Source organism: Ursus americanus, chromosome 2 (genome assembly GCF_024610735.1).
Source record: "Ursus americanus isolate L20-20 chromosome 2, mUrsAme1.1.p, whole genome shotgun sequence".
In the NCBI taxonomy this organism is placed as follows: domain Eukaryota; kingdom Metazoa; phylum Chordata; class Mammalia; order Carnivora; family Ursidae; genus Ursus; species Ursus americanus.
In genome coordinates this window covers 50,262,547-50,406,725 of record NC_142128.1, presented here as the reverse complement: position 1 = coordinate 50,406,725, position 144,179 = coordinate 50,262,547, and the positions used below count along the sequence as shown (strand labels likewise).

General features: G+C 43.9%; 2 protein-coding genes, 2 long non-coding RNA genes, 1 other non-coding gene and 2 pseudogenes across 6 annotated transcripts; 3 read left to right on the top strand and 4 right to left on the bottom strand.

Moving 5' to 3' along the window:
- Positions 1 to 41,747: 41,747 nt before the first annotated feature.
- LOC123800165 (uncharacterized) lies at positions 41,748 to 49,534 on the bottom strand. Its single transcript, XR_006781847.2, has 3 exons — positions 47,422 to 49,534; positions 45,555 to 45,656; positions 41,748 to 43,100 (listed from the first exon to the last, which is right to left on the bottom strand). It is a non-coding gene; the product is annotated as an uncharacterized LOC123800165 (long non-coding RNA).
- An 8,775-nt stretch (positions 49,535 to 58,309) lies between these two features.
- TRNAT-UGU (transfer RNA threonine (anticodon UGU)) lies at positions 58,310 to 58,382 on the top strand. The gene has a single exon. It is a non-coding gene; the product is annotated as a tRNA-Thr (tRNA).
- A 3,991-nt stretch (positions 58,383 to 62,373) lies between these two features.
- HHIPL2 (HHIP like 2) lies at positions 62,374 to 84,777 on the bottom strand. Its single transcript, XM_045809726.2, has 9 exons — positions 84,410 to 84,777; positions 80,782 to 81,434; positions 79,758 to 79,901; positions 76,859 to 77,190; positions 75,227 to 75,353; positions 72,383 to 72,528; positions 67,641 to 67,722; positions 63,680 to 63,762; positions 62,374 to 62,966 (listed from the first exon to the last, which is right to left on the bottom strand). The coding sequence occupies exons 1-9, from the start codon at positions 84,728 to 84,730 to the stop codon at positions 62,581 to 62,583; spliced, it is 2,274 nt and encodes a 757-aa protein (XP_045665682.2). The 5' UTR covers positions 84,731 to 84,777; the 3' UTR covers positions 62,374 to 62,580.
- LOC123800180 (U6 spliceosomal RNA) lies at positions 78,043 to 78,141 on the bottom strand (annotated as a pseudogene).
- Positions 84,778 to 86,123: 1,346 nt separating the features above from the next.
- On the bottom strand, positions 86,124 to 123,879 carry TAF1A (TATA-box binding protein associated factor, RNA polymerase I subunit A). 2 transcript variants are annotated; one of them, XM_087856162.1, is made up of 11 exons: positions 123,766 to 123,879; positions 122,443 to 122,565; positions 120,299 to 120,468; positions 115,010 to 115,123; positions 109,021 to 109,219; positions 104,346 to 104,476; positions 103,064 to 103,222; positions 100,175 to 100,241; positions 99,366 to 99,489; positions 97,140 to 97,294; positions 86,124 to 87,025 (listed from the first exon to the last, which is right to left on the bottom strand). In XM_087856162.1, exons 2-11 carry the CDS (start codon positions 122,561 to 122,563, stop codon positions 86,910 to 86,912), a joined length of 1,356 nt encoding a protein of 451 aa, XP_087712288.1. In that variant the 5' UTR covers positions 122,564 to 122,565; positions 123,766 to 123,879; the 3' UTR covers positions 86,124 to 86,909. The 2 variants fall into 2 exon arrangements, with proteins under 2 accessions (XP_087712288.1, XP_045665611.2); XM_045809655.2 differs by lacking the exon at positions 86,124 to 87,025 and adding an exon at positions 94,032 to 94,528.
- LOC123800129 (small ribosomal subunit protein uS17 pseudogene) lies at positions 97,397 to 97,881 on the top strand (annotated as a pseudogene).
- A 76-nt stretch (positions 123,880 to 123,955) lies between the features above and the next one.
- LOC148110630 (uncharacterized) lies at positions 123,956 to 138,762 on the top strand. The gene is made up of 2 exons (XR_015721835.1): positions 123,956 to 124,092; positions 136,588 to 138,762. It is a non-coding gene; the product is annotated as an uncharacterized LOC148110630 (long non-coding RNA).
- The last annotated feature ends 5,417 nt before the right edge of the window (positions 138,763 to 144,179 follow it).

Sequence of the window (144,179 nt, the reverse complement as noted above, 5' to 3'; positions counted from 1 at the left end):
GGCCACCATCACAAAATACCACAGACTAGGGAGCTGACACAACAGAAATTGATTTCCTCACAGTGCTGGAGACTGGAAATCCAAGATCAAGGTCTCAGCAAGTTTGGTTTCTCCCGAGGCCTCTCTCCTTGGCTACAGATGGCTGCTTCTGACTATGTCTTCTCATGGCCATTTCTCCTAGCCTTTGCTCGGGGCATACACCCCATGGAGTCCCTTCCTCTTCTTATAAGGACACCAGTCAAATTGGATTAGGGTCCCACCCTTATGATCTCATTAACCTTAGTTACCTCTTTTAAAGCCCTGCCCTCCAAATACAGTGACATGCGGAGATAGGGTTTCAACATACAACTTTGGCAGCTTGGAGGGGAGGGCTGGACAATACGGTCCATAACAACCCTGTTTGAAACACAACACCTTCAAAGACACTCTAAATATCCACTTCACTGTCCCTGGTGAGAGCTGCCATAAGCCCTTGTGAGCCCAGGGTCAGCCATGGGACAGAAGCAGGGCCATGTCTTTGTCCTGATGTGATCGGTCCATCTCCTCCCCTTCTACCAAGACCTTCCCACGGTGGGAGGAGGCAGGGTGCTGGCTACCTGAACCATGTGCCTTCTTGACCCATCTATAGCCTCACGAATAGAGACCATGTCTGCCCAGAGCCATGAGTTTATGAAGAATTATTAATATTCTGATGAGGCCGGGCAAGGGGCATCTTAGCCCCCAGTAGCAGAGGTGGTTGCTCAGAGCTTCTCCCGCTGCCTTAAAGGAAGACACATGCTCAGTTCATAAGTAGAGATTTGGCTTCATGTTGATACTAAACTGATTCTTAAGGGGCCTGAGAGAGAATTCTTCGAGGGAGATCTTCTTAGGTTGATTTTGCACAGAAGTAAGATGAGGTTGTGAATTACTTCGTCCATCTCCAGGCTCAGGTATGGAGGGGAGCCATTCGAGGAAATGGGCATTGAGAGGTTGTCCACCCCGTCCTCCTGCCCTCCAGCAGGATGGTTCCTAAATAATTCCAAAGTGATGCACAGTTGCTCAGGTCTGTAAAAACTTCCAGAAAAGGAGAGGGAAGAAGAACACACTAACTGGATTTGGGTTTCACAATCCACCCCTCCACCGGCAACCGCATCAACCGAGAGGAACAGCACATCCACCCCCATGAACTACCCTCAGGAAAAGAGCAGCCAGTACAAGGGCAAGCAGCCACTTGCCTGTAACCGAGGCGGGGGGTAGGTCAGGTGGGGAGATGGAAAGAGCTGTGCTGCATGAAACAGAAGGATGTTCACCCACACTCCCCATCCCCCTATGAAACAACTTTAACTAATTCTGACTGTGGGAGAACAAAGGGACAATGTGGATTAAAACTAACACCTCTGAAGAGCCAGCAAGGAGCCAGCCCTGCATACAGAGCACAGTGCCGTGTGCCCTGCATATGTTATCACAGCACTGGTGATTCATCCCATGTGCTAGGGTAACCACCACGCTTCTCGCAGTCTCTTTGCCTCCATAATCTCCAAAATCCAATCCAATCTAAAAATGAGGTGTTGAAAGGAGAGAGATCTTTAACGAGCGTGAAGAATGAATGGCAAAGCACTGTCTCTTTTTTAACTGCATTGACGAGAAGCACATAATTAGAATGATGCATAAGTGAAGGTTAATTTTTAGGAGGTACCTTCAATGTGCTGTGTCAGTTGCGGGATCTGTACGACAGTGGAAATCTGATGAGAAAGGGGGCTCTGGCTAAAACACTATCTTCAAATAACAGCACTGGTCAAAAGGACTAAGGCCATCTCCCCTCCAAAGCCAGGCTTATGGGTTTTTGTCACGGGTCAATTGTGTGAAAGCCCAGCTTTCCAGTGGAATGAGCACCATCTTTCTCATTTTCTTCCTGATGGTAGAACTCACACAGGGTCAGTCATTATCCGAGTCATCTGACTCCCAACCCCATTCTTTAGTGTCAGCTCCACATGGCCACTCAGAAAAGTAAGGCGTAGTGTCTACAGGTCTTTCCCCACCTCATAGAGAATGTACCCACGTGGCCAGCCAGAGGATGGTAGCCATGGGGAGGTGCCTCTTGCCCATTCCCTGCACTCCTTCCCTGTGGTAGCTCCACTGCGTGTGGAGAACTTCATTTCAACACACACACACACACACAAACACACACACACACACACACACACACACACACACACATTAGAGTCGGAGACATGGAGAATGGAGCCAGGAAGATAGTTCACTGGGAGGCTCCTAGTCCTGGCCAACACCATGTCCTGGGGTTTTCTAATCTCTCCCCTCAAAAATCACAGCCCTAGCACGTGGAACCACAGTTACACACACACACGCAGACACACACCCTCCCCAGGCTTTCAACCATCAGTCCACCTTCGAGAGCCCCCTAGTGAAGTCAGAACTGGCTCTCTCAATAGCCCAGCTCAACTAGGCTCCACATATAAACCACTCATGTATTAAGATCCAGGAAGTCAGTGCCACCTGCTCCCACCTCATCAACCACTTAGATGCAACCCTTGAATCCACTTAGATTCAACCCTCAGTGGGGAAGAGATAGCACCTGCCACGGTGGCTCAGAACAGAACTTAGGGTCAAACAGAGCTGGATTTACACCTCAGTTCTCCCACTCTCAGAGATCTCCTCACACTGTCACCTCCAGGGGCAACATTCACAGTGACTATAATGTGAGTGCTGCTCCCAGAGTGGTGGCAGGCCATAGCCCAGCCACTAACTAGCAGTGGACTAGTAGTGTTACTTGTACAAGGGCTTAACTATCCTGATCCTCAGTTTCCCTTTATTTATAAAGTGGCTGTTTTGATGTTTACGTCTCCAACTTGTTCTAAGGATTCAATGAGATTATGTAATAGGCTTAGTACAGAGCTTGATACATTGAAAACAGTCAATAATTAGTAACAATTATTTTCTTTAAGGTCACCCAACAGGGGGTTGTGCCCACAGAAGGACTCTCAGTAGTACTTGTTTTCAGGACTTCATGCAAGGAAGTCTATGAGCCAAATGTCTCCCATCCCTACATATAAGCCTTTATTGATTTGCCAGCCGATCTCAAATCCAGGTATTTTTACTGCCTAAATTCTTCATGGGAAAGAGAGAAGTTGAGGAGAACAAAGCCACTATGGGACAGCTGAAGGTTTGGTTAGGATGGTAAGAAACAAAGAGCCCATTCTTCCACACCATGACACCCCTAACCTATCCCCCTGATCCTTAGCACCATACCACCTCATCCTTAGAATAAGGGGTGGGGGGGCATCAGACTCTCATCCCTAGTCTCCAGACAAGGGATTTGGATATAGAATTAACAAAGAGTTAGATACAAAGGAAAATATTCTGTTACACTTTTATCATGTTGTATATGCTGCGTAGTCCATTGTACACCTTGTACATTGGCCCTTGTCAACTATGATTCTAGAAGAGACTTACACTGTAATGTTGAAGGTGGACAGCTTCATACATACATGCATACCTACCAAGAGCGGACTTCACTCCTATTCACTCATGTTACTATCTATGGATCCTTAAGAGAATTGAGAAAATCATCACTGCAATCATTATCTGCGATCCTTGATTAGGATGAAGAATCTGTAAGGTAGATAAGGCAGACATCATTATTCCCAATGAACAGATGAGAAAGCTGAGTTTAGAGAGTCAGAAAACCCATGGTGACAAGACACGTAAGTGGCAAAGGCAGAACTCAGTCTACAAACTCCAAACCAAAATCTCCCTTGTCACAACAGGTGGTCCCAAGAAATGTCTAGATCCCACACCTGTCATCTTCAGTCACACAAGCAGGATCTCAGAGACTTCCAAGGAGGAAGGAACGTAAAGTTCATCTACTGCAATTTTCTCATTTTGCAGATGAGAAAACTCATCTTACCAACTACCATTATCATGTCCTCCGCTCCCTTATGAGATGTTTCCACATCTGTTAATTGTCCATGTGAATATAACTGCTCATTGGACACAGTGTTTTCTGCTGAATATAAAAGATGCAGTGGTAACAGATGGAGTTACAAGTCCCAAGTGTTTAATGGCGTACTTCTGTCCAGAGCCCTGACTGGCCACAGCTAGCAGTGTGACCTGAGGAAAGTCACTTCGAGTTTCCTCATTTTGGTAATAAGGAGATTGGATGAGAGAGTTTGACTCCCATTAAGATCCCTTCCAACTCTAAAATCCCTTATCTGTGAAAGTGCTTTGGGGGTCATCTACTCCAGCCACCCACACCCCATAGCGGTAGCATCTGTTTAAACTCTTCTTTCCTAAGACTAGTTTTAGTCTCAATTCATCCTTCTGTGTGTGTGCCATTCTGCAGATAGCTTTGGTGAAGGCCCTGATCGAAGTCCAAGCAAAGTTAGCTCCCAACAGACAGACCAGCCCTTTAGACATTAAAGAAACAGGAGTTTCCCATGCTCCAGACCCAGCCTGGAAGTTATGTCTACACTCACATGTCTACATTCATCCCTCTTCCTTAGACATCTGAGATTTACTGCTCTAACCCAAGGCAGCCACCTGCTTCTGAGCCCCTCCATCCCCTGGAAAGAAAGCATCTTGGTCTTACAGGGCCAAAGACTTTTTGATGGTTGCAATTCCTCTACAAGAGAAAGAATACCAGACACCCAAAGGGAGCTCCAAAGACAAGAATAGAAAGTCAAGGTTTGGAGTCAAATACATACAAGATGATCTAAGGAGATGACAACAGCAAGAATCACATAAGACAAGACAAAATATAATAGATATTAGAATTGCAGAGCTGCTCTTGCAGCTAAGGTTTTTCCTCAAAATTTTTATTTGAGAAAGTAAAAAAAAAAATACAAAAAGTAAAAAAAAGAAAAAACTACCTAATACCCATAGCTTCTTTACTCAATTAAAAATTAGCATTTTGTTATATGACTCCCTACATGGTCAAAAGAAAAAAACAGAGTAAAAGATGAAGTGCCATTTAGAGGCCACCCTCTGGCCCTCCCCTTGACCAAAACTCCCCTGTACATTCAGACAGATGCACACACACACACACACACACACACACACACACCCATGCATGCACACGTGAGCAGGCTTAGTCACAAGACCACCCTCATGAAGGGTCTCATCTTTCCACAGCTCAGTTTTTGTACACATGTTATATTTAGACAGAGTTACTTAAAGGAGCTTGAAATGCAAGGACAATCCATAAAAACTAATCACAGTCTCTGAGTCTTTAATTACCTGTGATGCCTCACAGGGATTTTTGCACTTAGGATGCCTTTTGCTTGTTCTAAAGTACAGTGGTTTCCATCATACCAATATGTTTACATTTTCAAGTATAAATATATATTTACATATATATGATTTAATATGCATTTTTATCACATTAATGAAAAGGCACTTTTAATCAGAGGCCCACTCACAAATGTCTGCAGTACGTCTCTTAGCAGCTCTTTGGATCCCTGTGTCTACCACTCAAGTCCAAATGGGCAAGGCTCCAGCGTGCCTACTTAAAAATACTTAGTGCTTGTCTAGCAGAAAAAAGTTATAGGAGGAAAGGTTTACAGGGCATCTGGTTTTAATCAGAGAACTCATGTATATAATTTTGTTTGTCTTATGACATTTCCTTAACATAAGAAAAAGTAGTCAGTCCCATTTTATTGAAGGGGACTCTGAAACATTGGAGGTCCAACGTCACTATTTTCATAAGTAGAGGAGGGTCAGAGAGGCACCAGGTCCAAGACTTTAAGGAATATAGTCTGCTCCTGGCCTTCATCACCAGCCAGCCTCACTCTAAAGGCAAACAATCACACAGATTAGTGGAACACTGTCCCTTAAAGGCTCTCCTCTGAGAACTGCTTCCAAAGGGAGTGATGTCTACACTCACATGTGTCTACACTCCGGACCTCTGAGAACTGCTTCCACCTCAGCTCTTACAGCTGAGTCATAAAGGACAGAGAAAGTACCTAGTCCTGGGGAGGGTGGTAAGAAGTCAACTTTCGGATTTGGGGCACTTGACTTCACAGGTCATATGAGGGCAGTTCCAGGAAGCTGGGGAGTGAGCAGCAGGTGCTAGCCATAAATCGGAGAGGCAGGACCTTGACTTTCAAGGTAGAGCATCAGAGAGCCACCCCCTGTCTCATCAGTGACCTGTGGGAATGGGAAGGGCAGGGAATGTTCCAAAGGCCCAACTGCACTCAACCAGAGCAATTCTACTGTTATCAGAGCTTCCAGAAGAATTTTGTTTGAGATCCTTTCAATTCAATCATATGCCCCAATCCATCAATAGTTACTGACTGAAGCACTGTGTTGATAGAGAGAGGCCACTCTCAGGCTCTGCAAGAAAGAATTCTGTGATCGGTTAACAATGTCTGCCACTGGCACAGAAAGGAAAACCACTGTGTACAAATTCTGTATTGAAAGTGACTATCGAAATAAAAATGCTATATTCCTATGAGATGCCAGACGGTTTCCTTAGGATATTCCCCTTCAGATTTTCATTTGAGTGCTCTCTAAACGTTTTTTGAAAATTTATGTAACCCCTCGTACTTCTTAGTTGACATTTCAAACTTTTCACCGTAAGTTTAGAGAGTCACAAAGAATGTGACTTATGGGTATTGTAAATATCAATATTTTAAAATACATTTTCACATTCCTCTCTTGTATATACAATAGAATTTAAGTAACATAATTTGATAGCCATGATTGTCCATTTTTTTAATATGTGAGCAATTTTTTATGTCAGAAAATTTATGTCACTTCTTTTTCTCCTTGATTTTAGTTTCTTTCCACTTCTCCACCAGACTTCATCCTAATGTACTATTTTATTTGCTTAAACATCTTTTATGGACCATCCTATCATAATTTTATGTATTAAAATATGTATATTATTTAAATTATTTTAAAATTTTTGGTAACTATAGAGGTGCCTGGGTAGCGCAGTCGTTAAGCATCTGCCTTTGGCTCAGGGCGTAATCCCAGCATTCTGGGATCGAGCCCCATGTCAGGCTCCTCTGCTGGGAGCCTGCTTCTTCCTCTCCCACTCCCCTGCGGTGTTCCCTCTCTCTCGCTGGCTGTCTCTCTGTCAAATAAATAAATAAAATCTTTAAAAAAAAAAATTTTTTTTGGTAACTATAAGGCTATAAGTATATACAAAATTTCTCTGGATTTAGTTATTGTTATAGTTATTAATAAATAATTGATCAAAATAACATGAATATATTAATATTTTTGCTAAACAATTATTAAATACTAATGTAATTTTTTAATTTATTTCTTAATGAGAATGGTAGGACTGAGTTCTTTTTCCAATTCTTCTATCTTTTTTTAAAGATTTTTATTTGTTTATTTGACAGAGAGAGAGAACACAAGCAGGGAGAGTGGCAGGCAGAGGGAGAGGAAGAAGCAGGTTTTCTGCCAAGCAGGGGGCCTGATGTGGGGCTTAATCCCAGGACCCTGGGATCATAACCTAAGCCAAAGGCAGACACTTAACCGACTGAGCCACCCAGGTGCCTCAGTTCTTCTATCTTTGGATAAAAACTACTTACTGCTAGCTAGATTGAGACAGAGTTTAGGATCTGTTAGGGAACTCATGAGAGACTCACAAGAGGCAAAAGAGATTACTGGATGTTCTTTCAATGAAAAGCTGGGTGTTGTCTAGAAGGACCACACACCCCTCACCCCCAGGAAGGTCATCCAATTCTGTAGGGGTGTATGCCTTTGGTTGTGTTTGACAGTTTGTTTTACGATTCTGCAAATTGTAGCGAATTAAAAGTAATAAAAATGATTCTTGTCTACAGGAATGTAAACAAATGTTGTCCAAGAGGGAGGCATATTTCTGCTCTTCAGAAAACATAATTCCAGGGGCGCCTGGCTGGCTCAGTTGGTGGAGGGTGCAACTCTTGATCTCGGGGTTGCGGGGTCAAGCCCCATGTTGGGTGTAGAGATTGCTTAAAAATAAAATCTTAAAAACAAAAGAATATAAAAAAAAGAAAACATAATCCCAAACATTAGCTTTCATTGCCCCATAGATAATAAGCAGCTCAGTCTCTATTAACAAATTCATTTGAGCATTTATGATATATGTACATGTGCACATAGGTTTTTTTCCTTTTTGAAAATTATCCTGTAATACTCAGTTCTATCTCTACTTTCTGTTTCTACAGACAAAAGCACTAGGAAACTTTGTTCGCACATACATGATGATGGGAAGGGAAGGAGTTTTGTTACAGCACTGTCCCCCTATTCTTTGACATTCTAAGTTATATGTCAAAACTCATACAATGATCTATAATCAAAACTTCTTTTAATGACCCTAGAGCAGAAACCTCAATGTAGTCTTCCTTCAATTTGGGGAACAAAGATTGGGAACCACCTGGCCTGTACAAGTTTCCACTACTCAGCCCTTAGAGTCATTTGCTTTCTCAGAAGCATTATTTTGAAGTCTTTGGTGCCCTGAAGGTCTTCATACCCTGGGATGATGCATCAGGGTTAAGACTCAGAATGGCTGAGAGATATTCATTTATTTTGTAAAGTGTGAGCAGTGTTACTGTAAATAGGGAAGTCAGTGAGAAGCATGATAGGCTTATTTTAAGAGAGAAAATTTTTAGGAGAGTATATATTTATGAGTAGAGTATGTGGATATTGATACCCTTAAAAGTTCTCTGAAGAGTCTTTGTGACCGTCCATGAACACAGGTTCAGTGTGAAGACCACTCCTTTAAGTCACATGAGAGAAAAGCCCCCCCATGCAGAAGCAGCTGAAATCAAGAGAACCGGCTGAAGTGTCCTCAAGACTTGAGCTGTGCTTCCCAATTCCCAGCCTTTGACTCCTTTCCAAGCTACGTCTGGCATCCACCTTGCTGGACACCAAGTTTCTTCCAGCAACTGCTGGTTTGCTTCTGGGATATGCACTGACTCCGTCTTTGATGTACTAATTCCCTGAACTCACTCTGAGTTTTTTGTTTGCATTTCTGCACAACCTCTCATTATGTCAGGGAGCATTTACAAAATGCTTGTTAAGCTTTGCACTCCCCCCCCCAAAAGCTTTTAGGGATAAAAGCCTGTGGGGAATAGAGTTCAGAGCCCAGAACACTCCACCGAGAGCACAAATTTGTTAAGTCTCATGCTTTAGTTTAAAATTTCATTTGAACTTTGCATTCTATTTTACAATTTAACAGCATTCATCTTAGTGTTCCAAGATACTTAAAATCATTTGCCACTGAACAAAATTGATGCTGGAAGAAAATATGTCAGGATCATCTTGTGACCGCCTGGCATTTCACCAGAAAGTTCTGTTTAAGAAGTGTATCATTAAGCTGTTTAAAACCATGACATACACCTAATCTGGTCAGCCTTAGCAGACGGGCCCTGAGAGAACGAAGCACACATTAGGGAAGTTTTGATGCTGGGAAGAAGGTGGATACGAAGCTTGGGAGCATGCAATAGTCCCATTCTAAGGGGACATCATCATGGAGTCCTGGACAGTTGTGGGAGAAAACAGCCCAGAGCAATGGGTGGTCAGGGAAAGAAGGCACTAAGAAGGCATAGAAAGAGGGAAAAGAAGGATGCGATTGAGGTATACAGACGATTAGACTATTCACGACTTTCTCCAGTCATCCTCCAAATCTGCAGGTTGTAGTAAACAGCACGTAACGCAGGGAAGAGGCAGAGCTCATGTTTTTATTCGGACCTCTAAGCAACAAGACCCAAAAGCTAGTCTCCTTTGAGATGACAGCTTCGCTTAGAGAGCCCTCTGAGCCAGCAGCACTCAAGCAAGAATATCCCGTTAGGAGGTGATAAGAGAAACACTGACTCTTCCTCACCAAAAAGGACAAGGTCAACCTCTCCTTTTTATCCCAGGCAGAGCTAGAACCATATGTTCACTGTTTTCATGGTTTCAGAGGGAGAAATAAAAAACAGCCTATTATTTTCATACCTCATTTGCATAATGGGCGAGAGCTAACACATAGCCCAGAGAACAATGGGCATCCTCTTCAGGCCTTTGGGATGACATAGTCTGCAACGTCTTTGATGCCCCAGTGGAGGGGCAGACACACTCCCACAGTTCATGCTCAGCAAGCTCCGAGAGCTTAGCTTGCTTTGTTGAAAAGGATTTTGCTCTTTCCCATCAGCCTCTTAGTCATGAAGTATCCAGATGATCATTTAGTATGACGAGATGGGCTGATCACCTTTCAAAGGTTCCCTAGTTATGGATTCAAGGGCTGTGTCAGGACAACCGGTGGAGCCACATACACACAGGGGGCCATATTGCTGCTTCCTAATCACACCAGATGGTCCACAGCCAAACTCACTAAATATGTGCTTACTGCATACAAGGTCAATCCATCAATACTCTTCATCAAAAATGAAGATTTATTCTTCATCTACTTTGTATCAAGCAGCACGCTAGATGGTATGAAAGACCCAAAGAAGCAAAGGAGTTGGGCTCTGCCTTGAAAACACTCAGAAACTTGTGTAAATGGGACCGTGATGACTTTATTAAATTAGCATTTGTTAAGCAGAGCCCAGGCTGCCAGATGGTGAGCTGTGTTCAAACACAGACTACAAGAGAAATTGAAATCGAGAAATTTATTACTCACAGGTCGTGGAGAAAGTACACAGCATGCCTTGAGGGGCCTCCCAGGGAGGTCAAGACAGGGTACAGGCAGGGAGAGGGGCAGGATGCGGGGCACATGACTTTATTAGGCTCCATGGGTAGAGTGTTTGGGGGTTTCCAGGCTAAGACCAGATTGGTCAATTCAAACACAAAAAAGCAGAGTTTTGGTAAGCCTCATGGGGGTCTTATCTAAGGGACACACGAGGAGAAAGTCCTGGGAGGCGGGACAGACTGTTGATTGCAAGGGCTGCTGGGGAGTCACATCGGGAACTTATATTTGCTTGTGAGGCTGTGGCTGCTGTCTAGGGCGTGCCTTGGATGAGGGGGCTGCTGTCAGTTTCAGGTCCCTGCAGGCCGCTTGACCAAACAGAATGGATGCCAAGGGAGCAATACCGTGGAGAAGCTTAGCTAACCTCTTATCAGGGACACACCCATATGAGACCATCATTGGGCAGACAATAAAGGGTTAAAATGTTCCACAGGTTGAACAATGTTCATAAAAAGGAGGAGTTGGTGAGATCTGAAACACTCCCAGAGGTTTTATGGAAAAAGAGACATTTAGCCAAGGAGGGAGGGTAAATCGTATATGGACAGATCTGAGAGCAGACAAGACACCCCCTTTAAAGACAGCAGTCTGGGCAGGACTAAGGAAACAACAGCCATGATAGGAATAGGGGCAGAGAGGGAGCATCAGAGACAAGGCATGACTGGCTTGGACAGTTTGTATCAGGGAGTAGTGGGGAATATCACCAGATAAAGGAAGGTCAGGTGGAGAAGTTTGGCTTGACAAGGTAATCCAAAAGAGGTTAAATTAGTTCTTGAGTAAGGAAAGGACATAGAAAAACAACATTTTGGAAAGATTACCTTGAAATAAGTGCTTTAGTCTAACTGGATATGAGTTTTATATATCTTACACCCTAATCTGGGGGAAATGCTGGAGGAGGTAGGCCTTTAACCCAATTTGCAATGCTTGCCACAGCTCTGCATGCACGGTGTTAGCATTCCCTCAGCATCGCATTCAGCAGTCATGGAGCCCTACTACATTCTAGGCACACTGTAAGTGCCAGTGTAATCAATGAAACACTGTTCTTGACCTTGAGTCTACAGACTTCTCACCTTGGCTCTGCTAGATTGGATTATTGGCCACAGTGCTTTATTTCCCTGGAGGAAAAGTATGCATCCACATCTTTGCCTTATCTCAGAGGAGCAGGGGTCTCTTTCCTCGCCCCGCTGACTTTGGCCCTGGCCATGTGACTTCCTGGACCAATGGTATGTTAGTAAGCAGGACACAAGCAGCAGCCTGAAGTGTGCTTGTGTGGTTGGGCAAGCCCTCTTGAGCTTCTGCCATCACTAGAAGAGGAGCTTCCCCCCGAGAGCTCCTGCTCCTTCAGCCTGGGCCCCAGAATGATATAAAGCATCTATAAAGCAGAGCTGCCCAGGGACCCCTGGGTGGTTCAGTTAAGCGGCTGCCTTCGGCTTGGGTCATGATCTCAGGGTCCGGGGATCGAGTCCCGCATCAGGCTCCTTGCTCATCGGGGAGTCTGGTTCTCCTTCTGCCTGCTCTGCCTGCCACTCCCCCTACTTGTGCTCTCTATCTCAGACAAATAAATGAAATTCTAAAAAAGAACTTTAAAAAAAAATCAGAGCCAGGCCACAAGCCTGAAGCCTGGAGGAGAGCCATTTCACCTGACCAGTGAATATGCAATAAACACCTATTGTTACATGTCAGTAAGAGTTTTGTATTTATTATACAGGAATGGGTGATGGATACACTCACCCTCAAGGACCCCTTTAATCAAGTCCCAGGCTCCATTTCCAACCTACCTCCCACATATCTTAGAGTAGAGACGACTACTCATAATGCTCTCCACTGACCCTGTTTTCCCAACTCACGCCTTTGATTCAAATCTCACTAGCAATAATATTCTCTCTTCCTATCTCTGTCCATCCGAACCCTGCCCATCCTTTTAAGTGCCATCCTGTGTGTCATCTTCCTCTTTAAAGCTTTTCCTAATCCCGACAGTACAGATATGGACCACCCCGGATTTGGTCTTCACTGTCTTTTCACCCCCAGCCTTACTTGCTTGCCTTAATTCCAGGCCAGAGTGACCCTAATGACAGCTTATGTTGTACCTACCATCCCAAAGCCTAGGCCACCACTGCCACCACCACAGACTAAGAGGCACCCGTGGGTATGAACTGACCATGGAAGTCTGGATAACAATCCAAAATCATGAAGGACTTGGTGTCCATGGAGCAGATTTTGACTAATGACAGAAAGGTGAGAGGCAAAAGCCAGCCAATAAATTGTTTCTTCTTTCTTCTCTATGACGGGCAGATGACTGTTCTCTGCATTCTCTCTGGAGATGGTCCACATGACTGAACAACCATCTGGTTTCCTGCAATGCTGTGATCAGCTTGGCCATGCACCATCTTGCATTCGCTCTCCCTTCTTGACTCGCTTTCCTCTTTTGCCTCGCTGTTGCTTTCCTGGGATTGTACATTCAGTGAAGTGTTACTGCGTAAGATTTTGTTTGGGCACTCTTTTCATGGGAATTCAGCTGAAATAATAAATGACCTTCTTCCTTTGACCCCAAATGGTATTTTTAACACCTCTCATTAATGGTACTTATTTCATTCTGCTTTGTGTTGAAGCTATTTTTAATAGACCCGCCCACACCAATTGCTATGTACTTCATATGTAGTAGGCACTCAATAAATACTTTAATTAAGTGAAATTGAATCTATCTCTTTGGATTCAAGTCAATAAGTAAAACATTCCAATGATCAAAATATATCTGTCCCATTGGCACCATGAAATGAATCACCTCCAAATCTCTACTCCAAGTTCTACTTTTCCCATAAACATCGATACAAAACAGCTTTTTGTTCCATCGTATCACTACAAATAGAAATATGAATATTTGCATCAAATCCATGGGAATGCAGAAAGGCAGAGAAAATAGGTGGTTAATTTTGGATCCAAGAAGGCAGCTAATATTTCTAAAACCTTAAAGGAATAGCAGTTACCACTCCCTTGCCCCATCGTGACAACTTACTCCACCACCTGTCTGTGAAGAAGACTTCTGGGCCTTTCCAAACGCATCATGTTCCCATAAATCATTGGCATTAACTGAATCTGCTTAGACTCATAGTCTATGCCTACAATGATAACACAGGAAAAATATTGTGAAACTCAGTGCATTATTGATGCACTCTGTCGTGAATGTCCATTCAGTAATTACATTCCTGTTAAAAATATGAGAAAGTATATGTTGTAAGAATGAAAATGTTTCTTAAAAACTATAAAAACAGAGGCGCCTGGGGGGCTCAGTCGTTAAGCGTCTCCCTTCGGCTCAGGGCTTGATCCCGGGGTCCTGGGATCGAGCCCCGCATCAGGCTCCTCCACTGGGAGTCTGCTTCTTCCTCTCTCACTCCCCCTGCTTGTGTTCGCTCTCTCGCTGGCTGTCTCTCTCTCTCTGTCAAATAAATAAATAAAATCTTTAAAAAGAAAAACCTATAAAAACAAATTTGAGGAATTTCTGATTCAAATGCATTGTGGGAATGCCTGTTATGTAATGCTGGGAATATTTACCCAAAATACTTGTAAGCACCATGACCCTAACATAAGTAGTGATTTCACTAACTCTTTTTACCCGCTTTCCATAACCCCCTTCCCATGTCTCCGCCAAGCCCTGCTGTGGCCCACCCTCAGCAGAAGATCACTTTCTTACAACCAGAGGCTGAGAACATGACAAAGTGAGAAATGACAAGGTCAGGGTGTCAAAATGGGATAAAGACAGGGAAGACTTCCAAAGTGCTGCCCTTAGCTGTGTAGGAAGGAGTGTGGCTGGAACCACAGCAATAGGGCAGCTAACGGAACAACAGCCCAACTCCCTTAACTCCCACTTTGGGGCCTCACAACCCACTGGGGGAGGACATGATCTCTTCGTAGAAAGGATTCAACACTCACTGTGGCCACAAATCAATCCTAAACAGCTAAGCCCACCAACATATAAATGTTTCAAGGATTCAGATCTCCCATCCAGACATCACCCCCAACCAGGTTGTCCTCTTATGGCTTCTTTTGCCCTCTGAGTATGGTTCACTTTCATGTGTTTTCTGGAATAACTATTCTGTGAACAGGAGAGCATGTGATACAATGTCCTGGGACCTGAGAAAGCCAGGGATGGGTTCAGGGGAGGAGGCGGGCTTTGAGAAGGACAGGTTTCAGTTACATGAGGAAACTAAGTACTTTCTTATTAATGGATAAACAGGACTTTTTAAAGTTTCATTTTCTAGTTTTTGAAACTGACCCCTTCTACCATTTACAACTAGAAATGTTTTATTCCTAGACTCAAAAAAGCAAGAGTAAAAGCCAAGTCCTTGTCCTTTGTTCTAATGTCTCTCAAACCACAGCTGTGAAGGGAACATTGACAACCGGACCCTGTGAACAAAGATGGACAAGATGAGGAGGAGCCCGGAAGCGTTGTTCTATCAAAAACAGTTCAAGGGACTCGAGTACTGTTGTAGATTGAATTGTGTCCCCCAGAAAAGACATGTTGAAGTCCCAACTTCCAGTACCTCACAGTGGAAGCTTATTTGGAAATAAGGTCGTTGATCTATAATTACTTAGGGGAAGATGAAGTCCTGCTGGAGTAGGGTGGGTCCTTAATCCAAGATGACTGGTATCCTTAAAGGACAAAGAAAGAGACACGAGGGAAGATGCCCATGTGAAGACACAGAGATGCAGCGAGAGCGCCATGTACAAATGGAAGCAGCTACAAGCCAAGGAACTGCAAGGCTGGTGTGCCGTCACCAGAAGCGAGGACAGAGCGTGGAATGGACGCTCCCTCGGAGCCCCCAGATGCACCAATGCTGCCAACCCCTGGATTCCAGACCCTTAGATTCCAAAACTACAGAAGAACAGATTTCCGTTTGTTAAGCTACCCAGTTTACAGGGCTTTGTTGCAGCCATGCTGGGAAACCGACACCGGGGCCTGCCATGGGAGCGTTGTCTCCCCACGGGAGAAGGGCTGCTACTGCCTCTGTGTGGGGCCAGCAAGGAGAAACACGACCCTTGGCTGCAAGAAACATGAAAGGAAACATGTAACAGAGCTGTCCTTCTAACTGAGGGTGGACCGCCCAGAAGTCCCTGGGACGCTTCACTGTATTTTGACTGTTCCTGTGGAATCTGGATGACTTTTTATGAGGTGGATGATGAAGGGGGGTAATAGGTAAGAAGATCTTTTCACCTGTAAGGTTTTTGTTAATTGTCTGTGGTCTTCACGAGTATGGTTTGCCATTGTCCCCACCCTGATCCCCCGAGGAGAGTCATATGGGCAGATGAGTGGTTTGAAGCCCTGAACCCATATGGCCTTGAGGTGCTCGCACGTTGTGTATATTTGCTAACATGTTTGCATTTTGGGGGCACCTGGGGGGCTCAGTCAGTTGGGCGACTGACTCTTGGTTTTGGCTCAGGTCATGATATCAGGGTCATGGGATCGAGACCTGCATCGGGCTCCACACTCAGCGGGGAGTCTGCTTGAGAGTCTCTCTCTCCTCACCTCCCACTCATGCTCTCTGTCTCTGTCTCTGTCTCTCTCTGTGAAATAAATAAATAAATCTTTAAAAATAAAACATGTTTGCATTTATTTCATTCCACTATGCTGGTAGTAGAATGGATCTGCGTTTCCTAAGTATACACCCTTTTATTTTGATAGGAAAATGCTAGAATATGCTGCCAGTGATGGGAAATTGTGGCTGGTTTGCAGATAGATACTCGAGTTTTAGAAAGAAAAAAGAAATAAAGTCTCTGCCTCAGGACGCAAGAGAGCAAGAGCTCCAATTCCCATAGGACTGATGAGTCTGTGGTTAGGGCACTTGTTATATCTTCCTCTAACAATTACCTCAAACCAGTCAAGACGATCCTTGGCACTTTTTTGGTTGCTTTTCCCAGCTTCGAAATAAAATGTCATTTGCATTCCTTAAAAATCTAAGCAGTGAGGAAGAGTAATGTTTCTCACAATTAATGAGTTACATTTAAACGCTGAGAAGCAGCTCTTGAGTGAGCTCCAAGTCTAATAGATTGGGGAGGTCTTGTAAACAAAATTGCTATTCAACAAACATATGCCCTTGGCAGTCCCTATTTGTGGAAAGTCAGCGGAAAAAAAGAAAATAAGGAAAACCAGTTACTGCAATTTGTACACCAAGAAGGCCTGCACTCGGTCTGTAAGGAGAAAATTCCTGGGTATAAATGAAAAACTGACATTTACATGGTTTCACCACCATTTTTACAGATGACTTTTCACAAGAATCATAGGGCAGAGGATGAAAACAAGTGAGGGGAAAAGGGCATATGGTGACAATCAGATAATTCCAAATAATTCTCTGGTTTGGGTTGCTCTGCCCCATAAAAACTGTAGGGACATGGGCTCTCTAGTTGATGGGAGAGACAACTTGCTAATGATTAGTGAAACCAGGTGACTGCACTGTTTCCACCCCACCTGAGTAGACCGCAACCACTCAGTTCTGACACTAGCTACCTTGTGAGGGCTCAGCCCCCACAAGATGCCCCTACTACAGCTTCCAGCTTCCAGTTCCAGGGATCTTCAGGCCACCCACATGTCTGACAAACTGGTTACAAACTGAGGGGTTCCCATGACCCCCTTAGGTGCAGTAATTCACCAGAACAAATCAGAACTCAGGAAAGTACTAACTTAGAATTACAGCCCATTGTGAAGGATTCACAGAGGGCTGGGTCTGGGAAGGAGTGCAAAGCTTCCATGTGGAAGCAAGCACATCACCCTCCCTGTACATCCATGTTCACCAACTAGGAAGCTCGCCTGAGCTTCAGCGTGCAGACTTTCTATGGGCATTTCATTACATAAGCCTGACTGATTAAATCATTGACCATATGATTGAACTCAATCCCTAGCCCCTTCCCTTCCTCAGAGGATGGGTTGATCCAAAGTTCCAACCTTCTAATCACATGTTTGGTCTTTCTGGTGACGCCATCTTGAAGCTATCTAAGGGTCATGATTCACCTCGTTAGCATAATGAAGATACTCCTGTCAACTCAGGAGATTCCAAGGGGTTTTGAAGCTTTGTGCCAGGAACCAGGGACAGATAACAGATAAATTCTTTATTACACCACACTCAGTTATTCCTCCATCTGATGTAAACATTTTGAAAATATGGTCCACTTGACCTTCACAACATCTTCTCCCTTACTAAGATACAAAGTGACCGCCATCTGTCATAGTAAAGGGGAAAGGGACAGGCAGAATCTTTGAGCCTGGGCTCCCTATCATCTCTCACTTAGGCTACACTGAGGACAGACATAGAAGTGAATCCCTGAGGTCTTTCTATTTATAGTTGGACAGTTCTGGCAGAACCCGAAGGGAAGAAGTTATTCCTCTTTACGAATAACTACAAAACTAATAACAACTAACATTTATTGAACATTTATTATGTGCTAGGCATCATCCTTAGCACCTTATATGTACTTAATCATTCAAGCCTCTCAACACTTTTATGAGATGTTAACCCATTCCCTCTTAATGGACATTCAGATTGCTTCCAATGTTTTTCTTAAAAAAAACAACATTACAATGAAAAACCAAGGGCGAACCCCAAAGTTTGGGTGTCATGAACCAAAACTCCACTCGTTTATTATTATACTTATTTTGTAACTGAAGAAACCAAGGCATTTTGATAGGAAAATGCTAGAATATGCTGCTAGTGATGGGAAATGGTGGCTGGTTTGCAGATAGATACTCCAGTTTTAGAAAGGAACTGCAAGGCTGGCGTGCTGTCACCAGAAGCGAGGACAGAAGCGTGGAATGGACTCTCCCTCAGAGCCCCCAGATGGCACCAATGCTGCTAACCCCTGGATCTCAGACCCCTAGATTCCAAACCTAAATAAGAACAGATTTCCATTGTGTTAAGCTACCCAGTTTACAGGGCTTTGTTGCAGCCATGCTGGGAAACCAACACTGGTTGATGTATTAGATGGATTATGATTAAAATTTCAGAAAATATGGAAAGACATAAAATGATAAGCTAAAATCTCCCTCTTGCTCCAACCCTCAGGGCATCCCTTAGAATTAACAGCTGTTAAAAAAAATTTTGTGACTCCTTCCTTACTTTAAGAATTTCATTCCAGAGTGTTTATTCATCAGGAAGAATATTAAGATAGATGATGATGATAGATAGATAGATAGATGATAGATAGATAGATAGATAGATAGATAGATAGATAGATAGATAGATCTTTTCTTTATAAAAATGGAATCATAGTCATGTTTATGTACATGATATATATATATATATATATATATCCCTTTTTTACCTAACTCTACTAATTGGAAATTTCTCTATATCGGCAATACAAATTTACTTTATTCTCTGTAATGACATATAATAATTTATTTAACCCATCCTCTCTTGATGGTAATTTAGTATGTTTCCAATTTTGTCTTAATAAAACTACCTTTCAGTGAAAGACAAGAGTAAACCCCAAGGTTTGGATCTCAGAAACCAGCATCCCATTTACTCCTCATCTCTCACCCAAGCATTTGGTAGAATCACAGATGCCTTCATAACATTGGCCGTGAGATAGCATTGGAGGCTGCACTCTAGCCATGTTTTAAGGACGCTCTGCGAGAAACATATTGTATCTGTGTTTCTGCCCAGTGCAGGGGTGCAGACTCCAATCAGGGAGCTGTCCCTACCATCAAGAAAAAACTAGAAGACAAACCTTCCCAATACTGCAGCACAACAGAGAACACAGACATAAAACACCCAAGCAATTGGCCAAAACACAGAATACTTGAACTGGAGTAAAGCTCAAAACCTAACGTGGACTTCCTATGAGTGGAAAAGCACCCTATAGAAGAAAAGGTAGGTGTTCCAGTGTCAGAAGCCATTGCAACTCTCCCTTTTAGCCGTGATCTGATCTGAACGTTAGCTCCAATTTCTGATGTCTAAAAGGCAAGAAGCAATTGCACTACTGGGTATTTACTCCAAAGATACAGATGTAGTGAAGAGAAGGGCCATATGCACCCCAATGTTCATAGCAGCATTGTCCACAATAGCTAAATCATGGAAGGAGCCAAGATACCCTTCAACAGATGACTGGATAAAGAAGATGTGGTCCATATGTACAATGGAATATTACTCAGCCATCAAAAAGAATGATTTCTCAACATTTGCTGCAACATGGACAGGACTGGAGGAGATAATGCTAAGCGAACTAAGTCAAGCAGAGAAGGACAATTATCATATGGTTTAAGTCATTTATGGAACATAAGAAGTAGGAAGATGGGTAGGAAAAGAAAAGGAAGAAGAAAGGGGGGTAAACAGAAGGGGGAATGAAGCATGAGAGACTATGGACTCTGGGAAACAAACTGAGGGCTTCAGAGGGGAGGAGGTGGAGGAATGGGATAGGCTGGTGATGGGTATTAAGGAGGGCACGTATCTCATGGTGCACTGGGTGTTATACGCAAGTAATGAATCATGGAACTTTACATCAAAAACTAGGGATGTACTGTATGATGACTAACATAATAAAAAAAATAATAAATAAATAAATAAATAAAATACAAGGCAAGAAGGAATAAAAACTTGCAGCATACACAGGAATAACCCATACGAAAATATTTCATGAAATACCAGCTAGTGATATCTTCCAAATATTCCCTCACCTGTGCCCAAGTAGCCAGAGATATTTATTATCTTGTCTATGCAACACTTCATTCAGGCACTTCACACCTGCCGTCTGGTTCATTCTGTAACCAGGATGAGGCTAGGCAAGATCACCCCCACTTTACAGATGGGGAAAGCGGGGCAAAGCAGAGAAGTACATACGACACACGTCGATACAATTATGGTAGAAGACACTTGACAAAGAAAACCAGAATGCTGCCAGCTGTCAGCTCAGGGCTCCTCCTCGCTGTTTACAAACTTGTTTTTAAGCTGCTGTGGGCATCAGTGCACTAATATAAAGCCATGTTCTATAATCACTTGTCTGAACTAAAAGATGTAGCAAAATGTACCATCGTTATCATTATCCTGCACCCATTATTTGTGAATCTGTTTTTCCTTTTTCCTGTGGTGGCTTAATACCCCTGGAAGCACCGTTTTCATCCCACTATCATTCGTTGTGGACACAAGGTCCGTGGATGGTGGAGCCACAGTAGGGCCGCCTGAGAGATGACGGTCCTATGTTCTTGCCTCTCCTGGCCAGGGTCGCCCATGGCTTGCCGGGGACCACGCCCTGAAGCAGGAGGCTCCACAGCAGAATAAGTGAAGCCTCGTCTCCATAACGCAGGGCAGGACCAAAGGATGCTGTGTGTTAATCGGCCGGATCCCTCTCTGGAGACAATGAAGACCAGGGTCAGGAGGCGAAAGGGTTAATGATGCTGGATGGTTCCCAGGCACTTAGGATGATGATGAATCAGCCTTACAGAGCACTTGGTGGGACCCTTGCAGTGTGACAACACACACTTTCAACACAGCAGCAAGAGCAGACTCAGATCTCCAAGAGCAGCTGTCTAGTCCAGTCTGCAACCTTACAGCTGTGAGACCTCGCCGCAGTTTACTTACCTGCAAAAAGGGGGGAAGGACATCTGACTTGCCTCGAAGGTTGTGGAGAGAATGAAACAGATCAGTCCTGTGACAGAGTTTTGTGGACTCAGCTGGACCAACACGGTGGTTTCAGTGACACGATGATAGTGACGATTGGTTGATGTGTCTTTCCCAGACACAGCACTATTCTCGTGACCATAGTCATTTACAATGACCAGGTTGACCATGATGAGAACTTTGTGAAGAAGATTCACTCTTCACAGGACTTTCTTTTCTGGAGTTGAGACTGTGGTCGTAAGCCCACGGGACACCTTCATAGTGGGAAGAGACTGAAGTCCAGAATTCCCCATTTTTTTCAAGACCCCGTCAAGAGGCAATGAGGAGTCCAATGCCACGTCCACTTGGCTAAAGGTTAATGTCTGTGAACAACTAGTCAGTTTAGGGACGTGTTTGCATACCTCGTTCCCAAGCCAAATTTTGAGACGAGATCAGGCACAGTAAGGCTGGTATGGCCGAGGACTCAAGGCAAATTTTCAACTAAAAGGACTTGTCATTAGAACTGTTAGCCTTGAGGGACGCCCGGGTGGCTCAGGTCATGATCCCAGGGTCCTGGGATCGAGCTCTGCATCGGGCTTCCTGCTCAGTGGGGAGCCTGTTTTTCCCTCTCCCTCTCCCTCCACACTCCCCCTGCTTGTGCTCTCGCACTCTCTGTCAAATAAAATCCGTTAAAAAAAAAAAACTGTTAGCTTTGAAAGAAGGTTTGTAGAGCCTAACTCGTTGGCTTGATAGGCAAAATTTTGCAAATTTTAATGAAACTTGCAGAATTGCAAGTACACTTTTATTTCCTGGAGTCAATAAAGAAGATGAACACCCTTGGTGGAGGAAACAGCTACAGGCACTATGAAATTTCTGCTTGTTCTTCCCTTAACAGACACAGTAACCCCAAAGCATGAATGCAACTCTCTCTCCCTGTCAGAGTAGAGCTTTGGGGGACAAGGTGCCTACTGGTCCCAGTGGTTCAGCTCCTTGGGCGCAGGGTGGAGCCCATGGAGAGCAGGGGAGAGTCACCGTAGTGAGGCGAGTGAGTGAACGCATATGCCGCATCCTGCAGGGGAGCCAGGGCCAGGCTGCAAACGCATGTCAGACCAGGCTGTCAATCCTGACGCTTTGGCCAGAAAAGGAATAAGGGCAGTGAGCCAGAAAGGGAGGTCCGTCACTGAGGATAAATCCCAGTGTCCATACCTGTGGGAGCGTCTTGACAATTGCCAGCATACATCTGCCAATATGATCCAGGTTCGCCTAAGTGAATTCAGACAACGTCATACTTTGCTAGTTGCATAGCTCCAGAAATATGCTCAGCTAAATATTTTTAGGAGCTCCTGGGTGGCTCAGTCAGTTTAGCGTCTGCCTTCGGCTCGGGTCATGATCCCAAGGTCCTGGGATCGAGCCCCACATCAGGCTCCCTCCCCAACGACGGAACCTGTTTCTCCCTCTGCCTCTGCTCCTCCCCCCTGCTTGTGTTCACTCTCTCTCGCTCAAATAAATAAAATCTTTAAATAAATAAATAATATTTTTAAATGCTTTGTTTAAAATGTGCAGCTCTACTCTTGAATATGGAATCAAAATGCACGATGTGGGTCTAGCAATTATCTAATCAATCTCTCTGCCCATAGCCCAACTTCCTTTACCCATTCCAAGTAGATGAAGGTCCAGCCTCAGGTATTCCGAGGAAGGCAAACCAGAGCTCTCCCAGGTAACTTTCCTAGAAATTTAACTGTGTTTACTGAAAGAAACTCCCCCTCCTGGCATCATGATTCTCTATTCTAAAATCACTAAGCCAATGTTCACTTTACTTCCTGCATTTCACCTTGATCCCTACTGTATTTTCCTAATGACCCTTTTTCATGTAGCTTTTCCAATGCACCAAATTTGCTCTCTTTTTCCCAGGGACACCAAAAAAGAGATTATACACTTCGCAAATGTATTTGCCAGGAGCTATGTAAACAGTCAAGTCTAAACTTGACTTAATTTATTTATCAGGCAGGAAGACAGCAGCTCCCTGGCACCTTGCTCAGGACAGGTGCACAATTAAAGCAGAAAGGTGCTGTCCTCGGTCCAGCTGGACACGAGCCATGGCATAAGCCAGGAAGGTGAACAATGGAGCCCTTCAAGACCTGTAACACATGCATCTTACAAAGAGGCTCAGCACTGAATCTCCCCTTCCACCGGGTCATACTTCTTATGCCAACCACTCAGACGATCCTCCTTCTAGGTGTCCTGCTCAAAGAGGGAGCTGAGGACGCTGCCAGGAGAGTCACTATCTTCCCTCGGAAAAATGGATCACAGCAGCGTTTGTACACTGCTACGAGGATTGGGTTATTTCTCTAAGTCAGCCTAAGAAAATTCCTCTGGGGGTGCCTGGGTGGCTCAGTTGGTTAAGCATCTGCCTTGGACTCGGGGTTCTGGGGTCAAGCCCCACATAGGGCTCTCTGCTCAGCAGGGAGCGTGCTTCTCCCTCTCCCTCTGCCTGCAGCTCTGCCTACTTGTGCTCTCTCTCTCTCTTTGTCAAATAAATAAAATCTTTAAAAAAAAGAGAGAGAGAAAAAAAATTCCTCTGGTGCTAGAATACTTCTAGACTATGTATTTAGAGGAAGGAAGCTGCTTCCAGCCTCCCAATTGCTTTCCCTCTCCCTGACATCCCTTCCCCACAAACACACACACACAAATAGAAGGTCTCTGACAAATGTGTACTGGCCTCTGGAGGAAGTATGACCCTGTCTTCAGTATAGCAGAGGTATCATTTGCATTTTGAATTCTTTCATCAGGGCAAGAATTTGATGAGTGCGGAAAATATCCCTTGCAAGCATTCCCTCTATTATACAGGCTGTGCAGATGCATGGATCAAGGAGGGCACTAATAGAAGTAGTAATATCAGCAGTACTTCTAGCTAAGAGCTCCCACGTATTGGCTATATTCCATATTAGACACTGTCTGAGCACTTCACCTGCATAATGTCCAATCCTCACATCCACCCTTGGACTTAAGATTTTGCTGCTGCTTCTTCCACTGATGCAGAAATGGAAGCTCAGAGAGGCTTGGGCACCCAAACCAGCCGTGTGACAGCGCCAGCACGCAGGCCCCGCTCCATTTGGGCCCAAAGCCTGGGCTCTTCGCACTGTGCCACATCCAGCCCCTTCTCACAGTTGGAACAAGGCGGAAAAAGGCTCGTGGGTTCCAAGTCCAAAGCGTCAGTTAGCTGAAATCTCCTTGGATAGCATTTATGACCCAAAGTACTTGGTTGAAATAGAGTTGGCTTCTTTTCTGACTCTCTTCTCTTTCCTTGCAGACATTTTGGCTAACTTCTCCGAGGGCTTTTACCTTTTCTTAATCCACATTTAGCATGTGAGCATTTGCTCAGATAATAATGCCCCTCATTTGCATATTACCAAGGCACAAGTCAAAATGCTCTTGGGTATATTATCTGTCCTCCGTTGTTTGTTCTCTGCTTTGCCAGCTCCGCGTCTTTCTTTCCCCTTTTTCCCCCCGATTCAGTCATGTAGAATAAATCACACACTTGTTCTATAATTGAAACTTAATCTGCAGACAGAGGGTTAAGTCAGACCGAATGTCACGAGGACGGGTCCTCAGGAACCCTTCCTCTCCTTCCTTTCACCGTCTGTTATGAATGTGAAGGTGTGAAATGTAGCCCCCAGAAGTCTGAGTTTAAAAAAATTTTTTAATTAAAAATAACAACATAAGGGCTGCTGTAAGTGGAGAAGATTACCAAGCTATAGACTATGTTATTTAATAATAGGCTCTGCGTCTCCAGATTATCTTCCATTTTATGAGGTGACACACGTTATAAAATATTGGTCTATTTAACATCCTACTTCCCTCTACCTGTTGCAATCCTACCCTTTTCCCTGCCTTAATTTTCCCTCCCTTGGCTAACTTCACTCATTTTGGGGGACGCATGTTAGCTATCGCTTCTCTCAGAAGTCTGCCAGCTTTCCAGGTCTGGGTTAGGAGACCCTCCTATGAGTCCCAAGCACTGTATGCTCCTCCCATCACGGCTTGGTCCTCCCTCACGCATGGTCCTGCCCATCGCTACTTCTACCCAAATCCTAGGAGATATGCACGTCCGTGAAGATAAACCACCCATCTGATAATCCCAATAATGTGATTTTGAAACTCACGCATCTCCCTAACTCTACCCAGTTACTACATAGCATTTGGACCACCCTTCCTCATAATACTCTCGGTTCTGTCATCACCCAAAAAGCTTAAACTCCAATATTCTACTCTCTGGCCATATTTGCCTACCTTCTGAGTTTTCCCACTTCCCTATTCCTCCCATTTCACTTGCTTTCTGGCCTCACGTGGCCTCACAGAGTGTTCCAGATTCTTGGCTTCCCCATTTTTCACTCAGCAATGCTTTTCCTTCCGGGCCAAGCCTCCATTCCCAGATGGGTTATCTAACTCTCCTCTGTCTGCTAACCTTGATCATCTTGCATCTCTCCGTCTCTACCACATTGCTCAGGAAAATCCCAACCTGGAATCAATGCTCCAATCCCCCTTCTCCATTGCTATAGCCACCCATCAGCAGCACACTGCTGGCAAAAGCCGGGATGTTCTCAGAGTTGGCTCCACTGTGTATTCATGGCTTCAAAATTTATCTGCTTCTCTGGCACCACCCATCAAACCTTTGACTTGTTCTTGGTCAACTCCCTCTTTCATTCCCCACAACGATTATTCCAAATGTTTACCATTCTGTTTGTAACCCTTAAATTTCTTTCTTTCAGTGAATGAGCTTTCCTCAGCCTTTGTCAGTGAAACTGAGATTATAAAATGGACTCTCCCCCAACTCGTTGCATCCCTATCTCTCAGTTTATCTACATCCAGATCAGTTTTGATACCTTTCCTCCAACCTGAGAAGATGTAGTATGGTTCCTCTCATTAATAGTCAGTCTTCCACCCTGGACCTTGCTCCTGTCTCCCTGGACACTGTCTCCTTCAGAACCCTTCCCCATAAGTTATCCCTGTGGTCTCTCTCTCTCTTCCATCGGGGAAAATAAAAGAAACACAAGGCATCATCCAAGACTCCAAATAATTTAAAATCTGCTTGGAGAGACAAGATTAAGAGACTTTGGTCCAAATAATAAAGCAGATGGATAAAATCCTGAACCTAATACAGTCTCATGAATCTACCCAATCATAAAAAGCCAACACTGAAAGGGATCACAGGTCATCTGATACACCTGTCCAAGGCAGGCATCCAACTAAATGAACCAAGAAAGATAGTTGTCTCACCTCCCATTAAAACCCTCCAGGGACAGAAACTCCAACAAGTTTCCATCCCAAATTGGCAGTTGCAATGCCCTTAAGAGCATTCAGAAGGGATATATTTTGATGGTGAGCCAACCCTTTCAATTTTCTCCTATTTCATAAAATGCCTCATTCAAAAAGACCACAAGGCAATCAACTAAAATTACTTTCTGGAAATGAATAATGTGAAACTCTGGGAAAGTACAGTCAGCCTCAGCACTATCAGAGTTACAATAGATCAATTTCTTTTTGGAGGATTTCATGGCCTTTGGGAGATAACCTAAAAGAGTAGGGTGACTTTTGCCTGGTAGCTGAGGGTAACCTGGGCATTTCTAGACACACACAGAGAGAGAGAGAGAGAGAGAGAAGCTTATTGCCCCAACCAGAATCTCTGATGTCCATCCCTCCCTCTGCTTTTTCATTTCTCCTGAGGAAGCTTAGCCCGAAGCCTTGAAATTTGCCGAGCCTGCTTGGTGGAAGTCATCCAAACCTATCCAGTGACCGACAGAGGCTTTGCATCAAGGTCATTAACCCTGGACAGTCAGCCAAACCCAATGCAGGAATCACTAAGCTGATGCTTTCCATTGGCTATGGAGCAACTCCTTTTTCCTCTAGCCTCCAGCATCACAAATATTCACAGACATACCCTGGAGCTGCCGAGTGAGAACCACTGCACAGAGGCAGCCCGAATCCCCCAAAGAAGATTCCTTCCAATGAATGTGAGGCCTTCTGCAATAGTCATTAGCAGAATAGAGCCATGTTCTAGAGTTCCTACTTAGAAATATTTTCCTATAATACAGCCAAACTTTATGTCCAAGATATATATCGCCCAAATTTTCCACTCCAAGATATACAACCCCCAGGTTTTTCTTCTTGGAAGGATTTAGTCACTGAATGTATGAAGGTTTCAAGCTATTGGAAAACAGTGCACTGTTGTATTTGAAAGAACAGGGAACCAAATTAAGGACAGGACTGAGAACCTAGACCTGTCTCTACCACTAATGGTATGACGATAAGCAAGTCTGAGTCACCTATAACCATGACCACAAAATAGAGAAAAATTAAAGAACCAGGGACATGGTGTGGGGAATTAGAAATAAATATTTTATATATACATATATATATATGACATCATTACTGTTGCATATTTGTAAAATGGACTTTTTTAATTAAAAATTTTAATGACAATTTATTCATTTCAAATCATCAGCTCCCCCCATCAACTTAAAAAAACATGGTGGCATGGGAGAAAAGGTACTATATGGGGAGTCCTTTCACCTCATTTCAGGAAGAAATCCAAGACCAGAAAAGCTAAGTGTCTTATCCAAGATCTCATAGCTTTTAAGTGCCTGGTTTCAAATTCCAATCCAGGTCTTTTGATTCAAATAAGGTTCATTCTCTATAAAAGGAAAATGCTACAGGTTCTGCATAGCTTATCAGTCAGTCTCTCCAACTATTGTCCTCCTAGAATATTCTTCCAAATTATAATACCACATGTATCTCATTAGCAAACTACCTCAAATCTAAAGCCTCCCTAAAACCTTCCAAGCTCTATCTGCTTTACTGGGTCCAGTGCCTCCAGCCTCAGTGCTGAATATATGTAATTCTGTAAAATTATCTGCAAATATGGTAGCTATTCAAGGAGAATGGGACAGGGAGACTTGCTGGTATAATAGGTGTAGTTTGGTGATTTTACTGGTAGCTCAGTATCCTATTAGAAATCTGTACTTTACATTAGGTAAGACAGCTTTGGTGTGGTCTTCAAGAAAAATGGCCACTTTTCTAGACTATAATGGTTAGCTCTCCATGGAAGGAGTTTCAAACAAAATACTTTCATACAGAGGGGCACCTAGGTGGCTCAGTCAGTTAAGTATCTAACTCTTGATTTCTTTTTTTTTTTAGTAATAATATTTTTTATTATGTTAGTCACCATACAGTACATCCCTAGTTTTTGATGCAAAGTTCCATGATTCATTAGTTGCGTATAACACCCAGTGCACCATGCAATACGTGCCCTCCTTACTACCCATCACCAGCCTGTCCCATTCCCCCACCCTCCTCCCCTCTGAAACCCTTAGTTTGTTTCCCAGAGTAACTCTTGATTTCAGCTCGGGTCTTAATCTTGGGGTCATGGGATCAAGCCCTGGCACTCAGTGAGGAGTCTGCTTCTCTCTCTCCCTCTCCCTCTGCCCCTCCCCCGATCGCTCTCTCTCTCTCTCTCTCTCTCTCTCTCTAAAATAAACAAATAAATCTTTAAAAAATACTTTCGTACAGATATAGATCACCAACTTACCAAAGCTTACATGAAGTTCTTTGGAATATAATTACCTATTGAAAGAATGGGTTAGAGCCATGTTGTCCAGGGCAAACATAACACAAGTAATTTTAAATTTTCTGGTAGCTACAATTTTTTAAAGTATAAGGAAATAGACATGTCTGGCTGGCTCAGTCCGTAGAGCATAAGACTCATGATCTCAGGGTCATGAGTTCAAGCCCCACACTGGGGGTAGAGTTTACTTTTAAAAAAAAAGTAAAAGGAAATAGGTGAAGTTAATTTTAGTAATATATGTTATTTAATTCAATATAACCAAAATATTGTCATTTCAACATGTAATCAACATAAAAACTATTAGCAAGATAGTTTACATTCTTTTTATTTTCATACTAAGCCCTAGAAATCTGGACTAGCCACATTTAAAGTGTTCAATACCACAATTGCCAGTGGCTGTTAAACTAAACAGAGCAAGATTAAAAATATCTACCCATGCAGAGAGATACTCATGGTGTGTTTTTAGGGGGAAAATGCAAGGAAGTGGCTATTAGTAAGAGCCCATGTTTGGGGGGAACAAAGAACCTATGCTCGTCAGGTACGTTTGTGGAGGCTTAAGGGGCATGGGCTTATACAACAGGCTTCTAACACTGGTTATTTCAAAAGGATAGGATTTAAGGCATCTGTGTTATAGACCAGCTGTGGCTAGATATTTTATATACATCTTTGTATTATTTCACTATTACAATGATCCTATATTAATTTTGTAGTTTTTCTTTGATCTACTCAATAAATTAGCAAAAGTTGGAGGGAGTATTTAAGAAGAGGAGAATTTTAGTTGATACAGCAATCAGGACACAAGGTTTTAGGTAAAAAGAAAATTTACATTTTACTCAACACACATAATGACAAAAACAAATTTGTTTGGGGGCGCCTGGGTAGCGCAGTCATTAAGCATCTGCCTTCAGCTCAGGGCGTGATCCCAGCATTCTGGGATCGAGCCCCGCATCAGGCTCCTCCGCTGGGAGTCTGCTTCTTCCTCTCCCACTCCCCCTGCTTGTGCTCCCTCTTTCGCTGGCTGTCTCTCTCTCTCAAATAAATAAATAAAATCTTTAAAAAAAAAAACAAATTTGTTTGGAGACTGTGTAGAAAAATAGCAAGTTGTCATTTAAATCTTAGAATCAAAGAATATTAGGGAAGCAGAAGTCACCTCCACCTTTGCCCCATCAAAGGAACTCTCCTACCACACCTTGACAGGTAGACACTTGGTGTCTTATCAGATACAATCAGTGCTAAAAAGTTACTCCTTTGCCAGGAATCCCATTCCATCTCAACTGCCTACCCTCCTGACCAAGGTTCCACTCCACATTCAAATGAAAGCTACAGAACGTAAAGAGTCGTTTCATAACAAGGCAGAAGTAACACAAGAAAGCCCCAGTCAGACCAAGGCTACGGGATACTCTGAGGGATGGGAGGCAGACAGTAGGGTGTCGATATATTTCTGAAGGTAGATGAGGCTCACCAAGCCCAGGCCCATCCCAGTGGAGAGGGGTCAAGAACAGGCTGGAGAAAGGAGTTCAAGGAAGTCTCGGGCGAGATCCCCAAGATCACCGTCACCACCACTCCTGGTAATTCTGCTGCCTTTCTCTGTAATTCACCAAATTATGGCATAGTCTTTGCACAGTGTGAAATGATGTGGAAAACTGTGTCAACAATCCTGAAAATGCTGACAAAAATGAACCCTAAACACAGAAATGATGACTCAGATGATTCATGGAAACTAACTGGAAACAAGAGTTGTCTAAATAACTGGTTCTTGATTCTACTTGCTTAGGAAAGCAGGCCTCTTAAAAACAAGAGAGAATGTGAACCTTAAACTGCTCTAAAAAAAATCTTAATTGAAAAAAATGATAGCATGACAGCCCTTTTCTCACTCTGTTGAAATTCTTTTCCATAGTCCTTTCCAGGAGATTATTCTCCATGTCCTGCTATAATCAACCAAAGAGACTTCCACTTACCAATCAATTCATCCAAGGGCCATATCAAATGATGAGCTAATGTCTTTCACTTTGGCTGACTCTCCTACTAACATATGTAAAAGAAACTCCCACCGTGGTGAACTTGAGACTCAATTTCAGAATTCTGAAGGAAAGAAATCAGCAGACCCGGTGATTTAAGAAAAAAAAAATGTCAGCTATCTGGAATCAATGTCTAAGGAAAAGAAGCATGGAGAGAGAAGCCCAACAGATGATATGGATGAAGTATGACAGGTGGAAATGGGTAATGAGACATGTAACAGACATGTAGTTTGTTGTTTGCAATTAGTCATAGCTCTCTGTGGCTATGTCTGTCTTCCAGAAAAAAGAAAGAGGAATTGTACAAATAAAAACATTGTTTGATATATATTATTTAAGTTACCACTTCGGGAAAGAGCATTAGCATGGGGGTCTCGTGATCCATGTCTTCCAGTATCCCCTTCTGGTAGTGTCATTGAGGCAATTTAAATCCTCCATGATATCAAAACTTGATGATAGTGTGATTTATTCCAAATAGCTCTTGATTCCCGTAGCAGCCCATTATGAATCCATCATACGTGAATCCATCCAAGGTCTTGTACATTTCTATAATCTCTGTCTGTGCTACATTTTAGAGAATAAAAGTTCTATAAAACAAATCCTATGAAGGCATTGCTTGTATTTATCCTTAAACTGTCTATCTCAGGCTTTAAGTGCTGCCTTTAAATTCTGTTATTGTGAGACTTGTTATCAGCCCCATGTTTTTTCCCTTTGTAATTACTTTAACTTCTAGTGTACCACCCTCAATCCAGATATACGGGACAGCCAGAAAACCAGCCATACTGGACTATTCTTCTGCCTAGAAGGTTTGCACAGTGGACGATCTTCTGTTGGAAAAGACTTCAAGACCCTTAGCCTCAATTAAGTTTCCATTTCATGTCAAGGTATGATGTCCATATGGAACTTCCAAGCAAGAATCAAAACAGAAGAGTGGTTACAGGAAACATAGCACCTATTCAATAAATTGCTTGCCAGACTAAAAGCGTTAATCACCTGCCTCTAGCTCTTTATCTTCTTACCTCTTGGGGGGGAGGGGGATTTCTCTACCCTTCTAGGTTCTTTTGGCTGGTCTATTAATTATATTGGCATAAGACAGATTAATAGGAGAAAAACAAATTTCATTACATATGTACAGAAGCCCCATAAAAAATATGAGACCAAAGGACAAGTCAGTCCGTTGAGGGTTATATGCCATCCTGAGCTGAGGAACGGGATAAGGGCCTGGGTCTGCAAAGGGAAGGAGAGTAAATCACAGGACAATAAGATCAGATGTTTGGCAATTAGCTGTTTGCCCTGCCATACAGAGAGGTCTTTCAGATAAAGAGTTATCTTTGGTAATAGTTCTCCTTCTAGGCCAAGCCCTCTGTATAAATTTTTTTTTTAGGTAGTGAAGGGAAAGTTAAAAGTTTTTCTTGAGTCTACCGGGTCTTGATTGCCTTCAGCTCAAAATAATCCATATGCCAAAGTGGCATATTTTGGGGTCATATTTTGCTCCCCCAATTCCTACCCATTTTTTTTTAAGATTTTATTTATTTATTTGACAGAGAAAGACACAGCCAGCGAGAGAGGGAACACAAGCAGGGGGAGTGGGAGAGGGAGAAGCAGGCTCCCAGCGGAGGAGCCTGACATGGGGCTCCATCCCAGAAAGCCGGGATCACGCTCTGAGTCGAAGGCAGACGCTTAACGACTGAGCCACCCAGGCGCCCCCATCCTGTGGTTTAAGATGAGGTGTCATTTCCCCCAGAAAGCCCCCATGAGCTCCCAGGTTTAGGTTGTATGCTCTCATGGACTGCCCTGGCAACTTCCCATTTGCCTTTTCATCACACCACATTATATTATAAATGCCTTTTGTTTATCTGTAGCATGTCCCCCAACCCAGATCAAAGTCCATGGCAGTCTTGTTCTCAGACATATGCCTGGTACCTAGCACAGTATCCCAGACAGACAGTGCAATAAATATATGAAGAATGCATGGATGAGCCACTTGATCATAAATAACAAACTGTTCACCTGCTGTAACGAAACTAGAAAGTGTGCATCCTTTGTGGTCCTATAACTAGATCGTGTACAACATTAGTGGTTCTCTAAGCCATACGTGGCCACATCCCACATGAACCTCCATTACCACTTCCAGTCTTGCAGCACTTTAATACATCCCAGAAATTGATCAAACTTCATAATTCATTAATATAAATGAATACTTCATTGAAGATTTCATGGGAAGGCAGGGAAGAAGGTCTACATTCTCACAGCATAAGCAAAATTTTCTGTGAAATCCCCTGGATAGGTGCACCTGGCTGGTTCAGTTGAAAAAGCATGGGACTCTTGATCTTGGGGTCATGAGTTCAAGCCCCATGTTGGGTGTAGAGATTACTTAAAATAAATAAAAAACTTTAATAAAATAAAATAATATCCCCTGGATACTTTTCAGTTCTTTCCCATGAAATTCTCCTAGCACAGCCGCTCTGCTCCCTTCTCTCCTCTCAGGCCACCTCTGCAGCTTCGGCAGCTCCCTGGACAAGCACATCTCCTGGCCCAGTCCTTCCTCAGTGCCCCTCCATCGCCATTTTTAGGTGGGAAAGATTCACTCTAATTTCCTTCTACTCCATCATCACCCAGCCCAACATATAAACACTTCACTTTGGGATCCACCCTCATTAGAAAGCTGAACTAACCATACATAAAAATAAGTTATTTTCCCCTAAATCCTATTTTTTTAATTTTTTTTAAGATTTATTTATTTGAGAGAGAGAGAGAGAGTGAGCAGGGGGAGGGGCAGAGGGAGAGGGAGAGAAGCAGACTCCCCAGTGAGCACAGAGCCCAACACAGAGCTTAATCTCACGAGCCTGAGATCATGACCTGAGCTGAAATCAAGAGTGGGACACTCAACCAACTGAGCCACCCAGGTGCCCCCCTAAATCCTATTTTTAGATTGCAAGCTTAGACATGGTTAGAGATCATGTCCACTTAACCAGCCAGACCAATTCCATATCCAATCTACCTGAAGCTGTCATCCAAGGGAAGGGGGGGAGGGGTGTTCCTGCTTTCCCCTGGGGAAGCCTCAGCCCTGCTTTTAATGCCTTCCACCTGATTCAGTCAGACCCACCCAAGTGATCCAGCACAATCTTCCTTACTTAAACTCACCTGATTTGGGTTATTAACTATATCTGCAAAATACCCAGATCAGTGTTTGTTTGTTTTTTAAGTAATATCTACACCCAACGTGGGACTTGAACTGACAACCCTAAGATCAAGCATCACTCATTCTACTGACTGAGCCAGCCAGCACCCCCAGAAAGACCTAGATCAGTGTTTGTTTGGTTGCATAACTGCGGACTAGAGCCTAGCCAAGTTGACACATCAAAGAAGCCGTCACGCCATAATAAAAATGAGAAGCAGCAGCACTGTTGGCGTATTCCATGCTAAACACGTACGTCATCTCCTCTAACCTGTCCCATCACCCAAAGGGATATTATTATCTTCCTTTTACGCACACTCTTTAAGTGATTATTGGTTACAATGATATTGTAAGGCAGTGGCTTGTACTTCGATTCATTTTACAGTTATTTGCCAACTGGTTTATATCGGTACAGAGAGGAACACAAATGACAGAGAGGAATCCCTCCTTCAGCAACTAGCCGGGGGTGGATCTGGGAAAAGGCTTTCAGCGGGTGCCTCAATATCCCTCCGCCAGCAGCCAGGGGGCGCACCTCCCACCTCCCTAGAAAGGCGCTCGTGCAGGGAGTTCGGAGCAGAGAATTAGCGCGGAGACTTAGACTGCATTTCTCAGAGGTGGCAGTATTGACATTTGGGGCCCGAGACCCTTTGTTGGGGGGCTGTCCTGTGCATGAATAGGATGTATAGCTCTATCCCTGGCCTGTACCCACTAAATGCCAGGAGCGCCCCACCCCTGCAGTTGTGACAACCCAAAAATGTCTCCAGATGTTGCCAAATGTCTCTGGAACTGGGGTGGGAAGGCGCAGCAAAATCCAGTTGAGAACCACTGGTGTAGACCCAAAGTTCACACAGATGACTCCTATAAAGAAAGAGGCCAGTTCAAAATAGAAGGCAGTAGTCTCTCTCCAGGAGAGCAGTCACCCCTTTGGAATACAGCGCTCTCTCTCAGGCACCCTTCCCCTTTACCTAGGTAATATCTATTTATCCCTCAGACTCCCTGAGCCCCTCAAGTGTGGGAAGCCCCTCCCCATGTCCCCTTTTCGAGGCAGTCACTGCTTGGCTTCCTGGCCTGTGCCCCCACTAGACGTATGTTCCACTCCAGTACGAGCTGTGTCTTACCCAGGGCTCTAGATCTTCTCTGGCCATCAGGGTGCCTAAGACTCCTGCTCAATTAATGCTCTTTTTTACATAATGCTAACTTCTAAATTTTACTGATTGTTTTTGCCCTGTGCCAAGCACAAGGTAACTCTTTCTTAAAAAAGAATGAAAGGGGGACACCTGGGTGGCTCATTCAGTTAAGCATCTGCCTTCGGCTTAGGTCATGATCCCAGGGTGCTGGGATTGAGTCCCACATCGGGCTCCCTTGCAGCAGAGAGTCTGCTTCTCCCTCTGCCCGAGACTCCCTCTGCTTGTGCGTGCTCTCACTCTCTCTCTTGCTCTCACTCTCCCTCTCTGACAAATAATTAAATAAAATCTTTAAAAAAAAAAGAATGAATGAATGAATGAAAGGGTTCTTTATAAATGAGGAACGAATGAAGGAATGTTGAATGGGAAATGCAGAATAAGCTACAGATGTCAATCATGGTCAGAATTGTACTAATGATCTCAATACTGAGAGTATTCCTACATGCAATGTAAAGCCTAACAATCTTCAGAGAATTTGTACCCTAGTGTGATGGTGTGATTTATAATAAATATATATTTTGGTCTTTGTCTATCTAATAAATACATATTTAGTTCCTTGCTCACAATTCCCAAAACACTTGAAATTTCCCGAGAAGAGCAATGGGAGCATCTTTCTTTTTTTTCTTTTTTTTTCCTTTTTTTTCTTTTTTTTTTCTTTTTTTTTTTTTTGAGAGAGAGAGAAAGAGAGAGAGCATGAGAGTGAGGGGGAGTAGGGAGAAGGGGCACAGCGTTGGGGGGGAAGGGGAGAGAATCCCAATCAGGCTCCACACCCAGCAGGAGCCTGTCGCAGGGCTCGATCTCCAGGTCGTGAGACCGTGACCTGAGCCAAAGCCAAGAGTCAGATGCTTAACGCCTGAGCCGCTCAAGCACCAGGGGAGCAGCTCCTGTTATATTTGGTCTGTTATCCCTGGTTCTTGAAACCACTTCAGAGCCATAAAGGTAAAACGGGCATCTCGTTATTCACAACAACCTCTTTCCACCATGACTGGGTTTATGTTAGTGAGGTGATTTTGGGGTTTGGTTTTTTTGTGTGTTTTTTTCTTTCAAATTTTTATTTAAATTCTACTTAGTTAACATACAGTGTAAAAGGAACGTTGAAAAAGATAACCAAAGCTGGGGGTGTCACAATTCCAGACTTCAAGCACAAAAACAGATACAGAGATCGATGCAATGGAATAGAGAACCCAGAAATAGACCCTCAACTCTATGGTCAACTAATCTTTGACAAAGCAGGAAAGAGTATCCAATGGAAAAAATACAGTCTCTTCCACAACTGGTGTTGGGAAAATTGGACAGCCACATGCAGAAGAATGAAACTAGACCATTTCCTTACACCATACACACAAACAGACTCAAAACAGATGGAAGACCTAAATGTGAGAGAGGAATCCATCCAAATCCTAGAGGAGAACACAGGCAGCAGCCTCTGTGACCTCAGCCGCAGCACCTTCTTGCTAGACACGTCTCCAAAGGCCAGGGAAACAAAGGCAAAAGAGAACTATTGGGACTTCATCAAGATAAAAAGCTTTTGCACAGCAAAGGAAACAGTTGACAAAACCAAAAGAAAACCCAAAAAAAATGGGAGAAGATATTTGCAAATGTCTTATCAGATAAAGGGCTAATATCCCAAATCTATAAGGAACTTATCAAACTCAACACCCAAAGAACAAATAATCCAATCAAGAAATGGGCAGAAGACATGAACAGACATTTCTCCAAAGAAGACACCCAAATAGCCAGCAGACGTGTGAAAAAATGCTCCACATCACTCAGCATCAGGGAAATACAAATCAAAACCACAATGCGTACCACCTCACACCAGTCAGAATGGCTAAAATTAACAAGTCAGGAAATGACAGATGCTGGCGAGGATGCGGAGAAAGGGGAACCTTCTTACACTGTTGGTGGGAATGCAAGCTGGTGCAGCCACTCTGTGAAACAGTATGAAGGTTCCTCAAAAAGTTAAAAATGGAGATACCCGAAGACCCAGCAATTGCACTACTAGGTATTTACCCCAAAGATACAAATGGAGTGATCCGAAGGGATATCTGCCCCCCCCAATGTTTATAGCAGCAACGTCCACAATAGCCAAACTATGGAAAGAGTCCAGATGTCCATTGACAGATGAATGGATCCATCAAAAAATGAAATCTTGCCATTTGCAATGATGTGGATGGAACTAGAGGGTATTATGCTAAGCGAAATAAGTCAATCACAGAAAGACAATTATCATATGATCTCACTCACTCACATGTGTAATTAAGAAACAAAATAGATGAACACAGGGGAGGAGAGGAAAAAATAAAACAAGACGCAATCAGAGAGGGAGACAAACCATAAGAGACTCTTAATCATAGGAAACAAACTGAGGGTTGCTGGAGGGGAAGGGGGGGTGGGATGGGATAACTGGGTGATGGACATTAAGGAGGGCGCGTGATGTAATGAGCACTGGGTATCATACAAAACTGATGAATCACTGACCTCTACCTCTGAAACTAATAATACATTATGTGTTAATTAATTGAATTTAAATAAAAATAAACTTTAAAAAAGCATACAGTGTAATATTGGTCTCAGGGTAGAATTCAGTGATTCATCACTTATATACAACACCCAGAGCTCATCCTAACAAGTGCCCTCCTTAATACCCATCACTCATCTAGCCCATCCCCCACCCACCTCCTTCCCATCAACCCTCAGTTTTTCTCTGTTCTTAAGAGTCTCTTATGGTCTCTCTCTCTCTAAGGAACTAAGGATGGGGGCTGGTTACCTAGGGATCCAACCTGAGTAGAAGGTTAGAACTTCCATTCTCACCCACTGATTTCTGGGGGGGGGGGGAGGGGGCAGGGCTGGAGGTTGATGATTTGCCAGTGTAATGAAGCCTCCATAAAACTCCCCAAAAAAGGACAGGGTTTGAAGAGCTTCCAGGTGGGTAAACCAGAATGCTTTCATGTGCCATCGTGCTAGGCCCCAAATTCCAAAGGACAGAGGGTCATCCTATCCTACGTATCTCTTCACTTGGCTATTCATTCATATCCTTATGTCCTTTGTAATAAACTGATAATCCAGCGACTACACTAGTGTCCTAAGTCCCATGAGCCCCTCTAGCAAAATAATTGGACCCATGGAGGGGGTCAGATGTACGGGTGACACCCTGGACCTGAGATTATTGGCACCTGGAGTGGAGGACAGAGCCTTGAAGCTGTGGTATCTGACACTATCTCCAGGTAGATAGTTCCAGAATTGAATTGAGTTGTAGGACACCCAGCTGGTGTCCCAGAATTGCTTGGTGGTGTGGGGAAAAAACTCACACATTGTAATTGTCCCCAGAATTGGAACTATGAGATGCATTTTACATTAAAACTTCAGTGAACAAGGTGGGTGGGAGGGATGGGGTGGTTGGGTGATGGACATTTGGGAGGGGATGTGCTATGGAGAGCGCTGTGAATTGTGTAAGACTGATGAATCACAGAGGTGTACCCCTGAAACAAATAATGCATTATATGTTAATAAAAAATATTAATTAATTAATTAATTTTTTTAAAAAACTTCAGTGAACAAGATTTGTCCATCTGTAATGATACAAGGGGCCACTTCACGTATTTCCACCTTGAGAGATCATTATTAGGAATGTCGATTACCACATTTCATTAATGGGGGAAGAGTCATTCAATATTCAGTCCTTGTTGATAGGATATCAGGTAAACAGCCTCTTCTGAGGCAAAGATATGGCTTCAACGCAAACTTAGTCACTTTTGAACCCTTGAACCATAGCAAGAGGGTCACCGAATTTTCCCTCCCCCAAGAATGAGTTCCTATGGGCCCGAGGAGACATTTTTATTTGGTACTTAGCCTGGCTTTTACACAAGGGACTAAAATGTTATATTATTTGGGCCAGATCCATCAAAACTAATGAGGCCTCTGCACTTTATGGCTCTTCTTCTCCATCATAGACTATTATCGGCGACCTATGAGTTCTCCCCTTCTGAGAGCTGCCTGGGGGCTCAGCCACATAACTCGGGCATAACTGCCTCCTGGTCCCGCAAGCAGCCCTGCATTTCTGTGCAGATGGCCATGCTGAGAATCAATTCATCAGATGGCTCCAAACAGCTCGATACAATTAAGAATATGCAATCTGGAAAAGCCCCAAGCCCAGACAATTCACCCAGTGCTCTCTGTTCTGGTCTTCCAAAAGTAATTGGCTCAGCCCTGTTCCTCCAGTGGTACGAGGAGTGACCTAGAAGGAGAGGGACAGGCATGCCCCTGTTCCGTACTCAGTGGCCATTTTGAAATTGCAGAAGGAGAGCAGATGGAGAAGTAACCTCAAATGAATATTCATAAGAAGAAAATCAATTACCCACCTTATGCGCCACCTGCCCTATCAACCCAACTTAGCACACAGCTGTGAGAGGCAGAGGGGCATATATGCCAATCACAGGCTCCATCTCGAAGGCATTCGCAGAGTCCAAGGGTCCAATGCCAAACCTCGAATTTTGGCACACCTGACCTGAAAAGATGGAATATGGTGTGTTTGTGACCTTTAAAACAGGAACCAAAGCCATTGAAAAATGGCAGGGTATAATGGAAAGACCAAAGCTTTCCAAGTCAGACTAGCCTGGGCTCAAATCTCAGCATGGACCCTTCTTAACTCTTGCCCTTTCATTCTGACTCTACTGGACAGATTACCCAGACTTAGCCTCCCTGTCCTCACCTGCACCACAGGGAGAGACACCAACTTGTGTCAAGGGTGGGGAGACAGGGCAGAGGGACCTCCTGAGATAATAGGTGCAAAGCACCCAGGCATGGCAGGAATGAATAACTCTTAGTTCCTCCTGCCCCAAGGACACCATGACATAGGGGAAGAGACTGGATCTCCAAGCATCAAAACCATGGAAGGTGATTGTCTAGTGATGGATGAAGATGTGTGATTCCTAGAAGTTCACAACCCCAACACTGGACTTTTTAGGGACCCAAGACCTATTTAAAGGATTTGATGTGAATTTAAAATGTTTCTCGACTATTTTCATTGTTATTTATTTTTTTAAAAAGATTTTATTTATTTATTTGACAGAGAGAGAGACAGCCAGCGAGAGAGGGAACACAAGCAGGGGGAGTGGAGACGAAGAAGCAGGCTCCCAGTGGAGGAGCCCGACGTGGGGCTCCATCCCAGGACTCTGGGATCACGCTCTGAGCTAAAGGCAGATGCTTAACTTAACGACCAAGCCACCCAGGTGCCCCTTCATTGTTATTTTAAATAATATAGCTCCCTTGCACAGATCCTTTATTCCTGCATTCAGAGCCATTTCAAGGACAAGGCCACCAGGGTTTATCCAGCATTAGAAAATGTAAAGGACCTCAAAATCATAAACTACGCTTTCAAAAGCGTTTTACAAAGCAGCAGAAATCAAAGGAACTAGAGAGCCAAGGTCAAGGGCAGGGACCCCCATCTGCCCCAGGGCCCCTTTCTGAGCTCAGGGTCTACAGCCCCACTCACACTCCTGCCTCCACCCCTCTCCCAGTGGGAGGAAAGAATGGTCTCCCTCACCCCCAAGCAGGTGTTCCTGGCAATACCCTATTCCTAACCCTCTCATGAAGCCATCGCAAAGCGGACTCGGGCTTCCTACAATGAGAACTCCAGCTTTCAAATTCCCTTAATGTGGAAAGTGGGAGGTGGGGAGTAGGGAGTGGCAGTTAAAAGGGAGGGTCCTATGAAGACAATTTCTATTCTTGAGTGCTTGATTTGCCTCTGGGCCGGTTTTGTTTTGTTTTGTTTTGTTTTTTGGGGTTTTTTTTTTTTTTTTTTTTGGCCTGTCTTTTGTTTGTTTTCCCAGTTTGCTGGGATCTGAGTGTGTGTTTGGAAAAAAGCAGGCGATGGAAGGAAGAAGAGAAAGGATTTGTGTCATTGCTCACCCCACCAGATAAACACCCTGACCTCATGATTCAGTGACGCCAAGAGAAAACGGAATCACTCTAATTCAGGGCTGCGGAGCGGCTTCCCTTCGCCAAACCGTAACGGGGAGCAAGTCACTGGACGCATCTGGGCCCCTTCCTGCCTCTCAGACAGCCAGGTGGCCGCTGCGCTGCTATCCCTCCAGGTGGGAACGGATCACCAACAACGCAGAGCCCTCAGAATGTCTCGCCCTCCTCACAAGAAGCGGGCCAAAAGCCTGACTCAATGTCCCACCCAGGCTTCACCCTCTCGCAGCCTGTCCACGACAGTCACGTCCTCACCAAGGGCTGTGGCCGCCCCTCGGCTCCCCCCAGACAGAGGTGGACAGCTTGGAGGCGAAAAGGCAGCAAACGGGAGACCCCCTCATCCACTCTCACCGCCTCACCGACCTAACCAGAGGCGGGGAAGCACACACACGGTCCAGCCCAAGGTCAGAAGCTTTGCCCTACATATTGCATGGTGCACCGGGTGTTATACACAACTAATGAATCATCGAGCCTTACATCAAAAACCGGGGATGTACTGTATGGTGACTAACATAATATAATAAAAAATCATTATTAATAAAAAAAAAAAAAAAAGAAGCTTTGCCCTGCCTCCACTAGCACCTCGGCCCTGGAACACACGCAACCCCATGCTTGGGGCTGGGAACAAAGCCCAGAGTTTCCCTCCAACGGGAGTAGCGCAGGCCTGCCCGAAAGGGTGGGGACCGCCTGGAAGGCGGGGGAGGGAAACAGGAGGAAAAGCAAAGGGTTGGTTCATAAACCCGGGTTGTTTCGGGTCAAGCCCCAGGCAGGTCTTCTTTCCATAAGGTCACGACCGTTCTCCTCCTCCATAGCCTGACTTCTAAGGGCTTTGAGAAGGTCCCTAGAAGGAAAAGTGTAACTCCTTCCCTGCACTTGGTTTTCTAGAAGCCCTCTCTTCATCTCACTGCCCTGAGACCACACAGCCTGGCCTCTGGGCCTCGCCCATGATGTACACGTCCCCCTCCTCCCTGCTCCGCTCCCTGGGCTTCTTGGCACCCAGGACCCTGCCTCTCTCCTGGCTTGTGCTCCTGAATCCATATGTTTGTTGGGTCTGCTCCCCCAGTCTGTCTCCCAACCTGTCTCACTCCCCAGTCCCGTCCACCAGGAACACCTGCCTGGCCCGGCTGGTTCTGCAGAGTCCGGAGCACAAGAAGGAACCCCATAGGCCACTGAGCCAGCATGGGCCACCATCATGCCCCTGGTTCTCTTCCATGACATTTCCCTGCTGCTATTATTCCCTCGAAACCTGAAGAAGGTCAAGGGGGGTGATTAAGACAAAGAGGAAAAAAGCAAGCCAGGTCCTCGTGCATCGTGCCCCAGGGAGGTCCTCGAGCAGCAGGCCGAGCTTCTCAGCGGCCTGCGGGCTCAGCCCGGCATTTATGCAGAGCCTGGCCCAGCAGCCGTGTCAACGCGGGACCGGAGAATTGCATCAGGGAAGACGGATGTGCCCCTGTGAGCAGGATGGAAGTCAGCAAGTCGCTTCGTCCAGCTTTAAATCTCCGAGGTGTGACATCTTGGCGGACGTGGAGATCTCCTTTATTTTCTTTTTGATAGCAGCTCTGGACATATTGCAGCCCACTCGCTGTATATATCCAGGCCCTGACAGCCCTGCAGACGGCCCGTCCCCACACAATGGGGGCATTCTCCGCGGCAGCCGCACCTGAGGCTGGGACAGAGCTGCCATTCAGGCCCCGGCAGGAAGGCCCTTCCACCACGACCAGGAAAAGGGCCCGCTTGTCTGCCCCAAAGGTTCGGGAAGAAGCAAGGATCCCGCCGTCACCCCTGTGCTGCCCCAGGCGGGAGGTCGCTGAGACGAAGGGTCAGTTCAGACCCCGGCACCGGCTTTGTCAAAGGCTGGACAGAGTCCTCGTCGTCTCGTCCCCCGATGGTCACTGCTGAAGAAGAGACGGAGGGTGAGATGTTGAGTCCTGCGCCCCACACACGAAGCCAAGCCAGGGACTGGCTCCCCAACACAACAGGGTTGTCCATCCGATGGCTCGGCAGGCCTTCCACGGCCCTCAAGGTATGTGGACGTGCCCTTCCCGACCCCGCACCTTGAACTGTGGTCTTTCTTCCTCCTCTTTCCCCCCTCCCCGCCTGGATCCAGACTCGTGCTTTCCACCCAGGGGAAGTTCTTCCCCCACCCTCACTGCTGTGGAAACCTCTTTGCTTGTTTTAAGATTTTATTTATTTATTTGACAGAGAGAGCGCGCACACAAGCAGGGGGAGCAGCAGGAGAGGGAGAAGCAGGCTCCCCGCGGAGCAAGGAGCCTGATGTGGGACTCGATTCCAGGACCCCAGGATCATGACCTGAGCTTAAGGCAGACGCTTACCTACCGAGCCCCCCAGGCGCCCCCTGTGGGAACCTCTTATTCTCTTGCCTGAGCTGTAACCTCTGCCCTTTTGTGCAAGAAGAAATTCCCACTTCCAAGCTGAGCCTCCCAGACCCGCAGTCCCAGCTCACTGACCACTCCCCGCCCCCACGGTGTAAGTCCCTCTCCTAATGCGCTATTTTTTGCCAGTACTAGTTTAACTGCGCCCTCCCTTGGCAGGTTTATTCTCGTTCATCTTTAGTGCCTTCATCATCTTCATCTGGGCAAACTCTCCTTTCACAGAATGTGGGGGCACATGTCACAGCCTGTGCAATTTCAGCAGGTGGGAAAGGAGAGCAGCTTGGCAAAAGAATGACTTGAAATGGGAGAATCCTTATAAAAGCCGTGGGCCTCGGCGGATCCCTGTGCACTCTGGGCCCAAGGGCAGCTGCCTCTTCTCCACAGTGACCCCTAGGTTTGCGGACCTGGCCACCTCTCAACCACTGCTCGTGGTGGAGAGAGATTCCTACAAGGTGCAAGATCCTGATAGTATCCGTGGGGAAGACAAAACAAGCCAAAGCTGGACCTGACTGACCCCTAACTAAGTCCTTTACTGTTTCCATCGACCTCCTTCTGCCTCCTTGGTTAGAAAGGCGAGAGGCGTTATTAAGAGTGACCAGGTTAAAAAAAAATATATATATATATATATATATATAAAATCTGGAGTGACACGGCCTAGGGTTCAAATCTCAGCTCCACCGTTCGCCAGCTGTGTCACTGTGAGCAAGCTCCTTGGCCTTGCTAAACCTCGGTTTCTTCATCTGTAAAATGGAAATGAAAACACGCAGCTTAGGAGGCTAGTAGATGACGTAAGTAAGACAATGTGAACTCTCTGGCACGTTTCCTGAGAAGGAAAAGGCTCAGGAAATGCTACTCCCTTCACTTTAATCCAGGTTCCCCAAGTGTAGGTGTTACACATGTAAAATGGGTTTCATACTCAAATAAGTTTGTGAAGTGCTTGGTGAAACAAATGAACACCCTTTTCTTCTCTGCAGGACTTGTCAGAGCCTTTAACCTGCCAACATGAGCTGTGAATTTCCAAGAGGCGCTGTAGTCTTCAGGCTTCCCGGGCCCTTGTGACCACAAAACCCTCTTCCTAGAACATCACTATAGGACAGTGCTCCTTGACTTGTTATTTAGGAAATGATACTTAAAATTAAAAAATATATAGCAATTACCATGTCAAACGGCACAGATGACCCCTTCTTCTGGAATCCGTAAATGGCCACTGTTTCCCTTCAGGGAAGCCATCACCAAAGAAGAGAATCCAAACTAGGCTTTCTCCCCCCAGACTGCTGCATAAAAGGACTGTTCGTTCCAACCCTAACTTTTTCCTAGACGCAGTGCCCACTGCCTCAGCCTTCACTACTCACGTCTCTGCTGAGGCTCCCTGGCACTTACATCTCAGGAGGGAATTGGGGCCAAAAGTTAAAGGAGAGGGGTGAATGGTTAAGCATTGTTTTAGGTCTTTGTCTCATTTTATGCCTTACATACCAATTTTTTCTTAATAGAGATTTTTGAGCCCATTAGTAGCTGCAGAGAAACATTCAGCCACTTCTCAACGTCGCACACCGCGGTAGAGGAAGCAGGCTAAGGGCTCCCGGGGCCAGTTGGCAGAGTTAGAGACAGCCACTCAGAGAAGTTCAGCCGGACAGCAACCCACCCTGGGAAGAGGGCACGGCCTCCCCAGGGCCATCGTGGGGCCCAAAACGCGTATTCTGAGATCATAGTCACTTCCACGCATCAGCGATAGACCCTGGCATGTTGTGGAACCAGCCGGTACTGCTCGGAGACAGGGAATTAACATGCACGCTGGGTCTTTCCAAACTATCCATCAGGTATGGAGAGCCACTCTAGACACTTCGGTCCAACAAAGCTCTGCCTAGGGACATGCCTAATAGCTTTACACTCGAGTTTGTGGATTAGACTCAAGGACAGTTTATCCCGTCATGCCGATGAGAATGTCAGCCGGCTCACCTTCACTGCTGTCCCCTGCATCCAGCGGCACACTTAATCCCAAGTCAAATGCGAAGTACAGTCGTATCAGCTGGGGAGAGGTCGATGAATTGGAGAGAAGAGCTTTAAAAATAAGGATTCATGTTACCAAGTTTCAATCTCAAAATCCTCATCTCCGCACACTCCGCCCCGACCCCGGCTGCCTGGAGCTGCGCTCCTCCACGCTCAGTAACAGCCCCATGTGCGGGGCAGGGCCTGGCCCCAGGGGAGCACTCACTCATCTCTGCAGAATCAAGACCCACCCGTGGAGCGCTTAGGCTGAGAAGCCCCGGGTGCAGACGTCATCTTCACGCTAGCTTGGCGAAACAGACAAGTCTTCCCATTTAACAGATGATAACATCGAGACTCACAGAGGTTCAAAACGTACCCAAGGAGGCTCTCCCAGCATCTAAACCACAGGCAGGGCTGGCAATGGTGGAGGAAATGGACTGCCAACCTCCCTACATGCGAAACACAGGGCGTCCAGCTCTCTCGCTGTCGGGCTGCCGTTTCAGAGTCTGAATATCGTTGAAAATGGGAAATGTCGTACTGGCTCCTGTTGAAACCTCCCAACAATAATTCCTCTCCTGCATCTAGGCCCCCTCTTTGCCAGGCATGAGTCTACCTAATTGGTGTACGTTACCTACCTCGTCCTCATGACAACCCAGCTGACAAGGCCTAGTCTTGTCCCCCATTTTATAGAGGAGGAAACTAAGGTCCATCAAGGTCAAATGCCTTTTCAAAAGTTTAAGAGCCAGAATTCAAATCCAGACAAGAGAGGCTGGCTGCAGAGCCCACACATACTCTAAGCCGTCAGTTTTCACCACCTGCCCTGCTGGGCTTTCCCGGCTGGTGGACTTTCTCCCCTATTAGACTGATAGTTCCTCCAGCGTAGTAACCAAATTCCATTCATCTTGTATATATGTCTGTGTGTGTATAAACACACACACACACACACACATACACCCTAAGCACCATACATGGCACGTAATCAGTACTTAATAAATTTTTAATTTCTTTCACCAATTAACCCCACTCATTTTTCTCTTGTTACGTTCCCCTCTTATCGGTGAGAAGGCATGTATTATTTTGGCCCCGTTTTATAGGCAAGAGGTTACCTCATCTCTGCAAAGAGCTTCCAGAACTCATCAAAAAATAAAAAGCAAGCTCGCTTGGAACAAAATGCCAGAAGCTGTATCTGAGAAGGTCTTCTGAACCCTACATTCAAACCCTCAGGAGGAAGTTTAGGGAAAAAATTGGGAGAATCGATGTGAGACCATCTCCCCAGTGATCACCTACAAACTGTCTGCTGAAAACCAAAGTCTAGGGAGATTCTCTCCTGTGAGGGTTTTGTTTGTTTGTTTTGTTTTTGTTTTTTAAAAGATTTTATTTATTTGACAGAGAGAGAGACGGCCAGTGAGAGAGGGAACACAAGCAGGGGGAGTGGGAGAGGAAGAAGCAGGCTCCCAGAGGAGGAGGGAGCCCGATGTGGGGCTCGATCCTAGGACCCTGGGATCATGAGCTGAGCCGAAGGCAGACGCTTAATGAACGACTGAGCCACCCAGGTGCCCCTCCTGTGAGGTTTTGACAAGAACTTGTTTCAATCCTGATGCCACTAGAACCACCTGGGAAACAATAAAAATACACGATGCCCAGGCCCCACCCCTGACACTGATCCTGTCTGTCCAGGGAGAGCTCCAGCTCATCAGCGTCTTTTCAAAGCCCCCAGGTGGTTCTGACACGTAGCCAGAGCTGAGCCCCGATAGACTGCATTCAGAGCAGGAAGGATGTGTCAGTAGAGAGACTGAAAGAACATTCCCCAACCACAGCCCAAAGGACCAAGCCTCACCTTGGGATGGGCTGTTGTGTTCTTATCAAGGCTCTAACGGCACCTTCACAGACAGAAAGTGTATCGGTGGGTGGCTGATGTCTGGGCCCTGAGAAAGCGGAGAGGTAAATCCACACCAGAGAGAAGGCATTCACACGTAAAGACCCCCAGAAAATTACCAGTTCACCAGCTATGAGGTCATTCTGGCAGTCACCAGCCGCCACATGCAAAGGGCTTCCGCTCCCAGCCCCTCTCTGGAGCACCTGGGAACAGCCCACCATGGGAACCCCAGGGCATACTCACAAGACAGCAACAATGTCTGCATCGCCCATCACTGGACACTCAGTGCCTCCCTGGCACGTTGTAGGCTCTCAATGAACATTTGTCATTTGAGTAAAGACACTGGAAAGTCTATGGGCAAAGATGGTCGACCAGTTCTCTACCAATAGGAGCAAGCATTTTATCAGGGCAACCAAGAGCTGAGCTCTGCAATTCATTCATGTGGACCGGGATTGTATAACATAGTTTTATGCGCAACCCAACCCAAGCTTCAGAGGAACCCTAAAAAGCAGAAACCGGTATTATTTTGAATTTTACACATGAGGAGACTTCAGTTCATAAAGCAACTCGGCCAAGATCAAATGGCGAGTAAGTGATAAGGCCGCTTGATCCAGAGTCTGTGTGCCTCCCACTTCACTGCCCCCGGATTCGCTGGGTGAGAGACTAACAGCCGCAGGGAGACTTGGGAGAAACAGAGCACAGTCATCCACAGGTGAGACCCTCTCCCCCGCAGGTGTGGGGAGTTGCAGGCAACAACCTGCCCTGTCGTGATTTGAGGGAGGACTTGTAAATCCTACCAGTCCTCCTAGATTTGGGAGACCAAGGTAGGGTCATTGAGGTCATCCCGTTGATTCCCCCTCTCTAGGGAACCCCCAGAGCCATTCCGGGGATGTGGGAACCAAGCTCTAGCAAGGCTCTGGGGAGAAGGGTCCCCACCTTGCTCGAGTCAGCCACCTCTCCACCAGAGGAATCCACACCGCTGAGACGGCTTGACTTTGGGTCCCTGGAACACACCCTGTGAACTCCGCTTGGAATGGGCCCCTTCTGGCTCCACCGAAATCTTCAGCAAATTTCAAGAACAAACTCATTTCCCACTTTCTTCATGAACTTCCACTGACCACCCAGGTATCTCTCCCTCAAGTGAACATTTCATCTCTTCTTACTGGACATTTGTGATACTTGATATTACTCATTAACTTCTGTCTGTGTAAGCCTGCCTCCCACCCTGTGCTGTAATTCCCCGAGGGCAGGAACCGTGGCCCACATGTCCTTGCATTGCTCAAGGTTACCTAGGACAGTACTTCCTGCAGAAAAGATACTGAAATAAATATGTGTTGATTAAGGCATAAACTTCAATAGTACAACGCACTGGAAAAAACTCAGATCTGAGTTTTAAACCCAAGTGCATTTGCAAACTGCCTACTTAGAAACAAGGTCATCCTCGGAGACATCACGAAATCAGGGCTAATTGCAGTGATACTATGTACATACATAAATCAGTGTATATAAAGCACCTAATAAGTACCTGGAACATAGTGTGCCCTCGATAAATGTTGGTTCCCAAAGCACCCCACCTGAAGTGATGACACTGAATGTGCCCGCAGTCAGGGCCCAGGCAAAGCTGGCTAATGTACTTTACCTTACAAAGCCCAGAGATCCTGGTCCAGGAGGCTCGACTCTTGGACGAAGTATGAAAGACAAGGTGATCTTTGACTCTAAAGGGGCCTGAAATGAGGTTTGGGAGATAGCGAGATGCTAACCAATTGGAAATGAGGATTATCTCAAGAACCATTTCCAACCCAAAGGTTTGACCTCAGAAGGATGCTGGGGACTGTCTACCACTTTGTCACTGCTGGACAGTGAGTGTTCAACCCCGAGGCATCACTGGCCCAGACAGCCCTGGTTTAATATCCCAGGGTTAGTGGTCGGGCCTCGACCAGCAGGCTCACGTGCCCCATACATGTTGGCGAATTTCTTAACTGGCCATGAGGAGAGCCACCCTGCAGGACACCCGGTTGAGTCCGTGGCTGTTTATAACACAATGAATGTGTGCAACTTGGGATAAAAACAAAGCTCTGCATCTATGGGAAGGAAGATATGTGTGTGTGTGTGTGTGTGTGTGTGTCCTCTGAAGTACTGTTAATGATTGAACAAGAACTCACGGCATATTCTTGCCCAAGCAGCTGCGAGACACTTTATAATCCGAGGAAATAGGCAGAAACTCAGCTACTCATAGAGGGCAGTCGAGTTTCGTGCCCAGCTGCCTTCTCCGATGGACCGGAGTTCGCCTCCAGTCTCTCCTGTCCACCGTGACCTGCCGGCATCTCCTTGGATGTACCCTGCGTGTGATGACACGCGCCCTGCAGGTGCTTGCATGCACACTGAACTCAGGGGATATGTATTCCTAAAGTGCCCGTATGCTATGTCCGCTGCTCCGACCATGACAGCTACGGTTCCATTATTAGAGGTCAAGAAACCCAAGAACGGGAGGATAAACTAACAATTTACTAAGCATGGGTAGGGACCAAGGCTGGGCAGCCACAAGCAAAAAAAAAAAAAAAGAGCTGAGAGTGTTGAAAAGGGCATTTGCCCATGTCCATTCGAGGTCCCTCCAACTTCCTCCAACGACGCGTGGGGCTGTCTGGCCACTTCATTTGCAAGTCTTCCCAGTTTCCGACTGCTGTGAGCACAATTGGAGCAGTTCTTGCAAGCTTCCCTCCCGTTTTATCCACCTTTTACAGATTACCTTTTCACCAAGGCTTGAGTGAAATGACATTTCCAAGGTCAAAGAGCTAGTTGGTGGTGGAGCTGGAATGCAGGACTATTGGGCCCAAAAGCACCCTCTCAGTCTTGTTGCTCCGACCCTTCTTAAAGCTCGGCCAACCTGAGACTCCGCGGGGACGGCTACGAGAGTGTGGACGGGTCAAGCTGATTGTGAACTTGCGCCGGATCCAGTGAGTCCAATTCACCCCACAGTGGAGTTAGACGGGCCCAGGAGACCATTCTGGGGCCCCTGAGCAGGTGGATGGCCCGTCACCATGACAACCCTCAGCTCCTCCCCCTTCTCACTGCCATCCGCAGCCTCCTGAGAGCTTCAGTCGGCTTACCTTCTAACAAAGGTAACGAACGTGATCCCCGTCCCAACTGGTGAACGCGAAAGCCGGAAAGGTGCAACTTAAGTGTGCGGCCAGCCCTCTCCTCATTGGGGAAGAGCCAACCAGACAATGAAAAGGGTCTCCACGTGACAACTGCGCATTTACACAACAGTCATTAGGAAGGAACATCGGCGCCAGATCCCAGACCTATGGCTGAGTCCAGCTGGTTCTCATTCCCTTCTGAGACCAGGCCTGCGGCGTGGTTTCATTTAATTGTGTATTTTTATCGTTTGATATCTGTAGCCAGATGCCTGTAGGCAATCAATGCCCTTCTCCATCAGTTCAAGCAAGAAAATGTACCTGCCGTGGCAGTATTTGCTTCACTGGGCTGCTGACTTATTTTAAGAACTAAATCTTTCCTGTTACTATATTTTTCACTCTGGGGTGTACGCGCTCCAACACCGACATTAATAACATGTGTCCAGGGCAGAGCTCTCCTCTGCCGTGAGAACGTAGCGCCACCTAGTGCCCGCGCGCCCCACTGCAGCCAAAGTCAATCACCGCGATAACCTTGACAGTTTTGTGCTCTTCGGGAGAATTTTTACACGCGTTCTTCCCTCCCCACATAACAGAGCTTGCCTGGCAGTGTTCTACTTATCTTCTTTTTAAGATAAATAAATTAAGACACAAGGCTCCGGCGAGAAAGCTGAGTAAGTTTTCCACTTGCTAACTCGGTGTCGTACTTTCCAAGTTTGGTGGCTGTCATTTATAAATGATGAGCTCATGAGAGAGAAGACCTCATGCAAGTCCCAGGTGCCCAGAGCACAACCGTGGAGAAAGACAGCCCTCCCGTGGGACCCGATGCAATCGTCTTGGCGTTATTTAAGCCTTTCATACCAGCCTCCCCAAGCTCTAGGTGCACGATTATCCTCACAGCACCTCTCGGGGGTCTAAACACCAGTGTTATTACTACCTGCAGGTTACCACAGGGACTCACATGCCAAGAGGTAGAAAGTCCATCCTCCCTGGGGACTGAAAGTAGAGATGGAGCGGCTCACTGTCCCCTAAACTCCCCCTGAGACTCCACGGGGAGGGCTATAAGAGTGTGGATAGGTCAAGATGATTGCAAACTTTCATCGGATGCAGTGAGTCCGAAGCCCCCCACAGTGGAGTTACACTGCCCCAAGGAGATGACTCTGCCCCCCCAGCAGGTGGATGGCCCGTCACCATGGCAACACTCAGATTATGTCTCCGCCTTCTCACTTACATCCACCTCCTCCTCGTCCCTCCGCCTCCTCATTAGTGCAAGAACCAAGAATTGTCATCCTAATACCACCCAATAGCTCTGGCCTTCAAAACCCCAACTCTTTTCAGATACCTAGAGCAGGGATTTTTATCCTTGGCACCACTAGATTAGATAACTCTTGGGGGGGGGGGGGGTCCTGCACACCGGAAATGTTTAGTAGCATCTCTGACCAATACCCACTAAATGCCAGTAGCATCCCTCTCCCTACCCATTATGATAATCAACATATCTCTAGACATTGCCAAGTGCTCCCTGGGGGTGCAAAATCACCCTGCTTGAGGGCCACTATTCTAGAAGGCAAGTACACCAGAATATAACAATAATACTAATAACAACAACTCCTATGACTGCTACCGCTTAAAAGGCACATAGTGTATGTGCTAAGAGCCTATGACAATATTCTATTTAATCTCTGCAATGAAAAAACCAATCTCTGTTGCCTTCTCTAAGGAAATATTTTCATTGCAGATAAAGAAACTGAAGCTCAGAGAGGTTAAGTAACATGGCCAAGGTCACACAGCTGGTAGCAGAAGAGTTACCATTTAAAACGAGGCTTTTGTGACGCCGAAACCTGACACCATCTCCAGATCCTGGGACCATAGATCACAGATGTTTCTGGAACAGTCTCAGTTCTCAACAGTCTTGTAGAGTATGCTGACACTGTTCGAATACTATGTCCGGATTTATATTTAAAGACCTAAGCATTGCAGCTAGTCTCTCTAGGAACACCAATCCTAAGTGTTAGTGCTGAGGAGATGTTGCTATGGGGTAATGGAGAGAGCCCTGAGTCCCAAGTCCAGACTCTGGGGCCAATAACTGACTGTAAGGTCTTCATTTGTGGTCAATTATTTAAGCTCTCAAAGTCCCTGTGTATTCATCTACAAGGTAAAAAGGATTGGTTCGATCAGGTTCTCAGCTGTGGCTGCACACTGAAGTCACGTGGGAAGCATGAAAAAGGAATGCCTAGGCCTCACCCCAAGCCAATTGAACCAGAATTTCTGGGGCTTTGTTTAAGCCCCAAGATAACTAATGTGCAGCCCAGAATTGAGACCCATGGGGCCGGATGAACTCGAAGACTCTCAAGTTCTGTGTTTCTGTCTTTGGGCCCCACTCGCCTTAGGCTGGACACCTTCTTTTCTCCCTTCCCACCAGGATCATAGGACAAGAGCTCTTTGCGTGAGTTTCCTGGGCTCGTAAGGCTGCCCTGCATGCCTTGAACAATTTCCTGAGAGGCCCTCAGTTCCCAACCGCCATCCAGTCCCTGAATTAACTATCTCCAGTATCATTCTCCCACCAAAGCTATGGACCCTACCCCACTGTCCTGTGGTTGTGGGGGTTGGAAACTCCTCCAAAGGCCTGCAGGGGGCAGGGAAAATGACAGAAGACAGCTGCGTCATCTGAAAGACTATCCTCTTCCTGGCCTTGTTGAGCGCTTGCCCTGTCGGACTTGAATAAGGTTAATTCTAATCTGCAGTCTTTCAAGAGGTGAGAGAATGTCCCCTTTCTGGACATGACTCACCGATTCCTATGTCAGCTCCCAAAGGAGAGTGATAACGTCTCACTCAGCAGGTGCCCGCGAGGAGCTTCGGCTACAGAACAGGGGCTTTGGGCCTTCTGAGCCCCATGCTCTTTACCCCCTCCTCTGCCTCCTGCCACCCAGCCTTCTGTGAAGGACCCTCTCACAACAGGGGGGGCTTCACACACTACCTCTAGGTACAACTAGTAATAAAAGCCATGTATATGGATGAAGTCCTCCCCCAGATGCCAAGTTCATCTATTTTCATCCAGTTTCATCTATTTTTCCCAAGTGCCTACATGAGAGGCTATTAGTGGTCACATTATTTTTATCATCACCATCCTCCTCACCATCATCATCACCCCATTTGACATGTGACGAAACCGAGCTGTCTATGTTCACTGTCCCCCGTCCCCGGCGGTGGTCGCTTTGAGAATGACGGTGGTCTTCCCCACTGGCCCATGAGCTCTGCAATGGTGCAGAGACCACCTCTGGGCTGGCCCACAGCGTCTCCCAAACTGGCCGGAGACGCACCGCAACTCCGACCCGGGCAGGCTGGCCCCTGTGAACCCTTCCCCTTGCCTCGGGGAGGGGAGGGCTGCAAAGACGGCTGAGAAGCAGCTTCTGGGAAGTGGGCCGACTCTCAGGAGTGTGGGCCCGTAAGGGACACAAAGAGAGTCTTCAGGGAGGAGAAAGGGGTCAGTGGGGACAAGAGCTGCCAAGATACCAAGGTTCATCCACGCAGGGGGGGGGGGGGGACGAAGACGGAGGGCAAGTGAAGTGAGTGGGCGGTGAGGAACGAGGGAACCCGTGCAGACAACTCACTGGAGTGGAGGGTTTTTATGTCCTTTTCTTTCATCTGATGCTTTCCGTGGGAGAGACTGGAGAGTGTTAAAAGCTGATGGGAAGGGTCCAGTGGAGAGGGAGAGGCTGGCCGTTCCAGCGATCAAGGGCACAGCCGGACGGCGGGGTTGCCGAGGAGGACAGAGGGGGGAGGAGGCTGGCTTTCTCCGGGGCCACGGACAGCCCCTCCGCCGCAACCGGAGGGAAGGCAAGAAAGCGGACGGGATCGCGCCCGAGTACCTGGAGGGTTGGCGCGGCCGCCCCACTGACGGTCCTACCGCCGCATCCACCCTGGGCAGCACGACCCCTTGGCCCCTCGGCACAGGTGAAGGACCCGAGCCTTGAGAGTACAAGCACTCCACTGCCGCCAGCAGGGGGCAGGGCTGGGCCGGGAACCGGGTCCCTCCGCCGCTCCGGCCCGAGCTCAGCCCAGGCACAGCCTGTCCCCTCCGCAGACACCGGGATCCGGTGTCCCCGCGTGTCCCCCGATTCGAACTGAGGTCTACCAGACCCCAAAGCCCAAGATCTTTCCCCTGCCCGCCGGCCCCCTGCGTTTGATCTGGAAGGGAAGAGACGCAAGTCTCGGGGGAGCCCACCAAACGGGACGTAGTCAGAGGTGTAAATTCGTTCTGCAAGCCAGGTATCAAGGTGGTGGGGCTAGGGGTGCATTTTCTCCATCCTTCTCTTCAGTCCTCATCCCTCCAGACTCCTCCCTCCAGAACAACCTAAACACACCGGTAGCCCCCCTCGTATTGCCAAGCTGTGGAGCGCCCTGACCCAATGTCATCTCTGCACGGCTGGTGCACATTCTCTCCGGACTCAAAACTGCAGTCCTTCCATGGAGTCCACCCAAAAGCCCAGCAATCGAATTAAAAACCTACCCAAGAGAAGGCTGTTTGGTGTGGGACAGGATCAACATCCAGGAGATGAATTTTGTTACCATGATTTTAATAAGTGAGTGCCTTCCATTGGGTCCACGTAAGTCTGGCAGGCATCCACTGTTGAGCTGCCCACCCACTTTCTGAGCTGTCTACCCTAAGGCTTTTCCATCTGGGATGGTGAGAAGGGTTGTGTGCCCTGAGTTATTGCGGAAGATGCCACAGCCCCTCCCCCCAAGGATCCCGGCAAATGGGAGGAGAGGGTCAGCTGGGACCAGAGCCCCTGACCCCAGCATCCCAGGTTCTAAAGCCCTCCTGTCTGTGCCCTAGGTTCCTGCTGGCCTCCCCATCCAACAGGGGGAAAGGGGGTGGAGGAGAGGGGGTGGAAGAGCTCAGACACCAGGGCCAGGGGGCCAGCTTCATGTAAATCTGTGTTGGGTTTATAAAGCAACATGAACAGCATCCTGCTTCCTGCCCTCTCTCCTTCTTTAGCTTTGTTCTTCCTGCTTTCTGGGTTTCTGCTGGCCACAGGGGTCCTATCCCCCACCCTCCACCTCTAGCTGGGTTGTGGGTGGGTGTAAGGAGGGACCAGATGAGAGGGAGGACTCTCCACCTCCTTCCCTCCTTCCCTGTCCTGATCCACCACCACCACCACCCCACCACCACCACCCCCCGGGGGTCCGCACTAAAGAGCCTACCTTTATCTTGGACAAATTCAGAAAGCCCCTTTGCCCTGTTTCGGGTGGTGGGTTGGTTGGCTAAGTTACATACATGTGTGCACTTCGTTTGTTTTGTCTTTTGTTTTGTTTTTTTACTTTCTTTGACCAACCTTCAGAGTAGGAAACAAAAACCATGGGAAGTCCCAAACGCCACGACGGCAATGTGCCTTCTGTGACCATTGTACTGCGCGACGTGGCAAGCCCCTTCCCCTCCTGGGCCAATGCTTCCCTGTCTCCAAAATGAACCGGGGCTAGATGAGCTTGGAAGTCCTTCCTGACCCTTGCACCCTCACACCCTCTGACCTTGAGTTTGATTTGGGGACAGAACATGGCCTCCTCCCAGGAGGAGAGGACACGGGACAGTGATTCCAAGGAGAGGGCGAGAGAGGGTGGAAGCGCTGTCCCTCCTACATCCTCCAGCCCCAGGGCTGCAGCAGACTCATCTGAAGAGAAAGAGGGCAGGAGTGAGCAAAGGAAACTGTCGTTTAAAAGCAAAAAGAACATAAGCCAAGGGATGCTGCTGAGACTTCTATTGTCCATCTCGTCCTCACCCTCCATCCAAACCGGACCCCAGGATGCCTTCCCTCTCTATCATGTTTGTTTCTGGCACTTCACAATTTCCCCTAGCACTTTCAAGTTCATTGTTGGGTTGAATCCCCCAGACTGCTCTGAGATAGAGACAAAATGATCACCTCCATTTCACAGGTGGTAAGTGCTAAGTGGGCTATAAAGCCCCGTCTGGAGGGGATAGGGAGAAGGAGGAGGGGACGCAAGATTCAACAGAAAACCCTCCCAGACTTTTTCTCCTGAGGCCGTGCTACACAAAAGCCGACTGAAGTCTATAAAGGGTGTTCGCCCTCCTTAGCTTTCCTTCACCTTGTCCTTTCATCTTTATAGCCTTTATCCTACAGATCACAAGTTAGAACTGAGAGGAGAGGCTCTGTTTTTCTATCACATCTCTCCTCCTGCTGGGAGGTGCTGGGGAGTCATCATTTGGCCTGGGGAAGGGGTGGGGGCAGCAAGTGAGAATCGCTGGTGAGGTCTGCTAACCAGAGGCAGACCGGGTCAAGGGAATGAAGGAGGCCTTGCTTCTGCCTTAACTGAATGCCCGGCTGCATTTGTTCCTGAGAAATTGTGTTCCCTCAAAATTCTTGGGTGCAAGCCCTAACCCCCAGTAGCTGAGGGTGTGACCAAAGTGAAGACAGAGTTGTCACAGAGGCAATCAAGTTAAAGCGAGGTGGGTGGGCCCTAATGCAATAGGACTGGTGTCCTTATAAAGAGGGGGGATTTGAAATGACATGCATGGAGGGAAGAGGATGTTAAGAAACACAGGGAGAAGCCGGCCATCTACAAGTGCCAAGGAGAGAGGCTGGGATGGGTCCTTCCCTCAGAGCCCTCCAAAGGAAACAACGCTGCCCATGTCTTGAATAGAACTGGTAGCCTCCAGAACCATGAGACAATGCAAAATGTGTTAACAAAACTCCAGCTTGGGTGGGGAGGCAGGGGAAGTGGAACTGAGATGAGAAACCTTCTCCCCAGGCACTTTCCCAATCTCTCCTGGCTTACGAAACAAACATAGATGTCAGTCATTCAGCATTTATTGAGCACCTACTATGTGCTACACACTATTCTGGGAATAAAAGAAAACCCTTAGGGCTCAAAGAGCTGACACTCTAACACAGAGAGACAGAAAAGAACGATAAAGCACATTATCTAGTAGGAAAGAAGATTCACCTAGTATGGGGTAAAAGGGACAGGATAAGGACGATGGTGCAGTTTCAAATAGAGGATCAAGAAGGGTTTTGACACTCCTAGGAGGGAAGGAAGAAAGGCCTGCAGACCACTGGGCTTCACGGCCTTCATTCTGTCCTTCCTGCCGGAATGGGTTACGCTGTCACTACAACTTCATTCTTTCCGTAAACAGTTCATTAAGCAAAAAAGAACGAGGCACAGTTTCATGATCCCAGTCATTAAAAGAGCAGAGACGGAGCTTTACTTATCCACCCTATCTCCAAAGTCTAGAGGGATTCGAGTATTCAATAAATACTGTTAAATCAATTAATTCATCCATAATCAATAGCATATTTAACTTATGAGAAGCAAAAACACCCCCCATAACTTCCCAGTAAGTAAGAAACTTAATACAATGTATCATATAAACAATGGCTCTGGAGGCTTTTTTCACATATAAAAGAACCACTCAGAATAGGATCAGAACATGATTTCATTTTTGCCTTTTCCCTTCCAGCCCTTGTCTGTATGCATAACTTACGCAGGTACGATTTAGTGTTTTGTAATCCTAAACATAGGACTTTGACATTGGGCGGAGGGGTGAGTAGTGCTTGTCATATTGTAGTCATTTTTCTCTAGCATTTCATAGTCTTTACGATTATCACTGATAATGGACGCATGAGGTCAGTTGTTTTCAAACTGCCAGCTAAAGCAATATTGCTTCCAATGTCCCTGAACTAGAGCAAACCAGGTAACGGGTAGGCTCCATAGCTCAGTGGTTAGAGCACTGGTCTTGTAAACCAGGGGTCGCGAGTTCGATCCTCGCTGGGGCCTCTTACTCGCTTATACTTTTTTTTAAGTCCTCCCCTTCACGGAATAGAAACTCGAAAATGGAACAGAGATTTCTGAAAACGTTACTTCTGGCAGGATTAAAAATTACTCCTCCTGAAATGCAAATGATGGGCGTCCTTCTAGTGAGTTAGAGGTGACCCGGAAGAGAAAATCCTGGACCGACACAAAGAGCAGGAAAAAGAAAGAAGAAAAGCCGTCCTCGGCGACCCAAGCGCTACCGGGACCTGCGACTCGGTCCCGGGCAAAGGAGACGCGAGGCGCCCTGGCTCGTTTTCAACCCCCTGCAAGTCTAGCCCCAGCCCCGCGTTTGGAGAAGCTGGGGGGCGTCCGCGGCGGGTTCCCAGGGCAGCGGGAGGGGCGGGCCTGGGGCGCTGCCGGGGGGCGGGGCCGGCGCTGCGCCTGCAGTGACGCCGCGCGGCCGGCGGGCGGCGCTCCTGCGCCGGCTCCCACTCGCCTCCCGGGAGGCCGGCGAGCGCGCGTCCCGCCGCCCGCCCAACCCGGCTCGAGCGCGGCCAGCGTGGCCGGGCCGGAAGTGCGCGCGGTGGCCGCCACGTGGCAGCCGCGCCCCCGCGCCCAGCCCTGCTCGGAGGGCCTGCCCCTGCAGAGGGAGGAGGAGCGGCTCCCTACAGTAAACAGCCCTGGGCTGCTGGAGAGCCGTTGTGTGCCGCCGCTCTCGTTTCTCCGCGGTTTCCCTGAATTCCGGAACGCCGCGGGACTGCAGCCGCCAGAGTCTTTTCAGAATAGGCGGATTCTCCCCACCCTGGATTTCTTTTCCCTTATTTCAGGGCAGGGCCTGATAACGGACTGTCTGCAAAGTAGCCGCTAGCCTCCGCGGCCACTGAGGGTCTGAAATGGGGCTAATCAGGATTGGGCTGTCTGCAAGAGTACGATACACATCGGATCTAGAAAACAGTACCAAAAGGAGAACGTAAACTCTCCCCCGTTGGTAGCTTTTCCTTGATCACGTGCTGAAATAATATTGTAGATATATTGGATTAAATAAAATATGTAATTACATTAATCTTACCTATTTTTTTAATGTGGCTACTGGAAAACTTTACATTACATCCACGGCTCCCCTTTGCAGCGCTCCTAGTTCTGTTGGACCGGGCGGCTTTAGAGAGCCGGAGTCCCGTGACCTTGAGTTCACGTTAATTCTTAACCTGGCTCACACCAGGTAAACCGGTGGGCACAGTCTCCTTCGTGTGTGGGTTTCCCAGAGCCAGTACTGTGTTTGGCAAGCATTAAGTATGGCATCGGTTGAAGTGAAATTAAATATCTTCCCAACATAATCTTAAACGCCACAGGAGCAAGGGAATGTTTATTTTCTTTCTTTCTTTCCTTAATTCTTATTTGAGTACAGTTGACAGTGTCGCCTTCGGGTGTACAACACAGTGATTCAACTTCTCTGTGTGGGACTCGGCGCAAATGTAGATGTCCGCACACAACACTGTTACGGTATCATTGGCTAGATTCCTCATGCTGTGTCTTTTACTCCCAATTTAATCAGTAACTAGAAACAGTACCTCCCACTCAGCTTCAGCCATTTTGCCCATGCCCCCCTCCGCCCCTCCCCCTGGCAACCATCACTTTGTTCTCTGTATTTATAGATCTGATTCTGCTTGTTGTTTATTCAGTGGTTTTTTAGATTCCACATCTGAGTGAAGTCATATGGTGTTTGTCTTAAGGGAATGGATTTCTTGAGTTAGCTTTGGGGACGATGCAACGGTCCGACGTTCGATCTTGGTTTGCAAGATTCTAGCTCCGGGAAAGCACACTCCTACTTTTGTTGGTTGCAGGCCCTTCTGCGGTCAGGATGGCTGCTGCTGGGGATGCTGTGGAGGTGAGATGCTCAGAGTGCCCCCAAGGAAACAGGCCCCAGTGGTGCAAAAACAAAGACCCATACTGACCACAGAGGGGTCAGCAATCACGGACCCTGAATGCCTTTTTGCAAAACCATTTCAGAGCGTCCAACACCGTAATCCGAGACTGCTTACTTTGACTGTTCCTTGTGGCCCCTGCCCTAGCCCTCTCCCCCAACAGGCCCCTAAAAAGAGCAAGCACAAACATGTGTGCCTTTTTCTGTACTTCTCCACACCTCAGCCTCTGAGGAAACCAGAAACATCCGGGCTATGACCTAAATGACTGCTCTCTCAGTACTGGCGCCTTTGTGACAGCTCACGGGCATTGCCAGCCATTTCCAGAAAAGAAAGCCACTTTGCCTCAGGGGAATATAGTGCCTCTCCCCCCAGCTTCCTGGCGTTTCAGGGAGACCCGTTCAGTTCCCTGCCCTAGACCCGTCACCCCCCATCCAAAAACCCGTGTGCAGAAGGCCTAGAACTTGAAGGACATGGTCCTTTGACACATGGATTCTGAGCACCTTCCCGCCAGGGCTCAAAACACTTCTAAGCCAGACTCTATTTATGCCACCTGTCTTCGAAGACAGAGCGTACAAAGATAGATGAGACAGGCGAGTTCAAACATTTGTTCAAGAGATCAGGGGCACCTGGGTGGCTCAGTTGTTAATCTGCCTTCGGCTCAGGGCGTGATCCCAGGGTCCTGGGATCGAGCCCCACATCAGACTCCTCGGCTGAGCCTGCTTCTCCCTCCCCCACTCCCCCTGCTTGTGTTCCCTCTCTCTCTGGCTGTCTCTCTCTCTGTCAAATAAATAAATAAAAATCTTCAAAAAGAAAAAAAAAAAAAAGAGGTCGGTCCAATCTCCCCGAACTGACCCAGGCTGTTCAGCCATCTTTCAACAAAAGGATCCAGGGTAGAATTCCTGCCGCCTTTATGTTGGTGTCTTCATCTGAGAAGATGCTAGAAGTGTAAAACACCAGGGCTGGTTAGATCCTGAAGTTTAGTGACTACCCTAGAGAGTGTTCACGTGAGTTACGGAGGTGGGCGAAAGTAAAGAAAATCAAAAGCCCTAAGCTTAAGTTAGCCTACAAATAAAGACTGCTAAAGAAACAATGGAATTTGCTTTTTGGAAGTCCAAAACATCTGTGCAGGGTGCATCCAGCCGTATGAAAAGCAGTGATTACATGACCTCTGATGGTTCCTCGACAACCCTGGCAATTCGTGTTTTCGTTCTCCTTAAGCCAAATTGCCTACACCGTTCTGGATGATTTGCAGCATTTGGAGAACTTCCTAAAAACGGCGATCGTTTCCTCTCTTACCTCTTTTACTCCTCCAACACCCGGTTAAGAGCTACCTACCCTCGGGGTGTCTGGGTGGCTCAGTCGTTAAGCGTCTGCCTTCAGCTCATGTCATGATCCCAGGGTCTTGGGATCAAGCCCCGCATTGGGCTCCCCGCTCAGCAGGAAGCCTGCTTCTCCTGCTCCCACTCCCCCAGCTTGTGTTCCCTCTCTCACTCTCTCTCTCTCTGTCAAAAAAATAAATAAATAGAATCTTTAAAAAAAAAAAAAAAAGAGCTACTGACCCTCACCGAGGGCCCTGCAGGGGGCAGGTGCACAGGACATCGACAGGGGCATTGGTTCAAGTCCAGCTGAACAGATCCCTGTTCCCTCCCTGCCGTGGTCTAGGGCAAGTAGCTTAACCTCACGAAGACTCACTTTCCTCCTCTTCAACAGACATTACATGGCAACACACATAAGCAGCAAGGTTTTGAGGTTTCAGATAATGTATATAATCTTGGCGCATAATAAGTACTCAAAATGTAGTTACGTCCACTATGCTATTGGCCAAGGCCAATTAGTGGGCGCTGGAGTTACAGACCAGAACCTGCCCCAGTCAGTCTGTGAGAGGCAGCCTGGGGCAAAGGAGAGGACCATTTTAGAGGGTCTTTCCTTGGAAACATGTCTCTATGGGCTTCCTCCTGGACCTGGGATGAGGCAGGAGAGCGAAAGAGGGTTCTTAGGCAAACTGATGAAACACACCAGATTTCTTAATGCCAGACACACGTCCAAGAGATCAAAGGATACAGGACCGATTGAGCAAGTATTGATTGATTACCTTGGGTTGTGGGCATTTATGAAACAAGAGAGATGCACCGTGGGATTCCAAGGTTAGCCAGGCGCCCTGGCCATGTGGGATCTGGTGTCTTCACAGAAGCAGAGAAGGGGCAGCCACTCAGATAGCAAGATTCCTGTGCAGAGGACAACCGCACTGGCCCTAAGTCAGGTTCCCTGTGCCTGTCCCCACCTCCACCTCCGGCTCCCACTCAGCTAAAGCCACGTTCAGCAGCAGCAGGAATAGCTTCCACGCGGCGAGGTGGTTCTCCCCTGGCACGTCCCCTGGTCAGCCACCTTGACAGAGAAGGCGGAGGGAGTCTTCTGCCAGCTCGCTTCATCTGTGCTGACTGCTGGCCCCTGCCCCGGCAGGGTTTCGGGCTCCGCTTCCTCTTGCCCTGGGGACCTGGGGACGAAACGCTGGCTCTCTTCTTCTCACCAGGCCTTTGCAATGCCTTCCTCCTGCCTAGGGGAGAAGCTGGCTTCTTGGAGGGGCCTTTCTGAGATGAGGCCCGGTCTGGGCTGAAGGCTAAAGTTACACTGGATAATTTTCTAGCCGCCTTCTCCGACCGCTCCTTGAGCAGGTCCAAGACTGTCTCTGCGAAACAAATATTTATGCAGTGAGAAACAGAAATCCTGAAAAGTCACTCTAAGGGAAACAGCACCCAGGATACCTATGACTCCCTTTTTTCAGGGGCGCCTGGCTGGCTCCGTGGTAGATACGTGACTCCTGATCTCAGGGTTGCAAGCTCAAGCCCCATGACTGGCCTTGATCTAAATATGTTACTTTTTTAATAGGGTCACTCCAGTGATCCATGGTTCTGGAATAGTTCCCTTAAGACAGTCTCCCTCCTCTATCAGCCCTTCCTGAATCCCCACCCTGCCTCTGCTCACTCCAGGGGCCCCTCGGTCCCCTGGGCATCCTTCTCTACCAGAACCTCGGTGCTCTATCTATTTCTTCATTTGCCTGCACTGCATTTGACTCTGAGCTCCTACAGGTCAGGTTCACGGCTGTAGCCCCAGGGATTAGCACAGTGACCGCTGCAAACTCAGGGCTAAACGAACAGTGCCCAGTGAAGAACGGATGCATGGACAGAGGGCAACGGGTCTCTGCAGAAGCACGTGCCGCTCGGCGTGCAGACTCCGGTATACGGAGACGTACACACAGAGCCACAGTTACAGTCCTCATCCAGAGCATAAGCCTTCGCGGGAACAGACCTCCCGCCCTGGGAGGACTGCAGCGTGCTTGCAGAGGGCACCGTGCCAGCGCCTCGATGCCGGGGCCTGAGGCTGGGACAGAGACGGACTCACGGGCGAGCGGCCTGAACTGGACCCGCTTGCTCTTGGTTTTCACCGGCAGTGGCTCGTACTTGCACTTGCCAGGGGGTGCTCGCCTAAAAACAGAGAGAGAAAGTGAGGACACCAGATTCTGAAGACGGGACCAGGAAGTCAAGGTCACACATTTGCAAGAGTTGGATTCAGCTCTCCTTTATCCATGGGGATGGGACAGAGGGAGTAGGAAATACGTGATGAGCTCAGAGAGGACAAAGAACAGGGACACGGTAGGCTCTTGCGACAGAGTAGTGAGGGGGGCAGGGGCACGGGTATGGTGATAGAATTGGGTGCAAACTCTGGGGACCACGGGCAAGTAATCCTTGCTAAGCATCAGTTTCCACATTGATAAAAAAGAAAAAGTAATAGTACCCATCCTTGCAGGAATAAATAAGAGCTGTGTGGGGCGCCTGGCTGGCTCAGTCGAGTGACCAACTCTTGATTTCAGCTCAGGTCATGATCTCAGGGTCCTAGGATAGAGCCCCGCGTCGGGCTCCCTGCTCAGCGGGGAGTCTGCTCAAAGACTCTCTCGCTCTCTCCCTCCACCCCTCCCCACACACACATGCATGCGCACTCTCTCTGAAATAAATGAATACATCTTAAAAAAATAATAAAAATAAAAATAAGAGCTGTGTACTCGATATACCATAAAGTGACTGAGAAGTCAGTTCTAAAATTATTTTTTAAAGATTTAGAAAACGACACTTAGAACAGTGCCCCACAGATGATGATGACGATGATGACGATGATGACGGTGATGGTGGGGGTTCCCTTTAAAGAGAATCTCGTCAAGAACTCACGGCACAGCCCCTGAAGGACGGCCAGCCTCTCTGCCTACTAGAAAAAGATTTCCATGACTGCTGTCTCCTGGGTGCATCTTCTGAAATAAAACAGACCCTGGAGACTAGGACACTTGCTATTCAGAGCAGAGATGGAACTTTCCAGCCAGTCCCCACTGCCTCCTTCTCTGCCTTCCTTGCTTCGGCTCTGTCTCTCCTTGCTACCACCCTCATCCCAGGTGGAAAAAAAGTAATTCTCTTTATTTCACAGACACTTACCTAGTGCTTACACACTGCACGAATACTTCATAAGCATAACTCACTGAGACCTCACGATAACCTTGTGCGGTAGGTGCCGTGATGATCCCCATTTTACAGAGGGGAAACTGAGGCACACAAAGATTAAGAAACAGATGCAAGGTCACACAGCTGGTCAGTAGCAAAGTCAAGTTTCCAACCCAGGCTCCAGGGTCTGTAACTCGCAAGGAAGGGCAAGAAGAAAAGATGGAAGGAAGGAAAAAAATAAAAAGGCACACGGCAATAAACCATTTGCTCCTCAGAAAGCTGGCCTAGGTGCCTTCAGCGCAAGACAGGCTGACGACGCAGGCAGAGTGAATCTGGATCCACTGCTAGAGAAGCTCTGAACGTCCGTCCAGGTCCACATGATGATGGCCGGAGAGAGAGATGCCGAAGACTCTGCTCCCCGGAGCTCGGTGTCCCTACCCCGGGCCCCCTCTGGCTAGCCCCCCTCAGGCAAGTACCTTCACCTGGCCAAGCTCAGCTGGCTTCCCTGTAGGGTGAGGGTATGAGCCTGTCCCCCTGGGATCTGTCAGCACTAAACGACAGCCCAGCTGCTCAGTGCCCAGCACAGTGCCTGGCACACAGCGACAACGCCATGAACGTCAACCTGAGAGGCAGGTGAGCGAGCAGGGATGTCATCCGGGTGCGCTGGCATTACAGCTGTTCTACGGCTGCTCTTCTGAGAGAGGGGAGCTCAATTATCCCCTAGCCAAGCCAGGAAAGTGTCAAAGGAAAGACAAAGCGATTCACGCAGGGAAGAGCAGAACTCCCACCCAGCCATTATCTGCCACCTGAGGCACTTGAACCGGGTGCTGGGTCTGCTCCCCTCAAGCACGGGCAATATGCAGACCGGGCAGCGAAGCCAGCCCAGTAGCTAATTCGCCCCTTAGCAACCCTGCAGGTGCCACTCAGAGAGCACCTCAGGCACGGCCTCAGGGACGGAGTGTCTTCCAGGAACTCCCGAGAACACGGAGGCCACGAGCCTGCTGCCAAATGGGGCGCACGGGGCCTGGCTCCCGAGCCCTGATCCACACACAGCTGTGCCCGTGGCCCAATGTCGTCTGAACACCACCCCAGGTAGGAGCAATGTGGCCTCACAGGGAGGTTTTCCTCTGTGGGTCTGTCTTCAAGCTGATTCACGGGGGAGCCTTTCTTGCTTGGGGACAGAATCCTGAGAGAAATCCAGGCACTGCCCCAGGCCCTCAGGCTGGATACCCGCTTCACCCTCCCAGCAGGGCACGAACCACACGCAGACACCCTCACAGATGGAAAGCTGTCCTGTGGCCTTTGTCCCGGCAGCTGGTGAGCCTCTGAGGTCAGCAAAGAGCAGAAGTAAGCAGTATGGAACTGTTGGCCACTGAATATTGCCACTGAATTCCAGAGAGGGTCAGGTGGAGACACGAAGAAATCCATTTAAGATATTTGCCGAGACCCCCTTACACTGTCGGTGGGAATGCAGGCTGCTGCAGCCACTCTGGAGAACAGTATGGAGCTTCCTCAAGAAGTTGAAAATAGAGCTACCCTACGACCCAGCAATTGCACTACTAGGTATTTACCCCAAAGATACAGATGTAGTGATCCAAGGGGCACCTGCACCCCAATGTTTATCGCAGCAACGTACACAAGAGCCAAACTATGGAAAGAGCCCAGATGTCCATCAACAGAGGAATAGATAAAGAAGATGCAGTCTATATATACAATGGAATACTACTCAGCCATCAAAAAAATGAAATCTTGCCATTTGCAACGACGTGGATGGAGCTAGAGGGTATTATGCTAACCAGATAGGTCAATTACAGAAAGACAGTTATCATATGATCTCACTCATATGTGGAATTTAAGAAACAAAACAGGAGCATAGGGGAAGGGAGGGGAAAATAAAACAAGATGAAATCAGAGAGGAAAACTCTTAACTCTAGGAAACAAACAGGGTTACTGGAGGGAGGTGGGGGAGGGGGTAACTGAGCGATGGGCATTAAGGAGGGCACGTGATGGAATGAGCACTGGGTATTATGTAAGACTGATGAATCACTGACCTCTGAAACTAATAATTCACTTTATGTTAATTAACTGAATTTAAATAAAAAATGTCTTAAAAAGGGGCGCCTGGGTGGCTGTCATTAGGTGTCTGCCTTCGGCTCAGGTCATGATCCCGGGGTCCTGGGATCAAGCCCCACATCAGGCTCCCTGCTTGGCTGGAAGCCTGCTTCTCCCTTCCCACTCCCCCTGCTTGTGTTCCCTCTCTTGCTATCTCTCTCTCCGTCAAATAAAAAAAAATCTTAAAAAAAAATTTTTTTTAATTAAAAATTAAAAATAAATTAAAAAATAAATAAATTGTCCCAAATTTGGCCGGTAGGAGCCCTTCAAAGCTGGCTCCTGCAGAAAAGAATAATCATAATAATATAAATAAATAAATAAATAAATAAATAAATAAATAAACAAACAAACAAACAAATATTTGCCTGGGACCTTGAAACCTCAACCAAACCCAGGGGAGAGGGCAACAGTACTTACTCAGGTGGTCGGAACTATACACCCATTGTCAGATGATCCCAGAGACAGAAGTTTCCAGAAGCATATTTTTAAAAATAAATAAAACAGGAGCCACAGGTCTAGACTAGTCATCCAAGAAAGGCTCAAGATCCTCCTTTCCCACCACAAAGAGACAATTTCCCAAATATTTCATAATCCCTAGACCCACAGCCCTACACATTTATTTGCCCAATCTGCTTTTTTTTATCTACATTAAAGATTTGCTTCATTGATAATTTCTGGAAATTCCTAGGAAGTCAGGACTGTTTTTATGATCTGCCATGAAGATATATGGATGCACCTAAGAAGAAAATGAGACCAAAGCTCACCTCGATGGGTCAACAAATTTGTAGATCGATCCTTGCGGTGCATAGGCGCTGGGGTAGGCAGTGGCCAGGAAATAGAGCTCCCCTGGGGAAATGGGGACAGGCGATCAGTAGCACGGCCGAGACAGAGCTGAATGCACAGAAACTCTCGACATGGGGTTAGAGCCCTGAAATGCAGTGAGCCCCAGGAAGGGAACCCCAGGAAGGGAACCCCGGAACCCTAACTGACAGCTCGGCCTTCACTGGACTGTGAGCTCCTTATGGATAAAGCCTTTCTCTGACCCCCAAAGACTAGCTCAGAGTGCACCCCAACAGACGCGCGTTTCTGTTACGTTCAATGAACCAAACCGGCTTCATCTCTCTGCTCTCAGAAACTTTGCCTTAACGAATCTCCATTTCCTTCCCCACCTCTTCACTACCAATAAGGATTCTCTGAGAAACCCTGAAATAGCCATCTACAGGATAAGGACCATTTACCCATCACTTTTTTTTTTTTTTAAGATTTTATTTAATTATTTGAGAGAGAGAGAGCACTTGCACACGAGTGGGGGGAGGGCAGAGACAGAGGGAGAAGCAGGCTCCCCACTGAACAGGGAGCACGAAACTGGGCTTGATCCCAGGACCCTGAGATCATGACCTGAGCCGAAGGCAGATGCTTAACCGAATGAGCCACCCAGGCGCCCCCTTTCATTCTTTCTTAAGAAAGAGTTACCCTGTGCCTGTCACTTTCTGTTGCCCCTTACTGAGTCCACTGGCACCAATCCCCCCTGCCCCTGCCTCACTTTTCCCTACATGTGCACCTTCTTTCTTTGGTCCTTGGGTCCCTCGCTTCCCCAGACCCTCCCACACTTCCGGCTCTCCTCCTGGCCTTCTCCACACCTCCCAGAATCACCTCTACCCACGGTCTCCTTTCCCCGTTTGCACATTCTCTGCTCATGGCCACGACCTCATTCCACCTCTTCTCGCGGTTACCTGTGAGGGACAGGATAGGATGGGTTGACGAGCCCAACTTTGGAGCTGGCGTCATCTGACTTTGAATCCTGACAACACCAGTTGCTAGCTATGTTGTCTCGGGCAACCTCTGAAGCTTGTAACCGTCACGTTATTTATTAATTCATTTGTCAAATGGGGCTAATAATACCTCACATGATTATTTGGGATTAAATTAGAAAATAGTGGGGCGCCTGGGTGGCTCAGTCAGTTAAGCATCCAACTCCTGGTTTCAGCTCAGGTCATGATCTCAGGATTCTGAGATCGAGCCCCACATTGGGCTCCGCACTCAGCGAGCAGGCTACTTGAGGATTCTCTCCCTTCCTCTCCCTCTGCTCCTCCCCGCATCTCTCAAATAAATAAATAAATCTTTAAAAAAAAAATAAGAAAGTGAAGATCGGCTATTACTCTTACCTTCTTATCTCTTTACGTCCTAACATTCGTGCCACTGCACTGAACGGGGCTCACTTGTATGCTCTCTCAACCTCATGGAAGTAAATGTCTACTAAATTGCTAATTGGAAAAGCCTCGAACTTCAGACAGCTCTGAGTTACTTCCACAACCTTCTTCCTTGAATTTGTGCAGGACAGCGATTAATGTTTGTCCCGTGCCAAACGTGAGGCCTCCGGTCTTCACGCAGCCCCCACACAGCTGCCTAATAAAGTCTGGATTTTGTGTACCCACAAACTATACTGTCATCTTGCCTGTAAGGGGTCTGAGACATCAGGACACATCCTACCCTAGAGCCAGTTTGCCTCCTCTGATTAGAAACCCTGTTAGATAAACGAAGGGTCTACCAAGTGTTATATACGGGATGCCATCAGGCAGGAGCCCCTCTAGACCCTGCAAAGAATTCCCGCTCTAATTGAAAACCCCACATTGTGGCATCGTCCCCCTACAACCCCAGTTTACTCAAATTATATGTCCTAAACACGCTATAGACTTCCCATTGTATTTTTAGGGGAAAACAATGATAGAAGCGAATGCCATCTGTCATGTCCAACTGACAATTTTAAAAATGTATTTTAGGACCAAAAAAGACTACCCCAAAAAACTGTAACATGCCATGTAAAACAAAATGCATGTGATGTAAATTTAGTGCAAGCATTAGTACTTTGACCGGCCCGCTTGAGAATGTGACTGATGTTCAGAAATCCATCCCATCGGGACCCACCCAGCGATGGGCTGCCCCACGCCCGCGCCTCCCTCCGCAGTCACTCATGCCAGCTGTCAGCTAGAAAAGCCTGGAAGTACTGGAGGTTCAACCAAAAATGACGTGTCTCTGGCTGGTGACTGATAACAAAATAATGAAATACTCAGATCTAAAAATATGTCCGTAAGTGGGAAAGGCTAGGACGTGAGCAGAAAATCTGAATCACTCTGTGCTAACACGGAAGAGCAAGCAACTCGGGAAAAAAATAACTTGCTTTGGGACACCTGGGGGGCTCAGCTGGTTAAGTGTCTGCCTTCAGCTCAGGTCATGATCCCAGAGTCCTGGGATGGAGCCCTGCATCGGGCTCCCTGCTCAGCGGAGAGCCTGCTTCTCTCTCTCCTCCCCACTTATGCTCTGTCGCTATCTCTGTCTCTCTCTCAAATAAATAAATAAAATCTTTAAAAAAAAAGAAAAAAGAACTTGCCTTAAAAACAGCCTTCCTGGGTTTAGGGCCGTTTTGGGCAGTCTGGCTTGGGAACAACACCCTGGCAAGTCCACTCGATAAAATTCAGCCAAGGACACTTAGTTTTGTTGGCCAGATGTACTGACTGGTATTTAAAGGCTCCCTGTTTTCTCCTGCGAGAAGCCTGCAGGCACAGCAAACCAAACTACCCAAGTCAGGGTTTCTGAGGCCTCCTGAAAAGAAGCAAGCCGCAGAGATGCAGGATACTGGGGCAGACCTGCCTCCGGGGCTCCAGCCTCCAGGCAGAGCGATCTCCAGCCTTGGAGGACTCCAGCCTCCCTGGGGCACCAGCCTGGGGGGCTCCACCAGGCCAGACGCCCCACCAGGCCTGTGGCTTTCACATCACCCTCTTTCCACAGAGCATCGTCCTGCCAGCCTATGGTTTCTCTCCTGTTTTCTATGTTTAGACTTCCACTTTGGAACTCACTTAGACTTCCTCTATTAAGAACACTTGAATTTTCTAAAATATCCTCTGTACCTCTAAAATATTCATCTCAAATGATAAGCTAGGAAAAGGTCCAGGAGCCGACTGGATTTCCGTACGCCTTGCTCAAGTGAAGGTCTGGCACGGCCGCCCCATGACTCAGAGCGGAAAGAAGCCCAGGACTGAGGAAACCGTCCAGGCTCTCTGGTTCACACTCACAGAGAAGCCCAGGTCTGGAAGGGGCCCTGAGAGACCATTTTATCCTCTCCCGAGACTCCGAGCAAGGCTACATGCAGGGCCAAGTAGCAACGAGGTCACAGGCCCTGTCCTCCTCGCAGCATAAAATGTTCTCTTTCAAAATGTAACATCACTTAGGTAAAGCTGAAATTAAAACTCCAGTTTCTGATTACAGAATTTGAGGCAATTTAGTAAAGCAGAGTCTCTGTCTCTCCTACATGTACACGTTTCGCGTTGCGATGCCCTTAATAAATGCCTCATCTGTCTAGCAAACAGCCTCCTACCTAGCTGTCTACCCACTTCCCAGGAAAGTTCTCAGGAAAGTTCTCCTGGCTCATTCATGGCACTTGCGTCACAGACTCCTGGTCTGTCTACCCTCTTCCCAGGAAACTTCTCAGGAAAGTTCTCCCTGGCTCACTCATGGCACTTGCGTCACAGACTCCTGGTAGGGTGAGGAAAGAGCGCAGCACGGTCGGGCGCTGATGACCAGAGGCGCTCCCTCCCAGGCAGCGCCAGGAGGACAAACACCAGTGTCCACCATGTCTGCCCCACTGCTGGCCCTGCCCACGCTCCTGGGATTGCAGACGAGGATCAAATCAAAGATGAGGACATGAATCTCCTTCATGGTCAAAAGACCGAAGGACTAAAGTGTAAACCCTGATTTGCCCCACACCGTGAGGTGTGGGCCTCAGTTGAGAAGGGGTAGGTTGGCATATTGGATCTGTTGCCTCACTGGCGGAATCAGCATAATCATTACATCATGGGAGTGTTGTAATTATCAAACAACATAAAAAAATGTAAAGTGCTTAAAACGGTATCCAGTACCTTATAAACGCTGCCTACGGGGCGCCTGGGTGGCTTAGTCAGTTAGGCGTCCGACTCTTGATTTTGGCTCAGGTCATGATCTCAGGGTCGTGAGACTAGGCCCCAAGTTGGGACTCTGTGCTGAGCGTGGAGCCTGCTTAAGATTCTCTCTCTCTCTCTCCTCTCCCTTTGCCCCTTCCCCTGCCGCACATTTTCCTTCTCTCTCTAAAAAAAAAAAAATAACTAAATGGTAGTAAAACTAGAAGTGTAGTTGTTATTTAAATAACAATAATAGGGGCGCCGGGGTGGCTCAGTCGGTTGAGCGACTGCCTTCAGCTCAGGTCATGATCCTGGAGTCCTGGGGTCAAGTCCCGCATCAGGCTCCCTGCTCAGTGGGGAGCTTGCCTCTCCCTCTGCCTGCCGCTCCCCCTGCTTGTGCGCTCTCTTTCTCTATCTGACAAATAAAAAAATAAAAACTTAAAAAAATAAAAAATAAAAATAAATAAATAACAATAATAGTAATAATAATTATTATAACAAATGATTAGTTCACGATGCCTGTGATGCTTTAAGTTCCAATAAGCAGAAACAGAGTAACTCTGGGTATGTGTTACCTGCTTCATCTTCAGCAAAAGAGATGATAAATTTGCTATAGGTGCTGATCAACCCTGGGAAGGCGCAGGACGCAGTGTTGCCCAGGCAGATGTCCCGTTTCTTCCATTTCTTGGTTCTTCTATCTTCCTGCAAAGCCATAAGTCGACTAGATAAAAAATAAAACCTTTATTATAGGAATCCATATTTTCACCGTGTGGGATATTTTTCTTCCTCCTCCAGGAGATCAACACCTAGCCTCTCCCTGGAATCAAAAAGCTGCATCAGAGATATCTTAGTCACCCGCTGGCCCTACATGGAGAAGCTCATCTTCTATTACAGGAGTCTAATGGGGGCCTGTGAAGGGTGCACCCCCACCAAAGACTAATCTAATTTCTGTGAGTTTGTGACCTTTGGCTCGGTGCTCAACTGGCTACGCCTCAGTTCCCTCATCTGTAAAATGAATTTACCACGGACAAAAGTTGCAAAGGTTAAGTAAGATAATATACGTGAACAGCTCCCCAGTGTGCCTGGCACATAGTAAGGGCTCAAAAACTGGTAGCCATGGGGCGCCTGGGTGGCATAGCGGTTAAGTGTCTGCCTTCAGCTCAGGGCGTGATCCTGGCGTTATGGGATCGAGCCCCACATCAGGCTCCTCCTCTATGAGCCTGCTTCTTCCTCTCCCACTCCCCCTGCTTGTGTTCCCTCTCTCGCTGGCTGTCTCTCTCTGTGTCAAATAAATAAATAAAATCTTTAAAAAAACAAACAAACTAGTAGCTATTTTTGTTATTATTACATCTGTGTAGTAGCAGGTAGATGCTTCATATCCCTTTGTCATTTGACCTACAAGCAGGTTTTTAGAATAAAAAGAACAGGAAGATGGGTCAACTAGGGTGTCACATGAACCATTTTAGAGACACAGAGATGCTCAATCCCAGGTGCATGTGCTCTGACCGAGGATCACCGAATACCAGCCAAGTGAAAGGCGGACTTGGGTTAGTTGTCAATGGGTATTACAAACTTTAGGCAACCACTGAAAAAGAAAAAAAAAGTATAATTGACATGCTTAGAAAGGGAAGAAAATGGAATTCTATAGCGTGCTCAGTTAAATCCACAAAAGGCAGAAGAAGAGTGGAAGACAAAGCAGAACAAAGAACAAGGGCAACAAACAGAAAGCAGTCATAAATACGGCAGATATGAACCCAACTACGTCCACGACCATTTTGAAAGTTAATGGTCTAAATGCACTAATTAGAAGACACAAGAGATAATAGGGGCGCCTGGGTGGCTCAGTTGGTTAAGCCTCGGATTCTTGATTTTTGTCTCAGGTCATGATCTAAGGCTCCTGAGATCGAGCCCCATGTTGCCCTATGCTCAGCGTGGAGTCTGCTCGTCCCTCTCCCTCTGCTCCTTCCCCTGCTGTCTTTCTCTCTCTCGCTCACAAATGAATAAAATCTTTAACAAAAAAGAAGACAGAAGAAATAATAAACAAACAAATAAATAACAGAGATCACCAGAGTGGATAAAAAAACAAGACACTACTATATATTGTCTCCAAGAAAACTTTAGGCCTGGATGATTTCACCCGGAAGAAACATATAAAGAAGAAGTAACGCCTATTTTACACAAACTCTTCCAGACAACTGAAAAGGAGGAGACACTCTCCAACTCTTTCTATTAAAGCCTGCATTACCCTGATGCCAAAATCTGGCAAAGATATTCCAAGAAAGAAATTCCTTTCACGAACACAGATACAAAATTTTCCAACAACGTGTTAGCAACTGCAATCCAACAATATATTGAAAGGAAAATACATCATGACCAAGCGGTGTTTATTCCAGAAATGCAAGATGGCTTCAATGATTAAAAAGAAAAAATCAGTCAACGTAATTCGCCATATTAAAAACTAAAAATGAGAAAACCACAGGATTCTCTCACTAGATGCAAAGATGCATCTGACAAAATATAACATCCATATTTAATACAAACTCTCAGTGAACTAGGGATGGAAGGAAGACGTCCTCGCCTGATAGACAGCCTGTAAAAACACCTGCAACTGACATCATACTCACTGGTGAAAATGGAAGCTTTCTATCCAACACTGTACTGAAGTTTAAGATGAAGCACTAAAGTCAGAAGAACAAGAGTAAAAGCCTTGCAGTTCAGGAAAAGAAAAAATATCTATATTCATAGATAAAATGATCCTTCACATAGACAACCCAGAAGAATCTATACACACACACACAAGCCGATAGAGCCAATAAGAGTTTGACAGGGTTGCCTGATACAAGCACAATACACACACACACACACACACACACACACACACACACTTAAATGCATATAATAAAACAAGTATATAATAAATATAAAATAAACATATAGTAAAAAACTGGAAACAGCCAAAACAGGAGAATACATGAAGATTTTGTGGTATATCCATACAACGGAATATTACAAAGCAATAAAAGTGAAAAACTACCCAAACATGTGACAACAGTGATGAATTTCACTGACATTATTGAATGAAAGAAGCCATACATATACCAAAAAAGAATACATACATATGATTCCATTTATATTAAGTTACAGAAGCAAACTTAATGTGTGATGGGAGTGGTTACCTCTGGCTGGTGTGCGTATGTGTGAGTGTGAGAGAGAAAGGGGTGGTATTGACAGGATATAGGCAAAAAGGAACCTCCCAGAGTGATGGAAATGTTCTGCACCTTGACATAGCAACAAGTGTATCTACTGTAAAACTTTAGCCAACTGTGCTCTTAGAGATTGCATCTCACCACATGTGATTAATATCTCAATGAAAATGGTGAACTAAAAAAATATGAAAGGAGACATCAATCCCTTCTTACCCACTCACGAAGTCCCCAAAGATGTAGAGGCCATTGAGATTTGGGGATTCACATCCACGGTAGACATATCCTCCAGTGACTGACTTCCCCACTGCATGGCCGTAAGCATAGATTGGCAGAATGTCACCTGTCCAGGAACAAAGAGACTGTCACAGCTAAAAACTGAGACCTCCAGGTCACCGAGTGGCTCAGCTGATTAAGCATCTGACTTTTGTCTTTTTTTTTTTTTAAAGATTTTATTTATTTATCCGACAGAGATAGAGACAGCCAGCGAGAGAGGGAACACAAGCAGGGGGAGTGGGAAAGGAAGAAGCAGGCTCATAGCGGAGGAGCCCGATGTGGGACTCGATCCCAGAACGCCAGGATCGATCACGCCCTGAGTCGAAGGCAGACGCTTAACAACTGAGCCACCCAGGCGCCCCAAGCATCTGACTTTTGATTTCAGCTCAGGTTATGTATGATCTCAGGGTCATGAGATCGAACCCCCTGTCAGACTGAGCACGGAGCCTATTTGAGATTCCTTCTCCCTCCTGCTGCCATCCCCCCGCCCCCCGCAACCCCGCTCATGAAGCACATACACTTTCTTTCTCTCTCTCTCTCTCTTTTTTTTAAAGATTTTATTTATTTATTTGACAGAGAGAGACAGCCAGTGAGAGAGGGAACACAAGCAGGGGGAGTGGGAGAGGAAGAAACAGGCTCCCAACAGAGGAGCCTGATGCGGGGCTCGATCCCAGGACCCCGGGGTCACGCCCTGAGCTGAAGGCAGACGCTTAACAACTGAACCACCCAGGCGCCCCTACACTTTCTCTCTCTTAAAAAAAAAAAAAAAAAATTTAGAGATTTTCAAGCAGGAAGATGGGGACTTTCAAATGTAGTTGCCTACTTGAGTGGAGAACACTTTATCTCTTGGTCTTTGGTAGGGCAGGCAGCCAAGAGAATCACATTTATTTTTCTCAACAGACCAGCTACAATATTCGTGAGCTTCCCATTTGACTGGTCTCTGCAAGCAGAAAGGAAGCCAAAAATTCCCCCACCTATGAGGCAGTGACCTGGGAATCCACACACCTAAATGTATCCCCTAGGCTGACATGGCAGATACTCAGGTTTAAGGATTTGAAAAACTAACGAGGGTCTCTAAGACTCCTAACTTAGAGGACCAATCAAAGAGATTAAGCACTGCTGATAAAATGCAACTGAAAAGCACATCTTGATAACTGATATTTAGGGACTGTATAGGGAATGTACCACCTGACTGTATATGGAATGTCCTTTCAGTGGGCGGTTCCAATTGGAAATAAATTAGAAACCTATAGCCACCATTTCTTCTGCTAGTGGTTCTCAAAACTGCATGCCTAAAAATCATGCGGGTAATTTTTCTAAAATGTAGATTCCTAGGTCAATCCCAGTGCCTGAACCCACCCAAGATCCAAATGCATCAGGTCCACAAGCACTACCGAATGTGTTTCTGGTGACAGTGGCTGGAGGGCCAACCTGAGAAGCACGATCCCACAGGACATAAATAAAGACACCGAGGGACCTGCAGGGCCAAACACTCTCAGGTCTCATTCCCCCACCTCTATCTCCCACCCCCTCAATTCATTCAAGAAATCACCCAGAGAACTTCTGACTTACCCAAAGAGGCATTGTGACAAAGCTTTCTGTCATAACATTCAAAGCCTTCCTTGGCCCTCCAGCCATAATTGCCGCCTTTCACAATGATGTCAATTTCTTCAAACCTATTTTGTCCCACGTCCCCGCAGAAGATGCGGCCTCGGCCCCGGCGCGTGACGGGGTCCCCTCGGTCCACAGCACAGCGCCACATGTTTCTGACCCCATAGGCATAGACCTCAGGGTGCGCCCCTGGCTCCGCCACAAACGGATTGTCCGGGGGCACTCGGTATGGTCTGCCGTCTGCGCCTGCCCCGTTCACATCGATCCGTAACACTTTCCCCAGCAGGGAACTTCTGAAAGAAGGAAGCCAGGAAACAGGCGCAGGATGAATACCCAGAAATGCAATTGCCAGATCATTGGCTAGTTTTATCTGTAATGTTTTCGAAGCCTCTCCATACTGTTTTCCAGAGTAGCTCACTGTTTTGTATTCCCACCACCAGTACACGAAGGTCTCCACATCGTCAGCAACACTTGCTGTCTTTTGTGTTTGGTTTTGCGGGGGGGGGGGGGGGGGGGAGCCATCCTAATAGACAGGAGGTGGTATCTCATCACGGTTTTGATCTGCATTTCCCTGATGATGAGTGACACCGTGCATCTTTCATACACCTGTTGGACATTCGTTTACAAGATGAGTAAGTTCTAGAGATCTGCTGTACGTTGTCCCTATAATGAACAATATTGTATTTACACTTACAATTTTTCTTACACTTAAATTTTTTAAGAGGGTAGATTTCGTGTTAAGTATTCGAAATTTAAAACTAAATCAAATTATAAAATAGAAGATAAAATAAAACGGCACCAGACCAGAGACTGTCCAGGAGGACCTACCAACAGTCAATGCTAAATAACTACTAGGAATCACTGAGAAGACAGGATTTTTTATAGATATATACGTGCATACACGAGATACATACATCAAGTCATGTCTATATGATAATATATATAGATATATAGATATACAGATTTATGCAAAATGTTAAGGCTTGCCAAGTTTTGGCTCAAGGAGAACTAGTAGGCAAACGTTTCCTGGGATCCTGGCCCATATGACCCTGAGCAAGCAAGTTGCAGATTCAATTTTTAAAATGTTTTTGATGGGATGGTTTCTCTCAGGTTCGGTTTAACACTATGAATTTTTTTTTTTTTTTTGGAATATGAAACACTTCGTGAATGTGCATGTCATCCCTGCGGAGAGGCCATGCTTATCTGTAACGTTCTGATTTAGTGTATGTCCAGCTGAAGCGAGCACTAGGACTATGGATTTTTAAAAGGAGTTGGTTGGTTTATTCGTCCTCAGAGAGTACTGTGGTCATAGAGAGAGCAGAGCTTTTAGCAAGGCTCTGCCAGAGAGTGTGGTCTCTGGGCCTCCGTTTCTTCCCATGTATAGCAGGGGGGAGAAACACTACATCGCAGTGTGGTTGTGGTTTTAAGGGGTAAGTGAGTTACCTTGTGTGTAACAGGTGAGGCAATTCGTAACAGTCGGCCTTTGACAAATGTTGGCTCTTGAATACTTTTTGTAAAGATTTATTTATTTATGGGCACCTGGGTGGCTCAGTCAGTGAAGCATCTGCCTTCAGCTCAGGTCATGATGCCAGGGTCCTGGGATCGAGCCCCACATCGGGCTCCCTGCTCAGCGGGGAGCTTGCTTCTCCTTCTGCCTGCTGCTCCCCCTGCTTGTGCTCTCTCTCATACACACTCTCACTCTCAAATAAATAAATAAAATCTTAAAAAAAAAGATTTAGTTATTTATTTGAAGAGGGGGGCAGGGGCAGAGGGGGAGAGACAAGCAGACTCGCGACCCGAACCGAAATCAAGAGTGGGCCACTTAACCAACTGAGCCAGCCAGGCGCCCATTAGCTCTTGATTATTGTAACGTCAATATTTTAACACTAGGGATAATGGCATTCCAGTGCTTGCTGGTACAAAGGGCAGAAGGATCATGTGACTTTTAGCTAGGTCAGCACAGCCCTCACTGGGCTCTCGCACCAGCTTGTCTGAGTTTGATTTCGTTTCTGCCACTTACTTGCTGTGTGGCCTTAGAAAGTTACTTTACTCCTCTGTGCCTCTATTTTCCCATCGGTGAAATGACTATCATAATACCTACACTGCATAGGAGTCATCCATTCCGTAAGTATTTCTGAAGTGACTCCTGTGCCAGGCCCTATTCCAGGTGCTGGGGATACATCAATTAACAAACGGATAAAAACTCCTGCCTTTGTGGGATGTTAGAATTACATTCTTGGGGCACCTGGGTGGCCCAGTCGGTGAAGCGTCCAACTCTTGGTTTCAGCTCGGGTAGTGAGATCAAGCCCCGAGACAGGCTCTACCCTCAGCGCGAAGTCTGCTAGAGTTTCTCTCTCCCTCTGCCTCTCCAGCTCGTGTTCTCTTTCTCCCTCTTGAATAAGTAACTAAGTAAATAAATAAAGAGAATTACATTCTTAGATACACACAAGGTATTCAGAACAGTACCTGACACACAGTAACCATTCACTACATATCACTCACTAACTACCTTCTCACATGTCTCCAGGGCCTAGCACAGTGCTGGTAATATCGCTGAGTTGAACGGAAATGGATAAGATCTTGGTGTGGTAAATGTCCCGCTAGTATGTACTGAACACTGAATTCGTCTCTCCGTAGCACTCTGACAGTTACACTGAGCACCCATAGTACTACTTACCAAAACACACTGTGCCTGGAATGTACAGGACAGGAAACCAATGTTCCTCGCACTTGCCTCAACAGAGAGGGCTACATTTTGCAGTTAAATGATTTGGGTTTGACCCCCTGTAGGCTCCATCTCAGCAAAAACATACCAAGGGCTCACCCTAAAGGGACAGGGGCCCAGATCCATCCCGCTTACTTGTTCTGAGCATTTCCAAATCTGCCGAAGGGATCCCCAGCCTGTCCTCCATCCCCAGTGAATATATACAAGTAGCCGTCCACACCAAAAAGAATTTGTCCGCCATTATGATTTGAGGCTGGTTCGTCTATCTCCAAGATGACTCTGGAAGGAAAAGAAACCATGCATGAGGCTTTGGTAGAAGCTAAAACTGCATCCTCCTGAGACTCCCAGAAATGACTGGTCCAAGCCAGCCAAGATCTGCTTCGGAGTTTCCAAGAATCACAAAGCTTGGAGCACTAAGACACCCCTAGTTTCCCAGTATGACTCCTTCATGCATCATTTTTCTTTCCTATCATGATATCATGAGCTGGAGACACAGCCAGGGTAAAAAATCACCCTTTTCTGGGCCTTACTCTCTGTTCTACCAGAACTCTTAATCCCTTCCTTTGAGCAACCCAGCAGGGGTTAATCTATCAGTTAGTTTTCCATGTTCTTTTCGATCCTCCAACCTGCCTACTTGAGAAAAGGGAGACAAGGCAGAAAGGACAAGCAGGAAAAAAGGCAGAATGGTAGAGTGGAAAGACCATGAGCGTGGAGTCAGAATTAAGTCCTTCAGACCATGCATCCATACTCTATGGCCTTGTGCCACAGCTTCCTGTGAGGATAATTCCCGTGTTCAAGGCCAAGGGCCTGGAATCCAATGGCCACACAATAATCAGAGGCCACTATTATACTTAACATACTGATATTATTATCTATAATCATTTCCCAAACCCTTACGGCTGCTGGCCATTGCTTACGTTCTATAAAAACAAGCAAGCATGGCTCTGATGAGTAAATATAAGGTGATGGCTATACCCCAGGAAGACCCCCCGACTCAAAAGTCTAACTTTCTGTCTCATTATTCAATGATGACTCCTTGGTCTATATTATAAGCTCGTGGCTCTAAAACCAGAAACATGTCCCTTTATCATCTCAAGGGACGGACTGACAATATTTGGGGTACAGTACAGAGTTACCCGTTCTCACGGGCATGTCTTACCTTTCTGATTTGGGGTCAGCTTTGTTGGCATCAGCCCGAGAAACCTTCATCTCACTAATCCGGATCTTTTCTACCTTCTTCTTGCCCAGACATGAATAGTAAATATAGAACTTTCGGTTCCGGTGGAATTTGGGATGAAAAGCCAACCCCAAGAAGCCTCTCTCATCCCCTACCCAGGGAGTAGTCAACACGATATTCTTGAGGTCCAAAAACGGTTGTTCCAGGCGACTCCCATCAGGCAGATAGACCCATACCACCCCCACCTGCTCGGCCACAAAGAAGCGATGGGTGCCATCCCCAGCATGGACCATGGAGACGGGGTTCTTCAGCCCATTGGCCACCTCGGTCAGGCAGAGCTGCAGGCAGCCCCGGTGGTCCTCGGCCACCATACCCAGGTTGCGGTTGAGATGGTCATTCCTCAGGACATTAGGGAACCAATAGTCTTCGTCAGGAAGGTTGAGGGGGTGGAAGAAATGCGCGCCATCCTTTTCATGTGACCCGTGGAGGCGACGGTCATTGGTCAGTAGGGAGAAGGCAGAGCGGCAGTTAGAATGAAATTCAGAGCAGTAGTCAGAGCAGAAGTCAGGAAGGTCCCAGAGGTCCATCTGAGCGTTCTCAGCATCATCGAGACGATCTGCATAGGGTGAGCACTCCTAGGAATCAAAAGGAGGCTTGATTCGTAGTCAGACTGGCCACACTGGGGCTGGTCCCAATTTCTGAGCAAGCAGAAGGAAAAATGGACTTGGAAAGAACCAGGATTCTGGAGTTTCCATGACCAACTACTGTAAAGTGCTTTCCTGGGACCCCAATTTTCTAGTCAGTGCTTCAGGACAGCAAAAGGGGAGAAATCTTTCATGTTCACTATACTTCTTTAGCATTTTAACTTAGTTCTTGACACTTCAAGTTTTAGTAAGCGATTAATTTTTTTACAGAGTACCCAGGTGGCTCAGTCAGTTAAGCATCTGCCTTGGGCTCAGGTCATGATCCCAGGGTCCTGGGATTGAGCCCCCACATCAGGCTCCCGGCTCAGCGGGAAGCCTGCTTCTCCCTCTCCCTCTCCCCACCCCCCCCTTCTACTCACACTCTCTCTCATATAAATAAATAAAATATTTTTTTTAAAAAGTACTAATTTCTCCACCTTTCCCTTTATTATAAATACTGTATCTATAAGATTTTATTTATTTAACCAAATCTGAAGCAATGTGGCAAAAATTTCACATTTGCTAAATCTGGGTATTGGATACACGTTGTTAATTATTTAATTTTCTGTGCTTTTCTGTCTGAAAACTATTTCTGTCTGAAATAGTTTACAATTAAAAACAAAATTACCAAACTGAACATGCAACATATCACTCCCAGAGATTAGGCATCTAGTAATTTCTTCACTTACTTATTAAAGATATTCAAGTGCTTCATGTATACAAAGCCCCAGCCTGGGAGTTGCACGAATCTGAACCGTGGCTATGGGGCCACACCATGCTCTTTACACAAACACACAAGTTCTGCGTGCCAAGTACCCGCTACTCAGGGCTCCCTAGGGAACACGGGACATTGTAGGCAGACAACGGACTCCCAACAGTAATGAAAGATAGGCAACTGAGAGTAAGGAAGAAAGGCCAGTTTAAAGGGCACGCTTCGGGGCCTGGGACAGAACCCACTGGCCCAAGGACCCCCTTCTGATCACCGCCCCCCCTCCCAGCAGCCGCCAGAGCAGGACCATCCCAGTTTATCTGGGTTCCCGCCACCTAACAAAGGGGTAGCAGCACTTCTCAGGTGTGTTTGAGTTCCCCGTTCACTCATTTCAACCCTGATGGCAGGTTGCAGCTCAAGCTCCTGGCTATTGGAAAGAGGGGAAGAAAGAGTCCTTCCAGAAGATTCAGTGTCTCTTCCTGGGTGCTCTGTTTCAGTTCAGGAGACCTGTCAGAGCTGCTGACAAGAAGCAAAATGAACTGCTCCGAGTCTCACGCCACTGGCCTGTCCACTCTGGAGGAGGGGAAAGAAGAGGGGAGACAGAAATCGGGACGAGCTACCAGGGAACAGAGGGGGCCCACTCTTAGGCAGAAACGTAGAGTCTGCACCGTTGCTTCGACTCAATTATCTCAGGATATCATTTCTCTACTTAAGGAAAGCAAGGCCCAGGAAGGGTCTTCCCTGTGGTGTCAGACACTGTTCTCTGCGCCGAGGACAGACAGCAAGAGGCAGCAAGGCTCTGTTCGAACAGGACGGATGCCTGGCCCGGGTCAGAACACCATGAAGTCAATGGGTCACTGCTGTTGGGACTCCGCCTTGGCGAGGTATGATCAAAAGGGCAGAAGACTTGGAGCTGGAGCCTCTCTAGATGTGTGTCCCAGCACTGCTGGACCTTAGACAAGTTCTTTAAAACTCCTGACTCCTCACCAGTAAAATCGGGATCATAATAACTTCTGCGGAATCACTGCAGGGAATGCACTAGATGTGTGTGGAAAGAAAGAAGAGGGGCTTGAGACTTTTAATAAACAGACTCATGTAGGTTATTCTGATGACTCAAATCCTTCAAACAGGGGAGCTGCTGAATTTGGCCTTCGGTAGAGAAAGTGGGAGGGCGGGGCGGGGAAGGGTGGAGACATTTTTACCAGGGGGCATCTCGGAAATTAACAGGCTTCGTGTTGCTCAGAAGAGCCCAGCTTCTGCCCTACGTGGTTATCCCAGAGTTAATTCTCCTGTGAACAGCTGAAGGTGCCGGAGGTAGGAGAGTCCAGCCCCGGGGAGATGCCATGCGGGTGGCTGGCTTTGTGTCGGGATCTGCGCTGTGCCCTGCAAATGGGGAGACGGGGCGGCCCGCGTGCTCGGCAGCGGTGGCAGCAGGAGAGCCCACTAGCTGTGCTGACACGCCCAGGAGGGTCTCAGATCACAGGTCGGCCTGGACTTCCTGCCTCTTCGCCCCCAGCACATTAGAGCACCCCTCCCCGTGGCAGCCTCTCTCAGCAGCTCTCCTCCAATGCGACTCTCGCCTGCACCCTGAGTCGGTGATGGGGGATGCCTGCCAGGGATGTGGAAATATTTTGGCTCTTGGAGAGCCGGGAGAAGCAGAACCTCTGAGAGTCATTGCCACCCAGCGGCTTGAAGCTCTGTCAGCCCAGCTCTAGAATACTGGGGAGAGCGCCCCCAACCGCCGCCACCACCATCACGCCAGACACACACACACACACACCCGGCACAAATGACCCAGACGAGGATGGGCCCCAGCAGGTGCCACCACTCCCTCCGAGCCCCGTAACCGCCCCGTAACCACCGCAGCTGTGCATTGCTCCCAGGGCAGGGCAGGGGACCCAGACCACGCTGCTCGGAGAGCTCCATGGAGGACACCCACCTCCGCCTTCTGCCTGAGAAAGCACAGGGGTCAGCAGACCCCATGGGGAGACCTTTGGGTCTCCCAGTGGAAACCAAACCCAGCACCCCCTCACCTCCGCGTGCCCGTCCAGGGACCAGAGCTCTAAGGTGAGGCAGCTGCCCGTGAGCCTCTAAAGGGCTGGGTGCCCAAGGAGACCCCACCACCACCACCCCAAGACCCACAGCCACCAAGCCCAGCACCCCCACACTTTGCTAAGCTGGCTCCCTCACTGCCCTGCAGGGTCACGCCCAGGCCTACCTGGCAGAGGATGTCCTTAATGTAGCTCCCACACAGCTTGTGGCCCCTGAGGTCAAAGAAATCCATGACGACGCTGTACCGAGTAGCGAGGAGGTAGTCCTTGTGCTGGTCACAGCAGCCGAAGGCCTCGTAGTGTGAGCAAAACACGAGGGGCGGTGAGGGCTGGAAGGGGGGCCCGTGATCCAGGCACTGGGAGTGTCCCTGCAGCAAGCCCACCTGGCCCAGCCAGAATGTAAGGCAGAGGTGGAAAATGCCAGAAGAGGTAGGGAGTCTGGGGGCCCAGCAGCTCAGACCACCCCCAGGAGTGGCTGTCCTCAGCATTTTGGGCTCCGGAACACTCAAGCTGCTGTGTTTGCTCAGGTTGGTTCCCCCGCTGGCCACTAGTTCCCTCCCTCCCCCCACCCCCTACTCTACCTCCAGGGTGTTTTCTTCCTTCCTTCTATCCCCACCCCCACAAGTTCCCGGAGGTGGTTTCTGAGCAGTGTCCCTTCTGCGGTCTGGGTAGCTAAGTGTCTCACGTGAAAACAGTGAGAGACGCATGTCCCCGTCCCCTCCAATGCCATCTAAACATGAAGCTGGTGCAAGTTCTGACCCCTCCTGTTGCGTTTTTGGGGGGGTGCATGGCTGCTTAGCAAAAGGTACAATGGTGTCAATGGCAAGCCTGCCGTGATTCATTAAAACTGCAAAGAATTCCTGCGGGAGGGAGGGGCGGGGGCAGGAAATTCACACTTTGTTTACGGTTTCTTCACAAGCCTGAAAGCCTGAGCTGCCCAGAGTCTCCCGGAGAGAGCATCACCTATCACACAGTCCCAGACACGGGAATGTGAAAGGGCAAGATCGGGCGTTCCTGTAGTGCGGCACCAACGGGACTCCGGCGTGGATCGGAGAAGCTGGAGGGGAGGTAGGGGGAGGCTGGGAAGCTGCACGGTCCCTGTGATCTGGAAAGGTCTATCCCGGCAATGGTAGATTGTGAATCTTGGCATCCACAACAGGAGCAAGCAGAAAGGAGGGGGTGTGGCCCGGTGGAAACAGGGAGTCGCCAAGGGCTCCTGGAAGAGTGTCATCAGGAAGCACAGAACATCTGGGGTCTTTATTTTTGCCAAATCTGCACTTGCTCTCGGGGCACACCTCCTCACTTAGTATAACATTAGCATTTGAGAATGTGTTTCACTTTGTACATGTTCCTTGCACGTAACAGGCCTTTGGTAAATATTTCTTAAATGAGGGGCGCCTGGGTGGCTCAGTCTTAAGCGTCCAATTCTTGATTTCGGCTCAGGTCTTTGTCTCAGGGTTGTGAGATGGAGTCCCGCGTCAGGCTTGGGGCTGGGCTTGGTGCTAGGCGTGGAGTCTGCGTGAGATTCTCTCTCTCTCACGCACACAAGAAATGGGGGCACCTGGGTGGCTCAGTTGGTGAAGTGTCTGCCTTCGGCTCAGGTCATGATCCCAGGGTCCTGGGATCGAGCCCCGCATCAGGCTCCCTGCTCATCGGGGAGCCTGCTTCACCCTCTCCCTCTGCCTGACACTCCCCTTGCTTGTACTATCTCTCTCTCTCTCTGTCAAAAAAATAAATAAATAAAATCTTTTAAAAAATAATAAATTAAAATATATATATATAGTTCTTGAATGGGTGGATGAAGGACATGGAGTCCCAAACTCACACAACCCCTTTCCAGAGGCATGAACCTGGGCATCAGTCTGCAGAGGCATCAGGCAGGTTCCTGAGTTCACTTTCCTTCTGGTACTTTCCATGGTTCTACTCCACCCTGAAGTTTCCTTAGGGGCAAAAATTGCCCTTTGAAATGCAGATGAAATCAACCATTCTCCGCATCTATGGCGGGCACCCGCTCACCACCCCAAATAGCCTTTCCCTGATGTCATCCAGAGGGCACAAGGAGGCTCCATCTAGTCGTGTGTGCTCACAATGCTGTGGATTATGAAGGCCCCCGATGGCACTCAAAATACAAACAAACACATTTTTATAACTAAGGGAAAAGTCAGGAGGGAGTGGTTAAGAATAATCGACAACACGGCCCTGTTTTCCCGTTTGTGCTGTTCAATATCATCCCTAATTGAACATTGCTTTTTAAAACGTAACACAGCATCCATGATTCACTGCTGACTGGGCTGTTTCCATGGGGTTGTTTGCTGAAAGGTTAGATAATGTCATGGCTCTGGAAGCCTTGGGCGGGAGGAGTAACAAACACACCTACGGACCAACTTCAGCCAGAGGATTCACACACCGCTACCTTCTCACAAACGGGAGGTAACAGTCTGACCCCATGAGGCGTAAGAATGAGTGCATTCTCTCATTCCACGTGGGACCTGAAAGCACTTTTAGATCTTTTATTGACATTGATGTCTCAGTTTTCCCTTTGCCACAAAAATTGAGTTCAAAAGGAATGCCTCCTTCTTGGAAAATAATTCTTAATGACTGTGGTTAAAGAATTAGCACAGGGGCGCCTGGGTGGCTCAGTCGTTAAGCGTCGGCTTTCGGCTCAGGTCATGATCCTGGCATTCTGGGATTGAGCCCTGCATCAGGCTCCTCCGCTGGGAGGCTGCTTCTTCCTCTCCCACTCCCCCTGCTTGTGTTCCCTCTCTCGCTGGCTGTGTCTCTCTCTGTCAAATAAATAAATAAAATCCTTAAAAAAAAGAAAGAAAGAAAGAAAGAAAGAAAGAAAGAAAGAAAGAAAGAAAGAAAGAAAGAATGAATTAGCACAGGGGCGCCTGGGTGGCTCAGTCAGTTGAGCACCTGACTCTTGGTTTCAGCTCAGGTCATGATCTCATGGATCGTGGGATCGAGCCCCAAGTCCTGCTCCCAGCCCCGTGGGGACTCTGCTTGTCTCCCTTTCTCCCTCTGTCCCTCTCCCCCACTTGTGCTCACTCGAGCTCTCTCTCACTCTCTCTCGCTAAAATAAACAAATAAAATTTTTAAAAAACCAACTGATCCTTTAAAAAAAATTATAGCACAGCACTCAAAAAAGAAAGAAGGAAAGAAACAACAAAGACCTTGGACATAATAATTCCTATCCACCCAGGACAAATCAGATCTTACTGTTTTAGGCAAAGAGGGATTTCAAAATTAATAGGAAAAGATCAGCCAGCAAGTCCCAACAGACATAGTGACAGCATAAATTTCTAATTATTAAAAGATGCAATATTTCAGATGGGACTACATAATATTTTAGATATAATTATATAATACATGAGATTATATAATAATTATGCAGTTATTAATTTTACCTTCGACATGCTATTATCATGCACAAAGCATTATGCTGAAAGAGGAATGTTTAACAGAAAACAGATGCACAAAATACACTTTTTCAAGGAGTTTATGCTCTGAGAAGAAAGGTTAAAATAAGAGTCCAAATAATACTAGGCAGATGATATTAAGGTAACAGTGAGGAACAAACTTGCCACTAGGAATCCCCAGGAGGGGGAGAGGGCATCAGGTTGGAGTGGCTAAGAGAATCCTAATGAGGGTTGGCCAGGGTGTTCAGACAAGGTACACGTAGAGAAGACCAGGAAACAAGTTTTGACTCTTCGATCAGTTTAGGAGATAACTCTGAACTACAAGCTGGGACCAGACAGGGTATCTGAAATCACCTGAGCTCCAACCTTGGAAGCAAACAGAACATTTTTTTTTTTTAAGATTTTATATATTTATTTGGCAGAGAGAGATACAGCCAGCGAGAGAGGGAACATGAGCAGGGGAGTGGGAGAGGAAGAAGCGGGCTCCCAGCAGAGCAGGGAGCCTGATGCAGGGCTCGATCCCAGGACCCTGGGATCACGCCCTGGGCCGAAGGCAGATGCTTAACTACTGAGCCACCCAGGCGCCCCCAAACAGAACATTTTTAAAAAGAGTGTATTAGTTTGCTAGGGCTGCTGTAACAAAGTGTCACAAACTGTGGGGCTTAAACAGCAGGTGCCTCACACTTCTGAAGGCTGGAGGACAGAAGTCAAGGTGTCAGCAGGGATGGTTCCTCTCAGGGCCACGAAGAATCTGTTTACCGGCTATCTTGTACATTCCTCAGCCTGAGGATACGTCACCCCAATTCCTGTCTTTGTGTTCCCATGGAATTCTCCATGTGTTTCTGTGTCTAAATTTTCCCTTTTATGAGGACACCGGTCATTTTGGATTAGGCCCACCTTAATGACCTTACTTTATCTCTGTAAAGACCCTATCTCCAAACGAGGTCACTATTGTGAAGGACTGGAGCTTAGGACTTCACCATATCATTTTGGGGATGCATTATTCAACCCATAGCAGACACACACATGCTATTTCATACAGCAAGGGCCTTTTTTTTAGTTTATTTATTTTTTTAATAAATTTTTTAATAAATTTATTTTTTAATAAATTATTTATTTAATAATCTCTACACCCAACATGGGCCTCAAACTCATGACCCTGAGATCAAGATTTGCAAGCCCTTCCGACTGAGCCAGCCAGATACCCCTGGCAAGTGCCTTTCAAAAATAATGTTGAGAGGTTCAGGTCTGGTGTTTATTCTAGCATCATGTCATGGGATTGAACAGAAAAAATTGAAAAAGGAATGTTCTAGCTCAGTCCCTTCACATATAGTTTATGGTTTTCTCTCGCAGTTTATCTGCTTTCTCACCATATGAAAGTGAACAGGTGTGTCTGAGATTAGGCAATGTATTAATAATTCACTTGTATTATAGTTTATAAAGTATTTTCTCATCTCATTTGATCTTCACAAAAACTCTCTGAGATAAGCAAGGGATATACTATATTCCCGAGGTATAGACAAGTGAATCAAGTCTCAGACAGGCTCCATGAAGTGCTCAGGGTCATGCTTTGGGTGGATGGGAAAAATGGCAATAAGAGTTAGGCGTTCTGGGGCACCTGGGTGGCTCAGTTGGTTAAGTGTCTGACTCTTGATTTTGGCTCAGGTCGCGGGATTGAGCCCCGCGTCAGGCTCCACATGGAGCATAGAGTCTGCTTCTCCCTCTGCTCCTCCCCCTGCTTGCGTGCTCTCTCTCTCTAAAATAAATAAAATCTTTAAAAAAATTAAAATTAAAAAATTAAATTTAGGTGTTCTGGATGATAGCCCAGATCTTGTTCATTCCATCACGATGTATCAAAACATGAAAGTACAGCAATCGCTTTTACTTATCTTCATTTAGAAAAGATGTGTGTCAGAGGCCGCTAGCCAACTGAAAAGTATGTTGACTGAAGATCCAGGCATGCTGATAAGATTGTGAATTCTTGATATAGGCATAATGGGCGGTTGAAGCAGACAACTGGCAACTATCACTGTGGGGCGGACAGGACAGAAATTCAAGTTCTGCCTCTATTCACTGAGTTAAAGACTACATCTGTATCAACAGGGATCCCATAAAGAAGGTTCTCTGTAGGACTGAAGAGCAGTGGACTTTTATTTGGTGCCTGATTGTTTCTTTTGGGAGCATGAATCTTGGATGGAGGAAGAGTTTCAAATAGATTAATTTTTAACCTTTTTTTTTCTTTTTAAGTCGACTCCATGCCCAACGTGGGGTTCAAACTCACGACCCTGAGATAAAGAGTCACATGTTCTACCAACTGAGCCTGCCAGGTACCCCGAATAGATCCATTTTTAAAAATTAACTTAGTCAGATGTTAGTCATAGGATTTGTAGACCACATCCATCAAGGGTCTGCTTATTTCCTTTAGAAATATTTAAAATATATTCTAATTCAATCCAGCAGAAAAAGCCCTTGTGCTATTAATATGAATAGATAGCTAGATCTAAAAAGGCCACACTTACCCCTTCATTAAAGAATGGTCTAGTTTTGTGTTTGTCTTTTAGTTTCTTTTCCTTTTTTGTTTTTGTTGATAATAATAAGTGTTACCACTTATTGAGAAAAACAATCCATCAAAACTCATGCTAACCATGTTCTGACTTTCTCCGATCACCCCATTTTACAGAATAAACTTGAGGCTCAGTTCAGTGAGGTGCTTTGTTGAATCCAGACCTTTCTGACTCCATAAAGCTTATTGATTTTTTGGTTTTGTTTCTTTTTGTCATTGATAAAATTCACACACCACGTAATAAACTCGTTTAAAGTGTACATTTTAATATATTCCACAGAGTGAGTTGCATTTCCCTGACTTATGTGTTTATGGTCCATGTTTACCCTCTTATGTGAAATACTAATTCATGTGCTTTGCCCATGTTTTTCTATTGGGATCTTTGTCTTGTTTATTGATTTGAATTTATTTTAATCTTTCATCAGTTCATGTGTCGCAAACACATATAAACATTTCAGTCATTAGTTGGAACTAATGACTAACGTATAAATTAAATGTATATGTTTACATGTTTTTCTCAATAACTTTTTTTTTTAAAGATTTATTTTTAAGTAATCTCTATACCCAACATGGAGCTCAAAGTTAAAACCCAGAGATCAAGAGTCACATGCTCTACCGCCCGAACCAGCCAGGCGCCCCACAAATACTTTTCTTTTAATGGACTGTATTTAGTTTTCTTAAAGGTATCATTTGATAGGCAAAAGATCCTAATTTTGATTTAGTTAGTTTACATATCATTTAATCTAGATGAAATATACGAGAACTGTTTTCGAAGTAGTGGGCAACAGACAACACAAGCCTGGGATTACTCAAGTGAAACTCATAAAGAAGTTCTATGATAGTCTAACTTCTCTATCTTGGGAGGACAACCTCTCATGAGCAGTGCATTGGGCCAGAGTCCAAGCAAAGCATGGCAGTCCCACTAAGCTGGTGAGCCAGAGATCAGAGTTTGGGGCAGCTGAGCAAGGAGGAACAGTGCTCAAATGTGTGTGAAGCCCTCAAGTCCATGGTTCATGGCTGGATGGTACATAGCTTAAAAGACAGGTATATTTTAGTGGGAAGCATTAACTCGACTATTATACAATTTCTGTATTTCAGAGGTTTCTAGGAGAAAATAAGACTTTTTAAAAAAGATTTTATTTATTTGAGAGAGAATGAGAGAGAGAGCATGAGAGGGGGGAGGGTCGGAGGGAGAAACAGGCTCTCCACTGAGCAGGGAGCCCGATGTGGTACTCGATCCTGGGACTCCAGGATCATGACCTGAGCCGAAGGCAGTCGCTTAACCAACTGAGCCACCCAGGCACTCTGAGAAAATAAGACTCTAAATTACCTTTATTTAGTTCCTGTTATTTAGTGTCTAAAACCATCGTGATGGATGGTCACTTACTTAAGATTTGTTAAGTATTAATTATTATCCTACGCATTCACTATATTTTTCATTATTCATAGCAGTCCCGAGATAAATCCTACTGTCTCTCAGCTACAGGTAAAGGAACTATGAAAGCTCAGTAACCTGCCCAAGAAGTCACAGAACTACCTAATGATAAACCCAGAATTCAAGCCTAACAGTCTCCTGAGGCCTCATACTTGGCACAGGCACCCCAAGATACCACTCGCAATGGCAAAGGCACCCTGGGTCAGTAACTTTCATGAATTTCCATTCAGTTCTACTCAGTAATTAATGAGCTAGAAATTGTTAGGGACTGATGATAGGAGATTATCAAGCCCAGATAATATACTATCAAGAAAGACAGATGTACAAAGACAACGTAACAATGTAGTGATTTGGTAAGGGGCTGTATAGGGAGGGACCAGGAGGGACACAGAGGGGGAGCCTACTGAGCCTGGCAGACAGGACAGGTTTTGCTGGAGCTGGTAGGCTCTGGGTTACGAATCCCCTCTATTCTTCACCTTGCGACCTCAGTGCTCTGCAGGGTATAAACACTGACCGAACTGGGAGGCAGTACAGACAGCACAAATAGAGTGTGATCTTTGGAACCACACTGGTCAGGTTAAGGTCCTAGTGCCAACACCCACCAGCTCTGACCTTGTGCAAGTCACTTAATCTGTGAGACCCCACTTCTTTTCTAGGTAAAACAGGGACCGTCCTTAGGATTCTGGTGATAGTAAGACAAAATGGAAGGCCCAAAGTGGGCTTTTAGCCATAATAATTTATGAAATGGACTTTAGTGGACCTAAAAAAAAATTTCATAGTTGATTTGCACTGCTCTGCCTCATGCGATATGAACATCTGATATAAAAGTTCTAGGAAACTAAGCTTTGTGTGGAAACCAAGAACCATATCTACTCATTTCCTTCATTCCCACCTCCATTTGCCAGAGATCTTGAGAACTCATCAATCCCATTGAATAGCTTCTGACTAAAGGTTTCAGGGAGCAGATGCCATGACAATCTCGGCCTGTGCTTTGAGATTTTGTCCATGTCGTCTGGGGATTTCATCCCTGTCATGTTGATCTACAGAACTTCCTACACAACCGACTCACCAACTCCCAGCGGTAAAGCTGGCCCTACTCATGCGGTAGCTTGAACCGTTTCCGTTGCTCTGCGGGGCACGTACTTGTTTCATATGTATATTCTAAGGATGAGTAGTTATTTGTTGATAGCCATCTCACTAAGTATAAAATATTGAATCACAGTATTGACAAAGCATAATTTGTCTCCCAATGCTCTTGCAGATGGTTTTTTTTTTTAAGATTTTATTTATTCGAGAGAAAGAGGGAGAGAGCATGAGCAGGGGGAGGGGCAGAGGGAGAGGGAGAAGCAGACTCTACCCTGATCAAGGAGCCCAATGCAGGGCTCCATCCCTGGACCCCGAGGTCATGACCCAAGCCAAGCCGAAGGCAGACGCTTAACCAACTGAGCCACCCAGATGCCCCTCTTGCAGATGGTTTTAAGTTAGCAGGAACATAAGCCATGGGGAAAAAGTGTGGTTTGCCATCTAAATACTGGACTTGCTGTAAAGTTAGTGGGCCTTCTTGGAACTCAAATACAAGTTATCGGAACTGTAAAGGTGTAAGAGCTGGGCCAGCGTGGAAGAAGCACTCGCTCTACTCGTTATCACAACATATTATAAGGCTCCAGCTCCCGTTCCAGGAAAGCTGTTCTTGGCTTCTGCGCCATGCTTTCCCACAATGCTGACTGGGTGACGCTTGACACTATTTCACCGGCAGATTCTCCTCCACTGTCCAGCGCCGACTGCCACATCCCAGTTTCCAAGAGAAAGGTGAGGGACACAGGAGTTCCAAAGCATGATGCTTGGAATGATTGCTGTGCCCAGCAAAACAACAACAAACTAGAGCCCTTTGAAAGTAGTCCACCCCTCTACCCTCTGACCCAAATTCGTGTTCTAGAGTCAAAGGTAGCTTTATGTCAGGTCAGTTAGCCCCAGACTGCCATATCTTAATCTCGAAAAAGAAAGAGGATTCCTTTCCTAAATCCTTCTCTGTTTCCAAAATTCCTCAACAGAACTCATGACCTATATATATATACATATATATATATACATGTATATATATATATATATTTAAGATTTATTTATTTGAGAGAGAGAGAACGCGCACGCACGCGCTTCCAAGCACCTGGGAGCAGGGGAAGGGGCAGGGGGAGAGAAGCAGACGCCCCCGCTGAGTGTGGAGTCCCAATAGGGGCTCGATCTCACGACACTGAGATCATGACCTGAGCCAAAATCAAGAGCTGGACACTCAACCGACGGAGCCACCCAGGCGCCCCCCAATATATTCTTTATGACGGTAAACCTAACATGGATCATTTAGAATCTTCAAGAAGAATATAAATTCACTTAACAATACTACAAGTTATGTTTTATTATACAACAGCCAGAAGCAAATTATTTGCAAATGGCAGTAACTGCCATACAACTGTATTCTCTATACATTACACAAATGTATTTCTTATGTGGAAGTTATTCCATAATAAATACTATATTTCACAGTACAAAAAAGGAAAAATATGTATTTACAAAGAACAAAGGCAGTGAGACTGTTTCTTTAGTTATAATTATAATAAAAGAAAATATAGAAAAATATAAAAATAACTTTTTTGCAGCCATATAAACTATCTCCTAGAAACACCAAATAAATAATACATTCAATAATTACCCACTGAGCTACTATTCTGTAGCTACTCATCTGAAATAACTAATATCCAATTTCAGAGTCCTGGATTTACAACACTGTGTTTTTTCACTGACTTCTTTATCTGCTTAATTTTTTTCCTTAAGACTTGATCATCTTGTTTGGAAATAAACCGAAAATATCTGCAACCTACAAAACAAAATAAACAAAGAGTTTTAATACTTATCAATTCTTCAAGCATATTTATACATTTTTAAAATTTTGCTTCAGCTCTGGCATACTAATGATTATGGAAATGGGGGGATTTGTATGATGTATACCAGTCTGAGCACATTCTAAGAGATGTCGCTGATGAAATGTACGCTTCCTGCATATGAAAATGTTTCTGATCTGTCATAATTGGAGCACATACTTCCGCTAGCTTTCCACCTGGCCTCCCAAGTCCTAGTTAAGGTGATATGTGTGTTATACACATATTCATATATTAAATGAGCCTTCTCCAAAAGCAAATTACTACAGCTTCCCTTTCAATGTTAGCTTGTAAAACAGCCCAAGAGGCATCTGTAACAATAAGAAAGTTCTCCGTAAGAAAACTCTGAGGTGAAGGATTAGGATAAATAACTCACAGGTCAGAAGAGATCAGAACTTATCTAGCCATTCCAGCACCTAGCGAGCAGCCGGGTGGTGACCGAGCAGCTCTGAGAAAGGTGCCTCGTGCTCAACAGAAGTTCCTTCTGGGGCGCCTGGGTGGCACAGCGGTTAAGCGTCTGCCTTCAGCTCAGGGCGTGATCCCGGCGTTATGGGATCGAGCCCCACATCAGGCTCCTCTGCTATGAGCCTGCTTCTTCCTCTCCCACTCCCCCTGCTTGTGTTCCCTCTCTCGCTGGCTGTCTCTCTCTCTGTCGAATAAATAAATAAAATCTTTAAAAAAAAAAAAAAAGAAGAAGAAGTTCCTTCTTCTACCTGCTTTTCCTAGTCTTACCATGCTAAGTAGATCCCTGGTTAAATATTTCAGACATGAATCAAAGTTCTGTAAAAAAAATACATAAACTGGATATTACAAGATTTTAAAAAAACATTTGATAAATGAGCGAGACCATAAATCACCTAAGAAAAACTAATTTCATTATAGTCTCAGCATGTATCTATCCATCCATCATCTCTGGGAAATTGCTAGGATATATACTGTACCTACAGTAACCATTTTATTATCCCCAAAAACAGTATGCCAGAATCACTAATATTTTATTAGCTGGGAAGCAGTGGTGTTAATATAATAGACTGTATTTCTAAACACACCTACCACTTTAGCAAAAGCAAAATACTTGGAAAACAGACCTCTGCTTCTATCTAGAATACACAAAGATGGAAAGAATTTTGCTCCCACCCTAACACAGAGAAAAAGCCAAATAAACTACAAACTCCTACTTCCTCATGAGCCACCGGACGTGGAGTCACGAGGGGAAGGGCCTGGCTTGCCTTCGCAGAGCACAGGAAGAAGGGCAGCTACCACACCCCACTCTAAGCATGAAGCAAAGGCAACCATGACCAGAATTTGAATCCTGTGATATAATGAGGGTAACCCGAGCACGGACCAAACCGAGCTCAACTCCTGAACAGACTGACTGAACCCCGGACACTAAGGCCCGAAAGAAGAGATGGACCCCCTTTTCCGCCATGATTATGCCTGATATTCACAGAGTACTTCTGACTGTATAAAGCACTTCGATGTGAAGCTCACTTGATGCTTACGACCATCCTGTAAGTAACACGGACAGGTGTTCGCAGAGCCCACTCACAGAGCAGCCTCCCAAAGGTTAACTGTTTGACCGAAGTGACAGGGAAAGGTGACAGAACTGGGAAATCAGGCCAGGTTTTCCGACTCCGCTCAAACACAGACACCTTTAGGTACCTGTACTAGATGCCTCCATGCTCATGAGGAGGCAGAAAATCAGAGTCCGAATACATTTCTGTTCCTCGGCGTGTGTTGAGAAATCTTACGCTTGCTTTCGTATTTATTTGCCCCTTTCCTCTGAAAAACTGGCATTTTATTAACCTTAGTAACCATCTGAAACACTCACAGAGAATACTAATTCCAAAATAGTATCAACCATATCTAAAACCAGGCTGAAGAAGCTCTTTAGGGTAGTCCGAATTCTCTAGCAACAGACTGCTTACTCATGGACACAAGACGTTCACTTCATCTCTGGACAGACCCAGCAGCGGTCCCGTCCATCTCTGTCCTCATATGGCAGGAAGAGTCTTAACAGCCAAGACAGTCCACAGAGAAAAGATCGATTTCCCTTTCTTTTAAGAGGATTTTTAAATAAGTTAATAGGAGGTATACTTTTTCTTATGGGGAGATATGTTTCATCCTTATAGAACAGATAGGTAAATATAATAGAGAGCAACATACAACAATGAGGTCAGCAAAGAATATTTTTCTCTTTCTAATACCGTAAGGTAAATAACATCAGTAAACTTTCTATACAGTTGTTGTGAAAACAGTCTGCATCCCCTATTTTAATTGGCCCCTAAAGATACTCAAGTTACAGCATTAAAACCAACCACCACAATCAACAAGATGAAATTGCTGCTTCTAGTCCACGGACAGTCCCGACAAGCAGATCACCTGGCCCCAACTCAATACTCGTTTTCCCATTCACCGGTTATTTCTCCGGCCTCTAATGTCCTTGGGCACCGTACCCAGTAAGCTGTGGCATGAACAAATGGCCATACTTTGTAATTTCAGAATCATCCAAAAGTTCTATCTAGATAAGAAGAACACAAAACTCCGTACCTTTTCCTAACAATATTCCAGCTACCAAAGCTTTCTCACAAGCCAATGCTTTATCCTCTTTCCAATCGCTTTTTGCCCAAAAGGAGCTGAAGTGAAAGCTTGGCCACCAGTTCTTCCTGGTTTTCCACTCTTCTTGAACCCAGGCAAGGTGATTCCTAGAAAAGAAAAATGTCAAAAGGGAAGGTCAAAGATGAAAGTGGACCTATACTGCCAGAATCTGAACTTAAGAAGAGTCTGTGGCGTCCTTTTCCAGGCAGCCGGGAAGATGGCGGACATTCAGACTGAGCTGCCTACCAAAGCAGTCAACCATCTTTCAAAACCAGAAGAGGGTCCTGCTTGGAGGAAAGGGCAAGGAGAAGCTCCTGCGATACTACAAAAACATCGGTCTGGGCTTCAAGACGCCCACGGAGGCCACTGAGGGCACCTATCCTGACAAGAAATGCCCCTTTACTGGTCACGACTCCATCGTGGGCAGATTCTGTCTGGTGTGGTGACTGACCAAGATGAAGATGCCGAGGACCATTGTCATCTGCTGAGACTACCTCCACTACCTCTAAAAGTACAACCGCTTCGAGAAATGTGACAAGAACAGGTCTGTGCACCTGTTTCCCTGCTTCAGGGATGTCCAGATCGGTGACATGGTCACAGCGGGAGAGTGCCAGCCTCACGTAAGACCGTGTGCTTCAACGTGCTCCAAGTCACGACGGCCGCTGGCACCAGGAAGCAATCCCAGAAATTCTGAGACACCTGTCCAGATCCCTCCCCCCAAAATAGTTATTTTCCCAGTCAGGGGAAAAAGAAAAGTCTGTGGAAAGATGACAAGGAAGATGTTCTCAAAGTAATTTCTGAGTGTGGCCATCCATGGTATATATGGCACATGCATGAAAGCAAATCCTTTTTAGTCCTCTTTGATTTCTGCTTTCCATTTAATCAAACAGCCAGTTTGGTACACACAGTGGTTAACAGCACACACCCTGAACTCAAATTCCTGGATTCAAATCTCAGATCTTCCATTTACTATCTATGATCCCGGGCAAGTTGCTTAACCTCTCTGAGCCTCAATTTCCGTGAAGCTATTAAGGGTACCCATCTCACAGCACTGTTATTAGATTAAACTGGCCCAGGAGTATAGTGGTCTCATATAAAGCTCTTCGCACATTGTCTTGTACTTAGTAAATGTTCAATAAATGTTAGCTATTATGATTATTAGTTAAAATTACTTTAAAACCTTACTTTATACGCTACAAAGAATTACTACTCAAAGTAAGATGGCAATATTATACAAATATGTGAACACACATATTGTCAGACCCAGACAATACTAAGTGTTCATCAATAACTTAATTGAGCAAATACTTACTAGCACCCATGTGTGCCCTGTGGCAGAACTTCTAGAGGTTTAAAATACTGAACAGTACATTTCTCTGCCTTCACAAATCTTACAGTTAGTTGGGGTTTATATGCTGCTGTCGATGTGGAAAGTGGTTTATAGTTATCACACCAAAAACATTTTATAATCAGCCCTCTTCCATCTCCAAGGTCAAGTCAGATCTGAAGGCTGACACAAGTTCCCATCGATGATGAAGCTTCTAACCAATTAAGATGGACATGATAAATCAATGAAACTTACCTTTGTGATATCCCTTCCTCTCACAAAGTAAAAATGACAAGGACCACTCACTCGTACTTTCATTTGAAATGTGGCACTAATGATATCATGATCACAGGTAAAGCTTCAGATATCCAACTCACAATGGACTTAACAAATATTTGTTGAATGAATACAACCTACGATGATCTTATGAGGCCCTCAAAGCCCCACTGAAAATTCCTGAAAAACAGCTGGGAGAAAAGCTGCTTCCTATGTGATTTTACAAGATGATGACACACAGATCACCAAGAGCTTTACAAAGAGTCTAGCAAAGAGTGGGAATGACCGCTTTATGTCATCATTTCCAACTTGAAAATGTACATCTTCCCTAATACTGCAGTGGTAAGATACAGTAGTTATTTTGATAGCATAAAAAATCTTAATAGAATTTTTGTATGTTTTACTTGGGACTGTATTTTCTTGCTTCTGATGTACTCAGAACAGCTGAAGACACAGTTCAAGAAATCAAAAAACATAAGCAAAGAACTTGATTTAAACAGTGAGAGATACCAGCTAAAATACTGGGGAATGTTATTGATGCTGAGCCAGTAATAAACACTGTGTCTTTTACTTACCCCATTAAAGTCTGTCTCAGATATTTTGCCAAATATTTCCAAGCGGTTATATTCTTAGTGCATCCAGCAAAATCTAAGACTCCAAATAATACCTCCAACCCCAGTTTATGGTGGTCTTCTTTTTCTGCAATGGGCACAACAATTAGAACTTACACGAGGTATTGAAGTGCACAAGGCTAAAAATATATATTTGGTTGATAAAATACTACTGGGTTGTAAGCCTTTGGTTAAAAGTTTAAAATAATTCATTATGCTCATATTCCCTTGTGATAAATCTGAAACATTCAGTGATTTAGTCCTGGGTAATGATGTCAGTGGTGGGTCTGATTTCTAAGTGGACTACATTCTACTGAGGGGGACACTATTTAAAGAACCTGCCCTCTCTTCTAACAGGAGAGCAGCTGACATAGCCCCAGTACCTACGGGACTTAAGCACACTTCCTTCTATGAAGAAGTACCTTCTTTTCTATACCGAGCTGAAATGCAGTAGAGATTAAAACAAGGTGAGTTCTAGAAATGGAAGCCACTTCTCTTGTGCTAACCGCTACCTAATAGTCTACAGCAGGGGTCAGCAAACTTTTCCTATAAGGGGACAGACAGTAAATATTTAAGCTTTGTGAGTCTTATGGTCTTTGTCACAACTACACAACTCTGCTGTTGTAGTGCAAAAGCAGCCAGAGACAACACAAAAATGCTCCAAAAGAACTTGATTTACAAAAACAGATGAGGGGTGGATTTGGCCCATGGGGCCATAGTTTCCTAGTCTATAGCTTGTCTGCACAAAGAGATACAAAACAAAAACTGTTTACCTGATTTCCTCAGTAACCTATGGAATTCTAACATCAGTTTATGAGATGGTACAATCTGATACAAAATCTGGAAGAAAAAAAAAATCTTGTAATTTGTGTATATTACAAAGGCATTTCTTTGTCAAATTTCATTTTACTTTCAAGTGAAGTTCTTACTGTCTAATAAGCCCTCAGTAACTGAATCAAGGATTTAAAGGCACTTTGCTTTTGTCCAGTTTCAATTGGGGTATAGAAAGGTGTTCTATGTAAAGCTACTTTTAAAAATCCCTGTTAATAACAAGATAGCTGTTGCGGGGGGAGGGCAGGGGAAGTAGATAAGAACTTTTTATTTACTCTTTATACATTTATATTGTTTACCACACTTACAAACTTAATTTCTTTTCAGAAGCCAGGATGGAGGGGAAAAAAAAAATCAAAATCACACAGAAAAGATCAATAAAAACGTATTGATCACAAAAGGTCACAGAATATAAATTTAAATAAAAAGCCCAAAAGGGCAGGGATGGCTATTTTGGAAGACTGTGTTCAGGAACACAGTACAGTAAGAGTATTCAAGAAAGTATTTTGACCATTTTATCATTTACCATTTTACACAATAGGGAGAAATTAAAGGTTTTTAATTCCTTTTTATTCGTTTAAGAATAAGAAAGACTATTTTTATGACTATCCAAACCAGGATGTAAAGTAAAATTATATTTTTCATTTCAATATACTTCACATTAGAAATCAATTTATTCTGTCTGCTCGCTGGGGTCCTTTGACCTTACACTGAAATTATTTCTTACAAAATAAAAAGTAAATTTTATTAATTATTCTTAATAGTTGCAATAGTCTTTTAAGTGGAGACCAATCACAAACAATATACCAATATCAGAGTATTTTTAAAACTCGGTTCCTATGAAATCACATTTGTCTTATGATTTATGGAATTCCGCAAACGGCTCAATTCACTTAGGTTTTAGAAAACTTTTTATTGACATACATGTAATAGAAATGTATACAATCATGAGTGTGCCATTCAACACATTCTTACAAAGTTATATGCACTCATATAATCAGCACCCAGATCAAAAATTAGAACATTATCAGAACCATAGTAGTCTTTAGTTAGTTTTGGAGAATTCTTAGCCATTAACTCTTCAAATAGGCCCTGTTTATTTGTCTGCTTTTGCCCTGTTCTCTCTTCTCCCTGGAACTCCAATTACAAGTATGTCGGACCTTAACCGAGTCCTCTGTACACCCTTTCATCCTTTCTGCCTTCGGTGCTTTAGTCTGATGTTTTCTATATAGTTCATTAACACTTTTTTTTTTTTAAGATTTTATTTATTTATTTGACAGAGAGAGAGACAGCCAGCGCGAGAGGGAACACAAGTAGGGGGAGTGGCAGAGGAAGAAGCAGGCTCCCAGCAGAAGAGCCTGACATGGGGCTCAATCCCAGAACTCCGGGATCACCCCCTGAGCCGAAGGCAGACACTTAACGACTGAGCCACCCAGGCAACCCCCCTTTTTTTTTAAGATTTTTTATTTATTCACTTGAGAGAGAGACACAGGGAGAGAGAGGGAGAGCACGAGCAGGGGAAAGGGACAGAGGGAGAGAAAAAAGCAGACTCCCCACTGAGCAGGGAGCCCGATGCGGGGCTCAATCCCGGAACCCCGGGATCATGACCCAAGCTGAAGGCAGATGCTGAACCCACTGAGTCACCCAGGCACCCCTCATTAACTCTCTTCTGCTACGTTCAATCAGCTATCAAACCCATCTATTGACTTTTTAATTTCAAACATTACATTTTTCAATAGGAAAACAGAATTTCCCTAAAGCCATTTTGTCTTGAACATAATTAAGTGTTCAACACAGTTATTTTCTGTTAAATTTTTTAAGATTTTGTTTTATTTTAAGATTTTATTTTTACATAATCTCTACACCCAATGTGAGGCTGGAACTCACAACCCCAAGATCAAGAGTCACACACTTCACCAATTGAGCCAGCCAGGTGTCCCAGCTAATGTACTTTTTAAAAGAAGACTGGGGGTGCCTGGGTGGCTCAGTCAGTTAAGCGTGTGCCTTCACCTCGGGTCATGATCCCAGGGTCCTGGGATCGAGCCCCATATCAGGCTCTCTGCTCAGCAGGGGACTGCTTGTACTCTCTGTCAAATAAATAAAAATCTTAAAAAAAAAAAAAAAAAAGAACCCTAATAAATAAATAAATAAATAAATAAATAAATAAATAAATAAAAGAGGACTGATAGATAAGAATTTTTCTCAGGTCCCTGTTGGCTAAGCATCTGACTCCTGATTTAGGCTCAGGTCATGATTTCAGGGTTGTGAAATGGAGCCCCACACTAGGCTCCACACAGGGAGAGAGTCTCTCTCTCCCCACTCCCCACGCCCCCTTTCTCTAAATAAATAAATAAATATCTAAAAAAATTTTTTTTACTGCATTCAAAGTGCATACCTTAAGTGTTTTACTGTATGTAAATTAAATGTCAATAAAGCTGATCTTCAAAAAATATCAAAGCAGAACTTTCCCACAAGGGTGACAAAGGGTTTCCAAAATACTGACCCTTTGCCCTCAGCCTAACTTGGACAGGGTAGTCGGGGAATGGCAGTGGAGGGTCGCCCAGAGCCCGCAGCCTCGTATGTCCACCCCAGGGCACACCCGGTCATTTGGCTAGAACTTGAAAGTTGGAAAGCATGACCTAAGGATGTTTCAAAATTTACTTTTTTAAAAAAATTTTTAAAAGTAATCTCTACACCCAACACAGGGCTTCAATTCATGACCCTGAGATCAAGAGTTGCCTGCTCCACCAACTGAGCCAGCCAGACGCCCCTAAGGCTGTGTTAAAGCAGATGCCCAACCCAGTTCAGGCACTGAAGTAAACATTTTATACCTTAAGCACGCTTATCAGTTTCTCTCTTGGTGCCTTCTCTCTCTTTAGAAAGTTGTATAAGTAGATGTGAGCATTTGGGTTTGATGGGAACTTTTCATCGTAGGCATAATTGGTGAGTACCTCTCGGGCTCCATCTTGATCCCCATAGAATTCCAGCATCTATATAAAATAAGTCATCATGTCTTAGCTAAATTCTGTAAGATAGCTGTATGAAAGATAATGCACAACTTAACACTGTTGATGGGTACAAAAATTCATTAAAGTGACAAACAGTACTTACTGTAAAGGGAACAACAGAAATGCCAGTTTTCACTTCCAGCAGTGTGTGTTACAACCTCGATGGAACACAGATCACTTACAACACAAGTGTTAAGTGGGTTCCCATTTCTTCCTTATCACATTTTTGTTACTGCAAAATGCAGCAACTTCAACCTAGGAACTATTCCTATAAGAAACGAAGTCCTCAAAGGAGGGCACAACTGAAAAAGACCATACGAAGCAACTAACCTCAGTGCCCGACATAATTTCAGCCACAAAAGGAGCTCATGGGAGCTAGAATTCTTTTCCTTTCATTCCCACCCATATGCAGGAATTTCCAGATTCACTGCCGTGTGGTTTCAGACATTATCTTTTGACAACATAATTATCAGGTTAGCATCCAGGAAACTTTCAAAAAGCCAATTATTTTGAAGATTTATTCCTAGTGCCCATGCCAAGGTTCCCTGTCCTTTTCACACTGACTGTGAGATGACACGGCATGGCACCCTAATGAACTTCCTAAGAGTCATTAGTCTTCATTCCACATATTGTGACCCACTTTCAGATTTTTGTCCCCTGGTCTTCTCTATCCCCACCAAATCGTAAAATATCTCTCTCTGCTTTTCTTCTAAGTTCAGTAAAAATAATATAGAATTAACATTTATAAACTATATTGATATTTATTTTATAAATATTTCACCATGACACATTATCCAGTGGTGAAGGGGAAAAAAAAAAGTAACATTTACATTAGTAAAATAAAAATTATTCGGACCAAAAAGAGACATATTCTCTCTTTTTAATTTTTAAAAAAATTTTTTTTTTTATTTTAAGTAGTCTCTATACCCAACGCAGGGCTCAAACTCACAACCTGGAAGTCAAGAGTTACACACCCCACTGACTGAGCCAGCCAGGCGCCCCCTCTGTTTTTAAAACAATTTTCTCCACTTAGTTGCCTTCTGATCATAAAGATAAGGCTTATAACAAAATGAAGCTAATAAAACTTAATGAGAAGGCTACTTGCCTCTACGTAACTCTTCACAAAAGGGTCCCAAACGCCGGGAGTTTGAATCAATGCACGAAGGTTTACAGATGTCTTCCAGCTGTGGTCGAACATATTCTGGGATGCTGTGTTATACGCATAATCATCTTCATCTGCCCAAAGAGAAAAGGTTCTTATGAGTCATTCAGTCCTGAGGGCTTTGCTGATAGTAACAGCAATCAGCAAACTATCCACAAGAGAAGTTCAGGCCCTGATGGCTTTGATAGTAACTTCTAACAAAGAATTTTAAAGAATAATATAGTTAAATTATTTATTATTATTAAATATTAAACATTTAAAGAATAATACTAATCCTTTACAAACTCTCCATACCCCCCACCCCACCCCAGTCAGAACGGGAGGAAGTGCACGCATGGGGAGCTTTAAGGATCAATGTAGGTGGCAGCTACATGGATATTTGTTTTAAATTTTAAATTTGTTTAAAATTTTATTTATTTATTTTATTTTATTTTATCACGCATTTGTTTTGTACATTTTTTCTGCATGTTCTATTTCACAATCTTAAAGGATTAAAAGGAAAGTTAGTCCTTCAAAAAAGACAGCTAATAGAAACAAAATACTTTTTATTTTTGGCCACTTTGGGGCAAAAAACCAGCTCTCCCCTCACCCTAAAAGGCATTGGTATTCTCTTCCCAGAGGACCAACTAAATAAATATCAATATGGGCTTGGAAATGAGGTGATAAAGTAGGTAAGAAACTATATAGAAAGAAAGGAAAAAAAAAAAAGCAGACCCAAGTCAGAATAAGTTGAGTGTGAATTTGCCATGGAAGGGGCTTCCCAGGCAGCAAGTGCATCAAGCCACCCAGGACAGGCCACAGCAACGGAGACAAATCACAAGCCAGCACTGAGCATACAACATGTGTTATGTTCTCGTGAGCCTGGTTATACAGAACTAGTCCTAACGTTTTTTTCTTATTAAACAGATGTTCAGGGTTAAAGATCATCCGAAGAGCTCCACATATTACCCCATCTTTATCTCTTCTTGCTACAGAACAAAGTGTCAGCTGCAGAAAGGCATTGAATCATCTACCCAGTGTGAACGCCATGTTCCAACTGCTTTAATCATCAATGTTTGCTTGAGTTCTACCCAATCAGGTGTAAGAAAAAGGCAAATATTGACTTTAAAACTCATCTAACCTATTAATATCAACAAGCCTTTTTTAAAAGAAATATTATACCAGGCGTTATGGCAAGGTTAACAACAGACATAAGAGAGGTATGTGACCTCAGAAGACCGATTAGTCTAGAAGAGAAACAACACAAAATAAACATGAAAAAACTTAGGACAATAAAAAGCAAGTGATAAAATGCTGAACGATGTAGGCTGAATGCACGGCTAACGTATGAGGGTTGTGGCATGGGAATGACAGATCTAAGGAGTCCTGCAGGGCAGATGGCATTCTAGATGGGGAGGCAAGCTTATCATGATGAAGACAGTATTTCAGAAGTGTCCCGGGAGAGCTCCTACTCAGAAAGAGGGAAAGGAATTTTAAGATTAGTGAACCTACATGCCTATGAAACAAAGGAAATACTACTTACCACATCAGGATAATAAGGAATCACTGCTTATACTTATAAGCCAATATATGCGGGGACTGAGATTTGGATGGAGGATGAGAAAATTAAAAGGGTTGTCCCAGGGAAGCTATGGAGAAAAACTATACAAGGGAAGGAAGATGCAGAGAATCAAACACAAATCTGTGGAGAGGAGAGGATGCCACCACCACTGGAAGTAAGAGAAAGGGAACTCCATTTGAGAAGTAAGCACACACAGCCAATCCTTGGTGTGGTCAATCAAGAAAACTACCTGTTATGACCTCAGTACAAAAATAAAACAATTTTACCTTGCCCTATTCTCTAAACATACTATTCTGATGAATGATATTATAAAACACGAGCGCCTGGCTGGCTCAGTCAGAAGAGCATGCAACTCTTGACCTCAGCGTTGTGGGTTCAAGCCCCACATTGAGTGTAGAGATTACTTAAAAATAAATAAATAAACATCTTTAAGAAAACATTATCAAACAAACTAAACTCTATTCTAAACACACAGGAAGAAATACTTATTATAGGCAATGATGTCTACTGAAAAAAATTTGTAACTTTTCTTAGAAATATTTTAAAAAGCAATAAATCTAAGATGGCCGTGGACTTAATTTACCAATCATCTAATTTATGTCTGAAAAGTTTGATAAAAACAGAAATATTACAAAGGATGATCAAGAAGTTTACAACAATAGAAATGTCTGCTCTCTACAGTATCTGGGAAGAACCAGGCTCGAAAGTAGGGGAATAAGGTTACTCCTTAAGATCCTGAGTGTCCCTTGTCCACTCTCACCACTGTTGTTCAACACAGTACTAGAAGTCCTAGCCTCAGCAATCAGACAACAAAAGGAGATGAAGGGCATCTGAATCAGCAAAGAAGTAGTTAAACTCTCACTCCTGGCAGATGACATGACACTCTACGTGGAAAACCCAAAAGACTCTACCCCAAAATTGCCAACTCATACAGGAATTCAGCAAAGTAAGCAGGATATAAAATCAATGCACAGAAGTCAGTTGCATTTCTATACAATAACAATGAGACAGAAGAGGGGCGCCTGGGTGGCACAGCGGTTAAGCGTCTGCCTTCGGCTCAGGGCGTGATCCCGGCGTCATGGGATCGAGCCCCACATCAGGCTCCTCCGCTATGAGCCTGCTTCTTCCTCTCCCCCGCTTGTGTTCCCTCTCTCGCTGGCTGTCTCTATCTCTGTCGAATAAATACATAAAATCTTTAAAAAAAAAAAAAAAAAAAACAATGAGACAGAAGAAAGTGAAATTAAGGAGTCAATCCCGTTTACAATTGCACCAAAAACTGTAAGATACCTAGGAATAAACCTAACCAAAGAGGCAAAGGATCTGTACTCAGAAAACTATAGACCACTCATGAAAGAAATTGAGGAAGACACAAAGAAATGAAAAAACGTTCCATGCTCATGGATTGGAAGAACAAATATTGTTAAAATGTCTATGCTACCTAGAGCAATCTACACATTCAATGCAAATCCTTCAATCCCTATCAAAGTACCATCAACATTTTTCACAGAGCTGGAACAAATAATCCTAAAATTTGTATGGAACTAGAAATGACCCCAAATAACCAAAGGAATGTTGAAAAAGAAAACCAAAGCTGGTGGCATCACAATTCTGGACTTCAAGCCCTATTACAAAGCTATAATCATCAAGACAGTATGGTACTGGCACAAAAACAGACACAGAGATCAATGGAACACAATAGAGAACCCATAAATGGACCCTCAACTCTACGATCAACTAATCTTCGACAAAGCAGAAAAGAATATCCAATGGAAAAAAGACACTCTCTTTAACAACTGGTGTTGGGAAAATTGGACAGCCACATGCAGAAGAATGAAACTAGACCATTTCCTTACACCATACACAAAAATAGACTCAAAATGGATGAAAGACCTAAATGTGTGAGAGGAACCCATCCAAATCCTAGAGGAGAACACAGGCAGCAGCCTCTGTGACCTCAGCCGCAGCAACTTCTTGCTAGACACGTCTCCAAAGGCCAGGGAAACAAAGGCAAAAGAGAACTATTGGGACTTCATCAAGATAAAAAGCTTTTGCACAGCAAAGGAAACAGTTGACAAAACCAAAAGAAAACCAACAAAATGGGAGAAGATATTTGCAAATGTCTTATCAGATAAAGGGCTAGGATCCAAAATCTATAAAGAACTTACCAAACTCAACATCCAAAGAATAATCCAATCAAGAAATGGGCAGACGACATGAACAGACATTTCTCCACAGAAGACATCCAAATGGCCAACAGACATGTGAAAAACTGCTCCACGTCACTTGGCATCAAGCAAACACATATCAAAAGCACAATGTGTACCACCTCACGCCAGTCAGAATTAACAAGTCAGGAAACAACAGATGTTGGTGAGGATGTGGAGAAAGGGGAACCTGCTACACTCCTGGTGGGAATGCAGGCTGGCGCAGCTGCTCTGGAAAACAGTATGGAGGTTCCTCAAGAAGTTAAAAATAGAGCTACCCTATAATCCAGCAATTGCACTACTAGGTATTTACCCCAAAGATACAAATGTAGTGATCCAAGGCAGCCCCTGCACCCCAATGTTTATAGCAGCAATGTCCACGATAACCAAACTATGGAAAGAGCCCAGATGTTCATCAACAGATGACTGGATAAAGAAGATGCAGTATATATGTACAATGGAATATTACCAGCCATTAAAAACTGAAATCTTGTCATTTGCAACTAGTGGATGGAACTAGAGGGTATGATGCTAAGCAAAATAAGTCCTTCAGAGAAAGACAATTATCATATGATCTCACTCATGTGGAATTTAAGAAACAAAACAGAGGATAATAGGGGAAGGGAGGGAAAAATAAAACAAGATGAAATCAGAGAGGGAGACAAATCACAAGAAACTCTTAATCATAGGAAACAAACTGAGGGTTGCTGGAGGGGAGGGGGGGTGAGAGGATGGGGTAACTGGGTGATATACTATATGTTAATTAATTGAATTTAAGTTAAAAAAAAAAAAAAGATCTTGACTGTCCTTGTGACTCAGTCTCATTGATACAAGTACACTCCTCTTCACTTACCAAGTGTAGACAATTCCATCTTTTTTTTAGACCAAGTATAATACTGCAAAAGCCCTTTATAGGCCTGAATAAGGTTGATTAACACTTCCTGGGAAGACGACTTTTCACCGTATCGCCATGTCTCTGCATGACTAAGATTTCTGTTTGCATCTTCAAGCATTCCATGATGCAGAAGGTATAATGCATGTTGTAAGGAGATCTGCAACAGTAAGAAAAAGCCCAAATAGGTCATTAGATATCCATTAATCCAAAAACTCAGAGAATATATATGCTAGGCTAAGACCTTGGTAGGACACAGATGATGTAACCACATTGTCTCTGTCATCAAAAATGTCAATTTAGTAAAGAGGAAAGATACACGAAATAATTAACATTATGTAAATGAGCTAAATTATATAAACTCACAGAAGACAGTGTGTGATCTGGTGAAACAAACAGGGTCTTTCAAGATAGATAGTCCTGGTTCAGGTGCTTTGTTACTTGCTGTTTGAGTCTTACGGGTTATATGGAACAATTACATCTGAAGGGAACATAACACCTTTCAGAAAGCTGTTATGAAGACTAAATGAGATAATATTTGCATACCACCTAGTGCCTACTTTGGCCCATAGCAGGTAATCAGCGCATTATTTTATACATGTCATATAAACTCAGAGAAAACATCTTAAGAAGGAGTACTAGGGGCACCTGGGTGGCACAGCGGTTAAGCGTCTGCCTTCGGCTCAAGGTGTGATCCCGGCGTTATGGGATCGAGCCCCACATCAGGCTCTTCCGCTATGAGCCTGCTTCTTCCTCTCCCACTCCCCCTGCTTGTGTTCCCTCTCTCGCTGGCTGTCTCTATCTCTGTTGAATAAATAAAATCTTTAAAAAAAAAAAAAAAAGAAGGAGTACTAAACAATGGCATTTATTCAGATGGAAAAGTGAATGCCTGATACAGAAGCTGTAAGAATAAATACACAAAGAATGAGCATCCCAAGTAGGGAGGACACTAAGGAGGGGAATAATGGGAAGTACAGTTAATCATGTGAGTAGAGTCGGAGTTCAAGGCCTTCATCACGAACTATCACAACAATTTCTCAACTGGTCTCTCCAGTCCTGCCCCACTACAATCCACCTTCCATGTGGCTGCCGAAGAAATCTCATTTGTGTAAAAGCCCTCAATGGCTCCCACTGCCTACAGAATAAAATCTAAGCTCCTTCGGGGATGGCACAGAGGGCACGGCTGACTTCCCCAACCGACTTGGAGAGTAACTAAAGCACTGGATACAGGGCTATCAAACTCTCATCGACCCTGCCGTTTCCGCCCACCTTCTTCCCTAATAGGCCCAGTGAACACCCACTCACTTTTTCAGCCTCATCTGAAGCATCACTTCTTTCCCTGACTCTCCTATTCATTTCCTCCCAGCACTCTCTGATTCCAGAGAGCTGACCATTCCCCTCCTTTGCCTTCTCACTGTATCTGGCGTTTCTCCTCTGGTACCCGTAATGTATTCCATGTACGTGCCTGTCCCCCTCTACGGCAAGGTCTATTTCTAGCACATTATCTGGAAAATAGCAGTAAGTGGGTTTTTTAAAAATTATTAACAAGAAATGTTTTACTGCCTATCCTAATTATCACTCTCAGACTCTGGAGTGTGAAATAAGGTCTCTTTCAGGTTTCTTCACTTCAACTGAATAGATTCTATGGGCTTAAAAGAACCCAATCAATAATTTAGTTAAAATTCGACCCTCCCTTCCCAATCAAATGACTACCCAGTTTCTTCTTGAAAGAAGAGAAGGGAAGCACACACCGAGACAGGACATTCCTTTTTGCAACTGTTCAGTTCTAAAGTTCTTCCTTATGCAGAACCATAAGCTGCTTCCATTTCAATCCCACTTATAGTAGACCTGGGCTTAACAGACAATAAGATTCTAAGAGAGCACCCAGCACATAAGTAGAAACTCAGAACATTTTTTCTAGTAAGAAAAGAATCCTAAACTGGGGGAAATCACTTTTTTCAAAATAAGAAAGCAGTGAGAATGTAAAATGGTGCAAAGTTAAACGTAGAGTTATCTTCATATATTTTATATTTACTCATATACACATTTGTCTACATTTTATATGTATAAAACACGACCCAACAAATCTACTTCTAGGTATCTACTCAAAGGAATTCAAAACAGGGACTCAAACAGATACTTGTATACCAATGTTCACTGCAGCACTATTTACAACAGCCACAAGGTGGAAATAACCCAAAAACAGATAAACAAAATGTGATAGGTACATACCACAGAATGCTAATGAGTCATAAAAAGCCATAAAAAGTTCTAATGCATGCCACGATATAAATATATCTTGAAAACACTATGTTAAGTGAAATAAGCTAGACACAATAAAACTAATACTATGTGGTTCCACTTACATAAAATATCTAGAATAGGTAAATCGGTAGAACAGAGAATAGATTAGAGGTTACCAGAGGCTGGGAAGACGGAATGGAGAGTAACTGTTTAATGCATACAGAGTTTACATTTGGGATGATGAAAAAGTTTTGGAAATGCCGGTGATGGTTGCACAACATTGTGAATGTTATTAGTGCCACTGAATTGTACACTTACACTGGTTAAAATAATGTATTTTATGTTATACATATTTTACTGCAATAAAAAAATTAGAAAAAAGGAAAAATCAAAACAAAACAAAAAAAGGACCACAGAATAAATATTTTAGGTTTTGCAGGCCATATGGTCTCTGTCACAACTATTCAACTCTGTCATCTGCCATGCTAAAAGCAGCTGTGACAATGAAATGAATGGGTGTAACTGTGTTTCAATAACTTTATTTAGAGATATTGAAAAAAATTAAAAAGCAAAGCATTTTAAAACTTTATTGAAAAAGGACTCTTTCAGTCAAATATATACCACAGAAAGGGAGCTATCTAACATTCTGGAAACATCTCAATGTTTTTGGATGAGGCTTAAATAAAAAAAAAGAAAATCTGGAGAGGAAGTTCCACCTACACATTAGGAATATTAACACATTTTTATGAATGGAATGAGAGTTAATATTACTAAAATGTCCATACTACCCAAAGCCATCTATAAAGTCAATGTAATCCTGTCAACATTCCAGTGGCATTTTTCACAAAAATAGAAAAAAAAAATCCTAAAATTTGTATGGAACCACAAAAGACCCCAAATAGCCAAAGCAATCCTGAGAAAGAACAAAGCTGGAGACATCACATTTCCTGATGCAAACTATATTATAAAGCTATAGTAATTAAAGCAGTACGGTGCTTGCATAAAAACAGACACGAGACCAATGGAACGGAATCAAAAGCCCAGAAATAAAACCACAAATATAGGGCCAACTAACATTTGACAAGGAAGCTAAGAATATTGAAGAGAGAAAAAAGACAGTCTCTTCAATAAAAGGTGCTGGGAAAATCAGATATTCTCAAAAGAATGGAATTGGTTCTCTATCTTATACTACTCACAAAAACTAACTCAAAATGAATTAAAGACTTAAATGTTAAGACATGAAACCATAAATCTCCAAGAAGAAAACATAGGAAAAAAGGTCCTTGACATCGGTCTTGGCAATGATTTTTTTTTTTTAAGATTTTATTTATTTATTTGACAGACACAGTGAGAGAGGGAACACAAGCAAGAGGAGTGTGAGAGGGAGAAGCAGGCTTCCCGTTGAGGGAGCCCGATGTGGGGCTCGATCCCAGGACCCTGGGATCATGACCCAAGCCAAAGGCAGACGCTTAATGGCTGAGCCACCCAGGCGCCCCTTGGCAATGATTTTTTTTGGATATGACACCATAAGCACAAGCAACAAAAGCAAAAATCAACAAATGGTATTATATTAACCTAAAAGGCTTCTGTACAGCAAGAAAAACAATCAACAAAATGAAAAGGTAGTCTACGGAATGGGAGAAAGTATCTGCAAGTCATATATCTGATATGGGTTTAATATCCAAAATAAATACGAAATTCATACAATTCCATAACAAAAAACCCCAGGAGTGCCTGGCTGGCTCGGTCAGTGAAGCATGTGACTCTTGATCTCAGTGTTGTGAGTTCAAGTTCCACGATGGATGTAGAGTTAATAAATAAAACTTAAAAAAAAAAAATATATATATATATATATATATACATATAACATTCAATTACAAAAATGGGCAGAGGACTTGAATAGACATTTCTCCAAAGACACACAATTGGCCAACAAGTACATAAAAAGGTGTTCAACATCACTAGCCATTAGGGAAATGTAAATCAAAACCAGAATGAGTTATCATCTCACATTTATCAGAATGGCTATTATTTTTTTTTTAAGATTTTATTTATTTGACACAGAGACAGCCAGTGAGAGAATGACAAGCAGGGGGAGTGGGAGAGGAAGAAGCAGGCTCCCAGCAGAGGAGCCTGATGTGAGGCTCGATCCCAAAACGCCGGGATCATACCCTGAGCCGAAGGCAGACGCTTAACGACTGAGCCACCCAGGCGCCCCAGAATGGCTATTATTAAAACAAGAGATAACAAATGCTGGCTAAGGGGCGCCTGGGTGGCACAGCGGTTAAGCGTCTGCCTTCAGCTCAGGGCGTGATCCCGGCGTTCTGGGATCGAGCCCCACATCAGGCTCCTCCGCTGTGAGCCTGCTTCTTCCTCTCCCACTCCCCCTGCTTGTGTTCCCTCTCTCACTGGCTGTCTCTATCTCTGTCGAATAAATAAAAATAAAATCTTTAAAAAAAAAACAAAAAAAACACAAATGCTGGCTAAGATGTGGAGAAAATGGAACCCATGTACCCTACTGATGAGAATATAAATACAGCCACTATGGAAAACAGGACAGAGGTTTCTCAAAAAAACTAAAAGCAGAACTACATACGATCCAGCAATTCCACTTCTGGGTCTATATCCAAAGGAAATGAAATCACTATCTTAGAGATTTCTGTACTCCCACGTTCACTGCAGCATTATTCACAATAGCCAAGACATGGAAACAGCTACGTGTCCATCTACTGGAGGAATACATAAAATGTCATCTATGTCTCCATAAACACATATACACAATGGAGTACTATTCAATAATAAAAAAAAAAAAAAAAAAGAAGGAAATCCTGCCATTTGGTTAACATGTGGTGGATGGACTCTGAGGGCATTATGTTAAGTGAAATAAGTCAGAAAAAGACAAATATTGTATGATCTCACCACTTACACGTGGAATCTAAAACCATCAAACTCAGAGAGAGTAGAATGGTGGCTGAGGGGTGCAGGAAATGGGGATGTAGGTCAAAGGGGACAAACTTTCAGTGAGAAGATGTATAAATTCCAGGGATCTGATGTACGAGATGGTAACCATAATCAGTAACACTGGATTGAATACTTGAAAAGTTGCTATGACAGCAGAGCTTTAACGTTCTCACCACAGCAACAACAAAGTGGTACTATGTGAGGGGACAGATGTGTTAACTAACCTTACGTGGTAAACATTTCATAATAAATACACGGATCAAATCATCACACTGTATGCCTTAAACTCACACAATGTTATATGTTGATTATTATCTCAATAAGGCTGGGGAAAAAAACCGGTTTTCACATATTCAAATTCCCAATTTGTTTTAGTTCTTTCCTTTTTCTAAAAGCACCAATTCCTACAGAATGACTTAAGCAAATGGCTGAAATGACTTAAGCAAAAATGTTAGAATTTGGCCCATCATCATAATGAAGCACAAGGGCCATCACTCAAGGACTGGTTTTGGCGGCCAGAGACATACAAAGAGAAGGTATTTTCTCTCAGAGAACAAGGTAGGTAGCAGGAAATGGAGAAGCAAATGGTTTTCACAAGATGACTTCCTTTCAGCCTCTTTTATCTATCCAAGTGTCCTACTCTTTTCCATACTTTTTACATGATTACCTACCTTACTACTGAGACAAACAATTTCTTTAAAAAATGAACACTGCAAATGTAAATTCACAAAACCTGCATTCTCACCTTTAAGTAATTCATGACACCAATATTTTTCATCCTGTCAGCAAAGGTATTGAACGTCTCCACACTGCTTTTGGGATGATAAAATAGAATTTCACTTCCGAGCTTCCAAATAATCTGTCAAAACAGAAATTACTAATAAATATGTAAAATCCTTGCCTTAACAAATTTTAAGAATGCTATTTTTTTTCTGCTTACCACCTGTAATTCATTTTCCTAGGTACCACTACTGCCAATATTTTGCTGTTTCTCATTTCACCCAGTAAAACTAAATATCGTATCTTATGCGATAAAGTTTTTTTCCATCCATTAAATTAAAATACCAGACGCCTATACTAGTGCCATTTTAAAGTTTGTAGTCTAAAGAAGGTAGGAAGTTAAGATCCATATTGAAGAATTTTTAATTAGAATACGGGCAAGTATATTAAAGTCAGAAAACTTGGATTTCTATCAGCACTGGCTTCTTCACTGCTCTTGGTCTCATCTTTATTATCTACAAAATGACAGCAATGGACTAGATGTTTCCTGAGATCCACCAAGCTCGATAACTCTGGACTATATTTAATCTATATTTAGAACTCCAACTTAAAATTTGTCATCAGTTACAGTCAAATTTTAATAAAATATATTTTCTCCCAGAGCACCAAAACTTTGGTGACAGAACCTGGAGCCCTTCTTTTTCATGGGACTGAATCTATTTCTCTCAACCCAATTTAAAGTATTTCTTTTTTTTTTTTTTTTTAAGATTTTATTTATTTATTTGACAGCGATAGAGACAGCCAGCAAGAGGGGGAACACAAGCAGGGGGAGTGGGAGAGGAAGAAGCAGGCTCGCAGCAGAGGAGCCTGATGTGGGGCTCGATCCCAGAACGCCGGGATCACGCCCTGAGCCGAAAGCAGATGCTTAAGGACTGAGCCACCCAGGCGCCCCTAAAGTATTTCATTTTTTTAAAAAAGATTTTGTTTATTTATTTATTTGACACAGAGAGAGAGAGAGAGTTCATGCCCAAGCAAGGGGGAGGGGCAGAGGGAGAATGTGGGGCTGGATCCCAGGACTTTGGGATCATGACCTGAGCCAAAGGCAGACGCTTAACCGAGTAACCCAGGTGCCCCTAAAGTATTTCATTATTGACCTCAAAGTAAATTTAAGAGAATTTTAAATCAATTCTTTCTGTGAACATACACATTAGTTGTTTGGTATGATCCTAAAACTTACCTTCCCAACTCAGAAAGAGAGATCAAGATTTCCTTTGTAGAACAACCAAACTATAGCATTTTGGAACTTAAAAATTGTAGATTATCTATCACAGTTGTTCTTAAACCTAGTTGTACATCAGAATTACCTAGGACACCTGTTTAAAATATTCTAGGGATGCAGACTCTGATTCAGTAAGGGGTGGAGCATAAGAATCTGTATTTTCTTTTTTAAGATTTTATTTATTCATTTGAGAGAGAGAGAGACAAAGCACGAGCAGTGGAGGAGGCAGAGGGAGAAGCAGACTCCCCACTGAGCAGCGAGCCCGATGCAAGGCTCGATCCCAGGACCCTGGGATCATGACCTGAGCCGAAGGCAGATGCTTAACCAACTGAGCCACCCAGGTGCCCCAAGAATCTGTATTTTCAACAAAAGCCCTAGCTAATTCAAAAAGAGGTAGACAGGGGCACCTGGGTGGCTCAGTTGGTTAAGTGGCTGACTTCGGCTTAGGTCGTGATCGGGTGGCTTAGGTCGTGATCGGGGTAGCTCAGGTCGTGAGCGGGGTCATGGGATGGAGACCCCTGTTGGGTTCCGCACTCAGCAGGGAGTCAGCTTCTCCCTCTCCCTTCGCCCCTCCCCTCATTCGTGCTCTGTCCCTCTTTCTCTCTCTCAAATAAATAAAATCTTAAAAAAAGAAAAGAGGCAGACAAGTATCTGAAAACCAATGATTCAAATCCTTCATTTTATAACACAAATTTTGAACAGAAAGAACATATAACTTGTCCCGTGTTTTATAGATGCAAATAGCTTTGTCCATAAACTAAATTTTCAACCAATAGCTAAATTTTCTTTGCTCAGATTTTTTTTTTGGCTCTACTAAATATCTAAATGGTACAATGCTCACTGTATTGTAAAAGCTACTTGAAATATTCATGTGAAGTTATTCATGGATAAACTGTATTTTACTGAACAAATTTAAAAATACATGTCAGGCCCTGTTCTAGATCCCTCCCCTCATGGAATTTACATTCTATTGTAGAGAGACAGACAAGAACCAAGAAACAGAATAATTAAATTGCAAGTATCGTGGGCAAAGAATGGAGCAGGCGAAGAGGATCAGAAGTGACAGCTGGAAAGTGCAGGGGCCGATATGGAGTTGCAATTTTAAATAGTCACAAGAAGCCTCACTGAAAATGAGACTTGACAGATAACAGATAACCATAGTGATATCTGAAGACAGACCTTTCCAAGTAAGGCAAAGGCAATCAGGCAAAAGTACACATGACCCGTTCAAGCAAGAACAAGGAGCTAGTGAGTTTGGAGGACAAAACAAAACAAATATCTGAGTAACAGGAAATGAGGTTAGAGAGGTCATAGGGGGAAAGGGAGTGAGCAGATCAAAGAGAACCTGCAGGCAATCATAAGGACGCTGGCTGTTACTCTGAGTGAAATGGGAAGTCATTATACTCTGCAGCACAGAAGTGATACGATCTGACTTGTGTTTTAAAGGGATCACGTTGCATCATTAATCACTGGGGAAATACGAATCAAAACCACAATGAGATACCACTCCACAACCACTAGGACAGCTATAATCAGAAAGACAGACGATAACAAAAGTTGGCAAGGATGGGGAGAAATCGGAACCCTCACGGATTGCTGGTGGGAATGTGAAACGGTGCAGCCACTTTGGAAAACAGTCTGGTAGTTCCTCAAGAGGTGAAACACAGTTACCATGTGACCCAGGCCTCCACTCCTAGGTACACACCCAAGAGAAATTTCAACAAACATCCATAACAAAAACACGTACATGAATGTGCATAGCAGTATTATTCATAGTGCAAATGACCCAAATGTCTAACTGATGAAGTGATACATAAAATGTGATGAAATATTACTTTGCAATAAAAAGGAATGAAGTACTGGGGCGCCTGGTGGCTCAGTCAGTTGAGCCTCTGACCCTGGATTTCAGCTCAGGTCATGATCTCAGGGTCATGAGACTGAGCCCTGCATTGGGCTCTGTGCTTAGCGCGGAGTCCGCTTGTCCCTCTTCTGCCCCCCTCTGCCCCTCCCCCTGCACGCGCACGCACTCTCTCCCGCTCTAGGAAATAAATTAAAAAAAAAAAAAAGGAATGAAGTACTAATATATACTGCAATAAGGCTAAACGTGAAAACATTATGTTCAGGGGAAAGATGTCAGGCACAAAGATCATATACTATGAAATTCACTTATATGGAATATCCAGAATAGAAAGTAGATCCGTGGTTGCCAGGGGCTGGGGAGTGGGGTAAGGAGGGGTGGAATGGCAAGTGACTGCAAGCAGACACAGGGTTGTTTTGGGGGTGGGGGAGCAAAACTGTTTGAAATTTAGACTGTGGTAATGGCTGCACATCTCTGTGAATCTGTGAAAAAATATTGAATTGTACAATTTAAATGTGTGAACTGTATGGTGCGTGAATTATAAAACTTTTTTTTTTTTAAGATTTTATTTATTTATTTGACAGAGATAGAGACAGCCAGCGAGAGAGGCAACACAAGCAGGGGGAGTGGGAGAGGAAGAAGCAGGCTCCCAGTGAAGAAGCCTGACGTGGGGCTCAATCCCAGAACTACGGGATCACGCCCTGAGCCGAAGGCAGATGCTTAATGACTGAGCCACCCAGGTGCCCCTCAAAACTATTTTTTTAAAAGGATCACCCTGGTCCCTTTGTTGAAAAGAGACTAGGGATTGCAGGAGGACAAGCCGTCGTCTAAGTCAGGGGACAGTGGCTTGGATCAACGTGCAGCAATGCAGGTGGTGAGAAGTATTCAGACTGAATTTTTTTTTTTTAAGATTGTATTTATTTGACAGAGAGATAGCGCACATGAGCAGGGGGAGCAGCAGGCAGAGGGAAAGGAACAAGCAGACTCCCCGACGAGCGGGGAGCCCCATGTGTGGCTCAATTCCAGGCCCCCGCGATCATGACATGAGCCGAAGTCAGACGCTTAACCAACTGAACGAGCCAGGCATCCCTCGGACTGAATTTCTAATGTAGAGCCAAAAGGACTTTTTGATGGTTTGGATATGGGGTATGAAAGAAAGGGAACTTCAGAATCTGGCTCCAGCGACTGGATACATAAAATAACCATCACTGGAGATGAGGAAAATTAGGTTTAATGGTGAAGATCAGAAGACCCATTTTAGATATGTTAGTGTAACAGGACTGTTAGATATCCAAGCGGTGACGTGGAATAAACAGCTGGATACAGGAACACGGATGTGAAGTGATGTCAGGGCCAAGATATACAAATGGGAATCGTCCATCATAGAGACTAAATTTAAGGCCATGAAACTGAATGAGCTCATCAGGAGTGAGTTCAGATAAAGAAGAGGACTAAGAATTGAGTTCCGGGGAACTCCCAAGTCAAAAGGCCAGGAAGAAGAGGAGCCTTCACAGAAGGAGGCTGAGGAAGGCCAGTGAGGCCAGAGAAAACCGAGACTGTTCTAGTGTCCTAGAGGCCAGATGAAGACAGTTTATCACACAGGAGGGAGTGATCTACTGTCTTAAAGCCTGCTGACAGAGCAAGTTATATGAGCACTGAGAACTGGGTACTATTGACCTTGACAAAGTAATCTGGAAGAAATGGTGATGCTGGTGGTCGGGGGAGCCTAACTGGAGAGGGTTTAGAGAGAACAAGTATACACATTCTTTCAAGGAGTTTTGCTGAAAGCAGAAGTGGAAAACTGGGGCACACCTGGGGAGGAAGTGGGTGTCAAGAGATGATTTTAAGATGGAAGAAATAACATGTCTGTAGGACAGGAAACATCCCTACAGAGTGGGGAAAATAATGACACAGGGAAGAAGGAAGAATATATGAAGGAAGGAATGAATAGTGGGGAATCCAAGAATTCAGACTATTTTGAGTTTCCTTTAAAATCCTAATAAGTAAAAAGAAATGCGAGAAACAACATCCCAATACAAACTCTCCACCCAAAACTACTTTTAGTAGCTTTTAGAAAAATCAATTTGAGATCTTGCAAAAGCTCTTCAGGGGGCACTCCACAGGCAGAAACGCTCCGGTACCTGCGATGTTCACCAGCGGACTCACAGGCCACTTACCTCGGGTGCCGCCTGCCTCTTGTGGCTGTCCGAATCTTCCAAGATCTGGAAGTAACTGTGCATGTAGTCGGCAGCTTGCTGCCACTGGTGCTTCAGCAGCGCTTCTTGGATAAAACCCAAACAAGCACTTGTTGTCTGAGCAAAATCCTTCTCCTTTTTCCCTCCAGTTTCTACAGATTAAAGAGAAGAGTCTTTACCCACAGCGATGCCAAGTCAAGTTTAAAAAACTGATTTCTGACAAGCCATTGTTTTCGGGTTTTTTTTACAGAGTTCTTTCCCTTGTTATTTCCAGTAATTTTTTTTTTCAAAGATTTATTTGACAGAGAGAGAGAGCGCGCGCACGCACGCGCACACACACACCCAAGCAGGGGGAGTGGCAGGCAGAAGGAGGCTCCCTGCTGAGCAAGGAGCCTGATGTGGGGCTCCATCCCAGGACCCTGGGATCATGACCTGACCTGAAGGCAGACACTTAACCTGAGCCATCCAGGCACCCTCAACAAATAGTTTTTGAGCACCATTTTGAGCCAAATACTATTCTAGGTACTCAACATATAGTTTCAATCCAGATTAATCCAGTTTTAATCCAGATCCCCTGCCTTCAAAGTTTTTATTCTAGGGGGCATATCCTTCAGAACCCTGAAAGAAATCTACTAGAATTTTTTAAAAAAAGGCAATTGCTAGGCAATTTTGTTTTCCTATTATGGTTATTTATTACTACAATGTCAATATTACCTGAAATTATTTTCTCATTGCAGACGTGAAGTATTTTGGGCTTAACAGGCTATCCATAACTTAGGAAACATTTCTAAGCATGTAAATTCTTGTCTTAAACCTACCTGCTTTCAGACAGACTCAAGCACTCTACAGAACACCGATGACAGAAACATGCTCAAGTATGTCTTAACTAGCAAGAACTTTAGTTACTAGTTACCTGCAATGGAGGGAAATAGCACTCCCTCTGAAGTGCCATCCATTCAAACCTTGTTTAAACCATGTGCATTTATTAGCAAAAATAAAATGAAAGGAAAGAAACTTATTTTTCCAACACCTGCTATGCATGAGGTTCTGTGCTAGGCACTTTACATATATTATCTCATTTTTAAAATTGTATTTCAGTTATTGGATGTATAAGCCTTGAGATCCGAAAGACGTGGGTTTAACTCCTGATACCAACACTTAGAGTTTAACTTCTTTGAAATTCATTTCCCTCATCTCTAAACTGCCCGTCACATGGATTTGAGCATTAATTTCCCAAGATAACTAAATGAGATAATATTTAGACTGAAAGATAAAGAAATAGGAGCAAGTTCTAGGAGCTAAAGAATCTCAATCAAGGGGGAAGATGGCTAGGCTAAGAGAGATCTATTTGAAGGCATTAAGTGTCAGTTTTAATACATTCCCCCAGAACTACACCATCCAACATGCCCATATACAGATAACCACTTCTTTTATATATTCTTACAAGAAATATATCCCACAGAAACTCTTGCTTATATGTACATTTATATGGGGGAAAATATTATTTTTTTGAAACCCATTATAGATCAATTCTATTAGGAATAATTTCAATGCAATTCAACAGAAATTTTTTTCTTTTTTTTTTTTTAAGATTATATTTATTTATTTAACAGAGAGAAACAGCCAGCGAGAGAGGGAACACAAACAGGAGGAGTGGAAGAGGAAGAAGCAGGCTCCCAGCAGAGGAGCCCGATGTGGGGCTTGATCCCAGAATGCTGGGATCACGCCCTGAGCCGAAGGCAGTCGCTTAACGACTGAGCCACCCAGGCGCTCCTCAACAGAAATTTCTTAAAAACACTTCCTACATATGTACTCCTCAATGGCCAAATTTTCTTCATCTATGTATCTCTAATATTTAGCCAATGCTAGGCATATAAGTACCTAGTAAGTATTGCTAGAGAAAAAAAAAGTATATCTACCATGATACAGACTGTTATTAGTTCAAAGGAAAAGTAGAAAAAAAGAACTATTCTTTTTATGATTTTTTTGCTTACAGCCTCAAAGACCCTCGTATAGTCCCATCTTGAAAACTGAATAAACCAGCTTGGTTATTCACTTTGTATCCATATTGAGTCTTATCATCTCCTTGCATTAAAGATAAAATGGCTATGTGTTATTTTACTTACCCACAGTCCCTATATGCTTTTGGAGCCAAGGAAAAGACATTCCTGTACCAGAGAATACACATGATTCCTCCTTGTCATCCTCTGTCTTGGACCTTATCAATTCTTCACTGAAATCACTCATACCTGTTCCAAATTGAGAATATCAGTTACTTTCTGTACATCTTATTTCACAGCCTTCTTAGTTATACAGAAAAACTGCCATCTTTTTATCATTTGATCAGTGAAATTAATTCTACCAGGTACCTCCTTTAAAGTTAAGAAATAAAATTATGTCAGCAACAGCCAAAATAATATGATCCGTTCAAAAAAAATTTTTAATCTTTACTCCTATGTTACAAGAACATACAAAGATAGAGAAGATACTGCTCCTTAATTTAAAAACACACACACAACTCAAGTCTAGAGGAAGAAATAGCAAAATGACATATAATAATAAAACAATACAAGCACGATACTAGGAGTAGGAGTTAATACATATAGGTCCTTTCCTATACAACAAGCATATAAATTATCTCATTTAATCCTTATAAAAATCCTGAGGAAAGTACTATTATTTTCTTCCATTTTCATGTTGAAAAAAACTGAGGGGCTTAATTAAATTATATAACCTGACCCAACATCATAAGAAAGATGAAGACAATATTCTAGGAACTAGAATATCAAACTCTTTGGCATGAATAGAGTCTTGGGTCCGCGTCGAGGAGGGGGTCGCAAGACAAAACCAATGACGGGAAAAGAATCTAGGAGAGCCATACACCCAGCTAAGTGTGGACTTAATCCTCAAGTTGCTCAGGGCTCCTGTCCCTCTTTCCCTAATAATCCAACTGATTTTTAGGTCCTGCTGATACTACCTGCCGGAATTTCTCCGATTTTCCCTCTTCTCCGCAGTCCTACACCATTACCCTAGTTTAGGACATCTTCAAACTGTGTCTCCATCACTAAATTAGCTTTCCAACTAGTTATCCCGCCTCAAATTCTGCTCCTCCATATTACAGCCGGAGTACACCCTTTAAAATCACATTCTGTGGTTTAGGAGCATGGGTTTGAAGTAACACCTAAATTTGCATCCGACGCACAAGTACTTTAACGAGCCCTTACAAGAAGAAGCTCTCCCTTCCCAAATTCTCAAAAACTAAGTTGGTGCCGGTCAGTTGCCACGGTAACCACCATAGCTTCTTCACCCCTTCCGCCTCGTTCTCAGAAATAAAGGTTTCAGAACATCAGGAGAAAATATCAGCAGAACATGGGTGAATCCTAGCACAGTCCTTCCGGTTCTACTTTGAACGGTGGCAATGACTGATGAACAGATAAAGCGGCACTTACCTGCCTAACGCCCAATCTTTCCTGCAGCTATAAATGCAGCCTCTCAACTGGGGAACAGCGTGAGCAAGCGGCACCGGAAGCGGAGTTAGAGACGGCTTCGTGTGAACATGCGCAAAGCCCGCCTGCTCTTTCAGGCGGCACGCAGACGCGGCTCCGCCCCTAACTCCTCCTTCCGCGGCGGAGGCGTCGCCATCCATGCTCGACCCGGAAGCGACCGCGGGCCGCTGCCCTCCCTTTGGGTTGGTCCTGATCTTACGCCTTAGTCTGTCCCAGTGGGAAAATGCGAGACTTTAAATGCAACTGGAGACTGAGAAGAGGCTGGTTGAGGTGAGCGGTCAAAAAAGCAGAATGTCACTTTACCCTAATAATGCAGTGTACCCGGACCTTAAAATTTGTGCTTGGCTCAAGGGCGCACGGCGCCAGCCTCAGAGGCGTGGCTGGTGGTCCTGACCAAGATAAATCAGCTTAACCTCTGAATTGCTTCCTGGAAATCTTTTTTTCTCTTTGATTAAAGTTTTAGCTTTGAATTTAAGGGATTTGACACACACCCACCCCGCCCCACCCCCCAAAAAATGTGGGCAAGAATGTCTTTTTCCCTCGCAACGGAGATGGCTCTGGGGACACATCTGGGGTCACTTTTCATGAGGAACACTGATGAACTTACACGGAAGAGGGGTCAAAAGTAAGATGGTTAAATGTGAAATGAGGGAAAGTTCAGGAGTTCTGGGGAAGATGCCCCTGAAGAAGCAGAGACTCATGGGAACACAGTATGTATCTCCACATTTTGGAGGTTTGGTCTGTTAAAGAAGGGTCAGACCATTTTTCCATTGGGTCAGAGAAAAGAACTAGAACTAAGGAGTAAAAGTTAAAAGGAGGTAGCTTTAAAGTCATTACAAAGATTTTGTTCATACCTAAGGCTGCACGAATAATGGCATAGGCTCCACAAGAATCTTTGGGTTTTCCCTACGCTGAAAGTGAACCATTTGAACAGAATCAGAGTATTGTGGAATTGATTAAAGGACGTAGTAAGAATTTCTACAGGAATTCCTTTTTTTTTTTTTTTTAAGATTTTATTTATTTATTTGACAGGGACAGCCAGCAGAGAGGGAACACAAGCAGGGGGAGTGGGAGAGGAGGAAGCAGGCTCCTAGCGGACTAGCCTGATGGGGGCTCGATCCCAGAACGCTGGGATCACGCCCTGAGCCGAAGGCAGACGCTTAACGACTGCGCCACCCAGGCGCCCCTCTACAGGAATTCCTTAAAATGCCTGAAAAACTTGATTCTGCGTTTTCCTCATGAACACCATGCAGTAGCTATGAGCTTGCAAGAAAGCTCCAGGGGCACCTGGCTGGCTCAGCTGGTGGAGCGTTTGACTCTTGATCTCAGGGTGGTGAGTTTGAGCCCCACAGTGGGATGGCTGTTCCTTGTAAACCATTTCCCTCACTCAAGCCTGTGTTCTACAGCAAGGCTGATCTAAATGATGATGTGGTCCAGCAAGGCACACAAACGAAATAACATGGCCATCATCTTCTAGTCTAGAGGCTTGATCTGGCTACATTTCTTCCTTTGCCATGAGCTTGTTGACCTTGAAAGTAAAACAGCTTATTATTTTAACCAGCAAAATGTGTAATTCAGGAATAGCAGAAGAATTGCAATTTGGAACAAGAGCTATAGCAAAAGCCATAGGCAAGTCCAGAGAACAAAGGAGAGGACCACTCTTCTATATAGCAAAGGGGAGAGTTGGGAGGAGCTGTTATAAACAACAACAACAACAACAAAAACATTGGACTAAACTGGGGCTTTGAAGTGTAGTAGCTTTTCATTGGCTGAGTTGTGACGGTTTTTCATTTACTGGGGCTTACTGGGCAAGGAGAAAATCATCCTTTTTCCTACTGGGATAGTGAAAGGGTTTCTTCCTATTGGGAATGCAAGATCATCTCTTCCTGTTGGATCTGCAAAGGGTTGCAATGAGTGGTAGGGCCTGAGAGCTCCCCTTTCTGGCCTCCCAGCTCCATCTAAAAGAGGTTTCCTTTCTTGAATTTCACAGGGTATAATTTCACTCAAACCAACCCGGAACTGATTTTGTAAAGCTACAAATCTACGCTCTCACAAAAATAGAGAAAAATTTTTTATTTACCTTAACATTCTCAGACAACTTGAGGTAACTGTAGAAAAAAGAAAGTTAAGGGGCGCCTGGGTAGCACAGTCATTAAGCGTCTGCCTTCGGCTCAGGGCGTGATCCCAGCGATCTGGGTTCAAGCCCCACATCAGGCTCCTCCGCTGGAAGCCTGCTTCTTCCTCTCCCACTCCCCCTGCTTGTGTTCCCTCTCTCGCAGGCTGTCTCGCTGTCAAATGAATGAAAACAAAACAAAACAAAAAAAGAAAGTTAAGGATGAATCTTTTTTTTAAAGATGTATTTATTTTAGAGAGAGAGCGGGAGTGTGCACGTGAGGGGGGAGCAGAGGGAGAGGAAGAGAGAGACTCTCAAGCAGATTCCCTGCTGATAGCAGATCCCAATGCAGGGCTCTACAGTCCCACAACTCTGAGATAATGACCTGAGCCGAAATCAAGAGTCGAACACTTAACTGATTCAGCCACCCAGGCACTCCAGGAATTAATCTTTATATGCTCTACCTACCCGTACCCTTTCCCATAGTACAATTCTGGTAGAAAATGTGGTGGGTGAAAGCAGTAAAATGAAAACAGTTGTACTATATCTCATCCAATAGCATGAACAAGATTAAAAAAAGAAATAACGTGACAAAAAATGCAAACATAAAGCATGCAGAAGGCTCTAGACTCCAATCTAGAAGAAAACATATTCTTTTTTTTTTTATTTAAAGATTTTTGTTTATTTATTAAAAGGAGAGAGAGCCCAGAGGGAGAGTGAGAGGGAGAAGCAGACTCCCCACTGAGCAGAGCCCGACTTGGGGCTTGATCCCAGGACTCTGAGATCATGACCTGAGCCGAAAACACTTAACCGACTGAGCCACCCAGGCACCCCTAGAAGAAAACATATTCTAAGAAACAAAAAGATGTCCTTACAATTACATTGTGCTAAAGAGCAACTTAATATAATAGTAACATTTTTTATTATTTAGAGAATATTGTTTCCATGAACCCTTCAGTGATTCCCATGAACACTTTATCTTATTCCCTGCAATCTAGTAAAGAACAAGCTTTAGACAACCAAACAGTTGGAAAGACATCATCATAAATAGTCTATACTATATCACAGCTGATAATTGAACCAGATAAAAAAGGAGTGTAGCAAAAATGAAAACATAAAACAAAGACAGCTTACATAGTAATATAGAGAAAAATATTATCTAACTACAAACTCCCTAAAATACATAGACCAGGATCCCACCCCAGGCTTAGAATTGAGGAAAAAAACAAAAACAAAAAAACCAAAAAAGTATGTCATCAAAGGCATGGCTTCATTTTTTTGCCCATTTGATGCCCTGAGATACTCAAAGAAGTTCAAGTAATCTTACTGGAGAGAAAGGCCACATGAAGAAAGAGTTCCTGAAGGATGAAATACCACATGGAGAGAGGCCACATGAAGCCAACAGTCTGCATCTTAGTTCCATACATATGAGGCAGCCTTTCCCAGGCCTTGAGACCCAGATCAGTCAGCTGCTGAATGCAACTGCATGAGTGAGTCTAGTTGACAACACATGAAGGAGGACTGAGCTATTCTCACCAAACTGCAAATTCCTGACTCACAAAATGCGAGCAATGAAATGGTGGTTGTTTTAAGCCACTGAATTCTGGAGTAGTTTGTTATGCACCAAGAGATATCCGAAACACTGATATGATCATTTGCATCTTCCATCTTTCTTTTCTTCCTCAGTCTAGTTAGAGATTACCAATTTATTTATGCTGTGATCAGAAAACAAACTTTGTCAGATGTCAATATTGTAAAAATTGTTGAGACTTATTTTATCCCTCCAATATGATCTGTCTCGGTAAATGTTCCATGGGCAGTGAAAAAGCATGTGTTCTCCCATTGTTCAGCATTGTATATTCTATCAATGTCAATGAGGTTAAGGTAGTTGATGGTTTTGTTCAGATCTTCTATATCGTCACTGACTTCTCATACAGTGCCACTATCAGTTACTGAGATAGGGGAGTTAAAATTGCATACACTGGATTCATGTCTTCCTTTAGTTTTGTCAGTTTTTTCTTTACATATTTTGAAGTTTTGATATTGAGCACATTAACGTTGATGGCTCTTATGTCTTCTTGATAAAATAACCATTTTATCATTATGAAAAATTGTCTTTGTCTCTGATAGCTCTTCTTATCCTTAAATGAAATTTCTTATATTAATACTGTCACTGCAGCTTTCTTAGCTTACTGTTTCTTTGTTCTATGTTTTTCCGCCTTTCTGCTTTCAACTTACGTGTGTGTTTTTTAATGTGATTCCCTTGTAGACAGTAATTAGTTGGATCTTGTTGTTTTTAATGCAATGTAGCAATCTCCATCTTTTAATTGGTATGTTTTATCCACTTATATTAATTGTAATAATTTATATTGTTGAATTTAAGTCTATCATTTTGATATTTGTTTCCAATTTGTCCCATTAGTTTTGTGTTCCTCTGCTCTTTTCTTCACTTACTGCCGATTTTTTTGATAAATCAAATACTTTAGTATTCCATTTGAATTCCTCTGTTGGCTTTTAACTATATCTTTTTGCATTATTGTTTTAGCAATATTTTTAGGAATTATGATATGCATTCTTAAATTATCAATCTACTTGGAACTAAAATTGTGATACTTCACATAAAATAAAGGAGCCTTACTTTGTGCAGTTCTATTTACCACCACCCTTAAGTCCTTTGTGTTTTGTTCTGTTACATCTACATTCATTATAATTTTTGCTTTAAACAGTCATATGTACTTTAAAGAAATTAAGAGAAGAAACATATATTTTGCCTTTTATATTTACCTATGTTTGCTATTTTCAGTGCTTTCATTTCTTCTAATAGATTATCTTCAAATAGCTGCCAGAAATTCTTCCCATTCCTGCCTGCATATACATGTTGCTTCTCCCATTAAGAGGTAGAATCTAGAGGTACCTGGGTGGTACGGTCGGTTAAACATCCAACTCTTGGTTTCGGCTCAGGTCATGATCTCAGGGTCGTGAGATTAAGGCCTGCATTGGGCTCTCTCCCTCTCTCTCTGCCCCTCCCCCCGCAATGCTCGCTCTCTCTCTCTCTTTCTCTCTCTCTCTCCCTCAAACAAATAAGTAAATCTTTTTAAAAAATACATACTTAAGAAAAAAAGAGGTAGAGTCTAGGTGCACCTGGGTGGCTCAGTTAATTGTCTGACTCTTGATTTCAGCTTAGGTCGTTATCTCAGTGTTGTGCGAGGGAGTCCTGCATTGGGCTCCACACTGGGTGTGGAGTCTGCTTAAGATTCTCTCTTCCTGGGGCGCCTGGGTGGCGCAGTCATTAAGCATCTGCCTTCGGCTCAGGGCGTGATCCCGGCGTTCTGGGATCGAGTCCCACGTCGGGCTTCTCCGCTGGGAGCCTGCTTCTTCCTCTCCCACTCCCCCTGCTTGTGTTCCCTCTCTCACTGGCTGTCTCTCTGTCACATAAATAAATAAAATTAAAGAAAAAAAAAAAAAGATTCTCTCTTCCTCTCCTGTTCCTCCCCCCTCCCTCTCTTAAAAAAAAAAAAAAAGAGCTGGAGTCTATTTCTCCATCCCTTGAATCTGGGTGGGTCTTTTGACTTGCTTTGATGAACTAAATATGCCAAAAGTGATGTCATGCCAGTTCTAGATACAGACCTTAAGAAGCCTTGCATTTTCTTTTTTTTTTTTTAAGATTTTATTTATTTATTCGACAGAGATAGAGACAGCCAGTGAGAGAGGGAACACAAGCAGGGGGAGTGGGAGAGGAAGAAGCAGGCTCACAGCGGAAGAGCCCGATGTGGGGCTTGATCCTAGATCGCCGGGATCACGCCCTGAGCTGAAGGCAGATGCCCAACCGCTGTGCCACGCAGGCGCCCCAGAAGCCTTGCATTTTCTACTTTTATCTTCTAGAAATCCAGGCAGCAAGTAAATAAGTTTGGGCTAGATTACTGAATAACAAAAAACATTTAGAAAGAAAAAGACCTATCCCAGCCATTTGAGCCACCACATTTGAGTCTCCAGACATGTGAATGAAACTATTTTGGAAGTTTCAGCCCTAGCCAACTTCCCATCCGAATGCAGCCACATGAGTGACCTAAGCCAATAACACCCATATCTGAAGAATGACCCAGTTAAGTCTAGCTAAGGCACAGAATAGGGAGAAATAATAAATGATTATCATTTTAAACCACTAAATACACAGTAAAGGAAATTAAAACATTACATATCTCAGTTTCCATCGGGTATGTCATCATCTTTAATCCTGAAGAAAAATTTTTAGCATTGCTTATGGTACAGGTCTATTGCTGTTGAATTTTGTTTTCATTTACCTAAATATGTCTGTTGTGCCTTCAGTTTTAAAGGATATTTTTTTCTGGATATAAAATTCTGAATTGGCAATTTTTGTCTTCTAGTACTTTAAGCCCTTCCATTGTCTTTTGATCTCCCTCTCTCTCTCTCTTTAAAGTAAACTCTACCCCCAATGTCGGGCTCAAACTCATAGCCCTGAGATCGAGTCACATGCTCTACCAACTGAGCCAGCCAGGCACCTTTCTTTTGATCTCTAGTTTCTGATGAGAAGTCAGCTACCATTTTTATCATTTTTGCTCACGTGTAATATATCACTTTTCTCTGGCTGCCTTCAGGACTTTTCTTCCCTGTTTGTTTTTCAGTTTGACTATACTGTATCTAAGTATGCATTTTGTTTTTGTTCTCTATATTCTCCTTGATATTCACTGAATTTCCTACATGTATACATTTTTTTCACTGAATTATTTTCAGCCATTATTGCCTCAAGTATTTTCTTTACATGCAATTATCCCTCTGCTCTCCTTCTGAGATTCTAATTATATGTATATTAGTTCGCTTGATGTTGATAGGTTACTGAGTCTTTGTTCATTTTTTTCTTTTGATCTTTAAACCAGATGATTTCTACTAATCTGTCTTCCAACTAACTTTTTGTTGTTTTTACAGTATTCAATCTGCTGATAAGCCCATTTAGTGAATTTTTCCATTTTAATTACTGTATTTCTCAGTTCTCGAAATTTTTTTTTTCTTTAAAATTTTCAGTTATATGCTGACACCCTTATCTGTTCATTCATTACAACTATATCTTCCTTTAAGTCCTTGAAAATATTTATGAATGTTATTTAATTTTTTTTCCTAATCCCCAAATCTGGGTCATCTCACATAAATTTTTTATACACTACTTCTCTCTTATGGTTCATATTTTCCTATCTCTTTGTACATTTGATAATAAATAATTGTATGTTAGATAATTGTAGATAATACATTACAGGGAGCCTGGATTATGTTGTCTTCCTTTAAAGGGTATTACATCTGTGCACCACACAAATTAATTACTGGTGGGTCGTTTTGTTATGTTAGCCTTGGTACAATTATTAGCAGCATGTGTCCATTTTGGTTTTATACTTGGCCCTAGCATGTGCCTCTTACTTTTTTGCATGGTTCTCTCTTAGGGCTTGATTCTGGATTCTCAATTAAATGCCCAAAGTATTAGTGAAGTTGCTGCTCTTGGGTTGGGCTGGAAAGCCAATGTCTCCTAGCACTGCAGGATTTTTAGCATCACTTTTCAGCCTTCCTCCGGCAGCAGGCAAACTTGTCTGGCACATTTGTGTCCCTCCACCCCAACACACATATATGGCATGCATGCATGCATGCACACACACACACACACACACACCACAGCTCAGGTGTTCTAACCCACAAAATTACAGCCATTTCAGTAACTTCGACCTCTGATAACTTTATCCTCATCTCAGGAAGACCACTACTTTACTTGAGTTTCACCTCCCTAATTACGTGTGTTTTGTTCTCAAGTATGACAGTCATGTGCTGCTTATTTATCAATGCCTGAAAATATTTGCTCTAAGTAGTTTGTCTAGTTTTATACTCTTTTGTGGCGGAAAGGCAAGTCTAATGCAAGTTACTCTATCTGATTCAAAGTAAAAATACTACATTCCTTATATCCTTGTCCATCATAGTGATAGATACCCACTTAGGCCAAATTACATGGAAACCTTGTATTGTAATGTCTCACAGATTGAACAACAATTTCATTGTTGATGGAGTCCAAAATCAACTTAAAAAGTACATTTCAAAATAGGTCTCTGAAAAATAAACTGGCCAAAACTTGCAAGGCAATCAGACTGAACTGACCATATATTTTACTCATAGCTTTGAGTATGAGATCTGCACTTGATTATAATTGAGTAAATGAGATCAGCCATCATGAAGATGATATACGTTGATTACAATTACTATCCTAATACATCTACATGCAGCATCTCAACCTACATTCCCCTACGTTTTAATTAAGAAACATGTTTATAGGGCACCTAGGTAGCTCAGCTGGTTAAGTGTTTTGGTTTTGGCTCTTGGTTTTGGCTCAGGTCATGATCTCACATCCTGGGATTGAGCCCCTGAGTCAGGCTTCACACTCACTGGGGAGTCTGCTTCCCCTCTCTCTTTCTCCCTCTGCCCCTCCCCCCAGTTCATGCACTCTCTCTCTCTCAAAAATAACTAAATACAGTCTTAAAAAGAAGAAGAAAAATACCATGTTCTTTCATTAAGAAAAAACCTTCTACACATCCATTCCAAATAATTCAAAATGTGCGCATGATTTGATTATTAACACAAAGAAAAAACAGTATAATTTATTCAGATCTAAATTTAAGAGAAGACAGTGTAGAAGAGGGAACAAATGTGAGAAGGTGGAAATAGAACAATATACAACCCTTCTTGGAAGAAGAAAAATACAAATTCATAAATGTGAGATGTCCATTGAGGTGGTGTTAGCTGTAATGATAAACAAACAAACAAACTGTAAAGCAAAGTCACTTGGATCTCTAGGGACTCTTTTTTTTCCGGTTGATGTTATAATCTTTCTTTTAGCTGATGAGAGAAACTACCAAATACAGACTATAGAATATTTATAAACATGGGTGGATTTTTCTTAAAGATTTTATTTTTAAGTCAACTCTACATCCAATGTGGAGCTCAAACTCACAACCTCAAGATCAAGAGTCACATACTCCACCCATTGAGCCAGCCAGGTGCCCCAAACATGGGTGCTTTTTAACCGATCAGATTTTAACAAAAGTCCTAAGCAGTGCATCTCAACTAGGAGGGTGGTACCATTCTCACCAAGGGGAGCTTGGGAGTGCATGGGGGCAATTTTTATTCTGTTGCCAAGACTAAAAATGCTACTGAAATTTCATGGCTAGAACCAAGGCTGTTGTATATCCTGCAACTGGTTGGACTGTCCCACCTAAAATGCCAATAGAGTCTAGCAAGAAACATTGCCTAAACTAGTATCATGCTCATCCCTTATTTATCCATAATTGTGTTTTTCTACAATTTAACATGAAGAGATAAGGGCTCTTGTGCAGTCTCATTGTTATATTATCCATATAAATGTCATTCTTGGTTTCTTTATGTTTGTCAAGAACGGTTAACGTGTTTAAGATAATTATAAGAAATAAATAATAAAGGGGCACCTGGATGGCTCAAGTCGGACTCATGATTTTGGCTCAAATCATGATCTCATGGCTTGTGAGATCCAGCTCCATACTCAGTGGGGAGTCTGCTTGAGATTCTCTCTCTCCCTCTCCCCCCACTCATGTTCTTTCTCTCTCTCTCTCAAATAAATAAGTCTTTTTAAAAAATAAATGATAAAAAGCATGACTAGTGTAGGAGCTTGATGATGATCATAGTTTATGCTTTTCATTAAAGATTTCAGATTCATCTGAAGAAGCAATGAAATTCTTAGATATTCCAACAAAAATCTCAACCTCTGCAAACAAATAAAATATTGGGGGATTTGAGATAACCACCATCATTCTTTCTCTTTCTGCGGAAGTTCCAAAAGAGCTTGGTCAATAATATTTTATATCCTGTAACGGAATTTTAAGCTTTGCTTTTAAGTTATATGCAAAATTATGTACAATTATATGCTATGGATCTAATGTTAATTTTTAATCCCTGCTTTCTAGATATGTCTGTCTTTAAATGTACCTAGTCTGAATTGAGATGTGCTGTAAGTATAAAATAGCAGATTTCAAAGATTTCATATGAAATAAAAATGTAAAATGTCTCAATTTTTATATTGATTACAAATTAAAATGATAATCATTTAGATATACTGGTTTAAATGAAATGTATTATTAAAATTGATTTCATCTGTTTTGCTTTGCCTTTCTTTTTTTTTTTTTTTAAAGATTTTATTTATTCGACAGAGATAGAGACAGCCAGCGAGAGAGGGAACACAAGTAGGGGGAGTGGGAGAGGAAGAAGCAGGCTCATAGTGGAGGAGCCTGATGTGGGGCTCGATCCCATAACGCCGGGATCACGCCCTGAGCCGAAGGCAGACGCTTAACCGCTGTGCCACCCAGGCACCCCTGCTTTGCCTTTCTAATGTGACTTACAGAAATTTTAAATTATAGTTGTAGCTGGCATCATATTGCTACTGGACAGCATATTCTAGAGAATTCATGAGACATAAGGGAAATATCAGATTATGTTTAGATTCTCTATTTAGTCACCCTGGTTTAATGTCAATTGTTCATCCTTTTATGTATTCCATACCATTTCATATCCTGTGTAGATTTAAATGGAATGAGCTTTCATAATTGCAGGCAACTCTTACCCCTTCTGTATGCAATTGCACAGTATTCACACTTGAATAGTCTTCATAATGGTATTTATGTTCCTGTCCCTAATTTTATACTGCATGTATTATTTAAAATGCTGACAATTCAGGAGGTTTGCTTTGTCTTAATGTGTGATCTGTAACAGGTCTGCTGGGATTGTATGTTATCCCAAAGAATGTATTTTCTCCCTCTCAGTTTTTAAGGTCTCCTCCAGGAGGCGCTTTTGACCTGCCAAGCACAGCTTGGGAGGCCTACCTGCCCTGCTGATTTTTACCAAGAAGTGGAGTTTCTAGGGAAGGCAGTATCAAAAAAGGTCTCCTTTGTGACTGTCATTGATTTACGGAGGCTCTTGTTGTACCATTAACCATCTCTGTTGGCTGAGAACCAGATAGGTTGCTGTTTAATTATTTAAACAACAACAAGGGGCCACCTTTTCATATATTATCTCATTTGCTTCTTAAAGAAACACTATGGGTTTAACATCAGCCCCAGTTTTTTAGGTGAAGAATCTAAGACTCAGAAAAATTGATGACTTACCTAGGGTCACACGATTGGACCTCTCTTACCTAGGTTAGAACTTTTGTAAATTTTTTTTTGTTAAGATTTTATGTATTTATTCGACAGAGATAGAGACAGCCAGCGAGAGAGGGAACACAAGCAGGGGGAGTGGGAGAGGAAGAAGCAGGCTCACAGAGGAGGAGCCTGATGTGAGGCTCGATCCCACAACGCCGGGATCACGCCCTGAGCCGAAGGCAGACGCTTAACCGCTGTGCCACCCAGGCGCCCCTAGGTTAGAACTTTTGATTACTTCCCTTGCATCTGCTGTTGCCTTAGCAAGGAAGTAATTCATATCTGAAAACTAAATGGACAAAGCCAAACAGTCTACATGGTAGAAATGGGTTGTATAGGCCCCACCCTGGAATCTATTCTATATGTGTTTCAAAACATCAAATATTTGACTTCTTTGGAAATGGTGCCAGGGTAAATTAGGCAGAACCGGAAACAGGAACTTATAAGTCTATATACTAGTGGCGATTTCAGATGTTTGAGTTTCTCTCTTCATACAATAGAAAGCAGGATAATATTTGTCGGGACTAGACAAATAGTACATGCTGATAGATATAATTGGCTTGTATATGACTCACTCCCGGTATAACATACCCTTTGACATGACTGACATGGCTTCTGATTGTGGGGAAGAATTAAACCCTACTGGCCATGCCCAACACAGAACTCTATCCTCCTTGGCTTTCAGAACAGGATATTTGAAAGAGGGGGTAATCAGAAGGGGGAATGAAGCATGAGAGACTATGGACTATGAGAAACAAACTGAGGGCCTCAGAGGGGAGGGGGGTTGGGGAATGGGATAGGCTGGTGATGGGTAGTAAGGAGGGCACGTATTGCATGGTGCACTGGGTGTTATATGCAACTAATGAATCATCGAACTTTACATCAGAAACCGGGGATCTACTGTATGGTGACTAACATAATAAAAAAACATTAAAAAAAAAGAACAGGATATTTGCTTAAATTCTACTTCAGTTATATGATCACTTTATTTAAAGTATGGTAGCTTTCTGTTTCTTAACTCTATTAAGTCTAAATTCTTGTGCTTGATTTTCAAGGGCTTGTTTAATCTGACCTCCTCTAGCTGCCTGAATTTATCTTCCACTACTCTTTACTAGGATCATTTCACTCTGGTCGATTAGATCCCCTTACTGTCCTTTAAACATTCTGCTTTCTTTTCTCTTATGTCACTTTCTTCACATGCCCTTTCCTTTTCTCTTACCTACTCACCAAGACCTAACTCAAATTCCACCACTATCATTTACTATCCTCCTTCTTTTAATTCTTTGGTGCTTAGAATTTGTACCTGTTTTGAATGTGAAAATGTGTTTTCATCTTAGCACTTATTATGTGGCTGGGTTCTGTGTCTGCCTCCCATCCCCCACCCCATACTTAAAAAGAAAAGTGACTGGCATTAACAAGAGAGATTTGTTTATCTTTTAGGAGTTTCCACTCTGAAGCATATAATAGGATCCAGAGTCCTCCTGCACCCTTGAGGGTAGGAGACAAGATTGGGCCTCCTTGGGCACAGGTATAACAAGTGGACCTATCTTCTAGACACTGACCACAATGGGTGACACTGGACACAAAAGAAGTCAGAAATCTGGGAAGAGAGAAGATCTCAGGGTGCCCAGAGGGAAATGATACTGTGCAGGCTGACCTGACAGAGTAAAACAAAAATGTTTGTTGCTCTTCTAACTCACTATATTGTAACCAATCATGGTGTTTTCATGTTTAACTAAGATCTTTACTAGGATTTACCTGGTTTATGACTCTACAGTTACCTTTAAGGATAACCATATTTTATCTCTTTCTTTCAATTATTACAAAGTACTTTTCTCCATATAATGTTTTGACAACTTTATTGAGATATAAATGCTATTTCAAAATAAATAAATAAATTGTATGTAAGTATTTAAATTATATAGTTTTCTATGGTGACATAATATAATAAAAAAATTTAAAAATAATAAATTATATAGTTTTCTGAGCTCTGACATATGCATATACACCTGAGACCATCATCCTCAAATTTCTTTGTGTTCCTTGCCACGCTGTCCTGTTACCAAGCAATAATTATCATTATAGATTAGTTTGAATTTTCTAGTATTTTATGTAAAAGGAATTATAAGTATGTATTTTTTTTGGTGTGGTTTATTTCACTCAGAATCTCCTTGCCATTGCTATTATCAATAGCTCCTTATTATTTTTTTTTTAAGATTTTATTTATTTAGAGAGAGAGCATGGGTGCAAGGGAGGGGGGGTGGTCAGAGGGAAAGGGAGAATCCCAAGCAGACTCCTCACTGAGCATGGAGCCTGACATCAGGCTGGATTGCAGAACCCTGAGATCATGACCTGAGCCAAAATCAGGAGTTGACTGCTTAATTGACTGAGCCACCCAGGCACCCCAATAGCTCCTTATTGATGAACAATATTCCAAAATTTAATACCTATGTATCTGTCGATGGACACCTGGGTTTTTGGTTTGTTTGTTTTTACTCTTACAAATGAAGCTATTATGAACATTTGTTAACAAGTCTTAGTGAGGAAATAACTTTTATTCCTCTTGAGTAAATACCCAGGAGTGAAAAAAACTGGGCTCATATGGTAGATAATGGTTTAATTTTTAAAGAAACTGCCCAATTGACAATTATAACCAGCAGTGTCATGAGAAATCCAATTGTCCTCATCTTTGTCAACACTTGTATGATTAATCCATCCATTTTAGTAATTCTAGTGGATATGCAATGATATTCATTGTGGTTTTGATTGGCATTTTCCTAATGATTAATGATGTTGAATATCTTTTCATATACATGTTTTCCATGTGTGTATCTTCTAAAGTGAAGTGTTTATTTAAATCTTTTGCCCACTTTTTTGAAATTGGGTTGTCTTCTTATTTATAAGTTTTAAGAGTATGTATATATCTAGGTTTAATTCTTTCGGATGTATGTTTTGCAAAATTTTCTCCTAGTCTGCAGCTTACCTTTCCATTTTCATAACAGTGAATATAAAAGTGAGAGCAAAAGTTTTTGTTTTGATGAAATCGAATTTATTGATTTATTTTTTTTTAGAGTTTATGTTTTTTATGTGTATTTAGAAATTTGCCAAACCCAAGGTCAAGAACATAGGAAACATGGGAACATAGGAAAACTTTGTTTTCTTCTAGAAGTTTTATAGCTTTAGTCTTACATTTAGGTCTATGATGTATTACCTGTCGATTTTTGTATGTTATATGGTAAGGGTTCAGATGAATGGACTTTGTCTATTTCATCCTAGTTGTATCATTTATTATCATAAAGTTGTTCATAATATTCCCTTGATATTTATTTATTTATTTATTTATTTATTTATTTATTTATTTATTTATTTATTTATAAGAGAGTGGGAGGGAGGCAGAAGCAGAGGGAGAAGCAGGCTCCCCACGGAGCAGGGAGCCTGATGTGGGGCTCTATCCCAGGACGCTGGAATCATGACCTGAGGAGAAGGCAGATGCTTAACCAACTGAACCACCCAGGTGCCCCTCCCTTGATATTCTTTTAATGTCTGTAGTATCTACAGGGATGTCCTCTATCATTTCTGGTATTGATAATTACTGTCATCTCTTTTTTTTTTTTTCTTCCTACTCAGTCTGACTAGAGATTTATAAGTTTTATTTAGATTCAGAGAATAAACTTTTGATTTAATTGATTTTCTCTATTTTCTTTTTGTTTTCTATTTTTTTGATTCCTGATCTTATCTTTATTATTTCCTTTCTTCTGCTTGGGTTTTAATTTGCTCTTCTTTTTCTAGTTTCTTAAGGTAGAAGCTGAAGTTGTTGATTAGAAACTTTTCTGATTTCCTAATGTAGACATTCAGACTATAAGTTTCCCTCTAAAGAACTTTCATGGTATCCCACAAATTTTGACATGTTGTGTTTTCACTTTCATTCACTGTGAAATACTTCCTAATTTCCCATTTGATTTCTTCTTTGGCTCACGGGTTATTTAAAAGTTTGTTACTTAGGGGTGCCTGGGTGGCTCAGTTAGTTAAGTGTCTGACTCTTGATTTTGGCTCGTGTCTTGGGATCAAGCCTCGCGTTGGGCTTTGCACTCAGTGCAGAGTCTGCTTGTCCCTCTCCCTCCCCCGGCTTGCACTCTCCCTCTCTCTCTCAAATAAATAAATAAAATCTTAAAAAAAAATAAATAAAATTTGTTACTTAATTTCCAAAATTTGGAGTTGTTCCAGGTATTTTTTTGTTGTGGTTATTGATTTCTAATGTAATTCCATGTGGTCAGAAAACATACTTCACCTGTTTTGAAATTTTTTAAATGTATTGTTTTATGTTTCATGATCATGGTAAATAGTAAAAAAGAATGTATATCCTGCTGTTGTTGGGTGGAGTGTTCTATAGACATCAGTTAAGTCAAGTCAACTGATGGCATTTAAGTCTTCTATAACCTTATTGAGTTTCCATGTGCTTGTTCTATCAATCATTGAGAAAGGGATATTGAAGTTTCTAACTATAATTGTGAATTTGTGCAGTACTCCCATCTGTTTTTGCTTCCTCTATTTTGAAGATTTTCTATTAGGTATATAAACATTTAAAATTGTTATATTCTTTTGATCAATTGATTTATTTAATATGAAATATTTTCCTTTACCCTTGGTAAATATTCTTTGCTGTGAAATCTACTTTCTCTGGAAACAAAACAAATAAAGGGGAAGAAGAGAAGTGCCTATTTAAAGGGGGGGGGGGAAGAAGAGATAGAGAAATCAAGAAACAGAGCCTTAATTATAGAGAACAAACTGATGGTTTTGGAGGGGATGGGTTAAAAGATGATGGGGATTAAGGAGTGCACTTGTGATGAGCACCAGATGATGTATGGAATTGTTGAATCACTGCATTGTACACTTGAATTAAAATAAAAACTTAAAAAAAAGAAATCTACCTTGTCTGATATTAATATGACTATTCCAGCTTCCTTTTGATTAGTGTTAGCTTGGTTTATCTTTTTTATTTAAAGTGTGTTTTCTTGTAGGAAGCATATAGTTGAGTTTTGCTTTTTTATTTTTTTAAAGATTATTTTTGAGAGAGCAGGGAGGAGCAGAGGGTGAGGGGGAGAGAGAGAATGTCACGCAAACTCCCCTCTGAGCACAGAGCCCAATAGGGGGCTCAGTCTCACGACCCTGAGATCATGACCTAAGTCAAAATCAAGAGTCGAGGGGCGCCTGGGTGCCTCAGTCATTGAGCATCTGCCCTTGGCTCAGGTCATGATCCCAGTATCTTGGGATTGACCCCACGTCGGGCTGCCTGCCTAGCGAGGAGCCTGCTTCTCCCTCTCCAGGTCCCCCCTGCTTGTGTTCCCTCTCTTGCTGTCTCTCTCTGTCAAATAAATAAACAAGATCTTAAAAAAAAAAAATCAAGAGTCAGATGCTTAACTGCCTGAGCCAACCGGATACCCCAAGTTTTGCCTTTTTAAAATTGAATCTGAAAATCTATGCTTTTTAAAGAAATTTTTAGACCATTTACATTTAATGTCATTAATGATACAATTAGGTTTAAATTTGTGGTCTTAACGTTTTTCTTCCTGTTTGTATCTTCTGTTCTATGTTCCCCCTTTTCTCTTTTTCATCTCCCTTTGGATTAATTAAGCATGTGTTATCTCCTCTGTTGACTTACTAGCTCTAACTCTGTGATTTTGTTGTTTGTATTGCTATAGCGCCTTTAGCTTATACACTCCTTTAGCTTGTGACAGTATACCTTCATGTGATATTTTATCGCTTCTGTTACAGCTTTAGGTCTTTACAACAGTATACTTCTATTCTCCTCTTCTGCTTTTATGCAATTGTGGTCTTACATTTTACCTGTACATATGTTATGAACCTCACAATATGTTATTAATTGCTTTAAATGGTTAATTATCTTTTAAAGAGATTTTTTAAATAAGAAAAAAGTATTTTACATTATTTTGTTTTATGTGCTTTAGATATATATTTCATATTTGCCCACATATGTACACTTCTTATATTCTTCTTTTGTTAGATTCAAATTTCCATCCAGTAATTTCTTTCTGCCTAAAGAGCGTCAACATTTCATACAGCATAGATATGGTAGTAATGAATTCCTTTAGCTTTTGTGTCTGAAAATACATTCCAACATCTTTTCGCTTTGTTTAGCGTATTTAGAAATTTCCTTTTTCTGATGGGAATCTTTTTTTTTTTTTTTGTAATAGTGTTACTGACGTATAATTCACGTAACTAAACTATTCATCCATTTGAAATGTATAATTCAATGGTTTTTCATATGTTCACAAAGTTCTGCATTACCACAATCAATTTTAGAACATTTTTATCACCCCCAGAGAGAAATCCTGTACTCTTTATCTGTCTCCGTCTAAAACTCCTATCTCTTTAAGCCCTAGACAACCAATAATCTATTTTCTGTCTCTATAGATTTAAATATTCTGGTCATTTCATATAAATGGAGCCATATGATATACGGTCTTTTGTAGCTGGCTTTTTCACTCAGCACAATGTTTTCAAGGGACGTTTCTGTTTTAGCATATATCAATATTCCATTTCTTTTTTATTGCTGTTGTATTGATATATTACATTTTATTTATTAATTAACTTGATGGACATTTGGGTTGTTTACAGTTTGGGCTATTATGAGTAATGATGCTATGAATATTTGTATATAAAGTTTTGTGTGGATATATGTTCTTTTTTAGATTTTACTCATTTGAGAGAGAGGGAGTGAGAGAGAGACCATGCACACAAGCCAGGAGAGGGGCAGAAAAGCAAACTCCCTGTTGAGCAGGGAGCCCAATGTGGGACTCATCCCAGGACTCCAAGATCATGACCTGAGTCGAAGGGTGACATTTAACTGACCGAGCCACTCAGGCACCCAGATATATGTTTTTATTTCTATTGGTTATTCACCTAGGAGTGGTATTAATTGGTTATATGTTAACTCTATGTTTAACCTCTTGAGGAATTGCCAAGTTATTTTCCAAGGTGGCTGTACATTTTTACACTCCTGGCCATTGTATATTTTCTCTGGAGTAATGTCCATTCAAATACTTTGCCTTGGATTTAAAAAAAAAATAGGTTACATGTCTTTTTATTATTGAATTTTAAGAGTTCTTCATATATTCTAGGTACAAATCCCTTTTCATATGAATGGCAGATATTTTCCTCTTCTGTGTGGTTATCTTTTTTTTTTTTAAAGATTTTATTTATTTATTTGACACAGATAGAGACAGCCAGTGAGAGAGGGAACACAAGCAGGGTAAGTGGGAGAGGAAGAAGCAGGCTCATAGTGGAGGAGCCTGATGTGGGGCTCGATCCCATAACGCCGGGATCACGCCCTGAGCCGAAGGCAGACGCTTAACCGCTGTGCCACCCAGGTGCCCCTGTGTGGTTATCTTTCAACTCTTTTGATCATATCCTTTGAAACACAGAAGTTTTGAGTTTAATAAAGTCTAATTTATCTATTTTTTCTTTGCTGTGCTTTTGATGTCATATCTAAGAAATCATTGCCTACTCCAAGATTTCTCCCTATGTTTTCTTCTATGATTTTTATAGTTTTAGCTCTTACATTTAGGTCTATGAGCCTTTTTGAAATAATTTCTGTTTGTGGTGTAAGGTAGGGTTCAGTTTCATTCTTTTGCCTATGGATACCCAGGTGTCCCAGCATCATGTGTTGAAAAGACTTCACCTCTACTTTGAAAAATATTTTCACTTGGTATATAACTCCAGAGTGTCATTTTTTCACCAGCACTTTAAATATGTGAAACAACTGTTGTTTTTTGTGTTTTTTTGTTTGTTGTTTTTTTGCTTCCATTTTCGATGAGAAGTCCTGTGTCATTTTATCTTTGCTCCTCTGTACATAGTGTGTCTGTTTTCTCTAAATGAATTTCATTATTTCTCACTATCACTGGTTTTAAGCAATTTAATACGCCTTGGTGTTGTTTTCTTCATGTTTCTTTTGCTTGCGATTTGTGGAGCTTCTTGATCTGTGAGTTTTCAGCAAATCTGGAACGCTTTTTATTATTTATTCGAACATATTTTCTGTCTCCCCCCTCCTTCAGGGACCCCATTTACACATATATTGAACTGAAGTATGCACATTGATGCCCTATTCATTTCTTTCAGTCTCTTTTCTCTCCATTTCTTTTTAGAAAGTTTATATTGCCATGTCTTCAGGTTCAGTAATGTTTTCTTCTGCAGTATCTAATCTGCTATTAATCCTATCCATTGTATTTTTCATCTCAACCATTCTTTTGTTCACCTAAGTTTTATCTGGATCATTTTTATATTCTCTATGTTTCTACTTTGCATGTTATGCTTTTCTATGGCATCTCTAGTTTAGGGAATAGAACTGTGTTAATGTCCTTGTGTAATAATTCTTTCATCTGTGTCATATATCAAAGTTTCTGTCGACTGATTTTTCTTTTCATTATGGGTTGTATTTTCCTGCTTCTTTGCATGCCTCATAATTTTTTATTGGATTCCAGACATTGTGAATTTACCTTTTTCAGTACTCAGTTTAAATATTCTACAGCTTTATTCTTGAATGCAGTTAATTTACTTGGAAACATTTTGGTATTTTTTTTTTCTTTTTAAAACTTTATTTTAGAGAGAGAGACAGTGTGTGTGTGTGTGTGTGTGTGTGTGTGTGAGTGAGGAAATGAGCAGGGGTAGTGGGAGAGGGTGAGGAAGAGAAGCAGACTTCTTACTGAATGTGGAGCCTGATGCGGGGCTGGATTTCACAACCCTGAGATAATGACCCTAGCCAAAACCAAGAATCAGACACTTAACCGACTGAGCCCTCTAGGTGCTACAAACATTTTGATATTTTCAAGGCTTGTTTTAAGGCGTTGTTAGAGTAGCTTTCAATCTTAAGCTGACATTTTTCCCTTTGCTGAGCAATCTACCCGATGCCCTGTTTATTATAGATTTTCCACTCTGGCTGGTGGGAGCACAACCTATCCTTTACTCCAACAAGAGTTCTTCCTACCCTCTCTGGTGGTTCTTCCACTGGCCTTAGG

Bases quoted from the DNA above. Each gene is read 5' to 3' on its own strand.
- TAF1A (XM_087856162.1), bottom strand. From the start codon at position 122,563: ATGAGTGATTTCAGTGAAGAATTGATAAGGTCCAAGACAGAGGATGAC. The intron at 120,469-122,442 runs GTAAGTAAAATA...TTTAATCTGTAG, and splicing joins AAAGCATATAGGGACTGTGG to AAACTGGAGGGAAAAAGGAG. The intron at 100,242-103,063 runs GTATAAAATGTT...TTTTTCTTCCAG, and splicing joins AACTGATAAGCGTGCTTAAG to ATTTTGTATCAGATTGTACC.
- HHIPL2 (XM_045809726.2), bottom strand. From the start codon at position 84,730: ATGCTGAGGACAGCCACTCCTGGGGGTGGTCTGAGCTGCTGGGCCCCC. The intron at 72,529-75,226 runs GTAAGAAGGGAT...TTTTTTATCTAG, and splicing joins TTTGGGGACTTCGTGAGTGG to TCGACTTATGGCTTTGCAGG. The intron at 62,967-63,679 runs GTGAGTCCGTCT...TTTGTTTCGCAG, and splicing joins CCAGTTCAGGCCGCTCGCCC to AGACAGTCTTGGACCTGCTC.